This window comes from Panthera tigris, chromosome A1 (assembly GCF_018350195.1).
Source record: "Panthera tigris isolate Pti1 chromosome A1, P.tigris_Pti1_mat1.1, whole genome shotgun sequence".
In the NCBI taxonomy this organism is placed as follows: Eukaryota; Metazoa; Chordata; class Mammalia; order Carnivora; family Felidae; genus Panthera; species Panthera tigris.
In genome coordinates, this window is record NC_056660.1 from 202296466 (window position 1) to 202440644 (window position 144179).

General features: G+C 37.6%; 1 protein-coding gene and 1 long non-coding RNA gene across 2 annotated transcripts; one reads left to right on the top strand and one right to left on the bottom strand.

Moving 5' to 3' along the window:
- Positions 1–12636: 12636 nt before the first annotated feature.
- MRPS30 (mitochondrial ribosomal protein S30) lies at positions 12637–19688 on the bottom strand. Its single transcript, XM_042995048.1, has 5 exons — positions 19015–19688; positions 17281–17426; positions 16441–16546; positions 14997–15173; positions 12637–13013 (listed from the first exon to the last, which is right to left on the bottom strand). Exons 1-5 carry the CDS (start codon positions 19598–19600, stop codon positions 12724–12726), a joined length of 1305 nt encoding a protein of 434 aa, XP_042850982.1. The 5' UTR covers positions 19601–19688; the 3' UTR covers positions 12637–12723.
- On the top strand, positions 19661–102477 carry LOC102970384. Its single transcript, XR_006220891.1, has 3 exons — positions 19661–19717; positions 67264–67414; positions 102324–102477. It is a non-coding gene; the product is annotated as an uncharacterized LOC102970384 (long non-coding RNA).
- Positions 102478–144179: the final 41702 nt, after the last annotated feature.

Consider the following 144179-nt stretch of genomic DNA (forward strand, 5'->3'; position numbering starts at 1 on the left):
CCCACACAACTCTCTAGTGCTTAAGAACATTACCACTTTGCCATTTAGAAACAGGAGGTTTAAAAAAGAAATTTTAAAAAATAATGTTAATGGCAAATTACATCTTCCGGGACAGGCTTACAAGGACTGATTCGTTGAGCATGAGCATCGCTGGGGGGTATTTTGCAGACCTTTTTGTCGAATCCCCTCAATGTGTGAGATGCAGAAACTAAATTCAGGAAAAAGCGATAGGTCCTAAGTCACTTAGCTAGTTAATGACAGAAGCAAGACTTCAATCTAGGTTTTAGATCCGACTGCCAAACTGATTTTACATTTTCTTTAAACAGAGTTAGAACTGAAAGAATTTTTCTGGCATTGTTCTTTCTTCTTCTTCTTTTTTTAAAATTTAGATATTTAGTTGGAGAAAGAGAGTGCAAGGGAGGAAGGGGCAGAGAGAGGGAGAGACAGACAGAGTCTCAATCAGGCTCTGCACTATCAGCACAGAGCCCAACACAGGGCTTAAACCATGAGATCACAAACCATGAGATCATGACCTTGACCAAGATCAAGAGTCAGATGCTTAACCAACCAGGGACCCCTGGCATTGTTCTTTCAACTGATATTTAAAACTCTAGTTTCTAAAGGTTGTAACAAATTACCCTCCACCAGAGGATGACTGTATAGATATTTTCTTTTTTTTTTAGGGCTTTCCAAATACACGGAACCTTTATTTTTCCAATTATGAATCACACCCAGGTGGTGAGATACGGAAATCTTGAAAATATGTTGAAAGTCAGAATTTAATCATCTGCGTGCTTGTGAACTATTCCAACATTAAATATATTTACACCCACATTAGCTAATCTTATATAATTATCATGCCGAAGTTTTTAGAATAAGAAAAGCCTGATTCTTTTTCACCTTGTAAATGAATGTGAACTGAATATTATGGAAATGTCATGTTTATGTATTTCTCTTTTAGTGCGTTAACACTGCTATTATTCAACCACTTTCAAAATACCCCAAAAGACTATATAATATAGAAGTTTATAATAATTTGGGAAAGTGATTATGAACTAAAAATGGGAAAACATTTATGATCTCAAAAACATAAAGTATTAACAAAAATGCGTGCATATAAGGCAATAGATCAAAATGCTAACAGCATGAGGTGATCTTCCCCACTTCTCTTGTGTTTTTCATATTTTCCATAATGATCATATATTTCACAGCAATAGCCAAAATAATATATTCTACAGATTAAAATGAACCTAAGAAACAAAATAGTTTGAAAATCTGATTTCTCAACAAAAATCAAAAGCTCATCTATTCTTTACCTAAAGGGATAAAATTCATTAATCCATAAGATATGATCTGATATATAAAATAAATTTCTAAGTCTCACTGAGTGCTTCTACAGAGGGTTGTTGTAAATAAATATCTATCTATATGTTCCCTTGGGTAGTTGATAATAAATACCTGAACAATCTCATAAAGTTTTAAATGTATATGAACACTGAATGTGGAATGCTTTAATGTTAATGTAGTACCTGGCATTATAAAATTTGCTCACCATATGCTTCCTTTTCCCCCGTAGCTTCTTGTGCATCTATTCAGATTATGAAGAAAGTTTCTGGATCTTATTCAGCAAGAATCCAGCTGGAGATCATTATCAAATTAATATGCAACTGATACGAACATTAAATTTGTAAATTCTTTAAAAAGAGAATTATAATGACTTTGTTTAGAGGTCTTGTTTACCAATGGTTAAAGGTAAGTTGGTTTTCCACATCACTGTTTCCTGTCCAACCTTGCCAGCTGAAACTGGCCTTTCAGACAAGTGATGGTTTATTCTATAGAAATCCTATCAATTTTAAAGAGATTTTCCATTACAATTAAACTGAACAAAGAAAGGGCACCTATGAGATAAACTGAAACTCATTCTTGACCTGCCATCGTGTCAAGTTTTTGTTTTTACTTTTTTTTTTAATTTTTTTTTTCAACGTTTTTTATTTATTTTTGGGACAGAGAGAGACAGAGCATGAACGGGGGAGGGGCAGAGAGAGAGGGAGACACAGAATCGGAAACAGGCTCCAGGCTCCGAGCCATCAGCCCAGAGCCCGACGCGGGGCTCGAACTCACGGACCGCGAGATCGTGACCTGGCTGAAGTCGGACGCTTAACCGACTGTGCCACCCAGGCGCCCCTGTTTTTACTTTTAAAGAATTTACTGAAATGTATGCTAACTTAAAATATATTTACAAATATTATCCTCCCATGAGGATACTGTCTTTAAGAAACCTAGATGCTTCTCAGAAATAAATATGATGTGTGCACCTTGAAAAAAATGTGCAAAACAAATAGGGAAGGTAAAATATCACGCAATAGCTCACAGTTTGTAGACACATATTTCCACTGATTATGTACCGGCATATTATTTATCAATATCAAAAATACCAATTCAGCTGCAAATTAGATAGAACTCATTATAAAGAGTACTACAGATTGGGTATCCACTGGCATCCAGAACAAGTACAAATGGGATTCCTAAATGCCTAGTTTGATACTTCATTTCTTTCTCTAATGGTCTTCTTACTTCTACATTCAATTAACACATATCCTTATTTATCCTCTCTCCACACTACTGCTGCCATTGTTTCTGGGCATGAGTAAATACCAACCCCTCCTTACTGGAGATGGTAGAGTAACAAAAGTTTATGAAGACAACTTTTATTATGAATATTTTATTCTGACTTTACAATTCAGTAGTTCTCTCTAGTTCTGTTTATAATCTTTTGGTGGGCAGATCCTAAGATCATCCCGTGATTCACACCTCCTTCTATTCATGCCCTTGTGTAATCCCCTCTCCTTGTTCCTGGACTGGCCATAGTGGCTGCCGACCAATAGTCTTGTTAGCAGATTCTCTCTGTAGGCTCTTTCGTCAAGCTGCCTTGTTGTAACCTGCTCTACTGGAGAGAGGTCCATATGGCAAAGAACTGAAGGATGATGCCTCCTTCCAATGGCCTTGAAAGAACTGAGGCCCCCTGTGCAACAAACTGCTTGCAGCCACAATCATTTGAAGCAGATCTTTCCATAGCTGAGCCTTCAAATGAGACCCTCCCCCTGGCCAATACCTTATTGGCCAATACCAATACCTGATTGCGGCTTCTGAGAGACTCTGAAGCCGACCCAGTTAGGCCATGCCTGGACTCCTCACCCACAGAAACTGTAAAACAATAAACGTGTGTAGTTTTAAGAAGTTAAGTCTGCAGTTAATTATGCAGATCGGATAACTAATACAATGTTTTTAGTTCTTAATTTTATTTACTTTTTTTTTAGTTCTGAAATATGACTCTTGCAAGTCTTCAGTAATATTTTTTATAATTTCCAGTTCTCTACTGAAATTTTAATCTTTTATCTCCTTGAACACAGTAGCCATGTGAATTTTAAAGTCTATCTCACAATCCAAATATTTGGTGCCACTTTGGATCTGTTTCTATTGTCTACTGTTTCTGTGAGTTTTCATTCCTGTTGTCTTTCTCCCCCTGTGCCCAGTTATTATATGGAAAAACTGTATTTGAAAAATTATTTGTAGAAATAATTTGAGGCCTAGGAAAATGTTCCTTCTCCAGATTTGCATCTTTCAGATTCCTAGGGACATTAGATATCACATTTCATAACAATCTGCTTTCAAAAGTTCCAATTTTTCTGAGCTGTCTAGATGACTCAATTGTAAACCATATTCTATATGAATGATTAGCTTCTGGCTCACTCTTACTGCTGGGATGTGGATCTTTAGGTCTCACACCAAAGAATCCTACCAGAGTCTCAAACTTAGAGGTCCTACACCCTAACTTTTGTCCTTCTGGTCTCAGAAAGTTATTAAAATGTTAATCCTCCTCTCAGCTTCCTATTCTTAGTTAACAAATCTTCCCTTCCAGAGCAAAAGCAGTCTCAATACCAGACTCATCTCTTTGGATTTCCATTTTCTTCCAGATATCAGCCTGACAATTATTCACTACCTTGTTAGCTCTCTAACGCCTCCAGAGGGTGTTACAGTTAGTTAGATATTATAGCAGAAAGATCGGAATAATCTAGTCCACCATTTCTGGAAGCAGAAGCTGAAGTTCTGGGTTTTTTTTTTTAATTTTTATTTATTTTTATATTTTTAATGTTTATTTGTTTTTTAGAGAGACAGAGTGCAAGTAGGGGAGGGGCAAAGAGAGAGGAAGACACTGAATACAAAGTAGTCTGCAGGCTCTGAGCTGCCAGCACTGAGCCCGATGCGGGGCTCCAACTCAAAGAACCCAGAGCTCATGACTTAAGCCGAGTGGGATGCCTAATTGACTGAGCCACCCAGGCCCCCTGGGTTTTTTTTTTTTGTGTGTGTTTTGTTTTGTTTTGTTGGGTTGCCTTACATCTTTCTAGCCAATCTGTGTTTGAGCTGCCATTTGGGCACCTTCTGTAGTCTGATAAGTGCTGGACTCTGTAAGAACTTCCTAACTATTCTACAACAGGGGAGGTCAATGCTAGAGACAACCCAATTTAAGCTAGAAAAGGAAACTACTCGTTGTAGTGTCCGAATATTCTTTGGTTACCAATTTTGGTTTTATGAAAATGGACAAAAATTCTCCCAACCTTGTTATAACTGTCAAACAAAACAAATCTGGATTCACTTTGCCATTCATTTAGCAGAACAGAAAGGGAACAGAAGTTTATATATTTTGCCAAGTAACTGTATATAGCATCCTCCAACTCAAAGGCCAGGTTTTGTTTCATTATCTCAAGTGAAATTGAATTCCTCCGAATTTATCATTACTTTCATGTTTGTTGTTAAAAAACTGAAATTTCTAAAGCCCAAAATGTAATTGCAAAGGTTGAGTTTTGCCAATAATACAAGTTCTTATTTGCAATCTGGACTGCAGGGATCATAAACTCAATGTTCAGGGACAAAACATCGAACAGGAAGTAATGAGGTATGCCTGATGATGGCGGCCAAGTGAAGGAAAGAAGGAGTGGGGGGATTGTGCCACTGGAGAGAGTATGTCCCCTCTAAAGGAGCATAGAGCAGATAATTTCAAGCTCCTATCTGTTGTTAACATGCAGAATGTATGTTGACCCCGAGTAGAATGTAAACCGGGAGTCACCATATCGTAACATTGTTCGAAACAATATGAAACCTGGATGTTTAAAACCCCTCTCTCTTTTATTGTTGACAATTAAAACAAAAAACCCACACGGTGTAGCATAAAGATAAATAGCATAAACAAGGCTCAGCTGCTAAGCTAAATTATCCCTGATGCCACTTCAGCTTTAAATCCTACCTACCTTCTTTATCAGTACTATTAATGATTGAGAGAAAACTCTTCTTGAAAGATTTCACAAGATCTTAATAAAGTGCTTGTAACATACATATTGTTACTTTGCAAGTAAAAGCAAAGTTTTATATGGACTAACGATCCAAAGAAATACTTCCCAAGCGGCTAAGTATCATGCAAGCTTTCATTTTCCTAAAATCAGGACAGTTTTTCGTTTCAAACCTGGAATTAAAATAATAATTAAAAAATACAGCTAGTTCATTTATAAAGCTATTTGGGGTACATATTGCTGCATTATGAAATATTTTTACAATATGAAAAAAGCCATAAGTCCATAGCAAAAATGAGTATCATGATCCTCATTTTGTATATACACATCACACCTAAAAGATGCTACATTTGCACATGTCTTTATATCACACACAATTATCATAAAAGTATTCTAAGGGTATATATATTGAATCAAAATATTAAAGCATCAAGTTTATAATCATTTATACAGTTATCTAATTCAAAAATTTTCTAAACTGACTGATGTATTGGTTTTTGCTGATCAAGTATATATGTCACCAAGCCAACACTAACATAAAGCTTCGTTTATTTTATCCCAAAACTAAAAAGACAAAAAAACCCACCACCACCACCACCACCAACAACAAACTAATGAGATCGCATTTGCATTTATCAACTTGGGATTCCATAAATTTAATTCATTTCTAGAGAATATTGTATTTTAAATCCAATGGCAGTACTTTTACACAGTTTTAGAAACAAATCAAATTACAACCATAACCTTCTTTTAAAAATGCAGAAAACCAGGGGCACCTAGGTGGTTCAGTTGGTTGAGTGGCCCAATTCCACTCTCGTCATGATCTCACGAACCCTGAGTTGGAGCCCCACATCAGGCTTGCTGCTGTCAGTGCAGAACCCACTTTGGACCTCTGTCCCCACTCACTGCCCCTCTCCTGCTTATGCTCTCTTAAAAATAAATAAGACATTAAAAACAATTTTTTTAAATTTTTTTTAACGTTTATTTTCGAGACAGAGAAAGACAGAGCATGAACGGGGGAGGGTCAGAGAGAGGGAGACACAGAATCTGAAGCAGGCTCCAGGCTCCGAGCTGTCAGCACAGAGCCCCACGCGGGGCTCGAACTCACGGACCGTGAGATCATGACCTGAGCCGAAGTCGGATGCTTAACCGACTGAGCCACCCAGGCGCCCCTAAAAAGATTTTTTTTAATACAGAAAGTCAGAATTACAACCTATACGTTAAACCTCAGACTTACATACAAACTATCATACAAGTTTCAGAAGCCAATTTGAAGTGTCAAATGCTATTTACAATTTTACAAAGTGTCATGCAGAATTCTGTAAGATGACAATGAACACAAAATGCAATCAAGATCTGGGACAGAATTCAGGTTTTGTTTTGTTTTGTTTTGTTTTACACAGGAAAAGAACAAACAGAAATGTGATTGAGAAAGGAGGTTAAATTGTACTAAAAAGAATGACTTAGAGAAGCATTATTTAAAGCAGGCTAATTATGAGAATACTCAAAGTTATCTAGTCCTGTAAGCTACATTTCTGCAGAGATAGGCTTATTTTGATAGTACCTATGGCCAAATTTCAGTCTACAATGCACTTATTACTCCAAGACAGTAGTCATCTCTATATATTTGGGATAAAATTACCTATACATTCTCATTCTTTGTGGAATTACTTCTTCTTCCCTGGTTTGGGTTTTTTAAAATGCTATTGTTGGTTTTATAAAGCTTTCCATACCAAACTCTGGACAACTAAGAAGACCTTTCTATGACAAATTCAACCTACTCCAATTAAATATTGGTCAGTATCAATGTTGTGCACCTGCGGCCCCGTTTTTTGTTTTTTTCTTTTCTCAATATTCACTAGAAAGTTTTTGCTCATTTAGTTTGCTCCTCATACTTTCTCCTGCCTCTATCCAAAGACATTTTTCCAATTTCTGTAATAGTAAACGAGTAAATTTCAAAAATTATTGTGGCTAACATTTTATGTGAATTAACCTTATCTCATATGTAACTTAAACATCATCTAAAATGGGCTAGAATTTGATATAAAATGCAGAATGCATAGTAATTAACTTGGCTATTAAAATATCTCATGAAAAAATCTAAGACCTTCATGTCTAGTATCTAAGTTTTCAGTGTCCAGGGGCCAACAACTTAAAATAAGTTAGAATACTCGTGTGATGAAATTTATGTGAATCTTGTTGAATAAACATTTTCTTAAATAACTAATATAATTTTAAAAAGCTTTTTCAAATACAATTTCACAGTGAAGTTGTTTATGAGTGGAATTTGACAGAGAATTGTTGTTCCGTATTAGAGTCCATTTAAGAAAGATGACTAGTTTCAATTAAAATGAAATTATTTTTTTCTGATTCTAAAAATCATATGTATTTTCTGGGAATTTAAAAACTTTACAAATGAGAAAAAAAAATCACCAACACTCTTAATTACTCACACCTGTTCAGTTACAATGGTGATGCACACAGTTCAGATATGCAATATAAACTTGAACTCAAACTGTAATTTTGAAAGTGTTTATAAATATATTTAAATCCATGAGACTTGATAAGGTGGAAAGGGAAAGAGTGTGGACAAAGAAAAGATGGAGCCTAGACAGAACATGGAGGCATACCAATATGCCTCGAATTAAGATTCGAGGAAGAACAGCAAAGGGGAATTTGAAAGAACGGTCAATGAGAAAGGAGGAAAACCAAGCGTATTTCTCACTGAAGGCAATAGGATCCCATATAACACTAGATGAAGAATGAAGGGGTGGTCAACCATGTCAGATGAGGCAGATATACTGAGTTAAATAAGGTCATAGAACTGTCCAGTGGACTTTGCTACCTGGAGGTTAATAACCGTCCATGCTGCTAAGCAGTTTTAGAGGAACCCAAATCAGATTGGACCTATACACCTCATGAGAATCAACTAAAAAAAACTCTTCATTTAATGAGCCAATTAAATGGACTTTTACAAAATATATATCCATACTAGCTACTTAAAGCCATTTTTAAAAGTTATAAATCATACAATTGGAAAGAAAAAAATTCATTCACAATTACACAAAAATCTAGGCATAACGAAGAAATCTTTCATGCAGAAAATGTTAAATTTTGCTGAGATATAAAAAGTGCAAACAAATAAGGATATACACCAAATCTCAAATTAGAAAAACTAGCTTAAGTTCATTAATTTCTATCCATTCAACAAACTTTACTTCTATGCTTCCAGCACTTGAATTAACACATAAAGGTCAAAGCTGGCAGTCTTACCAGACTTCAGTGGGAATAGCACCTGTATTTCACCATTAAACCTAGGTCGGATGTTGACTAACTTAAGGCTCTCATTAAAGTATCTTACCTAGCTTTCTTTCCTTTTTTAAACAAGGATAAGGATTTTATCAAAAGCCTTATGTTTCTCCTTTGAACTACTGATGTCCTCTATTAGCATATTTCCTAACATCATAACAACAACCCATTACTTTAAATCTACCTTTTTAGGATGGATTCTTTTAATTGTTGAATTTGGTATGTTAGCATTTTATTTGGGATTTCTGCATTTATACTGATACGTGCATTTAACTTATAAATTTCTTACTGATTTTTTTAAAAATTGGGAGACTATAGAACCAGTTATCGCATTTATGTGGGTTTTTTTTTTTCTGCATCATCTTCTACATTTGTTTTTTTTGTTGTTGTTCTAATTTTCCTTAGTTTTTTTTTTTTTTTTTAACTCTCTGGCAAATGCTGATTTCATTTTAAATTGTTTTTAATGTTTCTTTGTTTTTGAGAGAGAGCATGAGCAGGGGACGGCCAGAGAGAAAGGGAGACACAAAATCCCAAGCAGGTTCCAGGCTCCTGGCTGTCAGCACAGAGCCCGACATGGGGCTCAAACCCACTAACCGTGAGATCCTGATCTGAGCCAAAGCCTGGCGCTTAATCGACTGAACCCCCAGGCGCCCCTATTTTCTTATTTGATATACACATATAGCATTATAAATTTGCCATTAAGTAAATTGGCAAACAGGTCTCAAACCTAAGACTATAAGGAGCAAAAGATTTGAAGCTCTTCCAGAGTTCTGAGGTTAGTGAAAATTTCTTTGCACTTCATGTTTTCTCTCTTAAAATATATATGGCTTTTTGCATTCTACTCCATGTGTTTTAATATAAATATAATTTTTCTTGGGGTATTAAAGCAAAGACAGTTGACGACTGCAGAGGGAAGACGGATTATGTTTAGTTAGTGGTTGCTTCCTGCAGCATCTTCATGTATCCAAGAGTAAACGTGTTCAGAATAACTTTATCCCGCTAGCTTTGTATGCACTTTACTACATTGTTGTCTAGTTAGAGTTATATTTTTACATTAATATAATGCTCTCTTGGTCAAAGAAATTAGTTAAGCACAGAAAATGTACAAATATCTAGATTATATAAAAATATCTGACTAAAAAAGGAAAGGGAAGAAAGACAGCTTTCATTTTTAGATTGTGACATAGCTCTGGGAGTGTTTGATTATATATTGAATATTCTGTCCCGGCAAGTTAATAGCAACTCTATAGTTATTTAGGGATACACCTTTATCTCCCAATGATTACATGCTCCTGGTTAAAAACTGTATTAACACCTTTTAGATGTATTGTGGTGTGAATAGAGTTCATGACCTATATAATGCTGACTTTTAAATTTCCCGAGACTTTCTATAATCTAATCAATGGTTTTGTATACAAGTTCTATCACATTTTTAAAAATCTGTTTTTTTTTCTAAGTTACCAAATTTTAAGTCAGCTTTACTAATTATTCCTTATTTTTAGTTACTACAGCTTAAGATTTACATTAACATTTCATATACTGATTACAAGTTGCAACATATAATGACCTTTTAATACTGGAATTTGTTTTTGCCTTGAATTGTTTGAAATTAATACTGCTAACTCTGCCTTATGCTTTATTTTGTCTGATATGACCTTGTGTACTCATTATATTCATTTTGATTCTCCTTCGTTGATCCCTAGTATCATTTGCTCATCAATTGCAGTACATTTTCATAAACTTATTTTGTAAGTGACGTGGATGTTCCGACATTTTTTTCAATTGTTCTGCATTATCTAGATCTAGGCTGGTCCTAGATTTCTTCTGCTGTGACTTTCCTCTGGAAGTCTGTAACATTGCTGCATTGTTTCCTAATGTTCAGAGCTATGCAGAAGTCTGAGACCTGTTAAGACTTTTTTTCTTGATAAATAATTTTTGTTTTCCCCAACTGCTTTTAGGCCACATCCAACTTGCATAAATCAAGCTACTACCTATTTCCCAAGTACGTCCTGAAGCTTTCCATCTTCACTCACAGCTCCATCCACTCACTGACTGTCCCTGTTTTTGGAAAATGCCGTCTATCAAGAACCAATTTAAATGCCACTTGTGCTAACACACATTTCCAGGATTCATATTAGTCAGAATTAATCTATCCTTTATCTAAATTTATGCCACTGTTATACAACTGCACCACTGACGTCTATGGTGTATTGCTGAAGAATATATACCAGAGTGGTGATGAGTAGGTTCTGGAGTCTGAGCACCAGGTCTCAGATTTCAACCCTGCCATATTCTAGTTGTACGATCGAAGTTATTAGGCTCCCTGTGCCTTCTTAACTCATCTGCAAAATGGGAATAGTTTCTAGCTCATGGAATGTTTGTGATGATTAAACGAGCTAGCATGTAAAATATCGAGTCCACGCTGTAGAATATAGTTAAGTGCTATGTGAAGTCCTGACCTATACATATAGGTATGTATGTATGTATGTTATGTTCTCCATTTGTCATGAGAAATATCATTACAAGAGAATGAAACAGGTGCTACTACAGAGGTAGAAGTATTCAAAGGATGGAAATGAAACATGAATTAAATATAATCAGTTTAGGGAATGCAACGGCATTTCTACTGAATCCAACATATCTTAATTACATAGGATTTTAAAGGCACTTTAGTTTGCACTAGCTCATTTAATCCTTAAACTTTGGAAGATAATTTTGTTTTGGAGAAATAAAGGATGGCAACTCAAATTGCTCAAGGTACAGAGTTAGAAAGTGAAAGCTAAGATTAAGAAAGGTGTCATTGTACTTGGAGCTTGGTAAGGTCGCTTCTCTCTACACATCTGCATTTTTCCATCAGGGGTAAATGGAAATGCAATAGACAGGTTGAACAGACAGGACCCCGGGTAGAGAACAGTATTCCAAGGTTTGGAAACTGCTTAAACAAACAAATGGTGGTGTGTAATTACATGGCTTTCTGGGTAAACTGGAACTAATGTGTTGAAGATGGAACATAGCACACTGCCTTGCAAAGCAAGCTCTTGGCTGAATTGAATGCCATTGTTCAAATGTTATTCTTTTAGTTTAGGAATCATTTGCGGCAAATAATCCCCAGGCTTCTGGCTGAGGAATCTATCAATGTAACTGTGGTCTCCATCTTGAAAGAAAGATAACAAGAGAGGGAGGGTGAGAGGGAGGAAAGGAGGAGGGAAGGAAGGAAGAAAGGAAAGAAGGAAGGAAGGAAGGAAGGAAGGAAGGAAGGAAGGAAGGAAGAAGGAATGAAGGGAGGAAAGGAGGAGGGAGGGAGGGTGGGAACAGAGATTTTCATATGACTACAGTACATAATGGGGTTTTTTAAATATTCATAACAGGAGGTTATATAAAATAAAAAGCAGCATGACTATACAAAGGTAATTCTTTTTTCCTCACTAAAATGTTTCAAATGAATCTTAATTCTCAACAAGGTTAACAATTTTATCAACTGACAACTGATTTTGAAACATAATCTTTGGGATGGAGCAAATTACATAAACAGAAATATATTAACATTACTTCTTAGTGCTAAGAACCTAAATTCCACATATTTCATCAGCTATATTATTATCCATCTGTGAAATTGTGGAAAATTCACTTAACTCCCCTGGGCCTCAGTTTCCTACCTTGCAAAATACTGTTCAGTTTGAGTAGGACTCTGAAACTATCATGTTATTAATGAAAAAAATAAAAACAAAAAAGAAAACTATAACACATCTACACACTCAAGCTTTTGAGTTACTGCCCTTAAAATACTTTCAAAATAACATGTAATTAATACCACATATTGAAGACAGCTCAGTCTCATCAGTTAGTCATATATGAATAAAATCACCTTAAAATCAACATACTATATTTCAAATGAAATCTTTCAGTGTGTACTCTGAGCAGAATGAGAGGTCTAATCACAGGTTAACATATGAAATATTTGTCTCAAAATAATGCACTTGACAGTTACAGGTCTCGTCATTCAAATTCTTTTTATTTTTCCTCCAGTGAAATTTAAGTATTCCCAAAGTCCTGAATCAATGATTTCTTCTTAGTTTTCCAACAGCTGTGATTTATCTTCTTTTGGTCTGTTCAGTAGAAAGTGAACTATCTGAAGTAGGACATCATCATTAAAACCTTTCACATTATTATCTTCGATGGTTTCATAAAGAGGCTTACTTTGTGTTCCCCAACATATATTTTTACGAGGGTTATTTTGATCAGCTTGTGTGGTCAGTGCCAAAGTATTTAACTGGTAGCAGAAAAAGGAAAAGTATTTTCCATCTGTGATCACTCCCTGAGAGACAAAAGGTCGAGTAACATCTGCTTCACTCCAGAATCCTATAGAAAAAAGTTACACTGAAATTTACACATAGAATATATTTTACCAAAACAAAATATACACATTAGAGGGATCAAAAATACCACCTGAAACCTAGATATTTTATCTACCAAATTCCTGAAGATCTTGAAGTCTTCCTCATCTTCTCCATTCTAATCCTATATTCTATTTCTGCATCAAAAATTATTTCCTCCCTTCTAACATCTCCAAACTCAGGACACATTCTCAACAACTTGGGCCTTCAACAGCTTTCAACCTTAACTCACTTCACCTAAAATAAGCAGCAAGCTCGATCTATGCCGATGTCCCCTGTATCTGGTACTAACCACGTGCGTCATTACTGACTTCAAATACGTTCCCATGTTCCCAGCACCAGCAGCACCTGCCATCCAGTAACCATTACGGCCCTTTACTTCAACCAAACCTAAAAAACATACCTTCAGACATTCTAAGGACTTCAATCATGTCCTTAGACAAATTCTATATCTTCCCTTACATATTTCAAATTTGGTTTTATGAGGTGCCGTCATTTTGTCTTGTGTATCTTGTGTCATAAGGTTCCAGGAGGCCTTTGAAGCCTTTACTACTCAAATTTGCTGGCTGCTTCTTGTTCTAGACTGACTGGTTTTAGTACTTAGTGCCAGGGCCAAGCAGTAGTATTATTTCTTCATACATAGCTTCTATCAGCCTTAATGAAGATAGCCAATGAATAATATTGTTAGTTTTGTAATTAATTACAGGAAAAAAGAAGCACTTTATCTTTAATGCATAAACAGTGCCACTCTAATCTATCTTTGAGAAAGATTCCTCTGTTTCTGCTTCTGTCCAATCCTATTCTCATTCTCTCCATTTAAGTCAACAATTGTGAGTAAAAAATTACAATAAATTATACATATTTACATATCTAGATAGATAGATAGATAGATAGATAGATATGGAAAAAAGTGAGCTTGGAAATAATTAAATCAGTATTAAAATTCCTCCTGGGATTAATCTGGTTGGTTACATATTACAGTTTATCACTTCGGGTTTTGTAATAAAGCCCATGCTTCACATTGGGCTCTCAAAGTCCTAAGTGATATGGTTGCTGGCTTCCTCTATCTCTTCCTCCATCATCCTCCCCCTCCCTTTCTTCTTTGTTCTTTAAATACTTCAACTCTGTTCCTACCTCAGAGACTTTTAGTCGTATTCCTTTTGCCTGAAAGTGTCTTTCCCCCAAGTTTATGCTTAGGTAGCTCCTCAACAGTCAGGTCTTTGATCAAATGTCATTTTTTGGAGACCTCTCCTGAATTATTCCATTTAAATAGATTCTGTTGCATATCTCATCTGCACCCCATAAATCATTCTATCCCTTATGTAGTACTTTTCCTCCATAGTATTACCACTAGCTAAAAGTATTACACGTTTATTATCCTTTACTCTTCTCACTATAGGCTCCTGGACAGCAAGATCTGCCCACCTCATTCAACACTGTTATCTCCAAGGCCAACGGTGCTTGGTTCATAAAAACCATGCATTCACTATTTACTGAATGAATAAACAACCTCTTAATCCACCACATCCTGGATATAGCCCTCAAAGATATTACATAGGAGAGTCGTAATTTAATCTGAAATTTAATCCACCAAAGCACTTTCCTTTTCCGGCTTCAGAAAGCTGCTATCATCTACAAAGTTGACTTGGTTGGTTATAGTTATTCACATGCTTGAGAACATCAGAATAAAATTCATTCATACAAAACTGGTCAAAGTGAAAGATCAAAATAACTATCTAAATGCCACTTGCCAACTGCAAATGTTAAATATTTAATTATGGATTTTAAAACAACTGTATTTTGTTGAAACTGCAAAACCGCAACCAAAGTTCTCAACGTGATAAGATTCAACCTACATCTTAACCCAAAGAAAACAATTTAAACCGGTAAATTCTTAAAATGTCACAGAAATCTTCCAAGAACGGCAATGGCATAAAATTAGTTTTACCTTGATACATAGCTTGTGCTCCAGTCCAAGCAAAAAGGCTTGCGATAGCATTGGCTCTAAAAACAACTTCTATCTGATCAGCACAGTTTTGTTTCAAAAGCCTTTCCCTTTTTAATTTGTCGGGTAACAGATGAAACTGGGTATGACCATAACAGTATGGATCTGCTGTCTTTGAGCCTGAAGAGCAAAATAAAAACATTTCATTATTTTTTTAATTTTTTTTTAATGTTTATTTATTTTTGAAGAAGGGAGAGAGCATGAGAGGGGGAAGAGCAGAGAGAGAGGGAGACACAGAATCAGAAGCAGGCTCCAGGCTCCGAGCTGTCAACGCAGAGCCCGACGCGGGGCTTGAACTCAAGAACTGCGAGATCATGACGTGAGCTGAAGTCAGATGTTTAACCGACTGAGCCACCCAGGCGCCCCAAAATAAAAACATTTCAGATGAAATGTACATGTGAACATCTGCAACACGTCGTTAGTCTTTGCTTCAAACCCACCCTTCTCCTCTACACATCATGTGATCACTATTCAAAATACACAATTGGGAACGTTTATTATTTATTTCAAATAGGGAAAAGAATAGCCAATATTTCATAAAATGCTGATATTCTTGAGTTTAGTAGCAGTCTTTTCAACCAACAGTTCCCATAATTCACTCTGAGACCATAATGACCCAGAGGGAGCAGGTCTGGAAGACTAGTATAAAGCTGGTTTCTTAAAACCATCAAATCGACTAGGAATTAATAGACAAAAAGACAGCAAAAGTACAAGCTGCACAAGGACAGATATCAGGACTTATTAACTTTTATATTCTTAATGGTTATCACAGTGTGTGGTACTAACAGAAGGCTTTTATAAAAAAAAAAAAAAAAGAAAGAAAAACAATCACTGCCTCAAGTCTGATTCTATACCGGTTTACTTTTGAAAAAATACAAATTACTTTTTTTACACAATAAATCAACAAAGCCTAATACATGTAGCTATTTTTTAAAGTACTGCTAATTAAGTAGAAACAAGTAAAATTTTAAATGGTGAGCTGAAAGAATATTTTCTTCTCAATTTTCATGCATATTGCAACAACCTGAGATTACGGATTATACTGCTTGTAAACTATCTGAAACCTCTTGGTCGTCAAGAATTATGTAAATTTGCATGGGATCCTTTGGACACACTGATGGCACAATATTTCCAAAGGGAAACTTATCAGGGCGCCTGGGTGGCTCAGTCGGCTGAGTGTCCGGCTTTGGCTCAGGTCACGATCTCACAGCTGGTGAGTTCAAGCCCCGTGTCAGGCTCTGTGCTGACAGCTCAGAGCCTGGAGCCTGCTTCAGATTCTGTGTTGCCCTCTCTCTCTGCCCCAACCCACTCTCATTCCGTCTCTGTCTCTCTCAAAAATAAATAAACATTAAAAAAAGAAAAATTTAAAAAAAGGAGGGAAACTTACCAATAAATATGGTATTTTCATATTGTTGTTTGAATAATGGAAGTTTGTCTGGCTTACAATTCATCACAGGGATTTCGACAGGTACAGAATAATCCAGCGGCACAAACTTAAAGGAAAGTCATAAGTGAGTTCACAGAAACACTAGTATGTACACATTTTACTCACATTCCTAATAGATTTAAAACTCTTAAAATGAGATTTTTTTTTTTTTTTTTACAAAATGATTTAGTAACACCACCAAGTGGGCCAAATCCAGCCAGCCACCTACTTGACAAAGTTTTACTGCAACATAGTCACACACATTCATTAACATATGGTCCATAGCTGCTTTTGCAGTATAAGAACTAAGATGAATAGTTGCAACACAGACTTATGGCCCCAAAGCCTAAAATATTTACTGTCTGGACCTTTACCAAAAAAATGTGCCAACTTCTGATACAGACGCAAAGACAACATTCAAAATATACTTATTTTCTCCAAAAGAGCTGTAATATATAAAATGACCAGGTTATAATTATAAAAATGCCTTGATTGATGATCAGGCAGTGTAATCTATTATAAATTACAATCATAAACTATTTTCAATTGTTTCTGTTTTTATAGTAAGAAAAAGTATGGTCTTGAAAACTGATGCCTTAATCTTATGATTATTTGACCTTTAAGGACTAGACATTCCATAACAGGTTAAGAAGCTAAAAAAGAATTTCAGATGAGATGTACTTGCAAGAAACTCAAAAGGGACCCATCCAAAACTTTTTATCCTACTAAGCCCATTACCCAGGCTGCCTATGACATTTCCTCACCAGATGTCAGTAGATATTTAATGCAACAAACTCTTACCTCTGGGAGTTGTTTGGACATTCGAATCTGGTTGTGTGGTTTATCATTTATTTGGTATCGCAGAGCATCAACTCGACCTTTCCGATGACCACTAGGAATAATTTCTTCACCACGCAACCAGTAAAAGTGAACTGGGCGTTTACAATCTATCAAGAGATATTCAAAATTTTCTTATCTCGTCATTTAGATAAATTTGGTTATTATTAAAATACCAGCAATACAGAACTCAAGAATAATTGTGTAAATGAAAAATATATCAAAAATTACTCTGATGTAAGATAGAGTCTGGCTTATAGGATGATTTAACTTCAATGATCAGGACTTAAGATCAAACACTTATTGTCTACTTGTGCGATGCATCACACACTAAACACTGTAATGAAAGAGGTTTCTCAGTTAAGAATAAACAACGAAAGTAAGACCAACAGGAATATCACTCATGAAAAAAAGTAAGTTTTTTTAGTAGTCAGAGCTGTCTTAAGAATTACTAATTCAAGGGTCGCCTGGGTGGCTCAGTCGGTTAAGCATCCGACTTCGCTTCAGGTCATTTCACAGCTCAGCTCATGGTTCCAGCCCCGTATCGGGCTCTTTGCTGACAGCTCAGAGTCTGGAGCTGGCTTGGGATTCTGTGTCGCCCTCTCTCTAGGCTCTTCCCCCACTCGCGCTCTGCCTCTCTCTCAAAAATAAGTAAATGTTAAAAAAAAATTTTTTTTATGTAAAAATTAAATTTAAAAAATTACTAATTTCATCTTCACAGTAACTCTCAAAGGTATGTATGGTTGTCATCACCTCCATTTTATAGAAGAGGAATTTGGGTCTTGACAAAGTCAAGCAAGTTTCCCTAGGCCAACAATCAGGAGTCAAAATCGGTGAGGCTTCGCTCAAGACCACTTCTTTCCCAACTGCGAGCGAAGTAAAGTAGCACGCACGCTACAAAACTCAGCTGAACACACATCTACACTTACAATAATAACATTAATCCAACAGGTGTTTATTAAGACACCTACTAGGCGGTAGATATAAAATAAAGAGGACATCAGAAACACTGACTTTTAAGACTATCCATTAATTATTTTTCAAGTCTGCACTAAGCAGTTCATAAAAGTTGCTGACTGTTTCCTGGGAGCCCAAAATGGCTAGGTTTGAATCCTGAACTCCAATCTACCAGCTAGAGGCTCTCGACGAGGTTCATTTTACCTTTTTGTACCTCAGGCTGTTTTTCTCCCATTTATAAAACAATGCTACCTGCCATAAACGGTTATTGTGAGGATTAAATTGGTTGGCACATATACAATTTAGGGCCTGGTACACAGTAAGTACTTAGTAAATGTCAGGTATTTTAATCCCTATCACCCTATCACCTTTAATGTTCACAATTCTATGAGGAAGTGAACTGACATAAAGTCACGGGACGTTTTGGTGGAAGAGCCAAAAGCCAACTCCAGGTCTGTCCCCCCTCTAAGAGCCCCTTTTCCTAACCAACACTGCTCTTCCGTTTGGCTGGATCTTCACAAAGCAGAGCCAAGGACTGGAGGCGTGCAAGGTTGTGCAGCTAGTAGGTGGCAGCACCGGCCCGAGAACCCACCCAGTCTCCAGACTGCTAGTTCAGTACTATTAAACCTGGTGGCGCCCAGCAAGGCGCGAAAGGACTAGGAAAAAAAAAATGACAACGCAGAGAGAAAGACATGGACAGCTCCCACCACCCTCGCCCGACGTGGCGGCCCCAAGGCTCACCGAGGGCGGCGGTGGCCAGAGCAGGGTTGTGTGCGCTGAGCAGGCCCACGAGGGCCGCCACCAGCTGATCCAGGAAGGGCGAGGCGATGGCCTCGCGGTCCTGGTAGAGGGGCGCGCGCCGCTTGCGCCGTAGGTAGAAGTGCTCCTGCAGGAGGCAGTCACACGCGGCGGCGCGCAGGGCCTCCAGGTCCAGGGTGGGCGATGGCTCGGCGGGCTCGGCGGGCGGCGGCGGGAGTCCCGACAGGAACACTGTCTTGGTGAAGCCCTGATACCAGCGGTCAGCGTTCAGCGCGAAGGTCTGCGGATAAACCACGTACTTCATGAACTGCATCTTGGTGAGGATTCGCAGCTTCTCGTCCACCGACTCGGCCGCGTGCACCGTCGCCTGCCACCGCTCCACTCGCCGCTGCCGTGCCGCCTTGCTTTTGGCAGTCAGAGAGGCCACAATCGGCGGGTAGCGAGCGACGGGGGTTGCCGCGACAACTGCGCCGGTCACTTCTGGAGCCGCGACAGCGGCCTCGGCCGCAGTGTGCAATGACAGCCGCGACCCGCGGAGGGCTAGCCTGCAACACCTGGCCGCCGCCATCTTTGCTCGGAGTTTGCGACCCAGAGGTTAATTTCAGCAAATGTCCCTGCCCTCTTTGCCGTAAGGACCAATGGAAAGCGGGATTTGAGAAGGAGGCCGATTCTCAGAGGGCCTGAGGTACGTTGCGTCATTCATTTCTTAGCCAATCATATCACTCCTCCAACTTAGTTTCCAGTGTCCAGCAGTGTTTGTAGACCGAAGGCAGAACTTGTGTGCCAGTAGGTTTTCCACCGGCCTGGCTGGGAAGAGCGAGGCTTTTAAGAAGGAATTGCCGCCACCTAGGTTGCTCTTCCCACCACGGCACAAACCTCCTGCAGGAAACCATTTAGGAACGTTCTGCACCGTAACCTCTAGCCCTTGGTTACATTTACTAGTCTGCATTGTGTGTGGCACATCCACCTCTGTGCTGTTTTAGTTCTTAGGGTTGAAATTTGTTAAAAATATTGTTCTAAAATGTTTTATTGATAATACGTTATTTTTTAAACGATGCAAGCAGCACTTATAAATGACTATTACTAACCTTTGAGAAAATAATTCCATGCCTCTGTATGCTAATTGATATGTAGATAATTGGCTTGTTTTAATTCCCCTGATTTTTCAAAACGGGGAATATACTTTTACTTGGCTTTAACTGGAAAAAAAAAAGGAAGGAAATAATAAAAAAAAACCACTAAGGAGTTATGTTCAAATTTTGCTTTGTGTTAAAACTCATTATTTCAACATGAGTTGATTCCTACTAATCTGTGAGCTCCTTGAAGAAAGGAACTTTTATTTTTTTAATCCTCAGCAATCAATACCTGTGCGTTGTAGGTCATCACTAAATACCAGCTGAAAATGTCACCTAAATCACTAAAAAGTTTAGCTTATTTCAGGCAATCTAGTTTATGGACTCACTCTCCATTACAACTAGGAACTGGAATCATGTTTGTTTGCATTTATTGCAATAATTCTTGAGGGTACTGAAAACCAAACATTTTGTTGCTAAAAGGAAGTTGTGACTTATGTATACCTTTGCATAAGAAGTGATGGTACAACTTAACTATGAAGTTGCAGGTCTATTAAACTGACATTTAGAAACATATACTTTAAATTCATTACAATAATATCTTCTGTGAGAAGTTGCTAGCAGAATTCTCAAATATCTTGACATTAATATACCAAAAGGAGGACATAAGAGAGTTAAGATCTTTAAACTTTTTTCAGTATTTAAAAGGTAAAAGCAACATGTTCAGTATTACCCAAAGTGACCCTTCTTTGTGTGAAGAAATCATAAATATATTTTTAGAGAATATATCATAGAAATCCTAGCTCAACAGTTGTAGGTAGTTTCGTACCATTCCAACATAGATTTTAGGATTAGAAAACAGAACTAGAGACCAATTAACACTGTAAGAACAGTATTTTCAGAAATTGCTTTTGTACTTTTTTGGTTTGTGAATCAAAATAATTTTAATTATCCCATATTTGCTGATTGTCAACATTATGAACCAAGGAGGGAGGCTCTGGGAAAGGAAAGAGCATGCTTACTGAAGGCTGGGGCAGGACCACATAAGTATAAACAAAGGAGCATACTAGTGAGAAAGAATCCAGTCAGGACCATTTGGAAAGAAGTAGGCTTTCTTTCCAGTATGATCCAAAGTTCTTATATTACACACAAAGAAAGAGATATAAAGGGCAAGTCATACAGCATGGTAGGGGCAGTATCGGGACTAAAATCCAGGTTATCTGCCTGTCTGTCAGTTGTATTTAATGAATAATTATTTAACGCATTTTATGTGGTAGGCAGTGTACAAAGTGCTTGGGATACTCAGTGAACCAAACAGACAAAAGCTTGTACTCTAACAGAAGGAAACACACAATACAATATAAAAAATGAGTAAATGATATGATTTGTTAAAAGGAAGTAAACGTTATGGGAAAAAAAACAGAGCAGGGGAAGTAAGGCTCATCAATGCAGTCTGCAGGGAGAGGGTTTGCAATTTAAAGTATGTAGTCAAGAGTAATGCTCATGGAAAAGAAAACACTGGAGTGAAAGCCTGAAGGAAGTGAAGGAGTGATTCATGCTAATATCTAGGGAAAGAGGATTCCAGCAGGACGCTGAGATAGAAACATACCTGGTGGGTTCAAGAACCAGGAAGGCGGCCAGTGAGACTGAAGGAAATGACACATGTGGAGAGTAGAAGGAAATGGTATTAGAAATGGAACCAGAATTTATAGGTTCCCAGAGGCAATTGCTAGGATTATTAAGACTCTTCATAGTTGGGGAGGAGTGGGAAGCCATTGGAAATTTCTACTCAGAGGGAGGTCCTCGTGTGTCTTAGGTTTTAAAAGAATTACTCCATGTATTAGGTAGCTTGTGTGATTTAACAACAAAAATGTATTTTCTCCTAGTTCTAAAGGCTGCAAGTCTGAGATCAGGGTAACAGTATGATTGGGCTCTGGTGAGAGCTCTCTTCTGGCCTGAGGACAGCTGCTTTGCAGTGTCCTCACATGGCAGAGAGAGACTAAGCTTGCTGGTGTCCTTTATCATAAGGAGAGAGATTAGTGTCCTAATTGTATGACCTCGTTTAACCTTCATTACTTCCCTAAAGGCTCTACCTCTAAATACAGTCACATTGGGGGTTACAGCCTAAACATAAGAATTTTAGAAGGCCACAACTCAGTCTAGAACACTATGGCTGATTGGGAAATAAAGATTGTGGAGGGTCAAATTTGGAAGCAGTGAAACCATTAGAAGACAATTTGGCATATTTTTGATTCTGGCTAGAAGCAACAATAGCAGTAAAGAAGGTGAGTGGTTACAGATTCTGAACCGAATGTAGGTATGAGAAAGTCGCCCAGTCAGATAAGAGAAGGTCTATGGACAAGAGATGCATTTTTCCTTTAGTCTCTCATATTTTTCTGGGGTGGATGTTGGAGAGTGAGTTGATTTGGGGAAGGAAATAGGAGAATTTGTGCAACATGAATTTATCTATTTATATGTGTTTATATAATTGAGACTCTTCTGGGGCGCTTGGGTGGCTCAGTCATTTGGGCGTCCAATTTCAGCTCAGGTCATGATCTCGTGGTTTGTGGGTTCGGTCCCCATGTCAGACTCTGTGCTGACAGCTCAGAGCCTGGAGCCTGCTTCAGATTCTATGTCTTCCTCTCTCTCTCTGCCCTCCCCCACTTGCACTCTGTCTCTCTCTCTCTCTCTCTCAAAAATAAATAAACACTAACAAAATTTAATTGACATTCTCCTGGAAGAAAATGGATATTAATATCTTCCGTAGTAAGGTTGCCACTGGTCTTCAATTTAAATATTGTAGTCAAAGGCTATGACATTCACCAAGGATTTTTGAGCCCTCTCTACTTGATTCATTCAATAAATGTTTATCAAGTGACTTATTATATGCCAGCATATATGTGTTCTAGGTACACAGGTTATGGCAGTGAAATAATGGCTTTCATGGAGCTCACATGCTAGTAGATAAAATCATCTAACCAAAGAATCAAATATACGTGTCTATGTTAGATGGTGATAGGAGGTAATAGGAAAAATACAGCAGGGAAGGAGACCAAATAGTATAGGGTTGAGCAGAGTGATTTCAATAGGGCAGAGAAGCTCCTCTTCCCTGCCCCCCCTCCCCCCCGGAAGGACAGAGCCACGTGGACATCCAGAGGACAAATCTGAGAAAGGACAAAAGCCGCAGTATACCTAGAAAGTGGGAAGAATAGCGTGGAGGCCAGTGGGCTAACATGGAATGGGATGTTGCCATTTTGTCAGTGACAGCCAGTATCTTACTCAGAAACAGGTTCTGATGAGTTGGGTGATATTTATAATCACAGTTTCTCCCCCCTGTCGTGGTTGGGCATCAGAACAGTTCTGCTGATGTTTGGGTGAGACAAAAGCTGCCTAGTTGATTGTAATCCTTAGCCGAGCTTCTTAGGTCTGCAACTGAGGATGTGGGAAGGAAATGGCAACAGGATGTTTTCTATGTGCAGATATGGATGGGAGTGACAGCTGGTACTTTTGAGCTGTTTCCTTCACATATATTTCTTACCTGGTTGCATATATAACACATTTACATAAAACTGAAAATATAAAGTATTACTAGGGGAGGGTGTGTGTGTGTGTGTGTGTGTGTGTGTGTGCGCGCGGGTGTGAAGTATTTTTGATGGTTGGTTTAGAATCCACAGGAAGGAAGCTAAGTATCTACATCTTATGCCAGGTACCATATTAGATATTTCATATGTGTCATCTCCTGTAATCTCACAGTCATGCTCCAAAGGGAATATTATTTTTCTTCTGGTTTATTTTTCTTCTGGTTTATTTGCAAAATCATGGAACTCTTGCTCAGAACAAAGAATAGCTAAAACAATTTTGAAAAAGAAGAATAAAGTGGGAGGATCAGGCTACTTGACTTTAAGGCTCTCAAGATCATCATCAATGGAAGAAAGATAGCCTTTTCAGCAAATGGTGTTGAACTAGACATCAACAGGTCAAAACCAAAACAAAGTAAGAAAAAGAAAACAACATTTGACCTCTTACATCTCTTGGAAAAATTAAAGTGGATCAAAACTTAAACATAAAATTATTAGAAAAAAATAACTTGCAAAGTACCCTCTTAAGAACTTGAAAAGTATAAGTTTGTATTTATCATTCTTGGTGGTGGTGCTGGTGGCATTGGGGGTAGTTAAGCAGTACACATGTAAATAGGGGTGTAACTCTTGTTTTGACAAAGTATATATGTTGGCCATTTTCATAATTGAAAATTTCAACTACAAAAATAACTACACGTGAGAACACGTCTGTGATTTTCACTCCTCGAGATAAGTTTGATTAACAAGTAGACAGCATTTCAGACTTACAAGAAACTGCTAATTCAGGATTCTCCAACTTCTTGGTTAGCTTCTTTTATCGGTATTCTCTTGATCAGAACTTGCTACTTTTCAGCATGTTTACATAATTTATAATCAATGTTTTACAAAGGCAAATCAGAGCCACTGGAGGGGTTTAGTGTCCCCCTTAAAATTAATTTTTCTTAAATGATACATGGCCAAGCTAACCAATGCAGAGTCCAAAGAATGTGCAGTAAAATTCTCTGTTCCTTCCTCATTCCCAGTCCCTCCTTTTCCTTCTCCAAAGGCAATTACTGTCAACAGCCTCCTGTACATTCTTCTAAAGAATGACATTCCTGCATAAGAATATCTATGTACATATACACATACTCAGAAGTCGTGTGAGATGCTGTTTATTCTTGTTACTGACTGCCTATTCAAGCCTGCTCTGAAAAGCTATTTCTTTCCTGCATCTTGGAAAAAATTTAGGGCAAGTTCTATTATTTTTCTAATTGATCTTAGATAAGTCCTCCAGTTGCTTCTAGGCACAAAAATATCTTAGTCCTATAATTACATGCTCAGTTCAGTGCAATAAGAAACAGAAAAAAAAATGCTGTCAACTTTATTTAAAGTTCTGTCTTCTCTCCGCCCTTTTCCCAGTCGGCCTAGGCTGTCTGCTTGCTGTAGGAGGAGGGCAGGCTTGCCACAGGCTTCCTCTGTTTCCCCACAGCAGCTTCTCACCCAACTCACTAGGCTGCCAAGTTGTGAATCAGGCACCAGTCCACTATCCTCCCAAATTCTAGAAGACCAGTACTAAGCTCCTCCAAAGGGTCCCATTAGAAGGTCATTTTCTAGTTAAGTTGAAGGTAAGGGCATCACCTTTTCTGCCCTCTCAATGACGACGTTGGGGAGACAGATTCTCGGTGTACCCTCTCAGTCTCTCCTGTCTTTTGGGATGGGGGAAGGGGTTAAAAACACAAAATTATGTTCTATAAACTTCTTTGCAATTCCTGCATGGGTAGACTGGCAATTTACCTAAAGTGGAACTAGCTGGTACCTCATGTTTTGGGGCTTTACCTGAAAATAAGACAGCAATAATTATATATACACATATATAGATATATAATATTATTATATATACATATATGTATATATGCCATATTATATATTATCGTGTATACATGTGTGTATATTATATATACATATCTATTATATATGCTACAGTGTATATATTAAAGTATATATTATATGTATAATGTTATGTATGTGTACATATAGAGAGAAATTGAGAGAGAGATGGGGTGAGGGAGAGAGAGAGAGAGACAGAGAGATACCCTCTTTTTTTTCATATGAAATGTATTGTCAAATTGGTTTCCATACAACACCCAGTGCTCATCCCAACAGATGCTACCTTCAGTTTATTCTCAGTTATGCCCTCTTTTTTGAAAGCATTTTTCATATATAATTAAGGACTCAAATATTCTCATTATAAGTTTTGAGTTTTATTACATTCTAATACAAGCATTGGTCACCCACTGGAATGTATGGTCATTTTATAAGAATAAAAACATTTCATTAATCAAATCACCCATTTCCTCATCTTTTGCCTTACTAAGAAAGTCCCTGGGGAAAGCAATCTTTCCAGAACATAAAGGCAAGCTTCACAAGGAGAGGCTCTTTGCCCCCCCACCCCAACTCTTTTTTTTTTTCCCTCTTCCTGAAATGAAGACGCAGGAAGACATAAACCATCAGGACAAAAGCCCCATCCTAAGAGTGGATAAGAAGCAGAAAAATAGGTGCTCCTGAGACATTTATATCATCTTTAAGTCATACACTAGTCCAGATGCATGCCTCCAGCCTTTTTGTTATGTGAGGGGGAAAAAATGAACAATAAACACAGGTTTATTGGTATGCTATAGATATGTTTATCTGCAATCTGTTTTCTTTTACTCTTGGCTTCAGAGCAGCAGACCTGATCACTGCCTCCCACAAAGCTCATAAAACTATAAATATTTTATATTGATGCTTATATAGAGAGAAAACATATGAATTTTTCTGTTTGAGGAGGATTTATTTTAAATAAAAAGAGAATTAATCTCATACATACCACGAACAGTCCTCTAGGGCAATAGATAAAAGTATAACTCACTTTTTTCCATAGCTGCATTATAGTCATGCTATGCATTTACCATAATTTATTTAGGCAATCTCTTGGAAGAACATTCAGGTTAATTCAATTTTTTAAATTTCTTTCTTTCCTTTTTTACATTATAAGCAGTAAGGTAATAAATATTTTTAAGTACTGATGCTTTTATTTTTGTGGGCTAGACTCTGAAGAGTGGAGTTTCTGGGACACAAATAATATGCATTTTTTAAAAAAAAATTTTAAGTTTATTTATTTTTGACAGAGAGAGAGAGAGAGAGAGAGAGACAGAGCATGAGCGGGGGAGGGGCAGAGAGAGAGGGAGACACATAATCGGAAGCAGGCTCCAGGCTCTGAGCTGTCAGCACAGAGCCCGATGTGGGGCTTGAACTCACAGACCACGAGATCATGTCCTGAGCTGAAGTCGGACGCTCAAGCGACTGAGCCACCCAGGCGCCCCGCATTTTTATATTTAGACATATTACCTACCATTATGTTCCCATCCTGGTCATAAATGCACATCTTCTCACATTCTCACCATATTTGCCAAAGTATATGAAATGTCACTATTCTTAATCATACCTCCATATAGGTATTATCTCCCATAATATAAATTCCATGAGAGCAGAATCTTGTCTTTGTCACAGCTATCTCCCTAGCACCAGGAGAATATAGATTTCCACAGTAGGCAACTAAGAAGAGATCTTATCTTTAGGTATATTCTTTTTAAACACATATATATACCCAAAGAATAATAATATAATTACTTTTCAATATTCCTGTGCCATATAGGTTATCTATTATCTTCCCTACAACCAGCTAGGAGAAGAAATTTAGGAATAAATGTATTTACGACTTATTTGGTGGCAGCGAGGTAAGAAAGATGGAGGTCTGGTTGGGAGAATATAGCAGGAACTTCTGATTCTTTTGGTGGTCACGTGAATATGCTGTGCTCCTCAGCAGAGACAGGACTGAAAGGGGAGAAAAGAGTTAAGTGGGACAAACATGTGGAGCCAGTAATAAGGTGTCTCAGTCACCTCCAGTGCAAACCTTAAGGGGTGCAAAAAACTCAGTAATCAACATAAATAATAATTTAATGAAACATCTTTAAAAATCAAAATCAATATCAAAAAGTCCATGATGAACAAACTATGAACATTTTTTTAAGAAGGCAGGATCAGGAGAAGCACTGATATAGTCACAGTCTACTCAGAGTCAAGAAGTGAGCCTCGACAAGCATGCATATGATGCTTTCTTAAATGTTAAACAGTGAGTTTCCCTTCATCCTTTTCTCTGTTTGCCGGTTGTTTCTGGTCCTCGCTCCCCACCAAGAACTTTTTAGGACGGTACCAATGAAATTAAATATACTTTTTTTCTTACATACAGGGCTAGATTTTAATATTGTTTAGTATCTTACCAAACTGATTATACCCTAAGCATGAGGCTACATATTTTCCTATTTCTTTGTCATTGAAATGTGAACATGTCTGCAATATAAAGTTTCTGAAATGCAGACGTATATTTCAAATGTTCTTTCAACTTACACAACACAGTGTTCCTTAGGCACATGGCAGTAATCTGTTATATTTGGAACATATGGCTGCATTTGATACATCAAGTGTCTTTTACAAGTGAAGTCATCATCCCAGTTTTATGGAAACTTGTCTGCAATATGACACAGGGGAAAGACCATGATTTTCCTCTCATTATTCATTACATTTTTTTTTCAAATTCACATCAATATAAGTGGGTCTAAAAATTAATTTTTCCTAAAATAACTCAAGTAGTTAAAATAATCTTAAACAACTTATTATAAGCAGTCATCAAAGTATGGTATTCACAGTGGGAAAATAAATTGTTACCGCCTTTTGGGAGAGTACTTTGGTGATACAGTTGAGCCTCCTAAAATGCCCATTACTACTAACCCTGAGGAAATTACTCATAATTCAAAGAGAGTGACTCAGTATAATTTGAGTGCTGCCCACTCCCAGGAAAAAGTTGAGCTTTGCCCAAGTCGGGGCCAGAGGCTGACCTCTCACTGCACCATTACCATCACTGTCACCACCCCCTACGCGATCTAAGTCCCTGCTGTCTTATCAGGGATGTTTGAAGATCCCAGAACCACTGAACCACATATGGGATCAGTCCTCCGTCTAGGACTGCTTGTCTGTGCATCCTTCCACCCAGCTTCCTGGTCCTCCACCAAGAACACTTTTCCCTCCCCTTTCCAATTAGTGCGCCCTCTGCCCTGTCGACGGTCTTTCTTGCATTTGTGTCTCCACTTTGCCTCTTCCTCTCCTTCCTCTAGGCTCTGTTTTATACAGTCATGCATGAGAAGGAAAATAGCCCTGAAAAGATGGTCTTTACTTCAGGTTACAGGAATTCAATCACTGTTTACCTTGCAGTGACATCTGAGGTAGACAAAATGGTCTCAGGGTAAAAGTGAAAGAGGGGAAGAGGGAAAGACATAAAGAATAACTTGCTTGGCACTTTGCAATATAATGTTTTTTATTTGTCATAGGAAATTTGTGATCATAAATAGTAAACATTTGTAATGGCAAATATTTGTAATAGCAAATAGCATACTTACACACAATTATCTAATAACAAGGGATTGTTTAGATAAGGTGTCGTACATTTAAATTAAAAAATACTATGAAACCAATAAAATAAAATTTATAAAACAATAAAATGCTGGGGCACCTGGGTGGCTCAGTCGGTTAATGCCGCCTTTGGCTCAGGTCATGATCCCAAGATCTGTGAGTTTATGAGTTTGAGCCCTGTGTAGGGCTCTGTGCTGACAGCTCAGAGCCTGGAGCCTGCTTCAGATTCTGTTCTCCCTCTCTCTTTGCCCCTCTTCCACTTGTGCTCTCCCTCCCTCTCAAAAAGAAATAAATAAACATTAAGAAATTAAAAAATAATAATAATAAAATGCTTTTGAAATAAAGACAAATTTTAAAACCAAGATTTACAAGAAAACCTGCATAAACCGCATGATCTAATAAGACCTATATGCACACAAAGACATGTAGAAAAACCCAGGAAAGAAGTGCAATTAAAATGTTGACGAAGGTTGAAAGCAGGTGATGAAATTATTGGCATTTTTCTTCCCTGTAACTTCTAATTTATCTTTATTCTTTCTTTCTTTTACAAACCAGAACAAAATTTAACTTAGAAGAAGTTAAGAAAAAAAGTAAGATATTACCAGAATCTCAATAGATGCATCAGATATTATTCCACCAGATGGCCAATTACTTGCTAAATATATCTGATCATATAGTAAATTTCTAACCCAAAGTAGAATTCTGGGTTAGATTGTATTGACCTTCCATGTCAAAGTTTAATTGTCTGCTCACCCAAGTTCAAATTGGAGAGAATAAACTATAAAATTCAAGGGCTAGAATTTGGAAGAAGCTATCAGAAGAAGTGGAGTCAAAACAGAGAATAACCTGAAAGAAGCCAGTGTGGAATCAGAACAAGTTAACAGTTACCCCGGAACAAGCTCACTTTTGGTTTAAGTGCAGGCTTAATGGCCTACAACTTGAACTGACAAAAACAAAACAAAACAGCAACAACAGGATGGTTTGCAGAGGCTTCCCAAGGAGACAGGTAGCAGGAAGAGGACCAAGATAAAAGGCACAATGTCACATCCAGCCTGTCTGCACTGTACATCAATGGGAGAGTAAACAGAATTTTAGACTTGTGCCTACGAAGTGACATTCTGAACTAGCGAGAAAGTAATGTCTTTGACAGAGGAGCTGCCTTTATAGCCACACCTCCATGGTTCCCTGAGCCCAGCAGTCATCAAAATATGAAATCTGTGATGTGGGTTGAAGACTCTGGACCTGAGTTTATCCTTTATATTGTAATGGCCATATCTCTGTGTAGAGTCTTGTATGCCATATCAATTTCATGTATGATGTTTGAGGCGATGGCCAACTTGGGCGGAACTATGAGCAGATAAATTATTCCATATGAGAAAGTTGCTGATGACAGCAAAGATTAAATATAAGGGGTCAGAATGGAGGCATAGGAAGTTCTAATAAAGCTATTGCAATGGTCAAGAGAAAAATGATGAGAATCTGAACAAAGCTAGCTGAAGTAGTGATGGAAAGAGCAACCTATAGGAGAGACATTGTGGGTGTATAATGAACGGAATTTGTATGAGGGAAATAAAGAAAATGAGAAATCTTCTGGAATAACTCTAAGGGAAACAATACAGATGGTGGCATCATTTTCCAAATGTGAAGAAAAAATGTTTGTGGGAGAAGATGATGAATCCAGTTTTGGATAGCTTCTTACCAACCATTTGCTATATGACAATGGAACTCAGGACAAAGGATGAGGTTAGAAATACAGATGTTGCGATCAATAAATATGTGGTAGGTTGAAACCATGAGCATCAGTGAGATTGCCTTAAGACATTATTGAGAATGAGAACAGAGTGGTTTGGAGACTTGATGGCTACCAATATTTTAGGGGTTGACAGATTAGAGAAACTTTGCCAAGGTAAAGGAAGAGAAACCTCTTCAGAGGGAGGGAGAAGGCCAGGAAAGAGAGGTTTGGTAGAAATCATACTAGAGAATCCCAAATAGTGTTGAACCCTGAAGAGAATTCAAATAAGAAACAGATCATTCCTATTGATTTGAGAATAAAGAAGGTATTACCGACACAAGTGAGAACACAATTATGGAGTAAACTGAAAACGATATTGCTGTGGGTTGTGTAGGTGAGGAGGTGGAATCCATGAGTTCTTCTAAAAAACTGTAATTTAAGATTGAATACATGCAAGATGATATTGATAACATTTTTCTAAAATTTAAAGAATAAAACAAAATAAACAGGCAGGTACCCAGCGCTCAGTTCAGGAAGTAGAACACTACCAGTAGCTTTGAAGAATTCTCCTTCCACTGAGACCCCAATCTCATCCCTCTTTCTCCCCACCCTGAGGTAACCGCTATCCTGAACTTTGTGTTTGCAGTTCTTTTGTTTGTCTGTATAGTTTTATCTGAGTGGATATTCTTAAATATTTACTCTCTGAAGGTCAGCCTTGGACTTGTGCAGTGAACAACTGTTGTGACCATTCAAGGTAGTGCTAGTTGTATATTGTTCAGTTTTGATGTTTTGGAACTTTTTATAAATGGAGTCATGCAAAGTATTTTCATCTGTGATGAGCTTAGCCATTCAACTTTAGGTTTCTGAGACTTACCTATTTTGGATAGGTAATTGTAGTTTGCTTTTAGGTTATATGGAATTACCTTTATGGAAAGATTTCAATAGGGTAATCCTCCTGTTCAACATTTACATTGTTTCTCATTTTTGGGTATTTCAAATAATCCTCCTTGAATGTATCTTCCCTATGGTATATGCCAGAAGTGGAACAGTTGGGTCATCTTCAACTTTATTAGGGTGTCAAATATTTTTTCTAAGAAATTGTTTCCACTTACTAGAAATTTATCATCAGCAACACTTGATATTGTCAGAGTTAAACTTTTGCTCATTTGGTGTGTGTAAAATGATCCTTTTTGGTGTGGTTCTAATTTACATTTCCCTGACTACTGGTGAATTTGAACATGCTTTAATACATTTACTGGTCATTTATATTTCCTCTGTTCTGACATGCTTGTTCAGGAGTTGTCCATCTTTTTTCAAATGATTTGTAAATGTGTTTTCCAGTTTATGACCCGACTTTTCACTTTCTTTATTGTATCATTTGATACATATAATTTCTTAACTTCAGTGTGGTCATATTTATGTTTTGCTCATTTTTAAATCTGTTTGAAGTGATACTTAGCAACCCTGATGTTGTAGATATATTACCTGTTTTATTAATTTTTTCACATTTTAATCTTTAATTCATCTAGAATTGATTTTTGTAGATGGTGTGAGATAAGGGTCCATTTTTCATGCGTTTCCTTATGACTAATAAATCATTTCTTCCCATACTACAGGTAGCTGAGATCAATGGTAACATTCCTGTAATAGCTGCATTTCTGGATTTCCTGAAAGCAACTTTCCTGCCTCTAATTTCCTGCATTAACACATTCTGCTCTCAACAATCAGGCTGAACTCTGAGTGTTACAATATTGTTGAAGGAATAGTCAAATGTAGAAACTTGAATTTGCTAACAAATCTAGACGATTCTAAATGTTTTCCCAAGCAATGGAGTAAAAAAGACAGCTGGGGATAGTACAGAAGGATATTGCAAATTTCAGAGGATGGGACATTGAGGTTTATAGGTTGAGTGATTAGAATAATCACAAATCAGACAGGAAGGATAGTATGTTCACCTGTGCACACATGAGCACACACATGTATGTACACAGAGGCAACCCTCAACATTCTCAAGTTTGGTTTTTGTACATTATTCAGCAAATATTAATATTTCTCAAATTGCCTCTTGTACAATGAAGTTGAACTTTTATGCATCAGAAAATAGTAGACTTCAATCTCTAGTTCAAATAGTAGATGGCAACGGTCCTTAGAATTGGTAGCACTTAGAGATCTATGAGGATCAGTCTAGTTCATTCAGGATTTAAATCATTTGAGTTGTTGAGTTCATCTTTAAAATGGAAACAATATTCCGATTCTGTGTCTCCCTCTCTCTGCCCCTCCCCCGTTCATGCTCTGTCTGTCTCTGTCCCAAAAATAAATAAAATGGAAACAATAGCCTATCTACCTGATAATAGTATTAGGTTTAAATAAGATGATGCTACTTCAGAGTGCTTCCAAGAGTGATAAGCATGTTGTGAATGTTCAATAAATTTTAGCTGCTGTTGTGGTTATCTAGCGCTCTGTCGTCTTTGGGATAGGGATCAGGAAGATGAACTAATCCACACATCCTAATGAGATAACAGACACTACTTTTCCTGAGCCTGCCCTCACCGCCTGATCCCCCAACACTCACACAGTATCTATTTTCTGTTTGTGAGAAGTTTTCATTTATAACACCCCTAACACGTACCACTTGGGATCATAAAATAATATTCTGTAGAGCGGTGATAACATTGTATGGACCCCAAACTAACAGTATCAGCATCACCTGGGTACTAGAAATGTATCTTTGGGAGCCTCACCCTAGATCAACTCAAACAGAAACTCTGGGGGTATGGTGCCCAGCAATGCACATTTTAGCATATGCCTTAGGTCATTCTGATGCATGCTAAAATTTGAGAAACACTGCTTTAGGGTGTCATTCTGGGTCATGGTTGGGAAAAGAATTTACCCCATATGGTACATATAGATTTTAATTAACAGACTACTTACAGAGGGGTAGACAGGGTTAACAGAGCAAATGAGGGATGGCGAAATACTCAAAGACTAGCCACTGTCGTCAGACATGCCCACCTCAAGTTCTGAACGGGCGAAAAAAAGAAAGCATATTACCAGAGCCCTGAGAGACCTGTACTCTGAAGGAGGAACCACTTGATGGGATCTGTCATCATGGGAAATACAAAACAGGGAGGACATAAGGAAGAAATACCCTAACTTCTCTCCTCTCATATTCTTTATCCAAACCAGCTACAAACCAGTCAGCAAAGGAGCCCCAAGGCAGGCAGTCCTCAGGACTCAGCTTCCCAGTTTAGGGAGCATGGCAGAGAAGGACAGAGAATAGATTTGGAAGCTGGGTGCAAATGGACAATAACCAGCAGCTATACTGTGAAGCCTGAGCAAAGAGGCCGACAGAAATAGGAGCTGAGCGCACTGTCATTAATATAGGCGGTAATTCGAAAGACAGATCAGGCATCTCCTCAGTGTCTCCTCTTTCTACTTCCAGTTAGAAGGACTGAAATAGTAGACATCAGTTTCAGATGAGAAGATTTTAGCATCACTGAACAAATGGCTATCATGTGATTGACACTGGACTGGGCACTGGGGATTCAGCTGTGACTAAAACAAAATTCTTGCTCTGATGTGCTAGCCTAGGGGGATGGAAAATAAACAAATAGGTAATACTCCATGTGGATAAGCACTCTGGAGGATGATAAGATACAAGATTAGAAAACAGAGAGTGATGATGGGGAGGATGCTTTTTTAATCAAGTTGATTAAAAAAAAGAAAAAGAAAAAAAGAACTTCACTATGGGGGACGCCTGGGTAGCTCACTTGGTTAAGTGTCTGACTCTTGGTTTAAGCTCAGGGCATGATCTCCTGGTTCATGGGTTTGAGCCCCTGCATCTGGCTCTGTAATGGCAGCTGTGGAGCCTGCTTGGGTTTCTCTCTCTCCCTCTCTCTCTACCCCTCCCTCACTTGCTCTCTATCTCTCAAAATAAGTGAACATTAAAAAACAAAAAACAAAAAACAAAAAACAAAAAACAAAAAACAAACAAACCTTCCTAAGGGACATTTGAACAGAGAACTGAAGGGAATAAAGGAGTGAGCCTTGAAGATATCTGAACAAAGAGAGTTTCAGGCAGACAAAAGAATAAGTGCATAGGCTCTTAAGGAGCAGAAGGAGGAATGGGAGATAATATCAAAGGTAGCAGAAGTTATTTCCATTGTATTTCTAATCCTATAATGAAATCGGCTTGTTTATGGTTGGTATCCAGGGCTAAGCCCTAAGCCCTCTTTCTGTAAAGAAATAAGGTTTTTATTAATTGTATATTTACAGCAATACAAATTCACTGCATAAGATCTGGAACATTTAGAAACTGTTATGATCTTTTTCTTTCTGTAAATCTTTGTAGTAGTTGTTGTTTGTTTCTTATTTTTGGAAAGGGTGATATGTCCCATCCAATAAATCCCATCATATTTCATAATTTGAGAGTATTTTAAAATTTAAATAAACTTCTAAAAATTTTAGAATACTTTTAGATTTACAGAACAGTTGCAAAGATATTATGGAATTCTATTTCCGTATACCCCTCAACCAGTGTCTATTTTTAACATGTTACATTACCATGGTGCGTATGTCACAGCTAAGAAACCAGCACTGGTGCATATTCATTAACTAAACTCCACTCTGTTTGGATTTCACTCGTTTTTCCATAATGTCCCTTTTCTGTTCCAAGAGCCCATCAAGATACCGCGTTACATTTAGTTGTCACGTCTCTTTAGCATCCCCTGGTCTGTGAGAGCTTCCCAGGTTCTCCTAGTTGCTCATGACCTTGACAGTTTGGAGGAGTACTGGTCAGTTTATTTGGAAACTACCTCTGAAAGAGGTTTGTTTAATATTTTTTCATGGTTAGATTGGGGTTATGGGTTTCAGAGAGGAGCACCACAGAGCTAAAGTGCCATTCTCATCAAATTATATCAAGCATACATGCTATCAACATGACGTATTTTTGTGACGATTTTAAACAAAGAATTTAACAATTACAGACTTGCATAGGGGATAAACACCATATATATATTTGGAAATGTAAGGAGAAATTGGGTATTTTTGTAGTAAAGTAAGATGATATATTTCTGTACTTTGCATATGTATACACAAACACATATACACGCAAAAGGATATAGTTTTTGCATACCTACATATGCTTTTTTAAAGTAAAAACTGACCACAAGATGTCGCTGTTAACTAATGTATGAGCAAGACGGTTGCCTCAAAGAGCAGTTAGGTTTTGCAAGGCATATGTGGTTAGCACCCATAATTTTAAAACTTTGGCAATAAGTAACCCCCAAAATGTTTCAGTTTTACAAAACCACTAGAATGTTTTGAGTTTGGGATGTTACATTTTTTGTCTTTGAGTTTCACAAAAAATTTTCCCTGGAATTCACACCCAAGTCTATTTATTTGGAAATTTAATTTAAAACAATATGTTTTTTTTTTTTTTAATGCAGTTGAATGCTCTATTCTTAAATAGAAAACAAATCCACAGAAATCACTCTGAGTTTTTATTGTCCTTTTGACCAGTAACAATAGCGTTATTTTCACTAATGAGGATTTCCTCAAGAAAAAAATTTAATAGAAAATGAAAGAGCATCATACACGATGCTTTATATAAACTAGAATGGGTCTTATCCCCAAATAATGACTTAGAAATAAAATTATTAAATTTGGATCTTTTACTTTTCCACTACATAATTTTAAAAAATGGCTCTGCATGTAAAGAGGAAAGAAGTCTATTTTTAACCCCCTACTCCCAGCATATCCATATTTAAACTTTCCTGGATATAACAGTTTTAATTTCCAAAGCAGATCCTGTAACTCTGACTCTGTTATGGTTTTGCTGTTTACTCACCCTACTTTCTCTAGAGTCTCCTCTCCCCTTGTTTTTCTTCTGCCCCTGACAGTACCTTTCATTTGTTCCATTCTTTACGAATTTAGGGTAGCCTTGTCCATTGTTGAATAGCATTAATGACCAGAAAGCTCTTAATAGTTGAGCTACCTGTCTACCTCTCTGTAGCTTTTACCCCCTGGCCCTACTTTTGTCCTTGGGAATCATGCAAAGCTAAATCCTTTCTTGCTTTACATAACAGATTTTCAAATACTTGGTGACAATTGTCTTTTACTTCCCTAAGCTTCTCTTTTCATTTTCCTAAACTCACCCAGACTTTTTGGCCATTTTCATATTAGTCCTGCTTTTAGATCTCCATCATCCTACCACTCTCCTCTGATATTATAGACTTGCAATGGTCTTCTTAAAATGTGAAGCACAGAACTGAAATTTAATATGGTAGACATAGCTGGAGGAGCGAAGAATGCATTGGGGCCATTTTGGTAACCTGAAGACATTACCCACTTTATTAATTTATCAACCCTTTGTAAACCCTCTGCTAATGAAATACTGCCACCTGGGTTCCTAGTGGTCTGATGAGTGTGTGTGCATGTGTCTGGTGTCTGTGTGTGTATGTGTCTGACTCCCATCTACCTCTCTAGCCTTATTCTGAACTTCAATGCTTCTGACATCTAGGTTATGGCTGACCAAACAGAAAAAAAGTTTCATTTCCTCTTTTAATGACACAGGCCAAGATGTGTATGTTTGACATAAAATTATCTCTCTCTCTCTCTCTCTCTCTCTCTCTCTCTCTATATATATATATATATATATATAAACATGTATATGTGTGTATGTGTGTGTATATTTATATATATCCAATGAGTTCTTATATCATTTATGTGGAATCTTTCCATGTGATTATCAATAGTACAGAAAAGGGGAAAGTCATATTTGCTAGATTTCTTTAATAATGTAGCCAAAGCAGGCCAACTGGAACTGGACTTGAAATCCCAAATGTTTGAATTGTCATCTAGATTTAAAACCTAGGACCTAAATTAACTTATGAATTAACGAACTCTCTTGGAATACAATGCCTAAGCTGGATGGCTATATAAATAGCAAACAATGGGATAGTAGGATAGTGAAGTGGCTTAGGATGTAAGGCTAAGAAACAGATGGACTGGTTTCAAGTCTGTGTCTCCCACTTACTAGCTATGATACTTGGGCAGCCCCCGTATTTGCTTTGATACCTACTCCCAGGGTCGGTGTCAGGGTTAATTGAGGTGAGGTATATAGGCTCTTAGTACAGCACCTGGTCCATAGAGTGCACTCAGTGAAATATAGCTATTATGATTAATAGCAAACAATTCTTAAATACATTCGTACTTTCTGTATACATAGAATTGACATATTTAAAGAAACACATTGATGGATTTACAATGATACCAGAATACCTGGCCTCTCTGTAGTCCAGTTAGTGCTTATGAAAAAGCTGTCAAGAATTGGAGAATTGTCTTCCTGTGATGGGATAGAACTATCTCACAGAGGATTGATTTTTAACTGAAGCTTAATCAACAATCTAACCAAGTGATCTTTCTCCTTTCCTGAATGTGTCAATAGCAGCATTTGGCTCTGGTTTATTGGACCACCAAATTTTAGTCTGCATGGGGTCACGACAGAGAGGGTAGCTAAACCTCCTTCGTTTCTCTCCTCACTACCTCTTCAAATTCTGGGTCTTCTTTTCAACTTGGGGCTCTCAAAAAACTGAGACTTGGCTGGAGGAAAATAAAAACCTTCGTATGATAAACCACACTTTGTTCCCTTGGTATTTTAGAAGATGGTTCCATTAAAATCAAGGCCTCTGTATTGGTTCCTTTAAATGAAGACAGTTTGGAGAATTTCAAAAGGCTTTCACCATTACCTCATTCCCATCCCATGGGGTGCCTTTAAACAGCCAGTTCAGCAGGAAATCAGATGATGAATTTCTCAATACTGTGTTATAAACTAAAGAACGACAGACTTTCCTCCCATGTCCAGTATCCATCGTTATCAGTCTTTCACCAGAAGTTCATCATCTGGCACAGGTCTTACAATATGTTGCCCCAACACAATTTGGCTCTGGCACAGTGACCATTTCATCTTCACTGATAATCTAGTGATTTGTTCCGACTGATTTGTCTGACACTAGAATATGTCACAGTTACAATATAGATCTGCTATTATGAATTATGTATGTTATTGAGTTATTAGGAAAGCAGATTGAGCCATATTCACCTACAGGCTCTATGGTATCATGAAATTTAAATTAGGCAATTTGATAAAATTTATTAATTCTTTTAGCAATTTACTACATAAGTTCTGTAGTCACAGGTATTTTGTCAAGTTATTCATACAGATATCCTGACTACAGTCCTGACTTAGGGATCTATAAGATCTGTAGGGGTTTCCCCTTCTTTTCTTTGGATCTTACTCTATTAAAGAGACAATTTTATCATATATAAAGCTAAAACTTTATTTTTGCATTGATAATTTGCACGCAAAAGATACCTTCTCAAGTCAGGGAATTTCAAATTTGGATCCATAGTTCCGTTCCTTTCCAGTTTGTGAGAGCAATTTTTCCCTTTGAAAGGAATCTATACATTAGCTTGAGAGGCAATACTTAGAGTGCATTTATAAGCAACAAGCACAATCTCATTAAGTTCTCTTTAATTTAATTTCAATGGTATTGATTTTATCTGAAGGACACATCATTCTTGATTTTTCTGATGTACACAAATTACTGTAAACCTCACTCTCTGGCCTTTTTCTCTCAGAGGATGGTTAAGGTCAGCGATGATGTATGTTCCAGGACATTGTCAGGAAGGAGAGTAAAAAGTCCTCTCTAAAAGCTGTCCCCTTCACTTGTCTTCTTATAATTGGAGATGGGTGGGGGGTGGGGGGTGGGGGAACTACCCACCAACATGGTTGCTGGCTCTAAATCTGTGTACCTTCTTCACTCTGGAGCTCAGCGCAATCTGAGCATTGGGACAGACTCTCTGTGGGAGTTGGTAGAAGTTCATCACTTAACCCTGTGCTTATAGACCATAAATGTTCCAGGAAAACATCACAGAGCACTGGGCCTGTTGGCTCAATGGCCCCAGACTCTCAGTCCATCCTCTTTGATATAAGTGAAATAATCTGGGTTCTAAAACACAATGCCTTTGCAATCCAATGGATCACTAAACAATTTATATGATGATGTTGACTCAGCTTCTAAAGTTGGTCGGTGAATACCAGGAGCGGTGTGCTGACTTACAATTGGAAGACAGACCTAGCTTTACTTCATGTTTTTTTTTGTGTAAGATAGCTAACCAAAAGAACTACCAACGTTGGCATATGAATACGAAATGGGTATTTATATCACAGTTCACTTATAAATGACAAATTTGTGAGAACAGGGAGGCTTATAATGATTGATCTCCCCATGTGCGCATGGCTCTGTAATGTTACAAACTGACATGATTTTCCAAAGAAAAGCATGTTTTCCCTCTACTGAGCAGATCCCTCAGATTCTGCTCTCATTTATGCACTATGGGCATCAGCAGGGAATCTGGCAGAGAGACTCTCTGCTATTAATGACTTTGGACCAGGAAATTTCCTTGAAATTCTTATTGGCACTACAAATGTCATCTTCACTTAATGTCTGGAGTTTATAGGACTTGTTGGATTTGCAATGGCTCATTTTAATTTGCAGTTCTAGATGATTTCCATGGATCATCATCAAAAACTGTGTATTAAAACTCTGTTACTTAACTCTATCTATTACCTAATATGGATTAGAAGCCTTCCAATGAGGTAGAATGAATTGGCTATGGATCTATTTCCGCATCTGAACTTAAGCACCGAACTCCGGTAATGCCAGCAGCTCGTCACTGCCCTCGTCTTTGTTACCTGCCCTTCCCCCAGTGATCACATAGACAAATGTAGCTTGAGTCCCCTCCCCCTTCCTGTCCATCTGCCACAGATTCACTTTTCACCAGCACTTAATTCTCTATCAAAATATTTTTCCAGGATGAGAAAAGAACCAACTTCCAGGCAAAAGAAAAAAAGTGATTCTAGTTAATGACTTCCAGATAAGAATTTGCTTATTTTCCTAATGGCCTACTGTGTCCTGCTAAGCTATCATGTCACAAACAGAATAGATAACTTTAATGGGAGAACTGCCTAAGGATCTTGGGACATAGCCACAGCCCCTTTGTCTACATAAAATATTTTTTTTAAATAAATAAATTAATGGGAGCTGCAAACAAGTGGAATCTAAGAATAATATAACTAAGTCTTCGGGCAAAATATTTTTACAACATGTGAAATTAATAAACATAAAACCTCTAGAGACTAAATGCATCATTTTTCATCTATCATGAGAAAACATTTTCTGTACATGGGAGATGGTGTGGAAAAAGGTGACTGTGGTGAGAACGCGTTTGTTCCCTCGAAGGCAAGATTGAGAATTCCAGTCTTGCATTGTGTCACGCACACACCCCTCTGCTGTTTTCTGCCATAATTACCTGAGACGCATCACCCAGCGCAGCCACTAATATGAAACCCCTGCTCAACAGAATGTAAACACTACACAAACAGTAATGATGGTCTTTAGCTCACCACAGTGGGCTGACCACATCAAACGTGAAGGAATAGTTGGTTTCCAGAATACTGTCAAATAACAGAAAACCATCTGTTGCCGAAAATAACATTGGGTGGTGGAAAAAGAGATCCCCAAATTGTTTTTTCCCTCATAATAATAAATGAAATACAGTAAAACTATTAAGAAAAACACAATAGCAGACCGGAGCTATCATTTAAGAAAAACATTTCAGTATGTTTTATTATAGTTAACAGTTACGGAGAGGAAAAGTAAAAATTTGGGCAGAACTGTGGTTACCATTTTCAGAACTACGCCAACATGGAAAGTACCTCACCTGCCTCCAGGAAAATACTTCCTTTTTGCCTGTTTTTCTCAATCTGTAAATGATGCCCAAGGGGGATCTCTTTAAAGAGATACTGGGTTTAATGTTTGTAACGTGGTTTTTTGCCCCGAAGTTAAAAAAAAAAAAAAAAAAGCAAAGTACAAAGTATTATTATAGCATTTGTGGCATTTAAACCTATAATTAAAGTGACCAGATATTTTCCATGCCCCCCCCCCCCGCTTACATTCAGTTCTTTACAAATTTTTTGCAAGTTCCTAATTTGAAGCTAAAACTTTCCCCATTCTATTCATTAGTAGCTTGGAATCACTTAAAAATTATTCAAACAAGTTTATGTTTTGGTGATCTGTCTTGGATAATTTGGAAGCCACTGATGTTTCTATGTAACACAATAATAATTCTGTATTTTGGATTAGACCTTAAAATGAAATGTAGCATGCAGGACACCAAAGGGAGCTTAAATTCAGTTGGGAAATAATAGTTTAATGATAATAATATCATTCATAGATTAAAACCATGATGTAAACATGTTCTGTTGCAAATTTTGCTTTGGAAATGCATTATTGATACTTGGATCAGTTCCTCCTCTCTCATTTGACTTATTACCTCATCAACTGGTTGTTTGAATGCTGTACAGAAAACGTAGAATATAATAATTGTTTTCATATTTTGAAAAAGACTATATTTCTAGAAACAAGATAGACTCCAAAATTTTCCCTTACATTATGCTTCTTCATCGTTTAAGAAAAACTGTAAGCATGTAAACTTTTAAGATGAATTATGATCTTATAAACATATACTATAACAAAATTCCATCAGAGATTAATGATAATATTTTAGTTTTTGCTCTTTAACACTTAAGCAATAGATATTATGAGGCGGGGGTACAGGATGAGGGCAGAGAGGAGGAAGGTGAATAATCCTTTCAACTTTAGGTATTACATATACATTTCTTTTATATTTGTTTCAAATCCAGTAACCAGACAGTGCAACTGGCCAGGCTATTCATTCTATGTTGTCAATAAAAGGAACAAGCAGATGAAGACTTGTTTTTTTCATTCTCAGAGGTTTGGTAAAGATACTGCATATTTTGCACACTTAAGAGCACAGATCATCATGTGTTTTTTTGAGAATATTCCATGTTCCACTGGATCAGGCAAAAGCAGCACCAAAGAATTACACACAGAGAGTTATTTCAAGGAATTGAGAGAAACAGAAAGTAATTTCAATACAGCGTGTTGAATGATACCTTGAAAGTAAATTTTCAGGGTTTGGGCAGTAGCTGGAGGAGAAAGTTGTAACAGCCCTGGACAGTCGGCAAGGACAGTTTAGAGGATGGTGAGCTACCTCAGACCTTTTCCAGTGAGTCTCCAAATGCTCTGGAATTTAATGAGATCCTTGTTTCTCATAGTATGGTCCAGGGACTGGCATCATTGCATTTCCTGGAAGCTTGTTGCTATACAGAATTTAGGGCCCCAATCCAGACCTCCTGTATTTTAGAGATTACTAGGCAATTCATGTGTACATTAAGTCTGAGACGCATTATCCTAGATTCTGTCTTCTTAATAACCTTCAAACCCAGCTGAAAACAGGCATTTGTATTTCCTTCTATGTTTGAATTTTGGGAAGACACCTCTCAAAGAGCGCCTCCAGTTCATGCAAAGTGTTTCAAGCGGAAAGAATGGTTCCAAGATAACCCTTGATTCTAATTCCCCACAGCCTCCTCGTGAGTAAAATGGTTCACAAGTTCCTGTTTGCCAAGGGCACGTGAAAGAGATAATAAGAGGCCTGGGGATCTGAAGCCGGAAAGGATCAAGAGGGCAGCTCGTGGAACAGAGGCCCCTTCTATCTCAGTCTTAGAAATTTCTCCCTATGCTCAGACACCCTCCAGGAAGAGGTGAGGAAGAAGGGTGATGTGGAATGGGAGAATTAGCACAGGGCAGAGTCTTTGATTTAGCCAGCTCATCTGAAAGAGACCAAGTTGTAAACCAGAAGAAACTGGTTTGCCTTGCAGGGTGAAGTTTATAAGGTTGTTCTCTATTAGCAGATAAGGACTAGGAGCAAAAATAATTCTTTTATGCAAAATAAAACTGTACTTTTGTACACCTGATTAATAATATGACCATTTTAAATCACAGTATAAAGAGAGATCTTTGCTTAAAATCCTTTAGTGACTTCTTATGGCTACGGAATTTTAACTTGGCACACATCATTTTATTTGCTTCTTGCCTTCCTCTCTAACATCACTTCCTAAAACCAGCAATGGAGACTGGAAAAAAAAGTGTTATAGAAACAGAAGGAAATTTCAATGCAAGTTCTAGGCCAGTTAGACCTCTTGGCATGTGTGTGTATATGTATGTGTCTGTCAGCTTGTCTGGCCGTAATACATATGACAACATTACTCCTTTACCAGTTAACCCTGACAAAAATAACATTGCATGAAAAAATCATCCCCAAACTGAACAGGAGGGAAAATAGCCAAATATACAACTGGCATCAGAATCATATGAACAATTTGTTACAAATTTAAATTCTTGAAACAAAATTGGCTTAAAACACTAAACCGATTGTACTCATTGATCTGCACATTGGCTGAACGTTTTCGAAGCTGGGCTTGTTTGGGTGGTTCCACTGGTCATAACTGGACCCACTCCAGCTTCTGAAGCCAGCTTGGTTAGGCCAGCGGTTGTTCCACCCCACGGTTGATATCCTCCTCAGGAGACCAGAGGCTAGCCTAAGCTGCCCTTCTCACTGTGCTGCCAGAAGTTCTAATCTACAGAGCCCATCAGGAGACAGATTATAAACCTGCTTATGTCATTGATGCCAACATCTCCCTGACCAGAGATAGTCACAGGAAAACACCCTTTGTCAAGGAGTGGGAAAGTCTGTTCCTCCAACTATAGAGAAGCACTGCCAAAGTTACAGACCAAAGAATATGGATGGATAATTCAATAACTATGGATGGAACAAAGAACAAAAAAAGTAATCCACTTCGACACAAATCTCCTCTTAAAAATAACTGACACCACATCATAAGAATCTAGCGATTAGTAACAATTAGCGATGCAAATCTAGCCCAGTGGTGGTTAATCTCTCCACAATATGTTCCCATGATCAAATCCTGTTTTGATTTTCCTACCTTTTAGAAAAAGTTATGAATAATTATAAAATTAATCCCCAAATTATGTTTAATAATTTACACATTTATAAATTCAATTGTATTACTTTCATGTTCTAGAGAGGGGTCAATAAACTACATAGCCTGCAGGTCAAATCTTGCCAACCACCTGATTTTGTAAATAAAGTTTTATTGGATCACAACTACTCTCATTTGCTTACCTATTGTCGATGGCTGCTCTTATATATAGCTACAACAGCAGAGTTGAACACTTGTGGTAGAGATCATGTTGCCTGCTGAAATATTTACTGAAAAAGCTGAAAATATTTACTCTCTCACCCTCCATAGAAAACTAGACACTTCTGATTATCATATTTAAGGCATGATTACCAGTTAATTCTTCTTAGATACCACTAACAATTATCTTCTTTCAAAAAGAAGAAAGCTTTATTAACAGAACCAGGATTGCAAAGCACATCTGGCTGACTCCAAGGCCAATGCTTCTTCCAGGATACCATACTGTGTCCACAGTATTTATTCTACTTTTAAGAATGCTCTCCATTCTGATATGGGAGGGAAAAGAGAGGGACCTATATGTCACTTACATTCAAATCATGTGAAAAATTTTTTGAAAATTCAAGTTCTTGAAACAAACTGCATGCTTGAGACTTTGATACCTTTTTAAAAAAAATTTTTAATGTTTATTTTGAGAGACAGAGCATGAGCAACAGAGGGGCGGAGAGAGAGGAGACACAAAATCTGAAGCAGGTTGCAGGCTCTGAGCTATCAGCACACAGCCAAACATGGGGCTTGAACCCATGAACCGTGGGATCATGACCTGAGCCAAAGTCGGACACTTACCCGACTGAGCCACCCAGGTGCCCTGACACTTGGCTATCTTAACAAATGTCATAGGTGATCCTTATTTACATGAAAAAGAAGGAACAAGAGGTGTAAGTGAAAGAAACAACTTATGATGTTGGATTTGAGAAGAGTCGTAAAAGCTTCACATCATTATGGTAGTTCATAGAGAATCAATGAGGCAGGGGAAAAAAAAGGACTGCTAAGGAGAACTAAGACCTTGATCTGAAGTCGTCTAAAATATATCTGGAGTACATTATATTCCAGCCCTTCCTCAGTTTCTCACTTTGGCTCTACTTTTGTTAATTATGATTTTCATGTGAGTCTCTAATCCAGAAGTAATTCAGATACATAGAAAACTTGGGAGGACAAGGGTAATGTCTGCATGCTATAGACACAGATGTATGCTTTATGAATGGAATATTCTAACAGCCCACTTTTCCAAAAAGCATTTGGGCAGGTTTTAACAACAACAACAAAACGTGATGCAACGTTAATGCAGTAGAAATAGATTATCTTTGTGTATATCTATATTGTGAATTTTCTTTTGATTTGAAATGTTGAATATGACTTTTCTTTTTGTTTAAAAATTTCAGTAAAGGGAGGCACCTGGGTGACTCAGTCGGCTGAGTGTCTAACTCTTGATTTCAGCTCAGGTCATGATCCCAGGGTCATGGGATGGAGCCCCATGTCAGGCTCCACACTGAGTGTGGAGTCTGCTTGACAGTCTCTCTCTCTCTCTCTCTCTCTCTCTCTCTCTCTCTCTCCCCCCCTCCACCTTTGCCCCTCTCCCTTGCTCTCTCTCTCTTTCTAAAATAAATAATAGTAATAATAATAATAATAAAATAGAGAAATAAATTTCAGTAAAGAAATAAGCCTAGACAAATTGTTATTAGCATTCCATTTCCCAGGTTCAGAAAGATGTCTAGAGTGGGCTCCAGCCTCTAAGCTGCAGGGCTTGCTCAAAGGCATTGGAAACAGTCTTACTACCACTGCCTAATTGGCATAATAGGAGCAGTGTTGCTTTTCCCGCCCAAAAGCCACATTAGGCACTGAAAATCTTTCATAAAAACTGGAGAGTCCCTGCCCAAAGAGATGCCTGGCAACTGGTCTTTCCCAATTCAAGGCTTTCTGAGATGCAGAGACAAAAATAGCCCAACTCAAGCCACCACTAAAGAACATTCCAGTGAGAAAATTCTCAGAATAATATTCTGAAAAGCTTAGAGAATGCTTTCCTTCAAGTATGAGGAAAAATTAAAGATACCTGACATGCATCCTCAAATTTGAAAATAGACACATGTTTCTCTTCTGGTAGAGAGATTTCTGAGGCCTGGAGGTTTAATGGAATGGGCTATGCCTTCTGGTTTTCAAGGGCCCATGTGTCTGGGAAGAAGATGGGGCAACTTTATTCCTGACCCAGTTCTCTGCAGTTTTTTAAGAGTCCGAGAGAGGATTGCATTGGTTTTTTTGTGTGTTTGTGTGTTTTTAATGTTTATTTATTTTTGAGGAGATGGAGACACAGAATCCGAAGCAGGCTCCATGCTCCAAGCTGTCAGCACAGAGCCTGACGCAGGGCTCGAACTCACAAACCATGAGATCATGACCTGAGCCGAAGTTGGACTCTTAACCGACTGAGCCACCCTGATGCTATATGCAAAGGAGCATGAAGGTTAGTGGTGGGCATGAGCTGAAGAGCTACTCAGGAGGTCATAGAGGTCAAGTGGTTAGGCATTCATACCAGAGACAGGATTAATGATTCTGTACCTTTGGCCTGTCAAAGGGAGTCAGGGCTGTCCTTTGGAGACAGAAAGGAGAAGAAAAAAGGAAAGGTGAAGAAAAAAATATGCCCAAATATCACCTGAGCATCATGTTAATAGAAGATACTAGAAGAAGATGAGAGCAGTCAATACCAGAGTGAGGCCAGAGATATTTCTCTGTCACCAACACTATTTTTGCTTCACCATGCCCCCAATAGCAGAGAATAAGTACCTAGAAAGGGAAGAAGATGGGGTTTCTTTGAGCCAGAACCTGCCGCCTTCTTCCAAGAGCTGAGGAGGGAAGATTTTTAGTCTGTGGTGGATCAGGGAAAGGGATGATCCTTGAACTGAACTGACATTAAAATTTTTACAACACGGACACCTGGGTGTCTCAGTCGGTTAAACAACCAACTTTGACTCAGGCCATGACCTCACGGTTTGTGAGTTTAAGCCCCACGTCAGGCTCTGTGCTGACAGCTCGGAGCCTGGAGCCTGCTTCGGATTCTGTCTCCCTCTCTCTCTCTCTGCCCCTCCCCTGCTTATACTCTGTCTCTCTCTCAAAAATAAATAAACATTAAAACAAATTTTTTTTTTTAATTTTTACAACAAAAAGGAATATATACCATAGCAAACAAAGAGAAATCTCAGCTAGTAACTGGAAATAATTTCTGGGAGAAAATTCTCCATGGGTCTCTTGCATTTCTGCACTTCTTTCAAACAGAGGCACTTAACTGCCTTTGTTCTGGACTACCTTTTCAAAGATAGCTGTATAATAAATAGCACTGAAGACAGATACAATGTCTCCTGATGCCAAAGGCCAGTATAATAAAACTAATGTCTCCCTTCAGAGCAGTAAGCCGATTTACTGCCCATACTAAAAGATTTGGGTTCTATTAGCTTGGAGTCCCTCTCCTACAACATCACCTACTATGTGTGCAGGTGTAATATGGTCCTCTTTAGGTCACTCTGTGAGGATTGAGACTTATGTAACTAGCACAAACATGATAATCCTCTGGCAACTACCACTGCTAAGAGTAACAACAATCTGTCTCTTAGCTCTGACCAAGGTATCTTGTATCCTCTACCACTAACGGTGAAACTGTGGCAGGCTAATTGGTCTCATTTTTTTACAGTTCTTGATAGGGAGTACACAAGAGTATGTATATCAGGGAATGTGCAAAAAGGGAACCTTTGTGCACTGTTGGTGGGAATGTAAACTGGTACAGCCACTATGGAAGACAGTATGGAGGTTCCTCAAAAAAGTAAAGGTAGAACCACCATATGACCCAGCAATTCCACTTCTGGGTATTTATCTGAAGGAAATGAAAATATTAACTCAAAAAATGCACTCCATGTTCATCCTTAACATTATTTACTATAACCAAGAAAAATGGAAGGATTCTTGGCTACTTTTCTTGAATTAGTGATGTATTTATTGAGTTCCAGAGACAAATGTAAAATTTTTCGCATCAGACTTAAGTATCTTAATTCCATAATTTCCTGTTAATAATATCCATCAAAAGCATTACATTGACTTTTTCCAAGTTGTTACTCAGGGGGAGATGTGTATCTATATGTTCTTATTTTGACTTATTTCTTGTTAAGACTTATAATCTTTACACGATTTCTTTTTCCTCTGAGAGCAACTGAATTATGAAAAAAACATAGCTATGAAATTGATTTTAAGTGAGGTAGCCAAGAATCCTTTCCAGTGGGAGTGGTAACTTCAATTTTCAGATGGTTTTTATATAAATTGTCCCATTTGATTTTCACAAGAACATTAGATAGCATGACAGGCATTTTTATACACATTTCCCTAAATTAATTTTTTCAGGCTCTCGAGTGGGCTATTGTGGGGATTAGAAATCGAATCGAGAAGGATCTCACACCCTTTAATTGTTCAATAAATCGTAGCCATCATTGCTACTGTTTCACGTGGGTGAGAAGTGAGACTCAGGGTGATTAGGGCTTGCCACAGTCTCCTGACACACAGTCCAAAGTACCTCCCAGGGATCTCCACTTAATTTTTCCCTTCCCAAAATGGGGATAGAAAAGCAACATGAATAATCGCACTGATAGTATTCTACCTGAGGGACCTCAGGGTTTTAAGCTCAATAGTTTTACTTCTGGACAAAGGGGCTCTGCCGAGTCCCTGATCCCGTCAACTCCCCACACTCCCAGTGTTGATCTTCAGAAGAGAAAGAAAAAGGGGCGCCTGGGTGGCTCAGTCGGTTAAGCGTCCGACTTCGGCTCAGGTCACGATCTCATGGTCCGTGAGTTCGAGCCCCGCGTGGGGACCTGTGCTGACGGCTCAGAGCCTGGAGCCTGCTTCGGATTCTGTGTCTCCCTCTCTCTCTCTGTTCCTGCCCCGTTCATGCTTTGTCTCTCTCTGTCTCAAAAATAAATAAACATTAAAAAAAAAAAAAAAAAAAAAAAAAGAAGAGAAAGAAAGGAATCCCCTAGTCCTTTTCTCTTAAAGGTGGAGGAAAACACCTTGCGAAACGGCTGCTGCTGTCAAAGTCCAGGCCTTGATTTGTGAAGCTTGGTCTTGGAGAAGTACTAAAGAGTAGTAAGATGGATTTACATTCGTAAACTTTGCTTCCCCTAAATGGGAGGAGAAAGACCACTCATGGGAAACAAAGACACCAGTCCTGCATCAAGACAATGTAGAACAGTAAATTAACTGCACACAAGCTCGGAAACTCAGTGTGAATGTAGGCCTAGAAATTTTATTTTAAGATAGTTTGAAGAGTCAAAAAACTCCCAGAGCCTATTCATCAGTCTTCACACCTCCTCTTTACCTGAGTCATGCACGTTGCTGGGGAAAGAAAAGCCACAGATGCAAATGCAGTGAAGTTGGTTGGAGACCAGTTGAAAGACAGGTCTTCTAAACCTAACCTTCTCCAGATGGGAAGATGTAAGTGTGAGAATTTAAATAAACTCAGATGCGGCCATTGAAAATCTGCTCAATATGCAGAAAAGACATGCGCAACATTTTCCAGAATATAGCAGTAAAAAGTTTTCTTATTTAAGAGGAAAACCATCTTAAGCATTCCCAAATAAATTAGCTTTGACTATTTCAAGCCATGGGAGAACCTGGTAATAATCATTCTTATGACCCACTGTCTGTCTGCTCACATTTCTCACAGAATTTTCCCGATCTTTTAATTACATCTGTTTACATTTTTATCTGGCCCCAAAGAGGACTCAGTGTTGTCTCTTCACTTTCTGGCCTCGGTTCCCATTGACATCAGATTTCTCCATGTGAAAATCAAGCAAAGTGTATAAAATAAAAGTACAGCATGAATGACTTTTATCAATTTGCTTTGTTTTAGTGGCTTTGCCTATATAACGACTTTGCAACTCAATTTGTAACTTCAAGCAGTAGTCTCATTTGAACTGGGAGAGAAAGATCATGTCGGGGGTTGAGAAGCCACAGGGAAGGTGAGGGGGGTTGAGTTGATAAAATAGGAAAGAGGCTAATAAGCCCATATTCTTATCCTAGAAGCTTACCTACCATAGAAGAAGCCTGGCAGATGCCATAGGGTGAGGTCAGCAAGGACAACTGGGCACTGGATTTGAGGACTGAGGCCAGGAGAGTGGCCCAACGAGGCACAGACCCCAATCAATTGATCTGAGCAACAAAAAAGTATCTGGGCATAAAGTCTTGAGGGACCAGGAAAAAGCTAGAGCAAATACTCCGTGAGTCTCCCAAAAGCCTTTTTTGAAAGAGCGGCTATGAAACATTAAGAGGAATTTTAGGTGGCTCAGTCGCTTGAGCGTCAGACTCTTGACTTCGGCTCAGGCCATGATCCCAGAGTTGAGGAATCGACCCCTGCATCGGGCTCCACCGTGGTTGGAGCATGCTTGTGATTCTCTCTCTCTCCTTCTGCCCCCCCCCCCCAAAGTAAAAAAAAGTAATTAAAGAGAGGAATTTAGGTGTGTCTGGTATTTTAGCAAACATCTCAGGGCGTATACATCTAGATGTGTATTGTCCAGCATATGAATCACCAAACAAAATTAATCTCTAATCCACTGAGGCTGCTGTTAACAAGCTCAGTTTTGAAATTCCTATGTTAAAATTGCTTTCACAGTCCACTTAGCACACAGTGAGGTCAATGATATTTTTCACGGAGAAGGCTAGCAGAATTCATGTTTATGCATCTGCTTGTTCACTCTACTTCGAAAATCTCACCCCTACACTCACCATAATCTCATGTAAAGGCAAAAGACTAAATTAGCTATTACCTGTTGTGGCAATCAGACATTTTGAAATAAAAATGTAGAACTGCTGCCTCATTTACACCCTCAGATCACTAATAGTGGCCTAGTGAGAGTGGTACAGAACGATTCCAGGCATGGAATAGCTCGTTCCCAGAAGGCATTAGAAAGTTCGAATAGTTACAAAGGTTTATATGAGACTGCGTATCACTGAAGTGGCTTGAGTAACCCCAGTGAATGTTCTGAAAAAATACACTTCTCATCATCTTATTCTGCGTGTCCCAGTTGCATTGACTGGACTGCCATTGGCCCTCTCCATATACTTGTATGCTGGCCGAATCCCTTCCCAGGACCACAAACAGAAGGCAGGTTGATGTGCAGAATTCTTAGCCAGATAAGTACTAAGTGCCAGGGAGGTGCTGCTGATCTGAGATGGGGTCTCCTATTACCTCAGCGCCTAATTCAGTACTCTGGCAAAATGTTTTCAAAACTTGAATTCACTGTTCTCAGTGCTTTCTCATTAATATCTTTCCAAGACACTTCATTTGTAGGGATTATACCTTCTAGGATGTTAGAGCACCTTTCCCTACCACACACACACACACACACACACACACACACACACACATTCCTGACCAGCTGTTTTTGTATCTTTATAGTTTCCAAAGAGATGTACAAGGAGAGAGAGTCATAGTAGTAATAGCCATTGGGTTGTGGGGAGTGAAGAGAAATCTCAAAATAAGGCACCCATTTAGTAGTTACCTAAGTTTCTAGACTGATGATTTACTTCTGACACAGGAAAAATAGCAGAGAGGAAAACTTTTACCTATTCTTAATTGTCAAAATAAGCTTAGAGTACCTGTTGCAATTTTCTACCCAATTCTCTTAACTTTGTAGTTTATGAAAATTCTTCATGGATACTCGTAAAGGGCTTATTGTCAATTCTGGTTTAGAGCGCTCTAACTTTTGTGATTTTCCTCTGCCTTCACAGATATTTTTGTGCAGAGTTGAGACCAGCTGGATCCTGGGCTGCAGACCATATGCCATTTACACCAGAAACCTCTTTCCCCTCTGGTCCTGCTTACAATTACTCCCATCTTCTGATTTCCTGGATTTTGGCACCTCAGTACAATTTTTACATCTGCTTCTTAACTGGGTTGGTGACCCTCCCTTTCCAAGCTTCTTGTACATTGACTCTGCACACACTTCTGGGATCTGTTCACTTCTTTGGATTTGGTGACATCTATCCCCATCTCTTAACCTACTATCGTTCCAGTTTTTGTACCGATACAATGACTAAACAGACTTGCCCATCACCACTGAATCACAGCCAAACAAAGGGTAGTAATGATTATTTTGTAATACCACAGTCTATGTATAGTCCTTGAATCAGGTGAGTTTTTCTTTCTGGAGTGTAAGTATTATATTATTATTATGTACTTATTAATGTTTTTGTGTGCAGCCTATGGCCTTTTACCACTAAAGACAATTTCCCCTTCATGGGCGCTAAATAGAAAATGTATTTATTTAGGCAGGAGCCTTAGTGAGATCTGGATTGCCAGAGAATATCTTATATTTGGAAAAAAATACAAAATTATACATGAGATCATTTGAAGACCTATGTGAAGAACTGAAGCAAGACTATGAAGTGTGATGTAACAAAAAATTATCGGGTTAAGATCTGGAGCTTTTGGGGCGCCTGGGTGGCCCAGTCGGTTAAGCGGCCGACTTCAGCTCAGGTCACGATCTCGCGGTCCATGAGTTCGAGCCCCGCGTCGGGCTCTGGGCTGATGGCTCGGAGCCTGGAGCCTGCTTCCGATTCTGTGTCTCCCTCTCTCTCTGCCCCTCCCCCGTTCATGCTCTGTCTCTCTCTGTCTCAAAAATAAATAAAACGTTAAAAAAAAATTTAAAAAAAAGATCTGGAGCTTTTATGTTTACAGTATTATTGTAAACCTAATCTACTGAAACTAAATTGATTCATAGGATGGATATCTGGTCATGCTTAATTGTATTAATTCTCACCTTTCCTTATCTTTTTGGACTCAGAGGTGGGAAGAAACAAGAATTTTGATGTGCTTGGTGCTCTTGCCCAAGCACTGAAGCGCTTTACAAGGGAACAAAGGTTTGTGCTTTTGAAATGACCTCACAGTGGATCTAACAATGTACCAGTTAAATCTTATTCCAGAATGCAATTATTTCATTATTAAAATGAAGCACAGTGAGTTAGCTGCTGTTAGCAGCTGAAAGAATAGCATCACTGATTTGGAGAACTTAGAGAATTCTTCAGACATCCACCAAAAAATCAGAAGGCCAGCACCATGAGCAATGAGGTCACGATCTTTAAGGTGACTAGTAATATGTTTTCTGTGTATGTCCTGTCTCTCTAACGCTTTCAACTTTTATCATATAGTTAAAAACATCTACATTATTTATATATTTCTATGGAGCAGTATACATTTCTTTATTCATCTGATTTCACAATCCCTTTTGGATTAAAAAAGGCATGAGAAACAAACAGCATACTTTTGAGTTGTCATGTAATTTGTTTAGTTACATATCTTTTTTCCCTTTGTGAAGGGATTTGATATTTTTATTTATATTTTTCTTTAAATGTCCCCTTCTTATTCTTTGGAATATGAGGCCAGCATTCTTTAAGATATTACGTCTTTGAATCTGAAGTCTTAATCTGATGTGATTTAGTTTCTACATAGTTTATACATGTACATCACTATATTTCTAGATACCTAATTTAAAAAAAAATTAAGTTTATTTATTTATTGGAGCGAGAGAGACAGAGACAGAGAGGGTGGGGGGAAGGGCAGAGGCAGAGGAAAAGAGAGAGAATCCCAAGCAGGCTCTGCACTGTCAGCACCGAGCCCGACTTGGGGCTCAAACTCACAAACCGTGAGCTCATGAACTGAGCCGAAACCAAGAGTTGGATGCTTAACCGACTGGGCCACCCAGGCGCCCCAATACCTAATTTTTGAAACTGATTTTGTTTGCTGCTGTATAAAACATTTAATTGGATTTATACTACTAATGAACAAAGACACTGAGGTCTTTTTATTGTGTTTCTCTGTTTCTTTTTTTTTTCTTTATTTTTTTAAATGTTTCTTTTTTTTTTTTTTAATGGCACCTTTCTTCCCCCAGAAGAATCTATATTTCAGAACATACGGTCTGCCAACTTTGTTCCATTTCACTGCTGCATTGATACTTCACTGTGATGCTATATTGGGAGAATTCATATATATTGAACAGGGGCTGCCCAGAGTGTGTGAGATGAGCCGACAACAATAGCATATGACCAATAATGAATTAGAGAGAAGACAGCAAAAACAGAACTTAGGGAACTAGAAATAAGATTAAAATACAAAATGCAAGTACACACCTGAGAAGTTAGTTTTAGTTCAGCAGGACTATCGTTTGATTTTCATAAAGCAGACTCTGGATGCTGTCAACTCTAAATCTTTACTGGCAACAGAATTTTCTACAATGGATAGTATTATATGCATTGGAAAAACATTAGTCACAATTAGTTATCAACAAACCGTGAGTTCTTTGATGGCAGCATCTCAGTCTATTCTTTGAATAATCTGAAATATTGAATGATCTATTAAAAACCACTTCCTCAACCCTAGTAGTTATTATTGTTCATGAACTGGGATGTCCTCGGCATTAGAGAGTTCAGCGTTGCAGAAGGGAAGGCAGACAGTAAGCCAGGAGCCACAGATCATTATGACCCGGTCTCAAAAAGTTTGCATTTATACAATTAATCAATAAAAAATTTTAAGGCGTGCCCCCCACTATATGTATTTTTATTCATAAATATTTTATGCATACCTCGATTAATGCTTACTATCTCAAGTTACAATTCATGCTAAAAGAAAGGTTCATTTTCAATGACTTTTGTTATAAATCCACCTTCAAATAGTATTCTTAGTTATTTCAATTTTTGGCCTGATTTCCTTAGATAATAAAATTATCTTAGCAGATGATTTTTAATGTGAGCTCTGCCATTTTTTTGCTCACATGTGCTTGCATTATGGCCTCATGTTTAATCCATGGTTTCTTTGCAGAAACTTTTAAAAGCCACCCTTTAAAGGCTTACTTCAGAATTTTAACTTGATAACATGATATGTAAATCTAATTATCTGGGCACACACCAGATTGCCATGGGTCCTCTGGTACAGTCCCTGCAAGACGAACCCCCTTAGCAAGCCTTCATAGGACACAGCAGGCACAGACCCATGTTGCAAAAATCTCTTACATATACAGGTAACTTTTGTGTTCCTCCCAAACTCATGTGCAACGCTCTTCTATGTAACACCACTATTCACTAATGAACCACCTAGAAGATCAGCACACAGAACTGCATTTTCCATTTGAAAAAGTCTGTGAAGAAAAATGCCAATGAACAATTTGATGAAAAAATTGTAAGGTAAGACAATTAACAAAACACAGAGTTTGAATGTGGAAAGAGCTAAAATTTGTCCACATGGGGGAAAGTAATCAGTCCACCAAAATACAGAACACAGATACTATAGTAGTAGAAAGATGTAAGAAGAGAAAGACATTGAAATGAGGTTAATGGAAAGTTTATGAATCTTTTTGTTTCTTAATTTTGAATCTTTATGAGTTTTTTTTTTGGTGGGGGTGTAAAAAATTTAAGTTCTACTCTCTTAGCAAATTTCAGTCATATAATGCAGTGTTATCCATTATAGTCACCATGTTTTACATTAGATCCTCAGAACTTATTCATCTTACAGCTAAAAGTTTGTACCCTTTTTTCAACTTCTTCATATTTCCTCCAGCCTCTGGCAACTGGCACTACTTTCCTACTCTGTGCTTTTGTGAGTTTAACCTTTTTTAAAAAAATTCCACATATAAATGGTATGATGCAGTAATTGAATTTTCTTTCTCAGACTGACTTATTTCAATTTGCACTGCCCTCCCTCAAGTTCCATCTGTGTTGTTGCAAAAATGGATTTCCTTCTTTCTCATGGCTAAATAATATTCCATTGTTATATATATATATATGTGTGTGTGTGTGTGTGTATACACATACATATGTGTATACATATATATATACACACACATATATACAATGATATATACATATACAATGATATATATATTATGATATATATGTGATATATATGTATACAATGATATATATAATGACATATATGTGATATATATGGATATCATATATATGTATATATACAATATCACATATATATATCATACATCTTATTTATCCATTGATATCTGTTGATGGACAGTTAGGTTATTTTCATGTCTTGGCTACTGTGAATAATGCTGCAATGAACATGGGAATGCAGATATCTCTTCAAGATTGTATTTTCATTTCTTTGCATATATATCCAGAAGTAGGATTGCTGGATGGTATAGTAGTTCTATTTTTAATTTTTTGAGGAACCTCCATACTGTTTTCCATAGTGGCTGCACCAGTTTGCATTCCCACCAGTGCACAAGTGTTCCCTTTTTCTCCACATCCTTGCTGACGCTTGTCTCGTGTCTCTTTGGTGCTGCAGTTCTAACAGGTGTGAGATGATATTGTGATCTTGATTTCTTTTTCCCTGGTTAGTGATGTCAAGCACCTCAACATGTCTTCTTTGGAAAAATGTCTGTTCAGTTCCTCTGTCCATTTTTTAATTGGACGATTTGAAGCTTTTTGCTATTGAGTTTCATGACTTCTTTATGTATTTTGGATATTAACCCTTTATCAGATATACAGTTTGCAAATTGGTTGCCTTTTCATTTTGGTGATGGTTTCCTTTGCTGGACAAAAAACTCTACAGTTTGATGTAGTCTCACTTGTTCATTTTTGCTTTTGCTTCTTTGCTTTATGTGTCAAATCCAAAAAATCATTGCCAAGACTTAGTCAATTACTGTATAATTTCTGTACAGTTTTGGTTTATTTTGTTACCACACTGTGAATCCTTAACTCTAAGCAACAGTTTATAAATGAGTTTGATTGTTTAATCCAAATCTACTAATGGTTTGAAATAAGTAAACATATATTTATTTAGAATCTATTAATGATAATGGATCATTAAAATCAACTCTCTAAAGAAAATTCATACACATTAAGAGTTCTCAGGAGTGTCACCTAAATGTGATTCCCTTTTGAAAAACAGAGAGCAAACCATAATAAGCAAAATAACATTTTAAAGTAACTTCTGTACTGTTAATTATTTCAACCAATAAAAAGTTGCTCCTAGGGGTGCCTGGGTGGCTCAGTCAGTTAAGTGTCTGCCTTTTGATTTCGGCTCAGGTCCCAGTCTCACGGTTCAGAAGTTCAAGTCCTATGTCAGGCTCTGCACTGATAGTGTGGAACCTGCTTGGGATTCTCTCTCTTTATCTCTCTGCTCCTCCTCCAGTCATGCCTGCTCTTTCTCAAAATACATAAAAAAATAAATAAAAATTAAAAAATAAAAAGTTGCTTCTAGTCATCAAACTTTGATATAACAAAGAATAATAATAGTATAAATAATGTGATGCAAGTTAAGAGGAAAAAAAGGATACTCCATTTACTGAAAGTCATTTAACTTGTCATGCAGACAACTTCATGAAACACATGTTCAGATAAGAATTAAGACACTGAAACATATAACAGTTACTAATTCTTAATATATAAATAAAACAGAGTTTATATTAAAAGTCATCCAAGAAATGCAGATTCATATTGCTTCCTAGAAATTTCTTTTGATGTAATTGGCAAAATGAAGAAATGTGACAACATCCTAGCTTTGTATGTGTATCTTTTAGTTGCCTAGAGAATGCAAACATATTTTAAAACCCAGAAATGATATGGATCTAATTTCTGTTTTACTGTCTTGCTAAATTAAGTGGCTTTAGATAACATGCAGAATATACCTTTTTTTAAAACTGAGAATATAAACTATTTATAACAGTTACTTTTATTTAAACAGAAAGACATAGGCATTTATGTGATTCCTCAGGCCAGCACTGTTTTGATGTGACAAAGAAATAATCATCAAAATGCAGCTCCTTAAGTAAGTGTCTGATTTCACACTTTAGGAAATGTGCTATCTTTCTGGTTGAGCCGGCAAGAATTGAGAAAGATTAAGAAAGTGTTTAAAGATGTTCATTAAAAAGTAGTTATAAAAATGTGAAAGAGACACAGCACCAAGCATGCCAAACAGAGTAAAACTGTCATCAAAAAGATTCAACAGCTATGAAAAGAGTTCTTCAAAATCTGCCACATTTTTTTCCAGATAAGAAAATCTATCAATTCCAAATGTCCACATTAGTCATGCATAAAGGCACCAACGTTTCACAGAAAACAAACAAATCTATCCCAACGAACCCTTGCTGTTTATCACATTCACCAGAGAGGCTAGAAAAAGTCGAGGTAAGTTTTAGTTCTTAGTGAAGTTTTTAGTCCTAAGGTGTTTTTCCAGAACATGAACATTATAGCTATTTGGTTCTCCTTAAATTTTTTTCATCGCAATTTTTATCATTCTACTTTTATTTTTTTCAATGCATTGTTTTAAAAATTACAGAAGTACTACATACTCATATTAATTTGCGAAATAATACAAGATATATAAAGAAAAGGTTAAAATTCTTTTTTCCTCCTCCAAAATCTCTATGTTTATTGTCCTGGGAAATGTGCTAATAGCCTGATGTGTTTTCTCCACCATGGTTTTCCCTCCTCATAAATACTTATAAACTTTTATATACATGGATATTCATTTTTTATTTTTTGCTCTTATTGCACTTGAATTTTTTAGAAACCAAAACAATAGCTCTGAAATTTGCTTTTTAATTAATTAACTTATTTATTAGAGAGAAAGAGAGAGCACACATGAGGGCGCAAAAGCAGGGGAGGGGTAGAGGGAGGGGGAGAGAGAATCTTAGGCAGGTTCCATGCCCAGTGCAGAGCCTGACTTGGAGCTCAATCTTACAACCCTGGTATTAAGACCCAAGCTGAAATTAAGAGTCGGAGGCCTAACTGACTGAGCCACCCAGGTACCCCTGAAATTTGCTTTTTAAAAAAAAAATGTTTATTTATATTTGAGACAGAGAAAAACAGATGGTAAGCAGGGGAGGGGCAGAGAGAGAGAGGGAGACACAGAATTTGAAAGAGGTTCCAGGCTCCAAAGCCATCAGCACAGAGCCCAATGAGGGGCTCAAACTCACAAACCAGGAGATTGTGACCTGAGCAGAAGTCAGAGGTGTAACCAACTGACCCACCTAGGCACCCTTGAAATTTGCTTTTTAAATTGAACTACATGTCCCTACCATTCAGATCAATATAGTTGACGATTAGCACCATTATTTTAATAGCTATATAGTATCTATAGTATGGTTAATCATTTGTGTGTTATTGTGTGTGTGTATGTGTAGGTGTGGGTGTGGGTGTAGGATATTCAGGGATCTCCCCTCCCCTATATTTTCCCACTACCAACAATGCTGAAACAAATATTGAACATGTATCTTTATGCTTTTATTTCTATGAAACATATTGTCAAAAATGAATTGGCGAAGTCCAAGGATGAATGTATTGTTACTTTTAAAATTATTTAAAACATGGGGCACCTGGGTGGCTCAGTCGGTTAAGCGTCCGACTTCGGCTCAGGTCATGATCTCGCGGTCCGTGAGTTCGAGCCCTGCGTCGGGCTCTGTGCTGACAGCTCAGAGCCTGGAGCCTGTTTCGGATTCTGTGTCTCCCTCTCTCTGACCCTCCCCCGTTCATGCTCTGTCTCTCTCTGTCTCAAAAATAAATAAATAAAATAAATAAATAAATAAAATAAAATAAAAATAAAATTATTTAAAACTTAATATCCAAAATGATCTTGTAATTTATACTTGGGACACTTAATTTGCATCTTTCTATCAGTAAGATGGAGAAATATTTTATGCTTATAGATCTTTTGGAATATTGTTTTCATGAATCACTATTATCTATGATAGGCAGTACTTTATATTGTTTGTCTGTTAATTTTAGACATTCTGGGGAGCATACAATAATGTATTAATTTCTTAGCTCTTAGAGTCCCCCAATTCTTTATTACTTTGTGACGTCTTCTGAAAAAGTTAGTCAACTGAAATTCTTACTCATTAATTCATTATTTGGCTCTTCATCCCCTCTGATGAGCCCTTTAGTTTAACAATTTTATTTTTCACTCTCAGTATTTCTAATTGGATATTTTATGTAACTGTTTGCTCCTACTTCATGTTATCACTGTTATAAAGAGAATCTTTATTCTCTTACAGCAGTTCACGGACAACAGGCAGGTGTCCTGCCCTGGGAGCCAGTTCTGTGGAGGTCTCTGCTCTGACACTTTTTGAACCCACAGTTGATGGTTCACAGGAATTTCTCTCAGACACTTAAGTCTCATTTGCATAACATAAGACAGTTTTTCTCTGTTTCAATTTGTTCCAAAAATGGTTTCTAATGAACTCTAAGCTGTAACCACTTTTTAGTCTGAATAATCTTTAAAATCCACATTTCTCATAAAATCTCAAACTTATAATTAAAAAATCATTTACTCAGGGATAATCACTAAATATACACTCAACCTCTTTACTACCTTCTTTAATTCTGTCAGGTAGATTTTATAATCATCCCAAACTAGCATTGAGGGCTGTCATTTAAGGCTAATATGTCTTCCTCAAATAGAGTATTATTTTCTAAAACATACTGAGAACATGATACATTATTTAAGAGGCTTTGTAAGAGCTTAAATATCTAAGGATTCATTTATCAGGGAAAGTTTCATCGAACAAAAAAATGACACCCGCCTCACATGCAAGCATTTATGGAGAATTTATTCCCTGTAATTCTGAGATAATTTAGGCATTTAGATTATTTCAGCAATTCTCCCATAAGTGCAGCTTTTGTTATGTCTCCTAGGTCAGTTTTATTTTTAGTTTCTCTTTGACTCGGGCTATTTATAAGTGATTCTTAATTTCCAATATTACACCCTTTATTGTTAATTTCTAATGTTATTAGATTATCTATCATTAGAATAAACACAAGTGGTTTTTTTTTTTTTTTTTGCTCCCACAAACAAACAAACAAACAAGCAACTAGCAAACCCTTACCCTCCTAGTAGCCATGTGGGAGAAGTCTCTCTCCTCCAGGTTCTTTCTACATGCCAACTGCTTTCTCTCCCAACTGCCAAGGCTGGAGAGAGTTCAGGCCAGTAGCACAGCGTCCCTCCAGTTCTAACAGCGCTGGCATGAACCAACAGTGCTACCAAGAGCAAGCCGAGGCATAGGCATTTTGCAAAGGAACCAACAGGATTCTGCCACTTGAAGTACACGTGTAAGATTTGTGCCCATTTTCTAAGCAGTCGTCTTCTCTGCCAATAGTATCTTGGCTTCTGCCTGGTACCAAAGAGAATGAAGTCCTATAGCCCCCTGGATCTCAGAAAGAGCCTGCTATGTCCCCTCCAGGCGAGGGCAGCATGCCTCTCAGTATTTTGTAAATGCCCGGAGAGAGAGAAGGGAGGACGATGGCACCTAGGAGTGTGGCCAAAATGCCACCCTCCTGGAATTTCTCCAGCTGTCAGTCTAGAAAATCTAAATCAAATGTTTGAGTAGCGATCTTAAACATAGACGAAATGATCACATTGTCTCTGGTAGAGATCTACATGAATGTTACAAGTATGTTTTTTGAAATATTAATAGGTGATAAGTCAAGTACAGCAAGATTACCTAAATAAATGCATTTGGAAAACAATTATATCTGAAAAGTTTCTTTCCTGCAAGATTTGTAAGAGGCTTGAATATGAAAATACACACTTATTGCTGTCAGAGGTGGAGTTCATGGTGTTTCTGATTATTTTGACGTATTATTATTTTTTTTGTCATATTGTTATTGTGGCTGCTCATGGCATTGTTTTAACACCATTTCCAAGACTGTATTTCTACAAAACATGCTTTGGAAAAAGTTGGCCTTTACTTTTCCTCCAAAAAATTACTGAATATATTATTATTTTAATTTTCAAGAGGGTTATTATACAATTATAATTTTAGTACAATTACACAATTTTAAGTATTGAAATAATTTATGTATTTGATAAAAGTAATCAACCACAAATTATTTCCACAAATTATTTCACAATTTTAATAGTCAAACTATAAAATAGGGGATAGAATACAGAATTAGCCTGTCTCCCATCCTAAAATCCAGTCTGACTCCCCAGAAGTTAACACACACACACACACACACACACACACACACACACACAGATTTTCTAATGAAGTGTTTTTAAACATTTATACAAATAGGCCCATATCCTAATCCCTGTTTGGGTCATTTTCAGAATACTCTTTTTTCTTAAGTTTATTTATTTATTTATTTATTTTGAGATAGAGAGTGTAAGTGGGGGAGGGGCAGAGAGAGAGGGGGAGAGAGAATCCCAAGCAGGCTCTCCTCTGTGTAGAGTCGGCAGAGGGGCTTAATCCCAGGACTGCTAAATCACTGCCTGAGCCAGTATCAAGAGTCTGTCACTCAACCAACTAAGCCACCTGGGCGCACCCAAAAACAGTCTTAATTGTACCTTTGGATATCTCTGCATTACCTGCACACCACTCACTTTTAATAACTTTATAATATTCTATTATATGGGTATGCTTAATTACTCCTCTATTGAAAGGCTTTTAGATTATTCCAGTTTTTCACAATTATAAACAAAACAGAAATGAATAATCCTGTAGATGATTTAGATACACTAAACAGTATAAATTTTTTATAGGCTAGATTTCTAGAAACGGAATTCCTGTGCTAAATATCAAGCGTATTTTTAATTAAAAATTATCTTTGAAAGCAATTACAGCAATATAAACTTCCAACCGTGTAGGAGACTGTGTGTTTATTCACATTCTTGCCAGGAATTCTCACATTTTAAAATTATTGCTAATCTGATCCCTGGAAATATGGAAACACTGAAAATGATGAGTAAGGCTGGGGGTCTTATCACAGCAATAAGCTGTTTTCAGTTCCTTATTTGTGAACTCTTGATTTTGTACATTATTCCAATAAAATTTTAGAGTTTCTTATTTATTTGTGAAAGATTTTCTCTATTAAGGAAATTGGATTTTTTTTTACTCTGTTGTATAATATAAATATTTCCCAAGTTTGTTTTTGTGGTTGTGTTGTTTTTATTTTGTTTATGATGTCCTTATTGCAAAGACGTTTTAACATTTATAAATCAAATGTTTCTACTTCTATGGCCTTTGGGTTTTGAGTCTTGTATAAAAAGGCATTTCCTATCAAAGATTAAAAAAAGAAATCATTTAATTTTTGTATATTTTAATATTTGTATGTGTATGTGTCTGTGTGTGTTTACATGTTTGATCATTAGAATTTTATTTTGGTATAAATAGTTATGTAGAAATCCATTTGATGAACCTCGAAATGACTGTGAACTCAACACCTTGTCTAAACCCTTATGACGGACCCTGAACCATGGGCACCCAGGTAAACTCCTCCTGAATTCCAGACCCACAGAATCTGTGAGATCATAAGTACTTATTTTTAAAAGTTTTTACGTTTTGGAGTAATTTGCTCTGTAGCCATAGATAACTGACAATATTCATTTAATCAATTTTTATTTAAGTTTTTTTTTTTTTTTTTTAATTTTTTTTTTCAACGTTTTTTATTTATTTTTGGGACAGAGAGAGACAGACAGAGCATGAACGGGGGATGGGCAGAGAGAGAGGGAGACACAGAATCTGAAACAGGCTCCAGGCTCCGAGCCATCAGCCCAGAGCCTGACGCGGGGCTCGAACTCACAGACCGCGAGATCGTGACCTGGCTGAAGTCGGACGCTTAACCGACTGCGCCACCCAGGCGCCCCTATTTAAGTTTTTTTTTAAAAGTCAAGATGGGACGGTGAATTTTGCCAAATGGCCTTATTTTTTTGGCCATTCAACTTATTAATATGATGAATTATATTCGCAGATTTTTAAATAATGTATCATCCTTATGTTCCTGGAACAAACTCCATTTTAAAAATATTAGTCTTTAGATACACTGCAGGATTATATATATGTGATTTACTTGAGGTTTTACATTAACATTCATAAATGATGTATCTATATATGTTTTGACTGTCAAAAGTTTTGGCAGTCTACACTTGGAAAAAAAGTTTAAAGTATTGGAATTTTCCATTCCTTCAAAGTGTAATTGACTTCACCTGTGACTCCACTCAGGAATGGTGTGTTTTCAAAGTGAATATTTGAAAATCCTCTCAATTCTTTACTATAATTGTGTTTAGATTTCATATTTCACCTATGGCAAAATGTCGTGGTTTTTTTTAGAAAACTACATGACATCTGTGTTTTAGTAACTGAATAGAGTTGTACAAAAGACTTTTATATTTCTTTTACATTTCTAGCCATCCCTGGTCATTTCCCCATGTTTAGCTCTCGACCCTAAACTGATGCGAGCTGGAGGTAAACACCTCCACTTCCTGCTCACGCAGGTGGGACAACTCTCATGTATGATCTATGGTCTGTCATTATCCCTAGCTGGACAGAGCCCTGTTGTCCAGAGCACAGATCGATTCCATATTGTATGACATTTCATCTGGTGATTTTTTGGATCACCTCCCAAGGAAGCTACTTGGACTGAAAGCCTAGTCCCACTGTCGAAACCCTGTTGAAAAGAAATGTAGACACCCACCCCAGAGACTCTTTTCCAGCAGTGCCATAGCAGAATTCGTTAAAGCTTTATTACCATTAATTGTGAGTCTTATTCTTTTTTCCCAAGGTCAGAAGAGAGAGAAATTAGACGTTGTGGGAGGAGAGTCAATGATGAGAAGAAAGCTCTTTGTAGGGATACTATTTTCAAATTTAATGAACACAAATAGCACTGCTCATCATTTCATGATTTATTGTGATTGCTTTTTTGAAAAATTTTTTGAACGTTTATTTAATTTTGAGAGAGACAAAGAATCCAAAGCAGGCTCCAGGCTCTGAGCTATCAGCACAGAGCCTGACGCAGGGCTCAAACCCACGAACCACAAAAGATCATGACCTGAGCCAAAGTCAGCCACTTAACTGACTGAGCCACCCGGGTGCCCCGAGATTCATTACGGTTATTGAGTAACAAAGATTTTCTATATTGGTATAAAATATTATATTATGTTTTAAAAAAGAACAATTGCTAAAGAAAACTAAAGCCGTCATAATTCTAATTTGCCCTTCTTGATTGACTTTATAGAAAATCTGCATTGGCCTACACTTTATCTTCAGAATCCAATATAATGTTCTACAATTTGAAGAGCTTTATAATTCCTCACAACAACTTGGGATTTACAATTCTCTATACCGTATGGGCTTGTTTCAAATAATGAAAACTGATGCCAAAGAAAATCCAATAGAATCTTAGTATTTAAAAAAGCAGTCACAGTACCCCAAAAGGACAGACATTGAAGAAATACTTATTAATCTGTTGCTTATATAACAGAACTAATTGATCCTTAGAAGATGAAACTCTCTTGTGATTTACCATAACCTTAGTTATATCAGAGGACTGCAATGTTCACTACTGGTTGTAAGACACAGGGCATTTGTGACAGCCCATCTCTTCCAATTATGGTATTGGCTGAAGAAGATTCAGAGCAGTACTTAAGTTTTCAGATGAGCAAACCTTATTCTTTCTGATAATGACAAGCTCCCTGCTCCTAACATTCATACCTCAAACACATTGATACTCTCTTACAGGGAGCTGATTATCTCAGGAAGGCCAAACATTTCTGGTCTATTTCAAGTGGGTGTTTATACGAAACAAATTTTTTGATGCATTTTCCCTGAGAAGTGCTTTACTTTTTCCATGATCATTTAACCACACTTTTTGATGTCATCTTATTCTTAGTTATGTCCCTCTCCTCCATCCAAATTCACACCTCTCAAGGAAGCTTGTGGATTTTGAAGATTTACTTAGCCTAAAAATTCATATAAAGAATGCCCTTGTGAGCATCTGTTTTTATTAATCTGGATTCAATTCACGTTTGTTCTCTATAGGCTTATAATTTCACTCTCATAAGATAACAACAGACAATTTTACAGGAAAAATAATACAATTCTTTTTACTCATATTCTTTAATAAAACCTACATATGTAAGAGGAAATACATTTTGAGCGGGCTTTGAACACGCTATTTTTATTAATGTAGATTTTTCCTTTGGAAAGTTGACCTATTATTTGCAAAAGTGTAATTCAGAAAAAAAAAACTTCTAGTAAAGTAGGGCTAAAAATTATCGTTAATAGTCCTATTTTTCTTCCTTTGCTCTTTAAAAATATGGCCTCAATTAATGAAAGCTTGCAGAAAGAAAATTTAAAGAAGTTCAGTAATTACATTCTCTATGTCATCTTTTTAGCTAAATTGTGTTCTGTTATGAAAATTAACTGTGGTGTTTAATGTATTTTTTTCTCTAGATAATGTTCTAAGAAAGGAAGTTTCTAGAGAAAACTTTCAAATGTGATGGCAAACATAATGAGCTATTACCTACAGATAGAGATTTGGTGAAATAAGTACAAAATTGTATACAAGATGGTGAAATAAGTAAAATTTGCCATGAACACTCACATACCACTTATTCTCTTGAAGGTAGGAGAGAGGGGACCTTGACCACTGTCCCAGAGCCTTGGGTAAAGTACCAACTCCATCCCCAATGTGGTCTGGGAGGATACCGGAAACAAAACAGGACTGGAAATGCCAAGTGCACATTTCACAAGTGAGTCAAGACACAAAATGACAGGTAATTGCTCAACTTCCACAAACAGAGTCCAAATTAGAAAAATTATGGGTCATGTTGCAATTCTGATAGTAAAACCAGTCATATCCAGGAAGTCACAGACATTATTATTGATTGACCTTCTATGAGTCAAGGAAGTTAACTGCAGTATTTTTTCATTAATATAATACGAAAACATATTTAACTCTATAAGGTCATATTACATATTTAACTCTATAAAGCCATATTCTTTTCGTCAAGGAAGTTAACTGCAGTATTTTTTCATTAATATAATACGAAAACATATTTAACTCTATAAGGCCATATTACAGGGTGACTTTTAAAATCTACTTCATATTCAGTCTCCTCTAGGAAGCTTCCACATTGTTCCCCTCAACTCAGTCCAGGATGGATGTCCTTCCCACATCCTTCTGTAGTTCCCTTTTTCTATACTTTCCCTACTTTGATTGCCTTATTTCTTGCCTGTCTCCTCCAGTGAATTCTATGCCCTTCGAATATAGAAATCATACTCAGGCATCTTTGTGACCTAAAATTATATTATTGCTTCAAATAAGATAAGGTCCCATTCTGTGCTTATTTTCTAAATGAATGGGTGAATGACAATTCACTGCTCCAAGACCCTGTTACTACTGTCTACCCTGATAAGCTGCTCACAGCTTATTCTCAACTAATCAAGATTTTAACTGATACAGGTTGCCATGTTTTTCCTTTAAAGGGTATCTGAATTTTCACTGGGCACACATTAGAATCTAAAGAAAATCTGGTAACAAACTTTCAAGAATTGTAATATTCAACTGGGAGGTACTATTTTAAACAGAGACATTCTATATAATCACATTATGTAGACAGCCTGTGCCACCACTTCGTAAAACTAGCCTAGCTTTGTTGTTATATAGAAATGTACAGATATGTATATTTGGAAAGAGAACCAACGAGTCTGATGGATGCTAAGAGCCATAGAACTATACTCCTGCAATTGAACCTGACTAGATAAAACTTCCTTTTGGTTTTCTTGGTAAGGCCTGTGGTGTGAGATGCAGTGAAAGAAAAGAGGGAAAATACCCTGTCTTGGCCGCAGTGGTACAGTGGCTAGTTGTGCCCTTAGAAAGCATGTGTCTACTGTCTGCTGAGACATCTACTTTTTGCTATTTTGCTTCTCACCTGGTAATGATTCCAAACGTATGATATTTGAAAAAGACATAAATCATTAGTTCCCAGTTAGAACAATTCTAAAGCAAGCAATGTGTTTGGCATTTTCAGAAATGCTTTATTGGAACGATCAAGGAGTTGAAAGGCTGGAGTTAGGTATAATGACCATTTCCCTTAAACAGAAGAAGGTCATGATGAAAGTTGCTTTTTATCAGTAATTAGAGTTCTATAGCAGCAACATGTCCTAATTATGATATTTAGACCATTAGCAGATGAACAATGTTATTTAGATTCTGCTACGGAAAATCACCCCAGGCCATGTGGCATCTTATGGAATGATTGAGTATAATGCTATTTGTGGTCTACATCTCACGCACTTACCCAACCCGCCTCACATACACACTCCATCTGGACTCATTTATTAAGGGCACTTTTGTGTTCAACACAGAACCTGAGAAGTGGCACCTCAATCGGCTTGGAGATGAAAACAAACATCCCTGTGCCTTATTAAATTTTGCACAACATGGAAAACATTATGAATGGTGAGATAGAGTGAAACTTCAGTATATAACGAGCAACGAACATTTATGAATGACCACAGTCCCATTTGAATTATACTTTCAGAAACACAGGCAAGGAAATCAGGAGGATCCAGAATCAGAAATTAGAAAAATATAGAAGTTGTTTCAAAATGATTTGCCCAGCATATTTTTTTAGGCTAACTCATCAGACATATTCACTCATCATTCATATTCAGGGTCATGCATTATACGAGGCATTAAGAATAGGAAGAATCCTTCCCAAAAGATGCTTTTGCTTAAAAGACTCTGAAATGTTAAGACAAAAAATTCTGTCCAGTGGACTGTGAAATGGATTGTTGGTACAGTTTCCTGGACAGTTTTGCACTTTTTCAGAGTGAGAAGGAAATAACACTGGTTTGATGTTCCCACAGACACAGCTGGGTGGGTGTTGAGCGGCATGGAATTTCCCTGGTTTAACTTGTGCTGTTAGTCTGGCTTGGCTTGCCCTGGGCTGGCAATCTAGTGTCACTTGACCCAAGCAGAAGCTCAATCACTTTGGTCACAGGACAACAGTACTTTAGAGTTTAAGAGCTCTTTTGTTTCAGGAAATTTTCCCAATTATTCAATCTAAGGTTTCATTTGTTTAATGACTTCCTCATTTTACCATCTAATGTGCTTCCCCATGCCTTCATCTTTTTGCCTTTTTATTTTGTTTAGTTATTCTTTGGTCTAGCTATGGTTAATTTAATCTTTCCTCCTAAGTCAATGCCTCTAACCCCTGGAGGCACAAGGCCAAAGGCCAAATGACTTTAACTGCCAATATATAAAAACTCTCAAAGGTTGGTGAGGTGAGTGTCATTACTGAAGACGTGTAAGTGGTGGGGCGGGAATGTCTATACCGTAAGGCATAGTAAAGTGTCAACTCAGAGTTGCAATCATTCAATATGAAGTCCTTTTATTGGGGGTAGTAGAGCTTTTAAAGGTTTTTCCTTTCGTGTTTATTTAGGCATTTTGTCCCATTAATTGGGTGGGAGGGATTGAGGAGTTTATAGGAACAAGTTCAAGGAGCACAAAGCAGAGCTACCCTGGGTGATGTGTGGCCGGCCACTTGGAGCTCTAAGAGGGAATGTGTTTTGTGGGAAATACTTAAACACATTTCTATAAAATGTTTAACAGAATTTGTGCACAATATAGTAATACTTTAAAAGTTTTACTAAGCAGCTTCATTCCTAACCTGTAGTACGACAAACATATAGAGCAGTGGAAGAAATCTCACAGGCTTTAAACATGTCGATATGTGCCCATTGCTCCTTTGTCAAATATGTGATTTTCTTTTCGTCAGAATCAATACCAGATGCATTAGAGTACTCAATAAATGTTAGTTAAATGGAAAAATTTTTCTTTATATTCATCACAATTTTCTTTATTTCATTATTTGTGGTTTTTTTTTTTATTCCATGAACTCTAATCTTATTTTGTCAGTCCTCTTTCCTCTAAGTTTTAATTTTAAGCTTTCTTTACATTTTTCTCCAATATCTTCAGGTTTTGTTGTCAGAATTTACACTTTGTACTCCCTCTGTCACTTATTCACGTTTGTCTTTGTTCCATTTTGGACATTTTTTTTCTTTATAATTCCTTGCCACTGCGTGTTGCCTCTGCAAGTGAGCTTGCACCAATTTTCATTTTAAACAGCTTAGGGGCTTCTGCGTGGCTTAGTCAGTTGAGTGTCCGACTTCAACTCAGGTCATGATCTCATAGTTCATGGGTTCGAGGCCCACATAGGGCTCTGTACTGACAGCTTAGAGCCTGGAGCCTGATTTGGATTGTGTCTCCTTCTCTCTCTGTCCCTCCCCCACTCACACTCTGTCTCTCTGTCTCTCAAAAATAAATAGTAAAAAAAGAAAGAAAAAATGGGGGCGCCTGCCTGGGTGGCTCAGTCGTTTGAGTGTCTGATTTTGGTTCAGGTCATGATCTCACAGTTCGTGGGTTCAAGCCCTGCGTCGGGCTCTGTGCTGACAGCTCAGAGCCTGGAGTCTGCTTCAGATTCTGTCTCCCTCTCTCTCTGCCCCTCCCCTGCTCATGCTCTGTCTCTCCCTCTCAAAAATAAATTAAAAATAAAATCCTTAAAAATAAATAAATTTAAAAGACAGCTTTAAATTTTTCAGAGAATTATTCAAGTCCTGTTTTAAAATGTTTCATAAAGTGGTTTTTACAGAAATCAGAGATTGAAAAATGTGTGGTATTAGCATAATATGTCACTTTTTTCATTCAACGAATACACAACTGTTTTGAAAATCCTAGTTCTTACCTTCAAGGCAATTTTTATTTTTTTATTTTGTTTTTAAGTTCATTTCTTTTTAAGAGAGAGAGAGTGCACAAGTGGGAGAGGGGCAGTGAGAGAAGAAGAGAGGATCTGAAGCTGGCTCTGCACTGACAACAGAGAGTCCGATGCAGGGCTTGAACTCACAAAGTTCAAGTGAGATCGTGACTTAAGCCATAGTTGGACACGTAACCAACTGAGTCACCCACGCACCCCTTAGACAGTTTTCAAAGTCTTTTCAAAGGTATTTCATTACCTGGGAAGTAATTCTCATATTTTCATATTTTATAGTCTATCTAGCACATAGTACCCATTCAATAAATGAAAATTACTTTATTATCTGATATACTTTGAGTTCTAGGAAACCATTTTACATACAAAGGAGAACATAAGATTGGAAAATAAGGTGGACTGTCTCCTCCTCTTTTGAGCCAATTTGTCTATCTTTTACACTAATAATCAGTTTCAGAGTATTTAGAGAAATTTGTTGGTCCCTTTACTATAGCCAAATGAACATCTACCAGCAAGTGCCAGAAAATTCTTCCACTGCATCTATTAGGTTAAACTGCTTTAGATATTTGAGGATTGGTATTCATGGAAAATGCCATGTTATGAGATTTCTAAATATAGATGCACACAAATTGTTATTAAATATTTCCAAGCATCATGCTACTGGAAGCCAAAAGAAAGCTGGAGTAGCCATACTTATATCAGACAAACTAGACTTTAAATTAAAGGCTGTAACAAGAGATGAAGAAGGGCATTATATAATAATCACAGGGTCTATCCATCAGGAAGAGCTAACTATTATAAATGTCTATGCGCCAAATACCGGAGCCCCCAGATATATAAAACAATTACTCATAAACATAAGCAACCTTATGGATAAGAATGTGGTCATTGCAGGGGACTTTAACACCCCACTTACAGAAATGGATAGATCATCTAGACACACAGTCAATAAAGAAACAAGGGCCCTGAATGATACATTGGATCAGATGGACTTGACAGATATATTTAGAACTCTGCATCCCAAAGCAACAGAATATACTTTCTTCTCGAGTGCACATGGAACATTCTCCAAGATAGATCATATACTGGGTCACAAAACAGCCCTTCATAAGTTTACAAGAATTGAAATTATACCATGCATACTTTCAGACCACAATGCTATGAAGCTTGAAATCAACCACAGGAAAAAGTCTGGAAAACCTCCAAAAGCATGGAGGTTAAAGAACACCCTACTAACGAATGAGTGGGTCAACCAGGCAATTAGAGAAGAAATTAAAAAATATATGGAAACAAACGAAAATGAAAATACAACAATCCAAACGCTTTGGGACGCAGCGAAGGCAGTCCTGAGAGGAAAATACATTGCAATCCAGGCCTATCTCAAGAAACAAGAAAAATCCCAAATACAAAATCTAACAGCACACCTAAAGGAAATAGAAGCAGAACAGCAAAGGCAGCCTAAACCCAGCAGAAGAAGAGAAATAATAAAGATCAGAGCAGAAATAAACAATATAGAATCTAAAAAAACTGTAGAGCAGATCAACGAAACCAAGAGTTGGTTTTTTGAAAAAGTAAACAAAATTGACAAACCTCTAGCCAGGCTTCTCAAAAAGAAAAGGGAGATGACCCAAATAGATAAAATCATGAATGAAAATGGAATGATTACAACCAATCCCTCAGAGATACAAACAATTATCAGGGAATACTATGAAAAATTATATGCCAACAAATTGGACAACCTGGAAGAAATGGACAAATTCCTAAACACGCACACACTTCCAAAACTCAATCAGGAGGAAATAGAAAGCTTGAACAGACCCATAACCAGCGAAGAAATTGAATCGGTTATCAAAAATCTCCCAACAAATAAGAGTCCAGGACCAGATGGCTTCCCAGGGGAGTTCTACCAGACGTTTAAAGCAGAGATAATACCTATCCTCCTCAAGCTATTCCAAGAAATAGAAAGGGAAGGAAAACTTCCAGACTCATTCTATGAAGCCAGTATTACTTTGATTCCTAAACCAGACAGAGACCCAGTAAAAAAAGAGAACTACAGGCCAATATCTCTGATGAATATGGATGCAAAAATTCTCAATAAGATACTAGCAAATCGAATTCAACAGCATATAAAAAGAATTATTCACCATGATCAAGTGGGATTCATTCCTGGGATGCAGGGCTGGTTCAACATTCGCAAATCGATCAACGTGATACATCACATTAACAAAAAAAAAGAGAAGAACCATATGATCCTGTCAATCGATGCAGAAAAGGCCTTTGACAAAATCCAGCACCCTTTCTTAATAAAAACCCTTGAGAAAGTCGGGATAGAAGGAACATACTTAAAGATCATAAAAGCCATTTATGAAAAGCCCACAGCTAACATCATCCTCAACGGGGAAAAACTGAGAGCTTTTTCCCTGAGATCAGGAACACGACAGGGATGCCCACTCTCACCGCTGTTGTTTAATATAGGGCTGGAAGTTCTAGCATCAGCAATCAGACAACAAAAGGAAATCAAAGGCATCCAAATTGGCAAAGATGAAGTCAAGCTTTCGCTTTTTGCAGATGACATGATATTATACATGGAAAATCCGATAGACTCCACCAAAAGTCTGCTAGAACTGATACATGAATTCAGCAAAGTTGCAGGATACAAAATCAATGTGCAGAAATCAGTTGCATTCTTATACACTAACAATGAAGCAACAGAAAGACAAATGAAGAAACTGATCCCATTCACAATTGCACCAAGAAGCATAAAATACCTAGGAATAAATCTAACCAAAGATGTAAAAGATCTGTATGCTGAAAACTATAGAAAGCTTATGCAGGTAATTGAAGAAGATATAAAGAAATGGAAAGACATTCCCTGCTCATGGATTGGAAGAATAAATATTGTCAAAATGTCAATACTACCCAAAGCTATCTACACATTCAATGCAATCCCAATCAAAATTGCACCAGCATTCTTCTCGAAACTAGAACAAGCAATCCTGAAATTCATATGGAACCACAAAAGGCCCCGAATAGCCAAAGTAATTTTGAAGAAGAAGACCAAAGCAGGAGGCATCACAATCCCAGACTTTAGCCTCTACTACAAAGCTGTCATCATCAAGACAGCATGGTATTGGCATAAAAACAGACACATAGACCAATGGAATAGAATAGAAACCCCAGAACTAGACCCACAAACGTATGGCCAACTCATCTTTGACAAAGCAGGAAAGAACATCCAATGGAAAAAAGACAGTCTCTTTAACAAATGGTGCTGGGAGAACTGGATGGCAACATGCAGAAGGTTGAAACTAGACCACTTTCTCACACCATTCACAAAAATAAACTCAAAATGGATAAAGGACCTGAATGTGAGACAGGAAACCATCAAAACCTTAGAGGAGAAAGCAGGAAAAGACCTCTCTGACCTCAGCCGTAGCAATCTCTTACTCAGCACATCCCCAAAGGCAAAGGAATTAAAAGCAAAAGTGAATTACTGGGACCTTATGAAGATAAAAAGCTTCTGCACAGCAAAGGAAACAACCAACAAAACTAAAAGGCAACCAACGGAATGGGAAAAGATATTTGCAAATGACACATCGGACAAAGGGCTAGTATCCAAAATCTATAAAGAGCTCATCAAACTCCACACCCGAAAAACAAATAACCCAGTGAAGAAATGGGCAGAAAACATGAATAGACACTTCTCTAAAGAAGACATCCGGATGGCCAACAGGCACATGAAAAGATGTTCAACGTCGCTCCTTATCAGGGAAATACAAATCAAAACCACACTCAGATATCACCTCACGCCAGTCAGAGTGGCCAAAATGAAGAAATCAGGAGACTATAGATGCTGGAGAGGATGTGGAGAAACAGGAACCCTCTTGCACTGTTGGTGGGAATGCAAATTGGTGCAGCCGCTCTGGAAAGCAGTGTGGAGGTTCCTCAGAAAATTAAAAATAGACCTACCCTATGACCCAGCAATAGCACTGCTAGGAATTTATCCAAGGGATACAGGAGTACTGATGCATAGGGGCACCTGTACCCCAATGTTTATAGCAGCACTCTCAACAATAGCCAAATTATGGAAAGAGCCTAAATGTCCATCAACTGATGAATGGATAAAGAAATTGTGGTTTATATACACAATGGAATACTACGTGGCAATGAGAAAAAATGAAATATGGCCTTTTGTAGCAACATGGATGGAACTGGAGAGTGTGATGCTAAGTGAAATAAGCCATACAGAGAAAGACAGATACCATATGGTTTCACTCTTATGTGGATCCTGAGAAACGTAACAGAAACCCATGGGGGAGGGGAAGGGAAAAAAAAAAAAAGAGGTTAGAGTGGGAGAGAGCCAAAGCATAAGAGACTGTTAAAAACTGAGAACAAACTGAGGGTTGATGGGGGGTGGGAGGGAGGGCAGGGTGGGTGATGGGTATTGAGGAGGGCACCTTTTGGGATGAGCACTGGGTCTTGTATGGAAACCAATTTGACAGTAAATTTCATATATAAAAAAATAAAATAAAATAAAATAAAATGAAGATCCCATTGAAAAAAAAAAAATATTTCCAAGCACCACAGGTTGAACTAGGTTATCACTCTCTGTGCTTTCAGATATCTTAACGATTGATTTGAAACGTCACATATTTCCTCTAGGGGTAGCAGCCACCAAAATAGTCAAAATTACTATACTGGCATGTCAGGTCCAGTCTGGCGGGAACACATAAACATGATCATCATTAGCAAATATGGGCCAGATGTTCATCCTCTAAGAATCTATGGGAATGATTACTTGTGTTATGGTGTATAGTCAGTCTTGACATGAAAAAAACAAACTTAATTTAGCATAGAAGAAAGTACAAAATTGCAAATGATCCTACTGCACCTCTGGAGAAAAGAAACGATATGAGATTTTCTTAAGTACCATTGGTATTTTGGATATTGATAACCATTAAGTTGTCCAACAATAGTAATCTTTCCATCTGTTCCTAATTGTAACCCCTATTGTATCATCTGATCTACTTTATTACAATGGCCTAATTAAAAATTTTTCTAATATTTATCTATTGTTGAGACAGAGAGAGAGAGAAAGGGAGAGACAGAGCATGAACAGGAGAGGGGCAGAGAAAGAGAGGGAGACACAGAATCGGAAGCAGGCTTCCGGGTCTGAGTTGTCAGCACAGAGCCTGATGCGGGGGCTCAAGCTCACAAGCTGTGAGATCATGACCTGGGCCAAAGTCAGACGCTTAACCAACTGAGCCACCCACGCACCCCTGGAATGGCCTAATTTGAAAGAGAACTTTTTTCTTTTTTTTAACTTGGATATACCTATTTTCTTTCAGTTACTCTAATTTCGTCTACTAATTTTACTATGGGAGACAATCAATGGACAGTCAATTTCTTAACTATCCTTCCTTGTTTAAAAAATTACTATTTTTTTGTTTAATGACTATATTCTAGCATACCAACTGGCTTGAAGACAGAACTTCATTAATAACCTTAAAGAATATGTCACTTGTGATATTTCGGTCTACTTTGTTTTCTTCTCATTAGCATGAAGGCCAGATAAAACTTACTTTTTTTTTTTTAATAACAGCTCTGTTCATAGCTGGTACTTTTATCTTATGTTGTCATAGAAATAAAAGCTCAGTATTATACATTAAAACATGGCTGCAAAATAAAAGAATATAGAAACTTCTCCTGCAGAAAGATTTTCAAATACTGTGCTTGAGTAGCAGACTATGGTGAATTATATACCCGGTTATAGTGAAGTAGTCATTGAGTTATGATTGCACAGCCATCAAATATTAATTTGGGGGCATTATTAAAAATTACTGTAAGGGCATGTACCAGATAATTTTTCATACATCTCAATTCCATGCGTAATCTTTCACTGGCATATTTGGAGCAAAGGTTTTCGGTGAAGCTGGATGTAGATTGTCTATACAAACCACACTGAAAAGAATTGAGACTCAGTTCAAGAGTGTATACTTTCAAAGTCATGCCATAATATGTTCATCAAAACCTATATAGTTGTGCTATATAGTCACAGTCTTAAAATGTATTCTACTTAGAGTCATGTATGTAATGGCGTATCTGAAGATTGCTAAATGGACAGGATTAACCAAGCAATGTTCAATGACTTTGAAAGCATTTGATGGGGCACCTGGGTGGCTCAATTGGTTAAGCGTCCAACTTCAGCTCAGGTCATGATCTCGTGGTTCATGCGTTCGAGCCCTGCGTCGGGCTCTGTGCTGACAGTTCAGAGCCTGGAGCCTGCTTCAGATTCTGTGTCTCTCTCTCTCTGCCCCTCCCCTGCTTGTGCTCTGTCTCTCAAAAATAAATAAACATTTAAAAAAAATTTAATAAAGCATTTGAAAGCATGTTTAAACGAGCTGATTATTATCTACAGAGCGTATGAGTTCTATGTTCATGAGTCACAGAGTCATGAACACTGGTGGATACCAAAATCGATATGATCATACCCCCTCATATAATGTCAAACTTCAGAATCCTGTAGCTAATGAATCAACATGTTTTACTTTTCTTAAGCATTTTTAGCCTGAAATTATATTAAAAGTTCTCTGGTGACAGTCTAATAATTACTTTTCACATTCCAATAATACACTGCTTAAAAGTATTTTAAAACTAAGCACTTTGTACTTTAAATATACTTTATTGCTAATATATAGTTCTTAGCCTAATCAATCAAATATCTATCAATGTGTACTGTGCAAAGAGCATGTTGCCAAATTTCCCTGGGCTTATTCTTTTATGCACATCAGAGATTAAGTTTCTAGTCTCTTGGAGCTCAAAAATTAGCCACAGGTCCTAATACCACTTGAATTAGTCACATTTAGGTATAGAAGAAGGTTAATTGAGAGATTAAACAATAGCGCTGGCATAAACTTGAATTTCTTCTTTTAATCTTTATTAGAATAATGGTATTAAATATACTTGGATTTCTCTGATGAATTTATCTTGTGAATTTAAGTATATGTGCTGCCGAAGCAAGCACTATTTTGTGAATTTAAGGTTCTTAACAAATTAATAAAGCCACTCCTTCCTTTAACTCTTTTTTTTTTTTAACGTTTATTTTATTTTTTTCTGAGACAGAGAGAGACAGAGCATGAACGGAGGAGGGGCAGAGAGAGAGGGAGACACAGAATCGGAAGCAGGCTCCAGGCTCTGAGCCGTCAGCCCAGAGCCCGACGCGGGGGTCGAACTCGCGGACCGCGAGATCGTGACCTGAGCTGAAGTCGGACGCTTAACCGACTGAGCCACCCAGGCGCCCCTCCTTCCTTTAACTCTTATCTCAACTCCTGATGTCCCAAAGAAATACCACTTAACTTCTGGTCTCACATTTCCCTCTAACTGGTGTCAGTATGGTTTTTGACACTTAGCCACTTACTGTGTTTTAATATGATTGTCAACTAACTTCATGCAGGTAACTCCTGATAACATCCTCTCACACACTACCTTGTATTTATTGGATGTTGGATATTTTTTTTTCATCTTCCTTACTTTCTTTGTGTAGCACCTAGTAAACTAATGTAAAAAACTACTATTTGAATTAAGAATACATTTTTATTGGGGTGCCTGGGTGGCGCATTTGGTTGAGCATCTGACTCTCGGTTTTGGCTCAAGTCGTGATCTCACAGTTTTGTGAGTTCGAGCCTTGCACTGGATCTGTACTGGCAATGCAGAGCCTGCTTGGGATTCTCTCTCTCCTTCTCCACCTGCCCCTCCCCTGCTTACTCTGTGTCTGTCTCTCTCAAAATAAATAAACTTAAAAAATATTTTTACAAAGATTAAATTTTATTTAACATATTAATGAATTCTCATAAACCAGTGAATTTCCATATGTGTTTATACATATGTATGTACATGTGGATTTACATATACATATGTAAATAAGGTTTTCTGTGTGAGATAATTAAAGGATCAGAAAAGAGTAGGAAAAAGACACATATTTACACACCTAGTAAAATGACCAAATCCAGAACACTGAAACCACCAAATGTTAGCAAGAATGTGAGCAACAGAAATTCTCACTTATTGCTGGTAAGAATGCAAAATGGTACAGCCACTTTGGGAGACATTTTGGGGTTCCTTACAATCCAGCAATTGTGCTCTTTGGTATTTATCCAAAGGAATTGAAAACATGTTCACACAAAAACCTGCACTCAGATGGCTATAGCAGGTTTATGCATAATTGTCCAAACTTGAAAGCAACCAAGATGTCCTTTAGTAGGTGAATGGATACATGAACTGTGGTATATTCAGACAATGGGAATGGTATGTCCAGCACTAAAGGGAATGAGTTATCAAGCCATGAGAAGACACGAAGAAACCTTAAATGCATATTATTAAGTAAAAGAAGCCAGTATGAAAATGCTACACACTATATAGTTCCAATTGTATGACGTCCTGGAAAGGCAAAGCTATGAAGACAATAAAAAGATCAGTGGTTGACAGCGGTAGAGCGAAGGAGGGAGAGAGATGAATAGGCAGAGCACAGAGGATTTTTCAGGTCAGTGAAAATATTAAAATAATGGGTATGTGTCATCATACATTTGTCCAAATCCATGGAACCTACAATATCTACAGTGAACCCTAAGGTAAACGACAGACTTTAGATGATAATGATGTGTCAATGTACTTACATAAGTATATACTTATATCTATCTATCATCTATCATCCATCATCTGTCTATCTAATTAGTAGATAGCTTTATATATATAACTGTAAATAGATAGCACTATTTACCAAGGGAAATAAAAGTTCCATATTCATCATAGAGCTGAAAAAACTACTATTACCTATTTATTCTTCTTGCTCAAGTCCTTCCCTCCAAATGCCTTCATTAAATGGGCTCTCATCTCATTGGGCTGAAGATAAGAAACAATTTTTGAACTATTTTCAAACAATTTGTCCATGTAAAATAGCTTATACATGTTTATTTTGAGTCCTTAATGATGGATATAATTAGAGGGGAGAAATTTCGCAATGATACCTTGGAAGGAATACTGGTAGTTGTCAGTAGGTTCTAATCACATGCATGGCTTAAAGAAAATGATTGACAAAAATCTTCAAATCTTAGTTTAAGTCCAAATGGCTGGATTTTCATACAAATATACTAAAGGTTTATCCTTTGTCCAGTGTCCTCAGGGCTGCAACTGCCCAAACCAAACTGAAATTTGATTAGAAAGTTTGCCAGATTATCATGCTAGCTTGAGTTCACCAAGCCTTTGACCTGAGGAAAACTGGAATTCTGAAAATTGGAATAGGAACATACAGAAGGAAAACAGCCTCCCGTGGACAGTGAAATTGGCTCCTTTCCTGTAAATAGGTCTTAACTCTAAGATACTGACTTCCCTAGGTGGAAGGATCATGCCAGGTTCTCAGGTCACCTCACATTGCTCCAGACCTATAATCAGAACTAGAATCAAGAATATTTGAGCAGAGAACCTACAAACAAAGCCCCTGGGATGATAAGATTTTGATAATTTATATAATTTATATGGATACAGATGTGGAGAATACGTGTAAGAATGGAATATGAAAACTCTAGACATAAGAGGGAAAGGAATAATTTTAGAACAGGTTGAACTAATCAATACAGATTCAGTCACCAAGTTGGTCCTTGATTCACTATGCTAGCTAGAGCAGTTGGGTGTGGTTCTTCTTTTCCTTTTCTTTCCGTTTTTTCCCTCCCAGTTTGGTTAACTTTACCCTGAGCTCAAATTCTTCAGTATAATGTAGAGGAAAAGAATGTAGAGGCTCACAGATTAGAAAATGTTGGAGAGGAGTGAACACAGCAGACTGCTCAACTGCTCCCTAACCATGCTCTCTTAAGGGGCCAGCATGTATTCACTACTCCAAGGTTTTGAGAAATATCCCAGGGAGTGGAGTCCCAACATCTCTTAAAGGTGATGCTAGGGGCTGCACTCTGGAAGAGAGTGATGCTTGTGTGTGATACTGCACTTGAAAAGGGCTCCTTGATACATTGTGATACTAGATTCCAGGGTGTCAGAAGATAAGGAATGGAACATACCTGTTAGGTTGAGTCACAGTGACTCCAAAAAGCAGCAGTATCAGCAAAGGGATCAGAATGGTATGGGCCATAAGGTACTTTGTGGTGGTATATTGATCATTGGGCCCCTGAAATGAATAAAGAACTGAATAAACCCTAGACTTAGTGAGTGGGGGCCTTACCTAAGTCACCAAAATTTATACTATTTCTTCACCCAACTTCCAGACGTGGGTTAGTTCAAATATCTAGTGGTCCTCTGACCCAGAGAGGGATAGAAAATTTTGAGTTTGAACTCTGTTTTTATATTCTAAGTGTATACTTTGACTCTCCTTTTTAACGCTTTCCCAAAGGGATCTGTGTCTATTTACCAGAATAACTGTTTCTTTGGAAAAGACAGTGATCAATGACAATCATATATAAATTATATAATTTATTATAAGGAATTAGCTCATATGATTATGGATGCTGAGGCTGAGATCTAGAAAAGCCAGGGGCGGGGTGCCTGGGTGGCTCAGTCAGTTGAGCATCAGACTTCGACTCAGGTCATGATCTCACAGTTTGTGGATTCGAGCCCCGTGTTGGGCTCTGCACTGACTGCTCAGAACCTTCATCCTGCCTCAGATTCTGTGTCTCCCTCTCTCTCTGCCCCTCCCTCGCTCACACTCTGTCTCTCTCTCTTTCAAAAATAAATAAACATTATAAATTTTTTTTTTTTAGAAAAACCAGTGGTATAGTTCTAGTCTGAGTCCAAAGACCTAAGAACCAGAAGAATCGGTGGTTTAAGTTCTGGTCTGCATCTGAACTATCATTTGTCCTTGTGTAAGTTCCAGTCTGAGGGCAGGAGAAGACTGATGTCTCAGCTCATAAAGTTAGTGAAAATTCTCTCCCTTCTTCCATTTTTTGTGTTTAATTCAGGCCTTTAATGGCTTGGTTGATGCCCAGTTCCATTGGGAAGGGCGATCTACTTTACTTAATCTATCCATTCAAATGCTAGTCTCGTCTGGAAATACCTCCACAGACACAGCCAGAAATAATGTTTAACTAAATATCTGTGGCTCCGTCAAGCTGACACATAAAATTAACCGTCACCAGCAGACTGGGAGGACTGGTAGAAATCATTGTTTGTACAGATATTCCAAGTCTCGTAAGAAGCACCTTCACCAGGGCAAATACTGTCATTCTTTCAAGAGACTGTGCATAGCAGGTGTTGAGGAATAGGAGCCAGATCAGAAGTGGAAAAACAAAGATACATGTCATATGGCAACTGTGGCTGACAGTCTAGGTTGAGGGTGAGGCATCCTTTGGAGAACTCGAAAGGATAGTTGGAGAGTACACTATAAATGGAATTAAGGCATTGCATGAGTGGATGGGCACTAGATGAGGAGCCTGTGGTTGGGAGATTAATATGATTTAATATTAATATGGTTTAGTGGTGTCTGGGTGGCTCAGTTCGTTACGTGTCTTACTTTGGCTCAGGTCATGATCTCATGGCTCGTGAGTTCGAGCCCTGCATCAGGCTCTGTGCTGACAGCTTGGAGCCTGGAACCTGCTTTGGATTCTGTGTCTCTCCCTCTCTCTCTGCCCGTTCCCTGCTCACATTCTGTCTCTCTGCCTCTCAAAAATAATAAATAAACATTTAAAAATTTAATATTAATATGATTTAATCTGTACCATAGGAAATGCCTGATGATATGTGGTTTATACAAAAGAAGGAGCATTTATACTATAAAGTGCTATATTGCTGTATGTTATAATAGTTACTGTATATGCTCACTTCTGTCTTACCTTTAACATGCTTCTAATCCTTTTTAATGTCCATTCCTAACTGCCTTGCACACCCATTAGCTAGTCTTCTTTTTGAGAGGTGGGAAAACTAAAAGAATATATTTTAGGTTCCTACTAGCATATTTAAAACTACTCAATTTACAACATTCAAAACATATTAGCTGATTTATTTCAGGAAGGATTTAAGGTACTTTATCTGTGGAACCCACAAGATTAAAAAGAAATAAGTGAAGAAGTTACAGTTACAAAAGAAAACACAGGTAAGAAAATTAAATTAAAATTTGGATAAAGATTTATCCAAAATGTCTTGTATAGTCCATAGGGGTGTGTCACATATTTGATTTTATTCTTCATGGTAGCAAAGATAAAACTGGAATCTTGATCCGTTATATGCATCAACATCCATAAAATAAAAACTAATTTCCCTGAGTACATATGGTTAATCCTTCTACTGAAACCTGAGGGAAATTTCTTTCATAAAATGCGACGATGTAACATAGTGAGCATCAACCATATTGTAAATATGATGATGAGATTCTTAGAGATGTTTATTCTAGGTTGAAATGTAAGTGGAGAGGTAATAGGAAAGCCAAGATTAGTAAATTCTAATCTTTGAGGGACCAAACAATCTACCACATGTGATTCAACTCCTTGTAGGTCTGGCTCCCTCCCAGAATAACATTTAGAACATCTAGAGCAATCAGACAATCTTTAGGAATATCATCTCTTATAATCATGTCTATGAGATGTCATCAACAAAAGTTTCAGGTTATATTTCCCTGCAGTGCCCTAAAGAGGTGAGGTGATTGTTAAGTTGACTCCAGTAAAAGACCAACAGTATCATCAACAATGTCAGTGTTGTCTGAGTTATGAAAATTGCAGAATTATATCAGGCAGAATGCTAAGATGGCCCTAAGATCCTGCCGACAGTCACTTCCAGTATAATTTCCTCCACTTGGTTGTGGGCAGTACACATGAATATGATGGCTATCATTTCTGGGATTAGACTATGTAACATGGCAGGGAAAGGTGAAGGGATTTGCAGGTATAATTAAGTCTGTAATCAGGTGATGTTAACATAATCAAAAGGAAGATAATCCTGGGTGGGCCTCACCTAATCAGGAAAGCTATTTTATTTATTTATTTATTGAGAGAGAGACAGAGCATGAGTTGGGGAGGGGCAGAAACAGCGAGACACAGAATCCATAGCAGGCTCCAGACTCTGGGCTGTCAGCACAGAGCCTGAGGTGGGGCTCGAACTCACGAACCATGAGATCATGACCTGAGCGGAAGTTGGATGCTCAACCAACTGAGCCACCCAGGTGCCTCAGGAAAGCTCTTTTTAAAAGGCTCAAAGGAGTAGCCACAGGCCAAGGAGCTGCTCTTCTTGGCTTTGAACAAGCAAGTCTCCATATTGTGGAAAGGGTCATGTCTCGTGAAAATAAAAGGTGGCCTATAGGAGATGAGAGCAATCCCTGGCCTGGGCAATAGGTCAACAGAAGATTCAATGATTGTTAGGCAGTTATGTTTTCAAAATTTTAATTAGCATTTCCTTGAAGTAAATTGATAGAATATGTAGACATATGTGGCAATGATAAAATACTTTGGATGCTTCCAGGCTTTGAAAATTAAAACAACACAGCAATGGGTTCTTCTGAGGTTTCTGTTTAGATACTCTGGATTTTAGTAATTGCTATCTCTAATAACTGCTTGGAAACACTGAAACAGAAGAAAAAATGAATGAGGATTTATAAGAGGCCAACTAAACTTAAAAAAAAAAATAACAACTGTTTTGACCTGATTTAGGGTGTAAGTAAAGCATAATGTGGTGTACCAAAAATACATTTAAAAGATGCGTGCCATGAGCATATATAGCAATAACCATATGAATATTTTGAAGGATTCCTACAGAAAGAATAGCCAGGAAGAAGGAAGATCATTAAGGAGTTGTTCTCTGAAATATCCCAGGGTTGTTTTTTAAAAGGCAGGGCTGTGGGAGAGAACAACTCGGGGTCCAGAAATACAGCAGTAGCTGCCCATTGCAAAGCCAGACCTACTCAGGCAGACTGCTTAGTAAATGTAGATCAGAATGAGATTTTTATTCATAATGGTTAATTAGAAGCTAATTAAGAGGATCTATTGAGCCTAGAACTCCCTATAGTCTTTGTCTAACCTCCTGCCTGCTCCTCGGGAGGATGCAGCTTTGCCCTGTGGACAGCAGGCAGATGTCAACTATGGACAGCAGTCACGTGTTAATGGGCTGGATACATTGGTGAGTAATGCTTCACGTAATAAGGAAAGTGCCCAGAGTGCGTACAGACACGAAACAAACCCTCTGGTTGTGGGGAGTCTTGAAGTGTGATGGTGAACAGTTGCTCTTGCCACAATAAAAACCTTCTGTGGGACCCTGCCATGGCCCCCTTGAGCTGGCCAGGCTGCCTGTGGCTTTGGGGCTTACTCCACTCTGACAGCTAATATAAACATGCTAATGCAGCTATGGCAAGAAAGAAAGTTCAGAAGAGAAGCCTGTGATAAAGGTGATCAAGCCCAAAAGAAGGAAAAAAGAAGTAAAGGCAGGGGGAAAGACACATTTTTCTTTCAGCCTTTTAAATGCAACAATCCACTTAACAAGAGGGAATTAGAATGTTGGGACCATGTAGTTTCTGCGAAAATTCATCATTTTAATGATGAATTGGACTCAGGCTTCAGTTGTGTGAAAACTGTTTTCACCAAGCTGTGTGTGGATTACGTTTTAATACTTGTAAGCAATAATTATAATTAGCATGAAAAGGATTGATTGAATCTCTAAGAGCTAATACCTTTTACTGTGTCAAAGATTTTTATGTTAATTACTTATTTTTTTTCCATAAAAATCCCAGGAGGTAAATAGGGCTACCATCATTATTTTTATCTGAAAGACAGAAAAATCAGACTGATGTGGTTAAGGAACTCAGCTGAGGTGGTTTGGGGAAGCTGGTATGAAAGAAGCCGGGTTTGCTCCCAAGACAATCCTTTCTGTCACAAGACTATTTTCTTGCTTAAAAGAGAATAAAACATTTTTATTATGGCAAGAGAAAGCCATTTTGCAAGAATATTACTAATTTCATTTCTAGCTATAACGATATTCCTACAGTGTTGGAGATAAAGCAGTATAGTTTTTTCAGGAAAAATAGAAAAAAAAAATGACAGGCCAGGGACAATCACTCTGTAATTAATAGTCACAAGTTTCAGACTTACTCTCCACCTCTTTCTAAGCAATTAACTCCCCAGGGTGCTGTGTTTTGGTCAAGTAGCATCAGGTGGCCTCTTTAGGGGCACCTGGGTGGCTTAGTTGTTTAAGCATCCGACTCTTGGTTTCTGTTCAGGTCATGATCTCAGGTTCGTGGGATCAAGCTCTGTGTTGGGCTCTGAGCTGATAGCACAGAGCCTGCTTGGGATTTTCTCAGTCTCTCTCTCTCTCTCTCTCTCTGCCCCTCTCCCACTCATTTTTCCTCTCTCTCAAAATAAATAAACTTTAAAATTAAGTAGCCTCTTTAATATAGACGGCTTATTTGACAAAATGAATGACAATACAGGGAAATACACGGAATCAAGAACAGTGTAGTTGATTTGTAGATTTGTAGAGTTTTGCTATTTACTTTTGACTATTTACAGATGAGCCCCAAGATTTAAGATGCAGAATTTGTCATGTCATCAGGCATGTCTTTCTGTCACCTGCACCTTTAACTTGGTAAAGCAGAAATTGTGTAGAAAGCTATATAGCCCATTGACTTTTTCTGATATAAAATCACCTTTAAGTATCTTAGGACTATTATTATAATGCTCAGCTTTATAGCACTGCAAATGTCTCAAGGCACTGAGTAATACAAATGTCAGATAAGCCAGCTTTGTCTCTATCACAGAGAAACAGAAACAACATGTTAAATCTCATGTAAGTTATTTTGTGCTTTATTAGTATGTAGTTTTAAAAACTTCACCATGTGTATTCTTTTTGGGTCACCAAAGACGTGTGTGTGTGTGTGTGTGTGTGTGTGTGTGTGTGTGTGTGCCTGCAAATCCCGAGGGCCATTTCTTTGTTCTCAATCTCTTTACTGATTCTGTAGCTTTTTAAAAAATATATTTTATAAATATTTAATTTTGAGAGAGAGAGAGAGAGCACGTCCAAGTGGGCGAGGGGCAGAGAGAGAGGGAGACAGAGAATCCCAAGCAGGCTCCATTGCTGTCAGTGCAGAGCCTGTGATGCAGGGCTCAGATCATGACGTGAGCCAAAATCAAGAGTTGGATGCTCAACCCACTGAGCCAGCCAGGTGCCCATGATACCATAGCTTTTGAAATTGATGACTTTCTTAAACTATCTCACTCCTTTGGCTTCTGTGAAATCATGTGTTTTCTGTCTTCCTGCTTCCCCGATGAATCCTCCTTTGTTTCCTTTTCCTGGCTCCTCTTTCACCACTGATACTTCCCAGCTTCAGTTTTTGGATCTTAGTCTTCTTTCACATGTAATCACTTTGCAACTATGTTGAGGACTTTCAAATCTGCATTTCCGGAACTTTTTCTTCTAATCACTGGCTTTCTCTCTATACCTTTTAATATATTTTTTTAAATTTTTTTTAATATCTATTCATTTTGGGGAGACAGTGTGAGTGGGGGAGGGGCACTAATATTTTTAAATGTGTTCTCTGGTGCTAAGTGCAAACCCAACACGTTCAAAGGTGAACTCATAATCTTCTCCACCACACATGTGTCAATTCTTCCTTGGGACTGAAGGCAAGAAGTTATCTTTAATTCATACCTTCCTTTGATATATGTAATTAGTAAATAGTGAAAGCAAACACACATTTTGGGGGATTTTTTTTTAAGTTTATTTTATTTATTTTGGGAGAGAGAGAGAATCCCAAGCAGGCTCCATGCTATCAGCACAGAGCTGGATGCGGGGCTTAAACTCAAGAACTGCAAGATCATGACCTGAGCCCAAATCAAGAGTCAGAAGCTTAACCGGCTGAGCCACCCAGGTGCCCCAGGGAATTTTTAATCCCATTTTGCTTCCACCTACATGCATTGCTACAATAGAATTATTTAGAGTGATTCCTGCTTGCAAAACCAATGCCAGCTGGACTTGACCCACCACTTTAATAAGGTCTCTTTTACTCTGAAACCTGCAATAAGATCTTATTTCCAATCAAAGTCAGGGGAGGCTACTGCAGGTGGATTTAAGGCATTGATTACCTGAGCCTACCCTACCTGACCTGTTTCTTTTTACTCTCGTATATACACCTTTCCCTTTCATCAGGGAAGACTTGTTTTTATTTCTTCAGTGAGCACAGCACTCTCATTCTGCACTCTGTGCCATTATTGTGTTGGTTGACTTGCCCGGTATCCTGTCTCATCCTCTTCACCTCTGCGTGTCCACCAGTCTTCCAAGTTCCAGATCCCGTCCCACTTCCTCACGACAGGAGACCTCCACAGATAGGATCTTCTCTGAAGTTGTTTACAATATGACGTAGAAGGTGTCTTCCCAGGATACCACCGAATCATGTTACTTAATTTATTTTAGATTGAGAATCTCCTGAGGCAGGAGACGTGGTTAATAAGCAGTGTGTCAATCCTGGCTCCCAGATTAATGCATACAAAATAGGCAGTCCATAGTTAATTGCTCATTGAAAAATCGGTGTTTTCATATTTTTCAGTCTTTCATATTATGTCAATTTCCCATCTGGTCATTTGAAAAAATAAAGTGGCACCTCACAGCTTTCAGGATAAATGCAACTATGTTCTCTTGTCTAGTTAGGAATATAGCTTTCCAGTTCAACATTGGGAAAAGAGAATAAACATTGAACTTTTGATTTTTTTTAATTAGTGGAAATAATTTCACGAGTCTGGCCCTAAGTTTATCCTAATTTATTAACAGGAAACACCTGAGAAATAATTGCTTTTTGGCTTACGGAATCCTGCTTTATTATTTTTTTAGGCTTTTCCATCTAAATACAGATATAGCTTTAATAAATATTATAATCACTTATGTTTAGAAAATATAGCACTTTTTGTTTCTATGGCTGGCTGAAATTATTTAATTAAAGGTTACTTTAATTTGGAAATTCAAGATGTTGTGAATTAAATTCTACTGTACTTAGAGGAGAAGGAAAATATTTGAAGTGCTACTCTGGCATTCTGTAAGCTCTGGAAAAAATGCCCAGTATAACCTTAATATATTTTCATTAAACTGAAACTTATGGATTTACAGAAGTAAATTTTTACTTTGCAGCTGTAGCCGAGTAGTTTATTGTGTTCTTCCAGATTTTTCCCACTAAAATTCTGTTATTTAAAGTTTTAGATTTTTCAGAAATATCTCACATTCAGTAGCGTATCTTTCACACATCAAAATGAGTTCAAATTGATATCTTTGTTTCATTCTTACTAATTCAACATAGGCGTAGAGATTCTAGCTGCCAACTGGTATGGGTTTTGGGTGGGACTGGTAAGATTTGGGGAAGGTGAAGGAAAAAAACAAAGTAAGCCAGATGTCATGGAAGCAACTCTTAGATCTCTCATAAAGCAGGAGGGCCCTCCTACTAGAATCTAGAGCTAAATAAGAGTGAGTGTGACACATTATCTGTGGGCTGTGACTTTACATTATTAGATCAAGTGGAAAAATGGCATTTTTGGGTGGCACTTTAGTGCACCTCTTGGGATTTCCACTTTGCACTTGGCGAGAACACATTCTAGACATACCTCATTTTTATGTTTGTTTCCTTTTTTTCACAAGATTTGGTGGTGAGACACTCAATGAGAAGAGAGATAAAGAAATCGGAACCTCCCTTTATAAAAGTAGCTTGATAGGTCCGATGTAGGGGAACCCTCTATTAGAGAACTAATTGCTAATTATACTAAGTGCACAAATACATGCTACCTGAAAAAAGCTGAAAGCATTAAGGATATAAATCAAGTCAATTTTGAGAACATTATTTTCAATTCTAGTTTCCTGTCTTCCTTCTCAGAAATACAGTTATCAACTTGGTGTGTGAACTTTTTCAGTTAATTTATGTGCATATACTTGCTCTTACAAAAATAAATAATATTGCCTTATAATATTTCTAGCAATTTTATTGATATATAATTCACCTGTCATACAATTCACTCATTTAAAGTGTACAATTCAATGGTCATGTATATTGGCAGAGTTATGTGTCTATCACCACAACCAATATTAGAACATTACTCCAAAAAGAAATCCCGTTCCCATTAGTTGTTACTTTGCAAACCCTCAACCCCACCAATGTCTCTCTGAGTACTAGGCAACTACTAATCTAATCTCTGTCTTTATATATTTACCTATTCTGAATATTTCATATAAATAGAACTGTACAATATGAAATCCTTTGTGATTGCCTTCTTTAGCATAGTTTTCAAGGTTCCTTCATGTTGTAGCATGCATCAGTACTTTATTGTGTTTTATTACTGACTACTATTCATTTTATGAATATACATTTTACTTATCCATTAATCAGTTGACAGACGTGCAGTGAGTTGTTCCTTCCTTTTGCCTGTTATGAATAATGCTGTTATGAACAGTCACGTACAAGTCTTTGTGTGGACAAATGTTCTCTTTTCCCTTGCCTGTATGCCCAGGGGCAGAATTGCTGGGTCATAATGGTAACTCTATGTTTAATCTTTTGAGGGATGACCAGGCTGTTTTCCAGAGTGGATGCACCTTGAATCACTATGCTGCATACCTGAAACTAACGTAGCATTGTATGTCAACTATACCTCAATAAATAGAAACTAAAATACAGAAGAGGGAGTATGCTTGGCATGTTAGTATAATAAGAAGTATAAAACAAAAACAAGCACAAAGTGGATGCACCATTTTATATTCCGCATTCTCACCAATACTTCTTATTATCATAACTGCATTCTTAAAATACAATATCACAGTTTCTGGTTGTTTTATAATTTTCCTTTTTTACTTAGTATATATTCATATGTTTAATAACTGTAAGTTCCTCCATACTATAAATATGCAATAATATCTTTAGACATCGTTATTTCTATAGACATTCAGTTTGCTTCCAATTTTTCACTGTTAAAAATGATAGCACCTATACAGTGAACATCCTTGTACAAGAGGGTTTTTTTACAGGTATATGTGTAAATATTTCTCTAGAATAGAAAACTAGAAGTTAAATTACTGGCATATATATATGTATATATATATATATATATGTATATATATATATGTATATATATATATACATATATATATGTGTATATATATATATACATATATATATATAAATTTAATAAATAAATATATATATATATATAAATTATATATGTATATATTATATGAGCATTAATAGAGCATGCAAATAAACTTTAAAGTGTGTGCCAAAATAGTCAAAATATATTGTCAAAGTGGCTATTTAAAATATAGCTGTGCTAGCAGTGAAAGTATCTGTTCACCACACCCTTACCAATGTGTCACTTTATTAAGCTATTTATATTTTTATAAATCTAATTTATCTTGTTATCTCAATTTCCATTTCCCAGATTACCAGCTATTAAACATCATTTATGGGACGCCTGGGTGGCTCAGTCAGTTGAATGTCTGCTTCTTGATTTTGGCTCAGGTCATCATGTCACATTTCATGAGACTGAGCCCCGGATCAGGTTCTGTGCTGAGAGTGCAGAGCCGGCTTGGGATTCTCTCTCCCTCTCTCTCTACCCTTCCCCTGCTTGTGTTCATTCTCTCTCTCTCTCTCTCAAAATAAATAAACATTCAAAAATCATCATTTATGATTATTGGGCATTTGTTTTATGATTATTGACAGTTCTTCTTCTGTTTCTTACTGATACATAGGTATTAAAATGTTTGTATATTAATCCTCTGTCAGTGATATGTTAGTTTGTTACCATTCTTTTAATAATTTAGAAATAAACTTTAAATTTAAACATAACCAAATGTATCAACTTTTCTGTACTATTATTTTCACCTAAGATGATTATTCCTCTCATAAATTTATAAATGCAATTTCCTCTGCTTTCTTCAATGCTTTTAGTTTCATGATCAATTACTTAAATCATCTGAGATTAATTTTACTAAAAGGTATGAAGTAGGGATCTAACTTTATTTAAGGATAGACTGTTCAACATAATTTTAAAAACTGTCTTGAGCAATGATGGTGTGCCAGGTATATTTCTAGATAGTAGGGCTCCAACCAAAAATATGGCCAGCTTGCTCCTGATAGGAGCATCCTAACCAATTTTTTCAGTGCCATTTACTAAATAGATTATTCTTTCTCCACTAATTTGAAAAATCACATTTATCACATTTTAAACACCACACACACACACACACACACACACACACACATCTGGCAGCCATGGGAACAAACCATTCATATCTGCTGCGGAGCATAGTTGATTGACAGTCCATGTGCCAACCCTCAGGATCTACCCTATTCCCCTGGGCAACTCCCAGTCAATCCCAATCAGTGACCAAGCACAACAGTGACACTAATGCAAGCTCATTTCTATGATTCATGGGACTTCTCCAATGGGCAACTTTGGCTCAAAAGGCTCCTGATTGCCCTGCCTGAAAGTTCACTAGAACATGTATTAGAATACTACTGCCATTGAAAGAGTATACCCAGCTAAAATGTCCTTCATCCTTTCCTCTCACAGACCCACACTTCTTTAAAAAGGCTTTCTCTGCCTACAGCTGCTTCTTCCATTTTATTCTTCACCTTTTCCCTCCAATAATTCTCTTGCATGTCTAGTCCCTTCTTGGTGTCTGCTTTTCAGAAGACCTCAGTTTACACAGACTGAACAGCTAACAGCTCTGCTGTGGCCAGTATTGGGTTCCAGGGCAAGTATCATGACAGAGTAGCTGAGGAATCCGCTGCTTGTGGAGATGCACAATAGAACTCAGAGCAGTGGGGTGGAAGTTCAAGACAATTAATATGTACCTCTCCCTGCCTCTGGTGATGCCAAACATCCCCTTTCTATTAAGTGAGAAGTTTCTTATTATTCTGGCAATATCAATATTGTCTAATGCTATATAGAGTTATCATCTTGAAGCACCCCTTCATGCTGAGATGGTTGAGTGATATCTTTTTTTTTATTAAACAATATGTTTTTACTAAGCAATTAATGGATCCAAAAAGAAGTCAAGAGGAAAAAAAATCCTTTGAGACAAATGAAAATGGAAATACAACATACCAGAAATTTTCGATGCAGAAAAAGCAGTTCAAGGAGGGAAGTTCACAGCAAGAAATGCCACATCATGAAACAAAATCTCAAATCACCTCAAGAACCGTGAAGACTACCTCTCTCTACTGTCCTCTACTCTTGTTCCAACCATGACATCAGACTGCATATAAAGAGTTGATAACCCATTGTACTCAGGTTCTTGTAGTTCCCCAGTACCATATCTCTGTGTAAGTTTCTCTAAGAGGGGTCCAGAAAAGTCCACTCATCCAAGGCGAAGTCCACAATCACCAAAGGTCATTGAATGACAGCCAGCAAAATGCCTTTGAAACACAGTGATTGAACATTCAAATTATAGTCCAAATTAACTAATTTTATCACTTCTCTCAACCCATTTGTTCACAAAGTCTCAATAATATTATCTCTTAAATATTTCTTGAATCTCTCCCTCAGTGGGAACCACCTTAAAACTAACATTTTTCCTTTGCCTTGACTATGAAAAAATTCCCAAAGGGGTATTCTTGCCTTCATTCTGTGCCCCTTTTAAGCCTTCCTCCTCTTCTCTGACAATCTTCTCTTAAAAATGACAAATCTGTGTTTACATTTTTCCTCAGTGGCATTCTACCTATGTCAGAAAGCCCAAATTCCACTGAAAGATCCTTCATCATGTGACTCATGCCCTGCTCCCCGGCCTCTTGGTAGAGGCTCTTCTCACACTGAATATTCTAGCTCACTAAATTATTTCTATTTCCCCAACCACAACATGCTGTTTCGGTCTCGCTGTTTTGCACATGAAATCATCTTAACCTGAAATGCTACCTCCTCATGCTGTCTTCAAATGTCCTATAGTGATATAGTCTTCAAAATAGATGTACGCATTATACTAAATCAAGAAAGGATGAACAGTGCATATGACAAATTAAACCCTATACAATAGTGGTTTCTACTTTAATTAACTCCATGAATTACTTGGCTTTCTTGGCATTTGTAATTCAAAATTACACCAATATAAATTCTAAGTATATCCCCACTCTGTCTTCTCCATCACATCTCTAAGTTTCTATATGAAACAATACCATTAAATAAATACATAAGAGGAACTGTGGCTTAGTAATGGAAAAACCTGTGTTTAAATTTTTTTAACGTTTATTTATTTTTTCAGAGACAGAGGGAGCATAAGCAGGGGAGGAGCAGAGAGAGAGGGAATCACAGATTCCAAAGCAGGCTCCAGGCTCTGAACTGTCAGCACAGAGCCTGACGTGAGGCTCAAACTCACAAACCGGGAGATCATGACCTGAGCCGACATTGGACACTTAACAGACCGAGCCAACTAGGCACCCCTGAAAAACCTGTGTTTAAGTGCCAGTTTTTATACTAATTCTATGATTCTAAAGCTTTCCAATCAAAAATAAGTTAATATTGGCACTTCATCCATTGGGTTAGGGAAATATTAAATGAGACAATGCATATACAGTTTATAGTGCTTTGTACAAGGTAGGAACCCTATAATATTAGTCCCATCAAGACAGGCCACTTTTTTATTTTATTTCTACCCCAGTCTTTGCATGAGAACTTTGTACTGCCTCAGCTACACCCTAAACATCAGCTCTTGCTACTCTAGTTTTCGTCTTCAAACTAGCAAATTTCCAGCATCTCCTAGAAGTTTATGAAGAAGCAGATTCTTAGGCACCGCCAGTATGCCTGAATCAAAATCTGCATTTCAGGATCTCTAGATGATTTGTATGCACAGTAAATTTTGAGAAACACTAAAATATAAAGCATATTTCTTCTAAACTTTCTATTCTGCATGCATTGCACCTAGTAATATTCACTACACTGAATTGTCCACCCACCACATGCTTTCCTGATAAGCATTATCATACAGTTGTGTAATAGGTTTAAATATAACAAAATATGACCATCATATACATATATATGTATATGTATATATATATATATACACATGTATATATGTATATGTATATATATATATATATCAGATATTATATATAAATTGCAGGAATGCTGAAACTATCTGTGATTAACCATCCATTTGCCACATTCATCATCATGTAGGACTTTGGTACCACTCTGATTTTGCCCTGGTTGCACGTCTTTTGTTCTGGCTTCAGAGACCCCCAGATTTCTGAGATATCTAATAATTTCACTCATTTCAGATTATTCCTAGATCGACAGTGTATATGTCTTTTTAACACAAGTTACTCTCACACATCTTAGGAGTTGTTCTGAAAAATTATGCCCTTAGTTACTTTGAGACAAAATTTTCATATAGTCAAATGCATCTTTTTTTTTATGTTTATTTTTGAGAGAGAGAGACAGAGTGTGAGCAGGGGAGGGGAAGCGAGGGAGGGGAAGAGAAAGAGGGAAACACAGAATCTACAGCAGCCTCCAGGCTCTGAGCTGTCAGCACAGAGCCCGATGTGGGGCTTGAACTCATGAACGCTGAGATCATGACCTGAGCTGAACTCTGATGTTTAACTGGACTGAGCCACCCAGGCACACCTGGGCAAACACATCTTATTTTCAAAATATATGTAAACATAATGAAGTCATTAAAGGTTGCAATAAATGTTTGTAGGAATTACCACATTATAAACTGTGAATTGTAATTATAGATTATAAAACATCATTTTGGATCTAATTGAGCAGAAACTATTCTTAATCCAGATATAGTTTACAATTATAGTTTACCTTGCATTATCTTGAAAAAAGCATAGGATTATTGAATATGAGCTTATAGCTAAGATTTTTTTTAATTTGAAAACATTTATGCACTTTAAAATATTCGTTTATTTGCCATGCTTTGAAAAGTGACTCATCTGATCAAAGCCTTAAAGATCTTAACTACATAGGAGCTCCTGGGTGGTTCAGTCTGTTGGGCATCCGACTTTGGCTCAGGTCATGATCTCACAGTTCATGAGTTAGAGCCCCGCGTCGGGCTCTGTGCTGACAGCTCAGAGCCTGGAGCCTGCTTTGGATTCTGTGTCTCCCTCTCTCTCTGCTCCTCCCTGCTCACACGCTGTCTCTCTCTTAAAAATAAAGATTTTTAAAAAATTAAAAAAATCTTTACTACATAATAAAATTTCTTTTAAATAGAAATCCTTGAAACTATTACAAGCAATATGATTTTTCTAAGTATTGTCATAATGTAAATTCTAATAATTTAGATTAGTTTTCTTCAAATTATGATGACTCGTTAAGGTTTTTGTATGTATGCATTTTAATATTCCACTCATAAGTTAGCATTTGTAAAAGATCTTTTTTCTTGCTCTTTTTCTTTGGCAATACAGATTTTTATAGGAGAAGGGGCAGAAAATATGTTACGGATTAAGTTGTGCTCATGTATGGTGTGTGTTTCCTCTGATATTTGTGATTAAAGTCGTGTTTTGAGGGGACAGTGTGGGATGAAAGACTGGGAAAAGATGGCTGAAGATGGTCTGTATCTCCTTTTTGAAATCATTTCAAATAGCAGAGTGGCACCTTCCAATGGAGCTGTGGTTTTCTGCAGCACCTGCAGCCTGAGGGTGGACTGTTCTGGGTCAGCCAATTAGGGTGACTGTTCTTTGAAAGACTCAGTAAGGATGTGCTTAAGGCTGTCACTGAGCATTCCACAAGCTTGCTGATTTCTCTGTTTGGCTGTACATCTGTGTTATTTTGTTTTCAGGTCAAGTTGTTCTCTGTAACAAGGTAATGTTTTCTGACTTCTTTGTAACTTGCTGCCTTTATATTTCTGAGATTGAAGCATAGAAGAAGTGGCTTTGCTCACTGAGTGGCCCGTTTATGTTGGAAAGAGGTAGGCAAAGAGGTAGGCGATCAGGGAGGCACGAAGCAGTGAACCAGCTCACTCAAAACAATGCCAAGTGACCTTGAACTCTGATACTTTAGCATGTTGGGGGTTGGGGGGAGGTGGGAATAATGGAGACTTGATCTTGGTCCAACAAGAATGAGAAGAGGATGTTTGTTACAGAACAATAAGCTTTGTTATTCAGATATTCCTCTTTAGGATCTCTTCCATAAACTAGTGGAATCCATTTTCCATTTGCAAACACTCTGTGACCACCTAGAAATAGGCATGCAAACTTTTTTTAAAAAGAGATATAAGAATATTTTTTTCAAAGAAAGCACTCAATTTGAATAGAAAGTAAAGAATAAACATAATTTTAAATTGTATCAAACATTTTGAAGAGTGTTTAGTTTCCTACAGATATTCTTAAATTAGTGGAATATTTTTATCCTCGGATTGAAGTGGCATATATATGTATTTTTTCTCTATTTTAATACTTCCAATATATTTTTAAGTAATGTATGACAGTTGAGATAGTTACTCTTTAATGTGTGAATGCTTCTTTGGCTATGAAAGCCTGGATTCTGATCTTAAAAGCAAAGAAAAACTATATTTTTTTAAAAAGGAAAAATTAAAAAAATTATTTAGAGAAATGATTTATGTCCACCTACAAAGGTAAGTACTCATTATATGAAAATGTTCAGAATGTCCCCCAGGGAAGTAAGTCTACCGATTGCCACTATCACAACGTGAAGACTTACTACAGGGGTTGGAGACAGTGACCCCAAATGTTCCGCACCTGAGATGTGAAACAATGACATGAAGTATGGCTCACATATGTCCCATATTAGTTTCTTATTTCTAGTCAAATGAAATCATCCCCTCTAAATCCAAGACCTGTTCATGATAGAATACTTTTTGCCAACCTCAGGAGCCTTAGGGTCTACATTTATCCAGATGTTTTGGTTTTTCCAACAGATGGTCCTCAAAAATTTATTCCTATTTCAGTTGCTGCTGCCACTTTAAGTGTTTCCTGGAGATCTTTAGCATACCCCTCTGAGAGTTTCATGGCATAACAGCCAGGCGTCAGGGACTTTTAGTTGTGCTAGGCACATATTCACAAAAAGTAATGAAATATAGACTGATAACAGGACCAGAGATATGAACTCTTTTATTTATAAAAGTGTGCTTATACCTCTAAAAAGTTCATGTGCTTAACGTCAGATCACCACTATGCAGGTGAAATGCAATGAATAATTATAATAAATGTATATTGCAAAGTGTTCATTATACATTTATGAACCTTTGGCATTCCAAACAATGACCTCCTGGTCCATCCCCCCAGACTCTTAGTCATTTTCAGCCAGTTTATGGTGGTTACGGTCCATTCATCTAATGTTTAACTTAGACTTGTTTGATAAAGGGAGGATGACAGCAGTTTGCTTACAATATAACAGTAGCACCCTTAGCACTTCCCCCAAGTGACAGCTCAGGTCCGTTAAGGACAGAAAGTAATCAAACAATCTGTTCTCAGATTAGTTTTAAGTTTTCTAAAGTTTTGCTAATCCAGGCTATATATAATTATGCACAGGTTTCTAGTTTCCTGAATTGCTCTTTTTTTTTTTTTAATTTTTTAGTGTTCATTTATTTTGAGGCAGAGAGAAAGTGTGAGCAGGGGAGGGGCAGAGAGAGATGGAGAGAGAGAGAATCCCAAGCAGGGTCTGCACTGTCAGGGCAGAGCTTGATGTGGGGCTCGATCTCATGCACCGTGAGATCATGCCCTGAGTGGGTCAAGAGTTGGACACCTGACTGAGCCACCCAGGCACCCTGCTCAACGTTTATAATAAGAATTCCAATTATGATGTGAATTTTTTCCCTGTCAAACTGTAGATATTTTGTACATTTTTGCATGATTGACAAAGAGTTCGATATTGATTTAGAACTAAATATATTTCAGTGTTTTCAGGGATATCAGAAAATGACTTACGAAAATCTTAACTTGTGAAAATTCTTAGCACATATCAAATCATTTATGATTTTTCTTACTTTTGGCGGTCTTTACAAGTAGAGGGCCAGATTTGTGAATCGATTTATAGTATAAGCAGACTGGAAGTAAAAGAAAGTAAGAGACAGTAATGTAAGATATGCCATTAAGGGCAGAGCTTAAATTACTAAATATCAAAGTGCAGCCCAGACAAGAAATAAATGGGGAAAGACAAATACCGAAAGAAACAAATAGTACAGAAGGAGATATTGATATTTTTATAAAGACTGCACAATACTGTTTGATACAAGGAACAAATAGAAAATTAAAACAAAACTCCCTAAACCTAATTGGGTTATAACTGAGAAGCTTTATAGCTTCCTCAGTTCCTCACTAGCTCTTCTCCTCTACAATTTGCTCATAATTGCAGCCAGAATGTGGATACATTTTTACTCTGCTTCTTCTCATACATCCTCTATCACAAGATATTCTCAAGATACACCTGCTGCTAGCTTCTTATGCACTGTTTTGGTTCTGTAACAGAAATTGTTGAACTACAGCCCATAAGCCAATCTACCTGTTTGCGTAAATAAATTTTTTTTGGAACATAGCCACACCCACTTGTTTCTAAATCGTCTACGGCTTCTTTTGTAATACAACAGAAAAGTTGCATGTTTGCTACACAGACAATGGGGCCTGCAATCCAACAGGGTTACTAACTTGCCATTGAAGAAAAAGTTTGCTGATGCCTCTTACTCTACCTTTTTTCTGCCACGGGATATTAAAGTTCTTTCCACGTCTTTTGCCTATTATAATAATATCCCCGTGAGTATTTATGTACATATCAATTTATCCATTTCAAATATTTTTTCCTAAAGAAACATACCAAGGGTTACTGAATCAAAACATACACGCATTTTTGTTCAATACAAAACTGATTTCCAAAAGTGTTGCACAAGTGAACACAGTCCAAGTTGCCACAAGTAGTGTTTCAGTTTATGAGATCCAATAGCATTTTGCAATATTGAATGTTATTATATATTTTAATTTTTAACAGTTTTGTTACCATTTATATGAACACTGTATTTTTGATTATGAAAGAAATACAATACTGACAAATTTTTCAAATAAAATTTGACAAGCTGATTCTAAAATTCAGCCAGAAGAGAAAAAATACAAGATTAGTTTAACTAAAAAGTTTAACTGGGAGATGGATGACGGGAAAGTTTTACCAAATTTTACCAAATGCCATAATATACTATAAAGCCGTGTTTAACAAAATGCAGTGATACTGGCACCAAGTTAAATAGATTGATTAAACACAAGAGTTCTGTAAGACATAGAGCTTCATAATTTCGGTAATTTTGTGTATATTGAATGTAGTATTTAAGATACGTGGGAAAATGATGCACTGTCCTATGAATGGTATTCTAATAATTTAGGCTGTCTATTAAAAAAAGATAAAATTCTTCACTCTATACAACAAATTCTAGAGGATCTACCAGATAACAAATTTAAAAAGCTGTAGAAACAGGGATGTCTGGGTGATTCAATCCATTAAGCGTCTGACTTTGGCTCAGGTCATGATCTCATCTCACGGCTTCTGAGTTGGAGCCCCACATTGGTCTCTGTGCTGACAGCTAAGAGCCTGGATGGAGCCTTCTTCAGATTCTGTATCTCTCTGCCCCTCCCCCCCTCAAGAATAAACATTAAAATTTTTTTTTTACTTAAAAAGCTGTAGAAACATTTAAAAATAATTATAAGGAAAAATTAACTAGGATTGGTGAAGGACTTAGAAGAAATATACAACTGAGGTCTAAAGAGAGAATGTTCATTCTTCCCACACAATACTGGCAACAAGTATACATTATCAAAAATATTCTTTCTCCCCACCTTGCAGCCTTAAAATGCCTGGCAAATGACTTTAGAATTAATGTAAGTTTCTTCTTCCCTGTTGACCACTGTATTGTAAAACAACTAGAATAATGTCTGGTGCACAGGAAGAACACATATTTGACAGATGGGTGTAGTATAAAATTTAATCTTTCAATTACTAACATAAATCATGTTTGGAGGCAGTGTTTATAAAACTAAACTGCTGTTTGGACACTGCATACATGTCTTCATCAATCCATTTGTTCAGCCATTATGTATGTATATATGCAAGTATGTGTTTATTACATCCTTATTATAGACAAGCCAATCATGGTTTCTGCTTTCAAGGCACTCACACTGCATTGGGGAAGATAGATAATAACCAGGTAAGTCAGTGAGAAAGAAAAGATGAGGGGTTATAGTGCTTTATGGTAGATAATGGGGAGTAGATGGTGGGGATCGTGACTCAGGGGCTACCTTTGGTTGAAAGATGAGCAAAGGCTTCTCTGAGAAAGTAACATGAAGCCAGTGGTGTGTTGGGAGGAGGGACACTTGTGCCCCCAAGGGGACATTGGGCAATGCCTGGAAACAGTCTTAATACAACTTGGGGGAGAGAAGAGGTTTGCTACCGGTATCTGGCAGACAGAGCCCAGGGATAATCCTGAATATCCTACAAAGCACAGGACCTCCTCCCCCCCAACAAAAAAATCACCCAGACTAAAATGTTAATTGTATAGAGACTGAGAGATCCTGGATGAAGTTAAAATCGATCTGGCAAAAATTGATCAACCTTGAGCTGTCTGCTGGAAGAATATTCCAGGCAGAGGAAAATGTCTATAGCAAATATCTAAAAATAAGAACTTGTGTAACGTGTTGGAGAAATGAGAAGAAACCTATCTCGGGAAAGTGGGAGGAGAGGTAGAGAGGGGGTAGGGAGATGGTTCCCGGGAAGGGATTGGATATGTTATGTAGAGTGCAAAGGGAAGACAAGGGAGAGACTTACTCTGTGGTGTATCGTGATCTGCCTTGCATTTTTCAAAGATCAGGTTGGATGCTGCTTGGAGGAAAGAAAACTGGGAGACAGCCAAAGGGTTAAGTAGGTGATAAAAAGAAATCATTTAGAGGCAACAGAACACGTTGGTCACTTGTGTGGAATGCAGCTAAAAGTTCAGTCATTTTGTGACACGAACATTTTTTATTTTTTCTTTGCAGTATCCAGGGCTATCACACACTGACTTGAGTCTAGCACTGAACACTGTGCTAAAAGTTGTACGTACATCATGGAACAGAACCTGCAAGGAACGTACTACTATCTCAATTAACAAAAGAGAAGACTGAGGTCAAAAGAATTTGAGTAATTTATCTGTCATCACCCAGATAATAAATAGTAGAGCTGATTCAAACTCCTGTCTTACATTTCTTCATTCCTTGTTCTTAAACACTATACACGATCTTCTAAGGGAGTGAAGCATAGGCAAGAAATCCCAGACTTTTAAAAAATATATATTTATTTATTTATTTTGAGAGAGAGAGAGAGAGAGAGAGAGAGAGAGAGAGAGAGAGAACGAGCACTGGGGAGGGGCAGAGACAGGGGGAGAGGGAGAATCCCAAACAGTCTTCACATTGTCAGTGCAGAGCCCAATGTGGGGCTCAAACTCACAAACTGTGAGATCATGACCTGACCTGAAATCAAGAGTTGGACGCTTAACTGACGGAGCCACCCCCGATCTCCTCTCAGACTTTTTAAAATGGCAGTTTGTTCTCAACCAAATGAGACAAAATGCATGGTTTAGCATTTTTGTTCTTCAATCAATCATACAGGCAATGAAAAACCTCTGCATTTCATGATTATCATTGGGTCTTCAAGGTTCCCAGAAGTTATCTTTATTCTATATCTTTAGTAGTATAGGTATTGCTTTCAAGTAGCTATTACTTTTAATGGATACATCTTTGACCACTTTGTCTCTCCTGGGTCCCACTTTATCCCTTCTATTGTTCTCTGGGTTCTCATGCTCTGTTCTATTCTCATATTGGGTTCTCATAAGATAATCTTTATCCTTTTCCTCCCCACCCCCAAATCCATGATGTTACCTCTCAGTCAGCCATGCATTCAAGCAGGCACAGCTTGTTGGAACAGCCTGCCCTTTGTGAGCACAAAATAGAACTGGATCCTGGCAATGGCTTATTCCTCATTTTGAATAACTATAGAATCAGGGAACAGGGAAAGGGAATTTGAGGAAGCCCACCCATTGCTGTACAAAAAAAAAGACAAACTGGTTTTTTTCCCTTGTTAAAAGGGGGTCAATATCTTCTGACCATCTTTTACCTCCAGATAAGTTACTAGCTATCCCTGGATAACGCTTGCTCTCCCTACCCCAATTGTACCCTACCCCCCTCCCTTTTTAGAGTGGCTCTTCATGGCTCTTATTCATGAGCTTTATTCTTACATTCATGAGCCTTATTCCCAACGTCTCTGGGATGTGGCCAGCATTCATGCATTTGTTGAGATTCTATTCTACCATGTCTGTCTAAACATCTAATAAGTAAACAGGAATTCTAGGGGCCTCCTGATGTTAAAAATTGCTAGCCAGATGTATGAAAATTAGAACTTTTCTGTGATCTGTATCTCACGAGTAATAACCACTAAAAATGCCATGCGAAAATGGGAGCCATTAAAATATAGAATATGACTGATCAATAAAATTAAACCATATTCCAACACGATCCATTTCTAGAGCCATTGATCCTTATAATAAGTATTTTCATTGTCATTGAGGAAAGTGGTAGGATACAGGTGACTGTAAATATTCTAGACAAATTTCTAGACACTATGAAATCTGTTTCTGATGCTGCCACATCATTTAAACTTACATAAGACTTAGGGAAAGTCTCTAAAACTTGCATGTTTGTTTCCTCTTTTTGTTTTTGTTTTGTTTTGTTTTGAAACATGTACCTAATATATACCACAGAACTGTTGTGATAATTGAGAGATAATATAGTTGTAAGTGTTCTAAAAAGTACACAACTAAAAATCAGTTTATTCTTACATAGAAATGTAGAATAGCTTCACATTTGTTCAGATGACCTAACTGCAGTCATAGTAAAGTCATAGTAAAGTTCCTGTATGTGTAGATGCTACGCATTTAACATTTTAGGTAATCACCATCTAGTCTGAAAAGACAAAAGATACCTCTTTCTACAGCAAGCATCCTCACTTAGCAGAGATCAAGTTCTACTGCAACCAGTTTGGCATCAGTGGTAATCTTTGTGTTTAATGGTGGCTTTCTATTGTAAACATCAAAGTTTTCCAGGGACGAAAGAGAAAAAAAAACAAAAAAAACCAGTCATTGATTTACCTGACGCTGAGGCATGTATACATAAGCTGTGCTCCCAGTCTCTAATAAAAAAGCTGATGCTTTGTTCTCAAAAGCGTTCATAACAAGATTCCTCTTTTCTCCAATGCTGGACTGGACAGAGGATTGTGGAGGAAAATAAGAGATTAAAGGCCTTTATTTCTATATTGTTAAGTTATAGGAACTTGAGAATATTGTTTGGTTGTCATCTAATTGAGAAGTTCATTCAATGTACGTGGTATCCAAATTCACCTTGACACCTGATTTGCCATGGAAGATAAAAATCTAACATTGTTTGGGTCAGTTTTTAAGAACCTGGCTAAAAAGGATTTCTGTCATATCTTTTTTGATTCTTCCTTGCTTACAAAATTATACTTCACTATAGTTAGGTAAGCAATGATGACATATGAAAGGTCTTCCCTCACAAACCTGATTATCTAGTTTTTCCCAAAGGAATTCCTTTGATGTTGCATCATGTAGAGGGTGGCTGGCAAAGGTTAAATGCATGAAGAAAATTCTTAACGTTTCTGCAACTGGAAAAGACAATTTGATGCAACATTTTGTGCAACGATCACTTGAAAAGCAATGGAATAATTTGGTAACTCTTGTTGGTAATTTTTAAGTGAAACTTCCTATCTAAGTGAAATTTATTTAAGTGAAATCTCTCCTAATTTTAAGTGAAATTTCTTTATCTAATGCTGACAGCAATAAATAGCTTAGCTTTTCTGTCTTCATTTATCAAACAGTTAAATTCAATAGATACAGACTGGGGCTTAGGGTACGACATCGGAATATACAACAATAACTCTTTGTCAGCTGCACCATATAATATGGACCAATGGATCTCGAAAAGGCCATCTCAAAGCTGCAATTGGTGAACTAACACTTCTCAGTGCCAGCTTCATAATGACATCATAAAACAATTGTGGCTTATCCCAATTTAGAGCTCTCTGGCTTAGCGAATTTAGGTGTGACTAAAAGAGTATTTTCAATAAAAGCACTTGCCAATTTAAGATACTCAATTTACTGTGCCAATTTAAAAACATCTTAATGTACAGCATATAATATGAACTTTTCAGTCATCTATGAGGTAACCTGAGCAGTGGAGGAAGAAACCTAGACTCATAATTACAAGGTCATGAGCCCAGAAAAGGATATGGTGGCATTCACTCATCCTGTCCAATTTAGTTGCCATAGTTTTAGTTGCTTATTTTCCCTCAGTATGCTGTGACTAAGGATTTCTCTTTTTTAATATTTAGCTCCATATGCAAACTATGCCTTCCCCTCCATCCCAACTGGGTCAACTTTTTTTTTTTTTTTTTTTTACATTTCCATCCATGACTCCTTCATCCACTTTCTACTTTTGTTTCCTGGAGAACGGATATGGAATGTCCTGTTGGAATCTGAAGTCCGGGGCTGAATTGCAGTCTGGCTCCAATCTCTCTCTCTGAGCACCATTTTTTATACTTGGGTGTTATACAGGGTCCTTGTGAGAATGAAGGGAGTTGCATAAGTAGACACCTCAGGCAGAAGGTAGAAGGTCTGACCCAAAACACACTCCTCACACTGACTACAGAACTTACGTATCATTTGAACTTTACTTGCTTAGTCAATTGCTTCTTCCATGAAATATCCTATATTACTGGGTAGATGGTATGCTCAGAGACGACGTGTATTGTAGACACATTCAGTATCCTTCACCTGTCTAACAAAGTGCTTTGTATACAGGAGGTAAATAAGTAAATACATAGATGGATAGACGAATGAATAAATGTTCTTGCTCCTGATCCTTATCCTACCAGTGGCTGCAACGCAGAAGACATTCTGCACGTTTAGGGAAAGTACTATGGAGAAGAACTGTGTTTAGGATCTATGTGTCCAAGATAAAGATGCTTATTATGGGGGCTGACAGGGAGCATGAATACCTGGGACACTCTGGGGTATTTTGAACCAAATACCAAGTGTATATTTTAATTCTCTTTTCACACTCTATTCTCAACTGATTACCTGCTGATCCCACTTAGAATCATTAGCAAAAACAAGTCCCTGCATAATAAGCCCCTCCAGGTTTTACCGGGCCCCAAATGTCTATTTGTATATATCTGACAAATAGAGGAAATTTTTTAAACTTCACCACTTCAAATTTGTAACGCAAATTCACATTCATTTCAGTTTTCTTTCCTCTTCATTTAACTGAAGAGAAATAGCCAGGTTATTAAGAGAGCAGAGAAAAAAATGGCAAGGATTGCTTTTCTCCCTGACAACATAAACTTCAGATTTATATGTGTTTGCTGTCCTTCATCTATCACATGCATGCCTTACACCGGGTGTCCTCTCTGTTGCCATTCAGGATGTTCCTGAGCCACCCTCTGAACCAGCGCTTGGTCAAGTTGGCATTGTGGTTCTTTCTGTTAGTATCCTGCTCAATGTCCCATGCCAAAAAAATAAAAAATAAAAAAATAATAAAACCACTAGCAGCAACAAACATAACACATAATAATAATGCCATACCTTCCAAAGGCCAACAGAGAGGATTTTTGGATTATCCACTATTCAGGATAATCTTCACTCCTGATCTCCCCTATTATTAGCGTGCATAATTGAGAATTCCCTGCATGTAACCTGACTTCCTTGCAAGAGAGCCATAAAAATCTCTGGCCCTTAGAGCAGTTTCAATGAATGAAATTAATTAAGAGAAAGAATTTGAGGTCCTGGGATGGGAATCATTGTAGAGCACTTTTAAATTATAGTGTCATGACTGGATATTGGAGTAAATTCTTTGATCTCCTTTCTCGTTAACAAGATGATATGATATTTTAAAGGCAATCATTCCATTTTGAAGGTCTGCTGACATCACCAACCATCAGAGCACAGTATGGAAATAAGATACCCACTTCTCTCTGCTTCCTCTTACTGATTTCATGCAATGACCTTGCAGTTATTAAATATAGGCCAACTTGCACTCTCAGACCTCAGGCAACCTCTTTTTTAAGTGATTGCTTACTCCCCAACATTTCTACTAAAATTTGATGCTTAAAGATCACTTAATGGAGGTAACCAATTTACCCCTGTCCCTTGGGTGGTCCCCCAGGGCAGTTTTTGCTGTTTCAATACAATTACAAAATGCTTCCAGGCTCTGTGAACTTGGTTATACAAGAAGGTTATGGCAACAAAGACTGTTTTCTTTGGAAAATTGTTACAAAGTGCTGACCTTCCTAAAGTATATAGCATTCTGAAAAGCCTGAAAGCCCAGATGCTTAACACTGTGAGAGACAGAGCCAAATTCTAGAACCAGAGGCATGAGTTAAAGTGCAGGATGCACTGAACCAAGACAAGCTAGAAGAGAACTTTCTTTCAGGAACATTTATTTCATGTCCTGTAGCCTGGATTCAAACAAAATTCCTTTGTTGACTCTCAAGTATGTTTAGGAGAATCTGACCTAGGAATGGCTTTGAGTCTCATACATGGATCAGAGAGTTGTAGCAAAGCCAGGATGATTTTGAAGGATTGTAGTGAAAAGCAGGATCTCATTTAATGACTAGCTGCCTTCCTGTTAAACATCAAGAGCATGATTCAAACAACTAAGTATACAATCCAGGCAAGACAACAAATAAGTAAGATAAAAGCACTGGTTACAGTCTCAGGTTTTGTGTATACTCATTACAGGGCATCCACATGGAAGTTACATGTTATTTACTGAAAAATGCATATTTCCTAATTTTGCAGACCCACGTGAGGAAGGGTGTTCTCTGGGGATGGGGAGGGGCTGAGAGGGGTGGGGAAGTTGGTGAGAATCCCCCTCTACCCACAGAAGCAATTACTGGGACAGAAACAGTATCCCCTTCTCCCCGCCCCCCGCCCTCCTTCTCAAAGGCCAAACACTGTGGGATGCACTGAACACTGTTCAGATCCACAAGGCTCTTCCATTTCTATTAAGTTGATTTAGTGCCATATAAGGAGGACATAAATGAGTAAGACCATAGGCCTTTCCTTGAGACCTGAGGGTTTCATAAAGCACCTTTCAGAAACAAGTGGCCTGGGTAATGCTGCAAGCCTTAAGCCTACAAAGTCAGTATTTATGGTGTACTGATTTTGTCATAGATGAATTTTGCTAGAATTTTAAAATGGATTTACAGTAATTTAATAAGTGGTTAAACTGTAACCATAGGACTAGAACTGCGTTCAGGTGTTCAACTGACTTAACATTTGCCTTATTAATAGGCATTTAAGTTAATTTCTTTCTTGTATATTTTCTTACGTTTTATCTTGTAGAATGTGAATTGCATCATCCTTCCTTGGTCATTTTTCTTGTATGGAGTGTTTGTGGGGCAAATCCCTAAGGCAGGGTTATGGAGGCAAAGCACATGACTATTTCCATAGTTCCTGGATGTATTTAGATAATCTAGTGTTAGAGAATAATAGAAAGGTTAGCAATCTTTTTGATGCTTCAATTTCCTCTTGAGTATAACTTCTACTGAAAAACAAAACAAATGTTGGTAAGAGAGCATTATAATTTTCATAGTTCTAGTGATACTCATCACCCCTACAAGAGAGGCTGAGCTCTCCAGGCACTTAGAGAATTGCAAAATAGATTGCTAAATACTTGTCTGTTCAATTATTAGACTTGTGAAAAGATCACAGAAGACTGGAAACTAATAAATATCATCCTTGTCAAAAGGCGAGACATTTTAACTTCTTTTAATTGGAAAGCAAATAGTTTGGTACTGAAGTAGGGCATGATGTTAGAACATGCATAGTAATTTTACTGCATATATATACAAATATGATATATTTTACATATCACATAATGGTGATGTATATTTTTGTGTGGAATATATATTATTATGTGTATTATTTATTAGTATTATTATGTAATGGTAGGTCTAGGATCTGCTGGCATGTCACATAACATAGGGTCCTTTGCACCTCTGTTCCAGGCTGAGGTGGGCTGTTGGTGCTCTTTAAGAGCCAAGCACAAGGGCAGCCCCCTGCTGGGACAAGCCAGTTTTGTGGCAGAGGGAAAGAACAAGAGAGCTGATGGAACCAGGCAAGTCCTCTTGAACATCTGCTCAGACATGGCACAGGTCCCACATCTGTGGGCAAGATGGCTGATGCTGTCACGGGAGGCACTCAGTCAAGTGATAACAGGATATATAACCTTCCTACAGCAAGCACAATTAAATATTTGGAAGCACAAATGTAATCAAGCACCCTTTATTTAATTCAACAAATATATTTTGAATACATCCTATGTGGTAGGCACTGCACTGAGATTCAGGGATTTAACTTTGATCTGAAGAGAGGTGTAGCTCCTACTCCAGGGGCGTTACATTCTAGAGTGGTATTTATAAAATCAATAAATTTTGTAAATAACTATATACTTATAATCATAACTCATGTTAAAATGAGTAAAGAACATTAGAGAGGGCATGGTTTTTGTGTTAAAACATTTGGAAAACCGTCCATTGGGAGAGCTAAGAGACCGGGTCTATACGCTCTTAAAGACAAAAACAAGCACAAAGAAAGACGGAAAGTCCTGGGAAATAAAATTGGCTCAATGTAAGGAGGCACTGTGGAACAATTCTAAAGGTAGAATGGGATGCTTAAGAGGTAGTGAGCTTCCTATCACTTTAAGTGGTCAATGCCTTTTTGGTGATGCCATATAGGAAACTCATGCTGTGGGACAAACAACCGAAATAGGTGTTTTAAAAATCTTTAGCACCTTAAGGTTATTTACAAATGTGCAAACTTTAAGTAAATAAAATAATTTATAAAGGAGTTCTCCATTAAAAAAAAAAAAATAAGGGGCTCCTGGGTGGCTCAGTTGGTTAAGCGTCCCACTTCGGCTCAGGTCATGATCTCACAGTTCATGAGTTCGAGCCCAGCGTTGTGTCGGGCTCTGTGCTGACAGCTCAGAGCCTGGAGCCTGCTTCACATTCTGTGTCCCCCTCTTTCTTTGTCCCTCCCTCCACTCCCACTCTGTCTCTCTCTCTCTCTCTCAAAAATGAATAAACGTTAAAAAAAATAATTAAAAAAAAAAAGTAAAATCATACAATGCCTTGGAGTTTCTAGGTTAAAATGAAGCTGAGTCCCTTGTATTGAAAACTATATGGAGGAAAGCTACTGGATTTCATTTTCAAATGAACATTAAATTTAACATTTTTCTATTTTCAGAGGCTTCTAATCATTTCTGTACTTTTCTACCAAATAAGGAGATGTAAGATAGATTAGAAAACATGAATAGTGTTTTTGAATAAGACATGTTTACAATTTGATGTTTTCAGTGTTGTCTACCAAACTTGCCAAGGAAAACTCTTCTGAATTTTTTTTTCATGATGAATGAGGACCCTGAGAATCTGATGGACCCCAATTTTCTGTAGAAAATAAACATGTCCACACTTGAACTTTTGAATATGTAACTCCATGTAATTTTACCGTGCAGAAGCTGGTACACGATGTGGTCATTTTGTGACACAAACTTACTTTTGCAGCAATAACCCACGATCTGAAATGCACGTTTACTTCTTCATCTATTGATTTTTGTTTGAAAAAGGTCATCTCAGACAGAGAAGAATAAAAATTCAGACATTCTCAGATTTTTGCCCAGTTCTTCCAAGAGCAATTCATTAGTGGGATGTAACTATACCTAACCTTATATCCCACTGCAAATATGTGCATAATCTAACAAGCTGGCTATTCCAGCAACTTCACTGGACTATGAGATCACCAACAGCATACATATGCAGCTGTGGCCAAATCTGAAGTACTTCAATAGTTGAAGATACCGCAGAAGTTCACAGAATATATCATCTACACGTTCAGCAGGTTCTAACCACGGTACAGGATTTGCATTCTGATATGTGATGGAGACATATGTGTAATGATGAGTGCACACACTGACTGTGCTCTCATTTACTACGTCCAGGCACTGCTCTCTGCATTAATGTGTATTAATCCCATTTGGTATAATAATGATTCTATGTAGAAAGCACAATTAAATTCCCTGTTTTTACAGATATGAATGCTAAGGCATACACAGTTTAGTTAGCTGACATTTACATTATTAGGAAATGGCAGAGCCTGGATATAGCATGGTAAAAAGCATTTGGAGTTCCAGGGGAGAAAATCAAGTTTTAATGTTTTGCTCCTTTGCTTGCTGCTTATGACCTAACAGGCAAGTTGTAGAAACTCTCTCACATAGAGCACCTGACTTAGAGGGAGATTTCTACCCACCTGCCATTTTAAGACTTGTGAATTTTCAAACACCTCTTAAAATTACTAAGGAAAAGTTCAAAAGCAGTACTTCATAAGTACTTATAAAATGAAAAGTGACACAACTAAATTGCAAGTGTCTTTTCATACGTCTTTTTGCTTCTTTAAAGAAGCGGCCAGTCAGGGTTTTGTGAATTCGAGCCCCATGTCAGGCTCTGAACTGGCAGCACGGAGACTGCTTGGGATTCTCTCTCTCCAGATCTCTCTGCCCCTCCCCGACTCATGCTGTCTCTCTCTCTAAATAAATTAATAAACAAACAAGCAAAAAAAAATTTTTAAGTGCCCAGTGAGTTACAAAAGTGCTGTGCAAAGGACTCTGTAAATTGGAAATCACCTTGCAAATGTTAGCTGTTATTGCTACCACTGTCCTTCTTGTTTAGGGGTTAATACTGATGAGACATGGTCAAATATTTTAATACCTTGCTGTTACGTAAGCCTTTACTGGTCCGGTCTCAATTTCAGCTTTTAATAAATGATATCATACATATGAACTAAACTCCAGAAAACGTTGTGAAGCATTTTTCATTAACTGAATACTGTATTTCTATTCCTTCTAAGCAACCAAATTCATCTACCCCATTAAAAGAGAAAGCTAGGAAATGGAACCTAAATCTCCTCCAAGCTTATATTCTCAGTCCTCTCCTCTGTCACTAGAACACAAGCTGCTATCATACCCCAATCATTATCTGAGTGATTTGACTTCAGGACTTAGTTTTGGACTCAGACAGACATGGAATCAAACCTACCTTGGCTATATATTAGCTGTGTGATCTACACAAACTAATTCATTTCCCTGACTCCCAATTTATTAACCTATAAAATAAGAACAAGAACACTGAATTCTCATGGATTATTAGGAATTTGAATGAAAAAATAGCATTAAGTAATAGGAATAATTTTTTTTTAATGTTTGTTTTTGAGAGAGACAGAGCACAAGTGGGGAGTGGGGACAGAGAGACAGAGGGAGACACAGAATTCAAAGCAGGCTCCAGGCTCTGAGCTGTCAGCACAGAATCCGACATGGGGCTCAAACCCACAAACTGCAAGATCATGACCTGAGCAGAAGTTGGAAGCTTAACTGACTGAGCCACCCAGGGGCCCCAGGAATAAATTTGTAATCTGGTGCTTGAGATTGTCATTATTAAAGAATGTCATCCTTAAGGTGTCCATATGACATTCTAATTACTTTTTTTTCTGACCCAAATTAGAAGATCTCTTTAAAATGGCATATAGGGGTGCCTGGGTGGCTTGGTCGGTTAAGCATCTGACTTCGGCTCAGGTCATGATCTCACGGTCTGTGGGTTCGAGCCCCGCGTCGGGCTCTGTGCTGACAGCTCAGAGCCTGGAGCCTGTTTCAGATTCTGTGTCTCCCTCTCTCTCTGCTCCTCCCCTGTTCATGCTCTGTTTCTCTCTGTCTCAAAAATAAATAAACGTTAAAAAAAAATTAAAAAAAAAAATAAAATAAAATAAAATGGCATATAAACCTTCCTACCTTCCTAAAATGTAAGATGAGAAACCATAACCATCAAGTTGACTGGTGGATGATGCTGACAATAGAGTATCTGTTATTTTTTTAGCTGGAAAACTCAGTTCACTTACTCCCTTGACAAAAAGTATTAGAAAATAAGTATCACGACAATATATTATTCTAAATATGATATCTAAAAACAAATAAATAAATACAATATCTAGAATTAACTTATAATATTTGGATCCCAGTTCAGTCAGAAGCCTGAAAATTAAAGCCTAACAAATTTCCTAGGAGTTTGCATTTATTTAGTGAACAATGGGCTTTTTTTCTCTAAGGGTAAAAATAAATGTTCAGACAAATCTCACACAGATTCTAGGATTGATATCGTGTCATACAGAATATTTATATGGAAATAGTGTTAGCTAGTTAAATTCATGGGAATTCAGAAAGAATTCTGCCAAATGCAAAATACTGAGTAACACTCAAATACTCAAAATACTAAGTGCAGTTCATTCTTCTTGCCCCTAAATTTTAAAGGAGCAGTCTACAATGAGATTGAATTTAAGAGTCACCTGGAGAGTTTCTGAACCTCCCCAAAACCAGACCATACCCAAGACCACTCAGATCAGGCATCAGTGATCTTTAAAGTTCCTAGATGACTCCAATGTGTATCCAAGGCTGAGAATCTCTGTTTTAAGGCAATTTCGTCCTTGTTTTTGCCTCCAACCTGTTTTATGATAAGCACATGAGAAAAAAATTTGCGGAAAACCAAGGTAAAGTACTATTCAAGAGGAAACGTCCCCAACTAAATATTTTAGAATCAGCCCTTTCAGAAAAGCTTATGTAAAATTCTAAAGGCATTAATTTTTTTCCAGAAGTAATTGGTGGATAGTAAGGGGGTTTCAACACAGATTTCACATGATGTCAGCATCACCCCATGTCACCACTTTAAAAGATGACGGAATCATCTGCTTCCATTTTTCTACTGATAAAAACCTCATGTCAGAAGTGGAGCCTGATGCCTTGAGCCTCATTTAGCCATAAACATGGGAAATGGCAGGCAATTCTGATGGAAGTTTAAGAAAACCCAAACCACTATGTACAGCTCTTTGGCCTCAATGCAAATAAACAAGGATTCATTTGTGCCCAGTTGGTATCTGATGGGCCCATTTTGGAATGCTCTCAAAATGTGTGCGGCACCAAGAAATGCAGCTGCCGCCAGTTAGCTCTGTCGGTTGGAGCGCAGTAACTAATGAGGCCAAGGTTGTGGGTTTGGCCAGTTTGAATTCCTCTGTTCCATGGCCACAGACTTTACCACCAGCCTCAGACAGCTGTCCACAAAATATGTGCCCTTGGCCACAAAGCAGAGTGGGTGAGAAAGTGCAGACAAACCAATTCAAATCTATCACCACAACGAGAAAAACAGCTCAGAGCACATGCCCAGCTGACTATAGATGTATTGCATCATCTTCATGCGTGATGTACAACAAGCTACTCCAACCAGTTGTGATTTTATTGGCAGCCATTTCAGTGCTGTCTATGGACGGTTGATATTCTGTATGTCCTGTGTATATGCTTTTAGAATAGGCTTAGAAGCAGTAGTTATAATTTTGTTGTAAATCTCACCAAAAACACATTTTACAAGAACAGAGGACAGACATTTCACCTTACTTAATCTTTTCCCTGCTCCCTTTTGTTTGGCTTTAGAGCTTAAATGGTTCCAAGACCACATTGTACAAATGAATCTCGACCTACTGACCACTGGTAAGCTCAGGAGTTTCTTCTCTTAGACCCTGATTTGGTTGTGTGCCTTCTTCCTTTACCTTTTTACAGGACTTTCTTCACTTTGGCACCTTAGTCTTCTGTCAAGTTGAATCATCTTCTGGACCAACTCAACTTTTATATGATGAGAGGAAATCTCACAAAGCAAATTACACATTGGTAAGTAATTTGCTAGTACTCGGGGTACTTATTTGTATTGGTTTACTGTTACTATTGTAAAGGCCACTTTAAATGAACATTTTTATATCATACAAATTGCATGGTTAGTGCTCCAGGGGAATATAGTCTGACTTATGCCAAAAGAAGGGGAGAATACACAGGCAATTTTTATACAGATATAAATAGCCACGTAAATATTATAATCCATTTTGACTTTTAAAGAAGTTTTAAAGAAGTTCAATACACACTCAGGCACACACACACATATCTACTTCTAATATAATTTAAGAAATAAGAGCTATCTATAGTGATTTGGATAATACTCTTAAAAATGAGTGGAAAAACCTATGCTTTATGTTTTTTGTTAATGTGTATATTGGTCTAACTTTGCAAATTTCCACAATAAAACACAGATCATAAAAAAGTAGGTTGAATTATTATTACTCATAATTCTAAATTAAGAGATAATGACCTTGTTATGAACATAAACTATAAAATGAATTGGATCTTATTCCTTTTGCCATTTTCCAGAATTGCATTTGTAAAACGTGAGGAAGTCCAATTAGACAGCCTATTTGTTATTATTCCTATTCTCCAAAGTTGCGTTTCTTTTTTTTTTTTTTCCAAAGTTGCATTTCTACTGAACTTTGTAGTTTGGTTTTAATGGGAGAAATGCTAGTGATAGTAAATTGAAAAAATGAGAATATGGGGTGAATATTAAGCTTGTGAATGGTTATATAACTTTAAAATAGATTGAGTATAAAATAATTTCAGGCTAGTAAAATGTTTAAGTCGTGGCAAACAGACGAGCTTATCAAGAATGTACTCCCCATGATTCAGCTTGTAATCTCTTATAGTCCCACTTTCCTTATTTAATATATGAACAAAATGTTATTGAGAAGCTGGTGCATGCAGTAATTCTGTCATGTGCAGGAAATACAAGCTGATTACAAAAAGGTCTCTTCCCTCCAATTTAATATCCAAACAATATCCAATTTAAAACAGCATGCAATTCACGGTGAGTTCTACAATAAAGGCATGTACAGGGGACAGTGGTGCCCCCAGGAGTACTACTGGTCTTTCCAGGGAGATGGAGTAAAGGCCCCACACACACAATTCTTGAAATATCATTTCTAACAATAAGTTGTAGGTAAGTATTGAAAGTTAGAGTCAAACTGTACAGCGGTTCAGAACCCACCGTGTTCTCATCCACAAACCTTGATTCAATCCTTGGCTCTGCTATAGCCCCAGCTGTATGGTCTCTCCCATCTGTGCTGTGTTGTCACTCATTTTTCCAAAGTAATATTCTTTATAACACTGGTTTCAATGACCATGTGTTCATAAATGATTTTCAAATCTACGTCTCTCACCGATTTCCCTTTACTGAACTGCACACACTATATCTGATTACCCATTATACATTTCCACTTAAATACCCCTTAGACAAGTTAAGCTTAATTTGTCCAAAATGAAATTTATCACCATTCCCAATACACATGATTGTTTTCCTTTTCTTCTTTTTTCTCCTCACTTGATAAATGAGTCTACCACACAACCAATCACACAAACAGAAGACCTGGGATCATTCCAGTAGTTTTCCTTCTTCACCCCTCACCACAGAGCTTTGCTCTGGATTCTATCTCACTCATCTATCTAATATGTATACCCCTCTCCTTTCATACCACTTAAACCTTAGTTGATCTGTTTGGGGGCTGGGAAGGGGCAAAGGTAGATTGCTGCGATACCCTCTACTGTTCCACTTCTTAAGTCTTCTTTGTTCCTTGGTAGATACCTACAATAGCCTCCAAGTTTTCTGCCTCTGGTCTATTCTCATCTCCCATGTCTTCTCTTCACTGCTTCCAGAGTCATCTTTCTAAAACACTAATTTTATCATGTCATTCTTCAACTTACAATCCTTCCTATGTCCTTGCAGATGAAATTTGAACTACTTTCTAAGATCCTTTATAATTTTGCCCCCGACCTCTTCTCCAGCTTTGTCTCTTTATTACTCTTCCATTTCTTCCATTAAACACCTTTTCTCTGCCAAGGGAGAATTACTTACATTTCTCTAAATGTACTAGTCTCTTACATTCTAACCCTGTCTGTCTGCCTGTCTGTCTTTCCTCCACACAGACATAGATACACACACACACACACACACACACACACACGCACACGCACACACTACACATTTCTGCACCTGCTGTTTCCTATAAGTGCACTGTAACCTGCTGTTTCCAAGTACGGTATTCTTCCCACACCCTTCTAAATGTGATGAACTCTTATCTGACCTTCATCACATAGGTCATTCTTCTGGGAAGCCTTTCTTGTTGGCTTCTCGCATTTCCTTTCTGAATCAACTGGGTTAAGTTCCCTTTGCTGTTCATACGTGGCTGTAATTATTTCCTTTTCTAATTCCTCTGCCAGACATCAAGCAATTTAAATGCATCCCTGGTCTAAATATATACAGCAATAAACATTGCACTCAGCACATAGCAATAACTTAATAAATATTTCCTGAAATGAAGTTCAAGACAACTCACTTGGTCACTGTATCTTTCTCAGATGAATTCTTCTCCTTCTAAGCCTCTTCCTTGGCTCACCTGCTGGCCCCCTCATATCTTCTTCAGTGCCACCACACATCCCTCCTAAACAACCTTCTCTGCTGCAAGCTTATTTCATGTTTGCTTTGTCTACAATAGTGCTTCTCACATGGGGATGGTTTTGTCCCTCAGGTGATACTGGGAAATATCTGGAGACATCTGTGATTGTCACAACTGAGATGGGGGTATGCTACTGGCATCTAGAGGATAGAGATCAAGGAAGCTGGCAAACATCCTACCATGCAGAGGACATCCCCCCACAATAAAGAATTAGCAGGTTCAGGGGCCCCTGGGTGGCTCCGTTGGTTAAGCGCCTACTTCGGCTCAGGTCACCATATCACGCTTCATGAGTTCAAGCCCCGTGTCAGGCTTGCTGCTGTCAGCACAGAGCCTGCTTCGGATCCTATTCAGTGCAGCCCTCTCTCTCCCCCTCCCCTGCTTGTGCTCTCTTTCTCAAAAATAAAATAAACATTAAAGAATTTTTTCTAAAAACATTTTTTTTCTAAAAAAAAGAATGATCAGGTTCAAAATGTCAATAGTGCCAAGGCTGAGAAACACTGGCCTATAGTAGATGAATAAACAGGCCACCTATCAGTCTGCAGGTCTATGAAGCATGCCTTCAGGTGACACAGAAAACATGGCCACTAAAAATTGACCACAACCGGTCAGCAGTCCATCTGCTAGGCTGTGAAGAGCAGAACTGGTGCACAGGCCTCAGACTTCAGTATCATGTCGTGTGATCTAGAAGGCAGTGTCCCAAAAGTCAGTGACAGTGCACAGGACAGAAAGGCGAGGTTTCACATAAGCAAAGTGAAAAGAAAAGTGCCTGTCTTGACTCTGTAGCCACACACCAATAAAATGATTTTCAAGTAAAGAGAAGTAACTAGGGACAAAAATGTTAGATTTTATTTTTCAAATTAACCTTAGCCAACATGAATTTAGTAGGAAATTGGGCTACAGATTTACATGTTAAGTTGCCAAGTATTAAACCTGTCCTGGCTTCTTATTAAAAAAAATTTTTTTTAAGTTTATTTATTTTCAGAGAGACAGAGAAAGAGTGAGCAGGGGAGGGGCAGAGAGAGAGGGAGAAAGAGAGAGAATCCCAAGTAGGCTCTGCGCTGGCAGCACAGAGCCTGATGTGGGGCTTGAACTCATGAACTCATGAACAACCATGAGATCATGACCTGAGCCTAAATCAAGAGTCGGACGTTTAGTGCACTGAGCCACTTAGGCACCTCCTGGCTTCTTATTTAAGAAACAACACAATATCCTGCTTTAACTTGTGAGTGAGACAGTGGTGAGTGGCCTGTTCAACACTGTGAGGGGCAGTAAGAAACAAAGCATTAGGATATTGTGAAAATATGTTTGTTCTGGGAATGGTGTAGTTGTCAAAATTCACACTGCAAAAAAAGTTGGCACATGAAGTTGTGGGGTAAGAAATGTTACCCTGAAGAGGATTAAGCCTCCTGGGGCTTTTCCAGAGCATCAGTTTTATAACATCTGTTTTTAATTTCTGTATATTCTATTTCCCTGGAAACTTAAAAAAAACTCCAAATTTAACATAAACTGACCCTTTTGTAGCTTATTTTTTTTAACAACTCCCAGATCATCATTGCTTTCAAATAGACTTTCAAAGATTTTTTTCTTTTTCTGAATGACAATGAATTGTAATGTAACTTTCTAAAACCAGTTTCAAAAAGTTAAACTCCATTAATTCAAATTACTTCAGTTCCTAACTGATACTAATTTAGAAGTCATCACCCATGTAGGTAAACTCTATATCAGAGGAGCTTTTGAAATGGAAGGATTTAGTCATTTGAAATCTGAAAAAAAAAAAATCTTGAAAGCTAAAAAATACCCATCAACCGATAATTCATTGCGTCTTCATTGACAAGAATCTAAGTGACAAGATACCAGAAAGAAACCTGTAAAAATAAACAAGCATGGGGCACCTGGGTGGCTCAGTCGGTTAAGCATCTTGACTTCAGCTCAGGTCATGATCTCAGGGTTCAAGGGTTAGAGCTCCGCATCAGGCTCTCTGCTATCAGCACAGAGCCGCTTCAGATTCTCTGTTCCCCTCTGTCTTTGCCCCTCCTCCACTCATTCTTGCTCTCTCTCTCCCCTCCTCAAAAATAAATAAATATTTAATAAAAGATAATGAACAAGCAGGGATATCTAATATTAAAATAGTAATAGGCCTATGACTTTATTTCAAAGTTCCCAAGTTTTTTGAAATATTAGTAAAAAATATGTTACTAACAATACTGCCCTCCTCCTCTGTTAGCAATTTCTCTGGCAAATGTTGATTTCTCATAATGATAGTACTGCCACTCCTCTCCCCCCTCCCTCCTACATCCTCACATGCCACTGATAGGCTGTCTGTCCAGTTACCTATGATTTTCAGAGATTGATAATGCCTACTGAAGAAACCATGTGTTTTCCACCAATCACCTTTTCTGTACCTAACAGAGAACTTCCCAGACTTTCTTGGTGCTACCGGGATTCTTGTTGGACTAGCCAATATTTTCATTATACTCTACCTCTTCTCATGAAATAGTGAAATACCAACGATTTCAAAAAATTATTACTTTATTGACTTCATCATCAATAGGAGAAAGGACAGACTTACCATAGCTCATGGGGTTGGATGTATAATTTTCCTTAAATGGTCACATTCTCCTATTCTCTGGCACTCATAATTTATAAGAACCTGCTTAGAATACATGGTACTTCCCAATGGAAAACAAACAAACAAACAAAGCCAGTTTTGCACATAATTTCTGCTTTTATTACCTCCAAAATCACTTGGATATATTGTTTTGATATATGCAACTAGCAAGAATTAAATATATATGGAAACTATCAATAGTGAGTTTCTAAATATTTCATCTAATATGAATTCAAAATCTTACAAGTCCTTGAGGCTAAAATCAGCAATGTATTCAAAGTTAGGATGAAACAAATGTTTAATCCTTCCACCAAGCTTCAGTTTCAGCATCCCACAAAAGATTATTGACTATGCTTTACAGATTTGTTACACCTTACTCTGTAAAAAAGATCAACTCTAAATTGAAATTTTGTCATGCATCTTTATTTAAGGAAATCATTTGAGTTAAACTAATTTATACCCGCCATTATTATTAATTAATGAGATTTCATTATGTCTGTAATGATTAAATCTAATTCCTGGCAAAAGCAGGCTAGAAAGAGGCCCAACCAGACAGTTCACGGATCAGGATAGATTATGTGACTCTGATATCTATGTTTATGGGAGGTAGAAATGATAGCAAGTCCATGATTGTGGAGGTGGAAGTGAACTTAAAATGGCAAACCATGCCCAGAAAGATTATGTCCTACAAAAATACCTAGACTAAATTCAGGATATAAAATGGTAACAATCAACTGAGGAAACTGGGAGAGATGTTTTTATAGCAATGCTACATCTGCATAGTTAAGGATGTTAAGAAAAGGAGTAAGAAGTTATACACACACACATGCACACACACACACACACACACACACACACACACATATATATATATATAGTATAATTTTCAGTATCTTTGCCAGAAAAGTGAGTGAGAATCTATGAAATAATACAAAAAAGGTAGATAGGAGCCAAATGATCAAAATAGGAATTTTTAGTTTTATTCCAACTAAATGGAAGTCATAATTCTTTTAAGCAAGAGACCACCATGGTCTGGCTTACAATTTTAATAGAACAGTCTGTTTCCTATGGATAAAACAAATTGGGAGGGCATGTATATAAGCATGGAGATGTACAAAGCAGTTGTTCAGGTGAGAGACTAGAATGGTCTCCAGAAATAAGTGGAGAAAAACTAGTGGGTTTTAGGTATATTTTGGATAGATACACAAGAACTTGTTGAAAGACTAATGTATCTGATGAAAGATGGTGAGAGAAAAGGAGTATTTTTAGCTTTCTGCCTTGCTTGCTTGCTTGAGTAGATGGGGATGGCATTAACTGAGATGTGGATGACTGGATGAGAAACAGATTTTGTAGGTTAGTACATTTTGGACATGATAACTTTGAGTCATTCATCACATAGACAGTTGTATATACAAATATGGAGCTCAGTGGATGATCTGGCCTAGAAATATCAACATAAAACAGGAAAATCATCAGTATTGATTGTATTTAAAGTCAAGAGGCTTGATGATATCACCTAGGCAAAGAGTATAAATGAAAAAAAAAAAGAACAGAACGCAGGAAAGAAAATTGAGGAACTCCAACATAAAAAGTCAAGGTTGAAGTAGATACAAGATGAATAGGATAAACTGAAAAGGAGATAAGGAGCCAGTGATGTCAAAAATGACAAGGAGAGTATTTTAAAGAGTTGTCTTTAAGTAGTTGACTGTGTATAACATTGCTGAGAAACCAAGGGAGATAAAGACTGAGATATGTCATTGGAATTGTCATATGATGGTTTTGGTGACTTTGGAAAGAGATGCTTCAAAGGTGGTGGGATAAAAGTGAAAATAAAATGGCTCAGAATCTGAATGGGAGGTGAAGATGTGGATATTACAAGTGTAGATCATTTATTTAAGAGGCTTTGCTGTGATACTAAGCACAGAAATGGACAGCAGCTAGAAGAAAAAAATGGCGTTAAAAGGAAGCTTTTTAAAATGTCTATTTATTTTTGAGACAGAGAGAGAGAGAGAGAGAGAGAGAGAGAGAGACAGAGAGACAGAGAGAGAGAGAATGAGCAGGGGAGGGACAAAGAGAGAGGAAAACACAGAATCCAAAGCAGACTCCAGGCTCTGAGCTATCGGCACAGAGCCCGACACAGGGCTCAAACCCACAAACCATGAGATCACGACCTGAGTTGAAGTTGGATGCCCAACCGACTGAGCCACCCAGATGCCCCAAGGAAGCTAATTTTTTAAGGGTGGAACAAATTAAAACATTTTAAATTATGATGGGAATAACTCAATAGAAAGGAAATACTGATGCTGCATAAAATACAAGAGATGATTATAGAGGCAAAATCCTTGTGAGAACAAGAAGTGATGGGATCCATTTCATTTGACAGGAGCATTTGCAAGTGATAACTTAAACTAAGACCAGTCAAACCATTCATATCATTTTATTCGATAATAATCACAATGATAAAGAAAGCAGAAACTTGGATCCAAAGAGGGTCAGAGTGTTCCGGGTAGGGGAACTTAGTGTATTCGCAAGCAAATATTACAATAATGAGTCATGGAATTGGACAAAAGTGAAGACAGGAGGGAATGACAGTCATTGAAAAAGTGATGAAGTGAGTGGATTGGTTTAGAGGTCTCTCAATGTGGCAGAAGAATTGCTGCAACAAGCTGAAAATAAAGAAAATAGTGATCGGATTGGGAAATACTTGAAATCAGGATTTCAAACATGGTGCCCTTACTAGTGATAAAGTAACCCAGGGCATGGATTTGGGAGTGAGTGGCTAAGCCTACTCGAAAGATTGTAGCATGTGAGGCAGATAAGGAAATGATTGACTAGTGTGATATATATCACTCCCTTGGATGCTAGAGTCATCAGGAATATGACAGGGCTGTAGGTAGAAAAGAGTATGAGAGCCCTCAGTCAGTGGGGGGGGGAGTGACCAGGGCCTAGAGAGCAGCTATATGAGGTGCAAAGTTGGATGAAATGAAGGTTAAAAGACCTAGGGTTTTAGAAGGAGGAAGAAGGAAATGAAGTGGCTTCAAAGCAGCAATGGGCAGCAAGGGGTCATCTAACATAATGCCAGGTCCTGGGGAAACAAAAAAATAGCCTCCATCTGAAAAGTCCTCAGGGGAAGCAGCTTAATCTGGTTTTAGTCAAGGCAAACGGAGAAATAAAGATTTGGAAGAGGATGGGGATATAGGAGATGGTATTGATCACAGATGGGGTGTTTCTGGGAGTATAGGAAAAGGATCTGGAAGGGGTGGGAGGCTGGAGGATGGGTCAGATTCAAGAATGACAATGGCAGCATTAGAGTAAGAAAAGGCAAGACAGTGCACACCCTGCAAGGCTCAGGATTCTTGAGCTGCCACAAGGAAAACCAAGAGGTGACATATGATGGTGTTAGTTCTGACAGCTAAATCACACAAAGGTAGCCCATGATGCCACAAGGACCTGGTCACCGTTACCTCCTGCCGTTCCAGATAGCCTAAGGATTTTAGGCCACATCAATTTTATATTACGTATTACAAAATTAAACAATTTTAAGTCAAGCATATCAGCTAGAAGCTAATTTGTGTTTTTTTTTTCTTTCATATGTCACCCTTTATGAAAAATATTAAACCCTTCCCCTTCTTTGACAGGACAGAGGACATTTTATTTTTTTTAATTTAGTCAGGGTTCAGACTCTGGTTTATATGTTTATCTCTCCTTGTTTTTATTTTCCCAGAGGAAACTACCTATACCCTACTTCTCTCCTCAAAAATTCTAATGTAGAAATGATATTCTCGTCACTTTTCTTTTATTGAGTCACCCTGAGAAGTGATTTAATACACTGATGCCATGCCAGTTATGTGGGTTTGGAATTGGGTATCTCTACAGTTTCATCAGTGATGCTATCCCAAGACTATTGATTCCTCTCAGGAAATTTAAATCTCTGAACAGCAACTGATGGCACTAGGAAGAATTGCAGGGTCAGTAGTCCATGAGTTCATCAAATGTTCTAGTCAGAACACTGGCTCGTTTTTCCCTCTAATGCAGATATCTTTTTACTCATCTGATATTAGGTGAGACATCCTATCTCAATGAACTACCCAGTTTCCCATTTGTGCACAGAACGTAGGGAAAAACCAATTTCCTCGAGGCTGTGACTTGCAGGCGGTGGGGGATTTTATGACAAATGGTTGGCTCCAATGATCTCTCAAGAAAATCACTTGTCTCCAGTCAGAAATCTCCTTCGTTTATTTCAAGATAGAGTGATACGTCCCTTCAGTGTGTCTCTTCATTTGAATCAGCAGCAAATAGAAACTAACATCAAACCGTGTAGGTGGCCACATTTGAACTGGGTCTGAAAACATGGAAAGGAGCTCTGAAAATAGGGCAGGTTGACTTAGTGCCTGCAGACTAACGGGTGCCTTAAAAAAGATGACATACTCAGGAATGAGCGGAAGTTCAGTGTGGTCATAGCAAGCGGTACGTGTGTGCGTTTTGGGAAAGAGGAAAGATCTCTGGAAGCAGGAGTTACCACACAAAAAAAGTGAATTTTCCTATGTCAAGTCTATCACGTCAACTGGGTTGACTTTTTAAAAAACTAGTCCAGGGGAGCCTGGGTGGCTCAGTCGGTTAAGCGTCCGACTTCAGCCAGGTCACGATCTCGCGGTCCGTGAGTTCGAGCCCCGCGTCAGGCTCTGGGCTGATGGCTCGGAGCCTGGAGCCTGTTTCCAATTCTGTGTCTCCCTCTCTCTCTGCCCCTCCCCCGTTCATGCTCTGTCTCTCTCTGTCCCAAAAATAAATAAAAAACGTTGAAAAAAAAATAAAAATAAAAAACTAGTCCATCATTTGATTATATTGACAAGTTGACTGAATGAGAATGACAAAACTCATTGAGAATGAGGGTATTAAACGTAGTTGCCTTAAGTCTATCATGACTCCTCTGCTTAGCATTAATCTCTTTGTGGAAACAAAGCAAGAAACACATTAGGCCTCTTTTGAGCTTTTGGCAATTTGTATGAACACTTCTTGCATTTAGTCTCTAAGTACAAACTAGGGATCTGAGCTGGGTAGATCTCTAGAGTATATGCAAATGTTGTTACTGAATTGAGTAGTCAGTTCACATATGTGCCCCCCCCCCACATTATTAACTACATATATATCATTAATCAACCTAATCATTTAACCTCTTATTTTAGTAGAATTCCTCTAATTGAATTTACAATATATCATTATTTGAGATAATGAGTAATGAAATTAGAATAGATTTATAAAACAAATCCCAAATACTTTATATTTCTGATTTTCACAAGTTTGGATAATTTCCGCATTGATTCTCTACCACAGAGGTGAATATTCCAACTTAGTCTCACAGGCATGTATTCTAGGGTGCTACTTAAAACCCACCAAACCCTTTCATGTTTTCTTCTTATCCAGATGTTTTTAAATATATAAAAAACTAGTGATTCTAACATTTTTAAATACGTAAGTCCTAATTTTCATTTGCAAATAGCAAAGATTTCTTTAGAATTGAGGCATATTTAGGGGCACCTGGGGGGTCAGTCGGTTGAGCATAGGAGTTGATCTCACAGTTTGTAGGTTCGAGCCCCACGCTGGGCTCTGTGCTGATATCTCAGAGCCTGGAGCGGGCTTCAGATTCTGTGTCTCCTTCTCTCTCTGCTCCTCCCGCACTCATGCTCTGTCTCTCTCTGTTTCTCAAAAATAAATAAATGTAAAAAAAATTTTTTTTAAAGAAGTGAGGAATATCTAAAGTCATGGCCTTTTTCTGGTAAAATATGAATAAAACATTATCTAAAATTATATTGGGGATTGTAAACTTTCTCTTTTTTTCTGTGAATAACTGGAACACTAACATGACCTTAAAAATAATTTTGGTTTTTCTGACGTCCAGCATAGCTCAGAAAGCAGAAGCATGAGATCAAAGATTCAATAGGAAAATGAAGACAGAAGGGCACGCTGCATAGAAGACCGGGGTGTGAGTAGGTTTGTGGCAGGTGAGGGTAAGAAGCCAGGTCTCAGGCCAACTGCACCAGCGAAAGAGACCCAGGTTTAGGACATGAAGCAAGGATGAAAGCCAGTGCAGTTCTCCGCTTGTCCTTTGCCACAACCTGAATGCCAGAAGGCCACAGGAGAGCGGAACAGAACAGCCAGTGTATCAGCTGCGGAGCTCACAGCCGGATATCCAAACCTCACTCTACTGATTACCGACTGGCTCTACGATTGGGAGAAGGTTACTCGGCCGCTCAAGCCCCTTTATTCTTATCTGTGTAAACGAGATAATAACAGGACTGAACTTTTTAGTAAAATGTGAAGAATAAATCATCTAACCGATTAAAGTGGACACATGGTAAATAGCATGTAAATTCTCAGTACATGCTAGAGCAGTGTTATTATTTTTTAATCACATAATCTAGTAAGGTGGCATCAAAGTGAGAAGAAGGGATAGTAAGTCTATTCTATGCAGGTGGAGAAAAATAACCCCTCCTGGATTCATTAGCGCTGCCTTAACAAAGTGCAACAAACTGGGTGGCTTAAGCAACAGGAACTCATATTGTCTCATAATTCTGGAGACCGGAAGTCTCAGATCAACGTGTCAGCAGGGTTAGTTCCCTCCGAGAACTATGGCAGAATCTCTCCATGCCTCTTCCAAGCTCCTGGTGGTTTGCTGGCAACCTTTGTGGTTTTCTTGTAGTCCCTTCACCCTGATCGCGCTTCTGTGCTCTCATGCATTCTCCCCGTGTGCAGGCCTGCGTTCAAATTTCCCCTTTTTGTAAAGACACCAGTAATGCTAGATGAGGGGCCCACCTTACTCCACTATGGCCTCATCCTAACTAATTACACCTGCAAAGACTCTCTTTCCAAGCAAAGTCACGTTCTGAGCTACCGAAGGATGGAACTTCAATGTTGGGGAAATACAATTCAACCCATAACACCTCCCTCTGGAACACTCCTCATAGGTGGTCGCACCTGCTCATATAGTCCTTATTATATTCTATTTGCACAGCTTCTTTTCATTGTCTAATGGCCAGGGTTCCCTCCTCCTGGGATCACAGGTTAGACCATTACATTAAGAATATATGAATATGGAATGAAACTGTTTGCTTAAACATGTAAATGGAATAATGAAAGGTATTGAGACTCCAGGCCAAGTGTAGGCAATAGAGAGGATCTACATTACCCATAATCATTTGCTCTTAACCTCTTTAAATGTTTACTGAAAGCTAAGGACTTCTTTCCTCAGAATACAAGTGCACATGAAAACATGCATCATTTTGTATACAATCCCTGAAAATTACTGGATCACCTCTTAAAGTCGTGTTTGACCCTCTAGGGGTTTGCTAAACCCAGATTAAGACTCTTTGGACTATATCCGGGTCTCTCAATCTTGCCACAGTTGAAATTTTGGACCAGGTAAATCTTTGTTGTGAGACGCTGTCCTGTGCATGGTAGGATGTTTAACAGCATCCCCGGCCTCTAGCCACTAAATGCTAGGAGCATCCCTCTAGTTGTGACAATCAATAATATCTCCAGACATTACCAGGTATCCCCTAGGGGGCAAAATCACTCCATTTGAGAACCATTCGTCTACTTAGAGGGTTGGTCCTTGCCCTCAAATCAGTTTACACAAACATTTGGTAAAAGCTGCTCTACACTGCCAAGAACCGTGTTAAAGAAATAAGTAAATAAGAGACCCAGTTACCACTAGACTGAGGGTGTCCAGAAAATATGCATTTGTGTGTGTGTTTGTTTGTCCATTGTATTATCTTCATAGAATAATGGGCGCTTGGCACTCTGTGAGTGTCCAGGAAGTGTTTATGAGCTTCTAGTTGTTTGACCTGTGGCCATTCACAGTTAGGGGGTGAGACCAAAAATTAAGCATCTAATTATAAATGTTACCCAAATATTCTTCCTTTAGTGTTGTGGGGGTGCTGGAAGTAACCTGAATATTTATGTGTGTAATAATACTGTGTGACTTGGATGGAAAGGAACTATGAGTGCATAGACAACTGTTCAGTCTGCTCAAGGCTGGGAACCTGTTTGTGGGCCTAGAATATACGCTGGCAGAGAAGGGTGTGTGAGGGGGTATATGTTAAATGTCCCTCTTTATTTTTTTTTTAACGTTTTTATTTATTTTTGAGACAGAGAGAGACAGAGCATGAACGGGGGAGGGACAGAGAGAGAGGGAGACACAGAATCGGAAGCAGGCTCCAGGCTCTGAGCCATCAGCCCAGAGCCCGATGCGGGGCTCGAACTCACGGACCATGAGATCGTGACCTGAGCTGAAGTCGGACGCCCAACTGACTGAGCCACCCAGGCGCCCCAAATGTCCCTCTTTAAAACAAATTTTAAATGGTATTTTTCTACCAATAAAAGAGCATAAGTTATTATATTTAAATTTCAAACCTAAATTAAAACAGGACTATAGAAATATTTCCATACGATGCTTAAAAAATCCAATGTGCCTTAAAATAAGTATCACATCAGTAGAATATTATAACATTTTAATTTCCAGGAAGTTAATTACTATCATTGTAGTAACTGCCCAGGTTTGTCTAGGTTTGGAAGCTAGTGGTGCATTTAACATTCTGCAATGATCTGTCATTAAATCATTTGAGTTGACAGGGAGAGTTGTTGTTCTAGATCATCACTAATACAACTTTCTATAATAATGGAAAGGTTTTATATCTGCACTGTCCCATGCAGTAGCTATGAAGCACTTGAAATACAGCTAGTGCAACTGGGTGACTAAATTTTATTTCATTTTAAATAATTGAAATTTATTTTTTATTTTTTTAAGTGTTTATTTTTGAGAGAGAGCACACACAAGCGGGGGAAGGGCAAAGAGAGGGGGACAGAGGATCCGAAGTGGGCTCCACACTGACAGCAGTGAGCTGGATGTGGGGCTTGAACTCAGGAACCTTAAGATCATGACCTGAGCCGAAGTCAGACACTCAACCAACTGAGCCATCCAGATGCCCCAGTGAATTGAAATTTAAATGGCCACATATGTCTAGGAGATAGCTCTAAATGGCTGGGAATCTGTGCTCAAGGAGCAATTTCATTTTATCTGATCTCATGTAATGTAAAAGAATGGAATGACTTATGTGAGGAGAAAAGGATAACCAGAACACAAATATGCCAGGAAAAGAAAGAATGGAGAAAAACAAAGAAAATAATTTCACACACACAAAAAAACAGATCAAAAAGAAAAAGCCCATGGCTTTCAGAGCCCTTCTTGATAAAAGTTATCATTCTTATAATTTGGATAAGGCCATGGACTTCCTCACTTTCTTTGTGATTCTTGGGCTGCTTAAGGCTCTAACCACTGCCCTGCTAACAACTTAGTGCCTGGCCTCCTCTCAAGAAATACTGTCCAGGGGCGGTTAGGTGGCTCAGTCAGTTATGCGTCTGACTCTTGATGTTGGCTCAGGTTGTGATCTTCCACTCATGAGATTGAGACTCACATCAAACACTGCACAGAATGTGGAGCCTGCTTGAAATTCTCTCCCTTTCTCTCTGCCCTTCCCCCACTCACATGCGCCCTCTCTCACTCTCTCTCTCAAAAATAAATAAATGTTACCAAAAAAAGTACTATCCCAAGTCACACATAGTACCCCTAGAAAGAAAATGTTAGTAATTGTTGGGATCCCCAAGTGAGACTTGCATTAGTTGGAGGTACAACATGGCAGTGCCCCCTGGCTGGCTGGTAGGCTTTGGGTTGAAAAATCAAGCCTAGTTTTTATTCTTAAAGGGGCTGTCTGAGGGTAGCAGGTCCAAAATGTCCTGTTTGTCCAAACCACCAGCCAGGGGCCATTCATCTGAACCCCAAAATGACTGAGCAACAGACATAGGTCTGGAGGTGGCAGGGGCTTTGTATGGGAAATGTAAGAGCTAGAGCCATTCCCAACTTGCTCTGATAGACCACTCAGGAAGGTCAAGGGGAATGGTGGTCAAATTACGGTCAAAGTTATTTGGCAAGAGATGAAAGACACATCATTCTTACTGTCCCTCCCCCATACCTCCTGGGGTGTCAGTTATTCCTTCCGTAGGCCTGGGGGATGTTGTTCTCCATCCACCACTACAAAATCAGAGTGTTCCATTCTAGCTCATTTTTCCCTACTTCTCTTCTTCTTGCACTCAGAAGTGTTTGTCCAGAGGGTCTGGTGCAAGAGGAACAAGAGCACTTTTGTAAACTGACAGGGATTCAGTACGTCTTCCATTGAGGCTCAGGTAGAGGGACCTAATGAGAACTGTATTCGATCAAGTGGCCATTGCCCTTACGATCTAGGACCACAACAATACAGCAGGAGAATACAGCTGCTGAACTAGATGGAAGTTGGAAATCTCTTCGCCCTCTTTTGGGTGAGCTGCCATCTGAATAATGTTCCAACTAACCTTGTGACTAGGGTTGCTAATAGGGGAAATAAGACACATCAGAACTAGCAATAGTCAGGGTGCAATTCCAGTTTTTCAGAGTAGGTCTATATAACCCTCCATTCCTTTAGTCCTAATCATTATGCAGAAAGCAGCAGAAAGGAGATGACTCTTCTCAGAGGCCAGATTCTGGAGGCAACGAACTCCAACCTTCCAGAGCCCAGATCTTGCAGCTGTGGAATGGGGCAGCAATCACTGGGCTGGGCAGGGCCCAGGGCTCTGGGGACCCAGGGGCTGGCAACTGATCCAGGATAGTCCACACAATGGGAATTAGCATCGCCTGTGAGCCCAACTTTGGGCCACTGGCATGTACTCTATTGGTTCATCAGAATTCAATTCTAGGGGTGCCTGGGTGGCTCAGAATTGGTGTCCAATTCTTGATTTTGGATCAGGTCTTGATCTCACAGTTCATGAGACAGAGCCCTGTGTGGGGCTGTCAGCACAGAGCCTGCTTGGGATTCTCTCTCTCCCTTTGTCTCTGCCCCTCCCCTGCTCATACTCTGTCTCTGTCTCTCTCTCTCTCAAAATAAATAAACTTTAGAATTAATTCTAAAACAAAAACCTGAAGACAAAATTTTTAAGCATTTTGTGACAGTGACCACAGAGCATTTAAACTTCAATCAGTAGACCTGTTTGCAGTGGACACTGACCCTGTCTGTTACTGCCCCTTCACTTATAACCTGCTCTACAATGTGAAACTCCCTCCTGTCAGTTCCTTTAAGACCCTCCCTTGACCTGGATTACTTTGGTTTGCTTTATTTTTTTTTTATTTATTTAAAAAATTTTTTAACATTTGCGTATTTTTGACAGACAGGGGGAGTGTGAATGGAGGAGGGGCAGAGAGAGAGGGAGACACAGAATCTGGAGCAGGCTCCAGGCTCTGAGCTGGAGCCCCTAATGTGGGGCTTGAATTTACAACCCGGAGATCAAGAGTCACATGCTCTACCTACTGAGCCAGCCAGGTGCCCCTCTTCAGTGTCCTTTAAGGTTGAGCCTTAGGTGTTAACCTCTTCCACAATGCTTCTGCTATCTCTGGAGGTGATTGGCAGGGACTGCTCTGTGTTTCTGTAGCACCACTCATTTCCTCTATCAGAGCACCAGTCACTGTGATGTGATTGCCCATCCACTGGTCTGCTTTTCTTCCGAGACTATAAACCTCTGTAACAAGAGGTGGATAAGTATTTGCTGAATGAGTAGATCTTTTTAGGTAAATTGCTAACTAAGAGTTTATAGTACAGTTTTCAACATTTAATCAAACCCTTATTTTGTTTGATACAACAAGCATTACATTCTATAGAAAAATAACTAGTGAATATCAATAGCTTTGTCAGGTTTTGTCGATTTAATCTTAAAACCCAAGTGGCATGATCATTTCAAGGAAAAATAACATTTGGGGTTTTTTTAATTTATTTAAATTCAAGTCAGTTAACATACAGTGTGGTATTGGTTTCAGGAGCAGAACCCAGTGATTCATCACTTACATATAACACCCAGTGCTCATCCCAACAAGTGCCCTCCTTAATGCCCATCACCCATTTAGCCCATCCCCCCAACTTCCCTTCTAGCAACCCTCAGTTTGTTCTCTTTATTTAAAAGTCTCTTATGATTTGCCTTCCTCTCTGTTTTATCTTACTTTTCCTTCCCTTCCCATGTTCATTTGTTTTCTTTCTTACATTCCACATATACGTGAAATCTTATGATATTTGTCTTTGAATGATTTATTTCACTTAGCATAATATTGAACATGCCCATAATCTGGGTGGTATGCTTTTGGAATCCTTAGCCAACCAGGAAAGTTTTTCTGTTGTCATCACAAAATGATTATTTGCCTGAGGATATAACCCTGATTATAGATTTTGCTTCAAAACTTCATAGATTTTTGTTTCATTGGCATCTGGCTTTTAATGTTGCAAAGAAGCCTGGGTCTTAACCTGAATGTTACTTGTTTGTACACAATCTTCCTGCTTGCTTACTGAAGGTTTAACCTCTTCTAGAAATGAAAAAAGTTCCAAATGTCTTTTTACTTGTGGGTCAATATTCACTTTCTCTTTTCTGAAAGAAACAAGTCCTTTCAGTTTTCACACTTAAAAAATATTTTTTAAGGGGCAGTTTTTTATACATACTAATGAGCACATTGAGCATTCTCTTCCAATTTTTATTGTTCTTTATAATTCTGTTTGCTGTACTATGACTTTCATTTCCATTGTTTTGATCTTATTCTTCCTTTCCTCTGTATTCAGACTCAATGTGCTTATTATCAAGCTCATTCTGCTTATTATAGTTCTTATATTTTCTAATGTGAATTTTTTCTATAATTTGCTTTTAGTCTAGATACAATCTTTATCTTAGGCATTTACTTTTTGTACTTTTGGTTATTATTTAATCTCAATCATTTCCCTTTTTATGACTTTCAACTTCATAGAGTTTACACTGTGTAGCACAGTTCCTAGAATATAATCATGACTTAATTCCTCAATAAATAGTGCTTGTTAGTATAAGCAGATCTCAGTAACTGGCATCAGGAAAGATCCTAGAGTGGCCATTAGACAAATACTATTCACTCTTTGAAAAAGTCAGGCCCCAAGGGCCAGAAATGAACTTGCTGGAGGTCACAAACATAGTAGTAAAGAAATACATTCAATACAAGCCTTATTGAACTAAGAGTCAAACATATTTCAGTGTCATATAACAAACATAGGATCCATGTTAAGAATGGAAATGAAGTATGTGACTTGACTCCTTGAACTTACTAGTTCATCATCTCATTTAGAGATGTCTGAAATAGAACAGTACAACTTCACAGCGAGCAATTTCACAAGAAACATGTCCAGGTTTTGGTGTTGAAGCTCACTTCTGAAATATCTGGACCTCTTAAATTTGTTGATTGTTTTCTTAATAAAGATTTGGGCAATCCAATAACTCTGAGTAATATCCTTAAGCATTAAACATTGCACTGTGGAAACAAGACCCACCATTCTCCCATTAGATGGGGCTGTATCTTTTTCTTTCCATTCTTATGAGATCCAAAAAGAAGTGGAGAATCAGTGAAGCAAAGATTGTGGGTTAAATGCACTAGTTTCCTTTACATTCCTCTCTTTCAACCATGAACTTAACACTGGAGAACCCCATTATATTGGGTTGATTGATGTAAAACTTCAAAACAAATAAATGCAAACAACCTCCCATGCCTACCACTTCCCTCTAATTAATGTGCTGGAACTCACATTGTTGTTCCACAGCTACACCATGGGTCAGTTCAAGCATTTGGACTCACCTTACCCAGAGCCCAAAACAGAGCAATTATTCCATCGAGCACACGAGACTACATACTGGCAGGAATAACTTTCATAACTTTACATCGTAATTATCAGAAGGAAAATTTTATTTTCATGGCTGGGAATCAAACTGATTTACGTGATAACTGAAATGGACTAAATATTCTGAAGAAAAGTAAATGAAATATAAACATTTCCCAGAAAGCAAAAAAGAGTCTTTTTCTACTCAGATGTTAATTAACCATGAAAGCCTTGAATACTAAATAATGGACATTTTCTACATTATAAGAGACTCTTTCCTAGAAAATTATGGTATTGCACATTTTTCCTCCAATGCAATTGACAGTGATTTGGACTCTCAAGCAACCCCTTTCTGGCTTTCAGGTTTGCCTCCTAACAAGTCACATTGGATACCAAATAAGGCAAAATGATACACAAGAGGTAAGACAAAGTGATCTCTGCTAGTGATATCTACAGACATCAAATATGAGTAGGATCCTCAGGGCTAAAACAAAGACATATGGTCTGATATTTTGCTGGAAAATTCTGAAATGCTAAAATTAGAAGATTAAAGGTGTCACTAAGCTCACCAAAACTTTTCTATTACTTCTCTTACAAGGCATTTCTTTGTTCCAGGGAAGACCCTTTCGAGGAAAATACTCTATTTACATACTGAGAAAGAGTAAATGCTTCTAAACTCTGAAGCTTTTATTAAGCTCCGTGCCACCTCAATACCAAATTTTGCACCACATGACCCTTCTTCATGGACTGTGAAGACCAGCCATTCCCTCCCTAGTGTCATCACACAGGGGCAGGAGACAAAATCAAAGATGGGATCTTCTCCCGGTGGTTTCAGCATTATAGGCATATATGTATGTGTATAAAATATTTTTTGCATTGTGACATATGCCATACATACAGAGTAATGCATAAAGCTTATGTGTATATTTCAAAGAATAAATTTAAGTTAGACACAGACTGTAATCACTACCCATATTAAGATATAGAACATTTCTAGCCCCTAGCCTCACTGTGTACCCTTCTCTGATCACCATCTTTTACCCTGAATTAACCATTATTCTCATCTTCCTGTTGTTTTTTAAAAAATTTTTCCCACCTATAAGTCGATTTTTTTATATAGTTTAGTTTTCATTGCTTATGAACTTTTAAAAAATAAAACCGCACTATATATTTTCCCATTTTTCTCTGTTAACATTCTACGAGCTAAATATTTACCTGTAGATCTCCATTCTGGGATATAATGAAGTAGCTGGTGTTGGACTTGCTCTCACATGATAAGCAACTAAAACCTACACAAACTATATGACACAAGTGGTTCTAGACATTTTACATCAGACAATATTGGACTATGATCTCTAACAGAAAGGGTGCAAACCAAGTGAGCCCTACAAATCCTTCAGAGTCCTGCCTGTAGGTGCTTTCTGGACTGTGAGAAATCGTGGAGACCCCGAGCAGGGCAAGCTAGTCCCTCTGAAGAAGACCAGAAAGGAGTGTGCTACGCAGAGATAGAGTTCCAAAAATCTGCATAGCTTCTTTGAGTGACTAATTGAATACCAAGCTGTGCTCCTGTAGGGTGAAACTCCATGAGGCCAGGCGAAAGCTAACTGCCAGAAAAAGAGTTAAGTGCTGGGAGCTGTAGGCTGAACACTTTCTACAACTAACATTGGCTAGGAGATGCTTGCGCTCTGACTAGCCAAAGAGAAACAAACTTGTTAAACACATAGGGTACATAATAGTATCCCTAGCAGGGTCTAGCTTTAACAGTAAAGCTAAACCATCTTAAAGTAAAGGCTATTCAAGACATCCCTGCCCTGACAAAGTTTACAAGCAAGCTTCAAAAGGCTCAGGCTTATCTACAACTCACTTAATTGCCTGTCAGAACAAACTTTAACACTCTTTAAAGGAAAACTATAAAATCCAGAGACTCAACAATGTAGCAGTCATAATGTTAGGATCTCATAAAGTATGACTACACATGTGTAAAAGTAGGAAAATGTTTCCTACAAACAGTGGAACTATCCATCAATCAAAACAAATTCAGAAATATTAGAGATAATAGAATTAGCAGACAGGGACTTTCAAACAGCTATTTTACATATGTCTGAGTATTTGAAGGAAAGTGTGAACATAATAAAGAGGTAAGTGGAAGATATTTATTTTAAAAAACGCAATGAATTTCTAGAGGTGAAAAATAGATAGGAGAAACAGACATATCTAAGTTTCAGTTGAATATCTAAACACTTCTCTCCCAGGAAGCAAGAAAGTAAGGAGACATAAAAAGTAGTTAGAAAATTGAACAACAAATTACCCTAATTGATATTTGTAGAACACTACGCACACTAATGTTGAAAAACATACTCTTTCAAGAGCATATGGAATATTCGTCAGTATAAACTAATAGAACATAAAACAAGCATTAATTTAAAAGTTGAAATAATGCAGACTATGTTCTCTGACTATAATGAATCTATTCAGAAATCAATTTTAAAAATTAAGAAACTGGGGTGCCTGGGTGGCTCAACTTCGGCTCAGGTCATGATCTCACGGTTCATGGGTTCAAGCCCCATGTCAGACTCTGCTGACAGCTCAGAGCCTGAAGCCTGCTTCAGATTCTGTGTCTCCCTCTCATTCTCTGCCCCTCTCCCATTTGTGCTCTGTCTCTCTGTCTCTCTCTCTCTCTCTGTCTCAAAAATAAATAAACATCAAAACATTTTTAAATGCTTGTATTAGAAAAAGAAAATAAAAAATTAATAATCTAAGCTTCAAACTTAAACGTTGAAGAGAAAGTTGAATCCAAAGTAGAAAGAAGGAAATATCAGAGTAGAAATGAAAGAGATTAAAAAATAAACAAACAAAAAAGAAAATCAATGAAACTATAAGCTGATAGTTTGAAAAATCAATAAGAATTTTAAATCTCTAGCTAGAAAAATAAAGAAAAAAGGAGAGAGAAACCCAAACTGCCAATATCAGGAATAAAAGAAAGATTATCACCACAGATCTTAGACATATTTAAAAGAAAATAAAGGAATATAATAAACAAATTTATGCCAATAAATTCAAGTTGACATGGACAAAGTTCTTGAGAGACATTAATTTCCAAATGGACACAAGAATACAATACATTTTCAAAAATCTGAATAGCTTAAGATTAAAAGAATAAAATTTACAGGGTGCCTGGTGGCTCAGTCAGTTGAACTCTGACACTCAATTTTGGTTTAGGTCATGATCTCATGGTCGTGGGATCGAGCCCCATGCTCAGCATGAAATCTGTTTAAGATTCTCTCTCTCCCTCTCCCTCTGCGCCTCCCCTCCTTGCATACTCTCCCCCCTCCAAAAAAAGAATAAATTTACAAGTAAAAATCTCCTCCCCTTAAAGAAAATTACAGACTCTGATGACTTATAGGAAATTTTTTCAGACATTTAATATAAAAAATACCAATTTTACACAAATCCTTTCAAAATATAAAAAGAGGCTAAAATGTTTCCAAATTCTTTTTGTGAACTGAGCATTGCACTGAAATCAAATCTGGCAAAGACATAACAAGGAAATAAAATTACAAAGATTCTTCAGGAACATAATAATGAAGGCTCCTAACAAAATATTAGTGAAATATTTTGTATATAAAAATAGCAAAGTAGATTACCCCAGAAATGCAAGGATAGTTTGTCATCAAAAATCAAAGTAATTGATCCTATTAGCAAAATAACCACATGTAATTACCTTAATATATGCTGAAAACCATTTGACAAGATTCAATATCCATTCATAATAAAAAGTCTCAGCAACCCAGGAATGATAGCAGATTTTCTCAACATGATGATGGCAAATACAATACACCTACAACTAATATTAATTAATTGTGAAACACTTCTCCCTTAAGATTAGGAAAAAGGCAAGGCTGTCTACCTTCACCCTCGCTGTTCCACAGTATACTGGAGGTCTTGACCAGTATAATTAGGTAAGAAAAGAAATCAAAATATAGAGAGATGGATGGATGGATGGATGGATGGATGAATGGGTAGGTAGGTAGGTAGGTAGGTAGATAGACAGACAGATGTAGAAATATATTGGAATTAAAGAAATAAAATGGCCTTTATTTATGGGCAATATAATGGTATATACAGGACATCCTGGGTATCTACAAATATCCTATTGCAATTAATATGTTAAATTAAGAAATAAATGGAATAATATACCACAGTCATGTTTTGGAAGGCTCAATATTCTTTAAATGCTCAGTTCCCCTTAATTAAATATAAAGCCATCAAAATACTATCAAGTTGTTTTTGTAAAAATTGAAAGATGGTTGTAAAATTTATGTAGAAATGCAAAATACCTAGAGTAGTCAGAACAATTTTTTAAGGGACAAATTCAGAGGAATGCCACTCTCTTATTTAAAGTAACACCATAAACTTACAGTAACCACAACAGTATAGAAGTTGCATAAGGATAGACACATAGATTGATGTAATAGAAGAGAAAACCCAGAAATAGACATATATAGTTAGTAGATATTTGACAAAGGTGCCATGGTAGTTCTGTTTAAAAGACAGTCTTTTCAACAAATGATACTGAAACACTTGGCAAAAAATAATAGGCAAAAAAGAATGAAACTCAACCCTATATCACACCAAAATAAAACATTAATTTGAAATCCATCATACATTTGAATGTAGGAGCTATAATTACAGAACTTCTGGAAGCAAGCATAGCTGAAAATCTTAGAGTAGGCAAACATTTTTTAACAGGACACCAAAATCACTAATAATTTAAAAGTAGATAAACTAAACTTTCATAAGGTTGTATACAATTTAAAAGTCTGCTCTTTGAAAAACTCCTTTACAAAATCAAAAGAAAAGCCATAGATTGAAATAAATTCTTCACAATATGTGTGTCTTACAATGTGTAAAGAATTTGTAACTAAATAATATTGATAATAACCCAATAAAAAGGACTGAATATTTAAATAGACACTATACCAAAGAAGACAGACAAATAAAATACATGAAAAAATACCCAATGTTATTATTCATGTAGTAATGTGAATTTAAACCATAATGAGTTACCATTGCACACCTGTTAGAATGACTAAAACTATAAAAACTGAAAATACCAAGTGTTAGTAAGGATGTGGAACAATTTAAACTCTTATAAATGGCTCTTGGGGATGTAAAGTAGTAAAACAACTCTGGGAAACAATCTGATAGTTTCTTGTGTTGTTAAACTTCTACTTATCATATGATCCAGCAACCCCTCTCCTAGGTATTTACCCTAAGAAATGAAAACCTATGTCTTCACACAGCTACGTATACACAGAGCAAGCAGCTTTATTCATAACAGTAGGTACCTGGAAGCAACACAACAAGGGCATACACCAAAAAGTGGATCTGTAAGCAAGTTGTGTAACTGTCATACAATGAAATTAATATTTAGCAAAACAAATGGAACAAACCACAGATACACACGACATGGATGAAACTCAAAAACATTATAATGAGCAAAAGAAGCCAGACACAGCAGGGAACATGTTGGATGACTCAGGAAATCTACAAGAGGCAAATTTAATCTCAAGTAAACAAAGCAGTTCAGTGTTTACCTGGGGCTAGGGGGTAAGAGAGTGGGGTTGAATGCAAAGAGGAAGAAGGGAAGTTGGGGGGATGATGGACATGTGCTATATAGTTATCAGGGTGTTGTTTAAAGAGGCATATGTTTTTTTAAAGCTTATGGAGCTGTACACTTAATATAGGTGAATTTTATGAACATTATACTGTAATAAAGCTAATGTAAAAAATGTTTAATGTTTTAATCAATAAATTAAGAAAATAACAATCCACAAACATTTTCCAAGTTTTACTGAGTCGGAGATGAATCTGATCTGACATACCCTTTACTAAAAATAGGACAAAGTTGCAAAAGTAATTCACATATACCCAGTAAGTATGCTCCTCGGGAAGATGTGTCACTTTTTGGGCATCTAGACTTTGCAGTCCTATGTTGTTATTTTCCAACTTACTTCTTTGTGTTAATGAAGCTATTTTAAGATAAGCCACTGGCCAACAGCTGTCTACTTCTCTCAGTATAGTGACAGGGGAAATAAACATTTCTCGTTCTTCCCCTACTAATGCCAGGCCACATTCGGCAAGCTCTTTGGTTACTGTCATAGGTAGCAGCCTGTCTTTTCCAATGGTAAGAATGCATTAATCCATCTGATAAAGGGCAGTTTGAGAAAGGTGACCACGGCTCAGACCTCTTTAATCTGTCAAGTCCTATTTTCTTTTACCCTTGAAATGTTCCAGAATCCTCTTTCCAATCTGTCATAGGCAAGTCTAACATCCCACCCTAGAGTTTACATTCACTTCAAATAATATTATTGGCAGACATAAAACCAATTTACAAAGGTGGTCTTCTTTGTTTTGTATTACAAAGATGGTCTTCTGAATTGTGTTATAAATTTACCTTTCCTGTCTTTGTCAATTGAAACTATATTCACATATATACTATATTTCTAGGCTGTGAAGAGAAGAAAATAAAATACTTTATGGTGATTAAACAAAATAACATTTAAATTATTTCCTGTTTGGTAACAACTTATAGGCTATTTATAAAAGGTCTTCAGTCATTGGATGGATAGCTTGTCAAGAATGTGATAAATACTCCTATAATGACCAAATCCTCCTCATACAATTGGGAATCATAATTTTCCACATGCATACAATATTCCAGCCATAAATTGCATGCTTTAGTACATGGATTAGAAGTTCTCCCCTTGAAGCCCTATGCTATAAAAACAAGAGAAATTTATGTGCAACTAATGTAATTGTTTCAGTGAATTATAAAATTTCAAATCTTCTTTAGATATTTCCTGTTAGATAAATCTCTAGTGAGAAATTCATTCCACCAACCCTAGCAGCTTCTCAAACTCAGTAAAATAGAATTAGCTACTCAGATGGGCCCATGTTACTGGAAACGGCAATTTTTTAATTTGTGCTTAGAGGGTATTTACTAGTACAGCTGAGAACATATTTTAACAAATAATTGTTTCTTTCTTCATCTGTACCCACAAATTTCATCTTTTATATTGTGAATAGTTACTATTTGATTCTCATGGGCAACTCTGAATTATCTATGGTAATGAGCACACATTTAAGAACATGTATATGTCAAAAGTACTAGTCTTGGGGTGCCTGGGTGGCTTAGTTGGTTAAGCATCACACTTTGGCTCAGGTCATGAACTCACTGTTGGGTAAGTTTGAGCCCCACATAGGGCTCTGTGCTGACAGCTCAGAGCCTGGAGCCTGTTTCAGATTCTGTCTCTCTCTCTCTGTTCCTCCCCATTGTGCTCTCTCTCTCTCTCTCTCTCTCTCTCTCTCTCTCTCTCTCTCAAAAATGAATACACATTAAAAAAACTACTAGTCTTTAAGAAGTCTTAGACTATGTCAACAATGAGTAGACAGGTGTGTTCAACAGTTACCATACATCCAACACTCTGTTAATATAACACAGTAGAGCATAAGAAAATATCTTCAAATATCTGTCTTCAAACATCCTTTTTTTTTTTGGAAATAAAGAAAAACCTAGGCACACAAACCAGAGAATAGTAAACTATAATATCAAGCACAAAAAGTGATAATAGCTGTAGATGAATAGCTACATCTGCCTCTACAATAGATGTATCTGTCTGGCTATGAAAGCAGGAATTCAGAGAGTATGAAAATAATCAGAAGAGAAAATCTGGCATTTATTGAATAATTTCACTTGCCAGTTCATACTGTTAGAGACCTGTATCTTACTTAACACTAGCATATGTGAGGTCACTATATGCCCTCGTAATAGTGAAACTATTATTTCACTCATAATAGTGAAACTAAAGCTTAGGCAGCTTCATTATACCTACCCAAAGTGCATATCTAGAACTACAATGCCAGATTCAATTCACTGCTAGATTTCAATGGATATTTGTTGCTATGGATGCTGTTAAGACATTTAGCCAAAAAAAAAAAAAAAAAAAAAAAAAAAAAAAAAAAGGCTGATCCTGCTTTCTGTTGGTTTTCTCACCATTTAGAAAAGAAATGCTACATGACATACATAATTAGCCAGAGAGATCTACACAACTGTGAATTAATGAGGTCCTTCTTATGCCCAGAAATTTAAGAAAAAATATCCAAGGTGCAGTTAAGATGGAAAAGTGAGTGTAGAGAATAATAAGATCTCATTCCCATCATAAGGTGTTTAACCAACAGCAAGTAGGCTGTAATCAGATCCAGTACCATTAAGACTGTTAATTTATCCCATGAGTTTAAAATTCTCAAGTTGTATGCTCAGAGGTTATAACCAAACAGAAATCTCTAACTCTAAGGACAGCCATGTTTTCTGACCCGATGTATCCTCTTTTTTGTTCTTCTAAATCATAATTGTAATTTTCCACAAGGCATTCTTCTAGGAATAACAGTGTATCTATCTATAAAGCCAACACATGTTTTCAATATAATTTACGTAAGTGGTTTTTACTGGGCTACAATTAAGCTTTCCTTTTGATATATAGCAAGGTATGTTTAATTCTTTTTTTATTTTTAAAAGAAATTTTTTTAATGTTTATTTTTCAGAGACAGAGAGCAGTGAGAGGATCAGTGAGAAGGATCAGTGAGAGAGGGAGACACAGAATCCGAAGCAGGCTCCAGGCTCTGAGCTGTCAGCACAGAGCCCGATGCCAGGCTTGAACTCACGAACCTTGAGATCATGACCTGAACCCAAGTCAGCGCTTAACCGACAGAGCCACCCAGGCACCCCGAAAGTATGTTTAATTCTTTTTCTAAATGCATTTTTGTAAATATTAGTAAACATAAAATTTCAATCAACATGAGTACATATAAATTGATTCCATTAAAAACTATGTCTCAGTGAGACATTAAATGTCTCATGTCCCATGTTTTCTGGAGAAGACACAAATAGGCTTTTTATACTTTTAAACAATTTAAGATTTTCTTTTCTTTTCTTGAGAGAGAGCATGTGCACGTGTGCAGGGGCGGGGCAGAAGGAGAGAGAGTATCTTAAGCAGACCCCACACCCAGCAGAGAGCCTGAAGTGAGGCTCGATCCCCAGACTGTGAGATCATGACCTGAGCTGAGACCAAGGGTCAGTCGCTTAACCAACTAAGCCACCCAGGTGCCCCAAAACAACTTTTTTTTTATCTGAAAGAAAAACAGATTTTTTTATCTGAAAGATTATTATATTATTATTATATTATATTATTAATTATTAATTATTATATTATTATATCAAAAATAAAAATTACCTTTGAAAAGATACACATCTGCCTTTTGAAATCCATATTCTGTGCACTGTTTCACCCTTTCTATTCTCTTTCCTAAAAACTATGAAAAGGAGAAATGTCTAGTACTTAAAATACAGGACATAAAGAGTAGTCATCAATAGTACAGACATAATTTTTATTATCTCAGAGAAAGAACATTTAAATTTTCACTTCATCCAGTTCTTTTGGGAAAAGGTGGTAGAAGTAAAATAAAATTTCTGAAAGTAAGAATTCTCAAAAGTATTTTGAATATTATTTTCCAAATTTCACTCTTTGATAATATTGTCCTTTGAGGCAGAACTCCAAAAGCAAAATCATACACCAAAACATTCATCATTCTTGCTCAGTAAAACACAGGGCAGAAGAGAGAAGTCTACATGCAAACAAGATATTTCACGAGACTGCTAACATTTGTAGATCGAGAATTCTCCCCCAGATTTCAAACGAACCATGTAAAAGTTCTGACCTAGTTGTAATAGCATGAAAAATAAAAGATGAAATAATTGTCTTAGCAGCCAAGATTTTGATACATTTAGTGAATTTTTTTAATAAAATATTTCCAGATCCATTTTTGTTCCACACAGTAATTATCTAAATGCCTACCATGAATATCCAAGAATATTGTTACAATATTGTTACTCCAACTGTCATTTTTATTCTAACATAATTATTTTATTGAACTTTTATAAGTAGCTTTTAATATGTAGCTTACT

Excerpts from the sequence above, each read along its gene's own strand:
- MRPS30 (XM_042995048.1), bottom strand. The coding sequence starts at position 19,600 with ATGGCGGCGGCCAGGTGTTGCAGGCTAGCCCTCCGCGGGTCGCGGCTG. Across the intron at positions 16,547-17,280 it reads TGTCCAAACAACTCCCAGAG|TTTGTGCCGCTGGATTATTC; the intron begins GTAAGAGTTTGT and ends CTTTCCTTTAAG. Across the intron at positions 15,174-16,440 it reads TGAAAATACCATATTTATTG|GCTCAAAGACAGCAGATCCA; the intron begins GTAAGTTTCCCT and ends TTTGCTCTTCAG.